Here is a 120049-nt window from a genome sequence, read left to right as displayed (position 1 = left end):
CAAGGAACAAAATAATCACGAATCTGTCATTGTACATATTGATGTATTCAGCTTCTCCAATTAAATAACAAATTTTGCCATTATAGATCACTCTGCATTAACACGTTACTAATGTTTTCAGAGACTCAAACACAAAGAGACCCCCTCCCCTCCACACAGAGAAGGGGGATATTCTAAGCGGTTGTTGACATTGCCTTTCTCTGAACTCTGACTTAATAGCGTGTGTGTGTGTGTGTGTGTGTGTGTGTGCGCGCGCGCATTTAATTAGAGGAATCTTTACCATTACTTGAGGTGGAAAATGGGGTACGTTCTGAACAATCAAAGCCTTCAAGTTTTAGAATCAGAAGGTACCACAGATATCATTTAGTCCAACCTCTTTACTTCAGAGAAAAAGAAATTGAGATCTGGGAAGTGGTAGTGAAGGTCACTGAATCTGTTCCAATGCAGTCAGGAAAATTGCTAGCTTGCTGCCAGCTGTTATTATTTGATTTGCCTTTACTGAGTATGTAATACTTTCCTGGGCATAATGTCTGTTGGTTCTCTTAACAACCCTGTAAAACAGGAAGGCCATATTGAGGCCAAAGGATGAAGGATTGTGTATCTAGAAGTGGGGCACAGAAAGGAATGGAGGGGAGAAGACTGCAAATCTGCAACACACATGACAATAAGGGTCATAATTAAAGTGAAGCTCTAATGCCACATAGAAACAAATGGGCCTCTGGTATATATTATAAAGGGATAAGTGAATTTGTGAAAGTTGGGTAGTAAGTAGCAGGGAACAAAAAGTGGGTACTTTTAGTTGGTCAGATTGGACTTCAAAAGCAAGTTGATAAATTTCTCTAAGCCTCAGTTCCTTATGAGTAAATACAATAGAACTCTTATGAAGATTAAATGAGATCATATCTATAAAGCATCTAGCACTATGCCTAGGACAGGAAGGGGTGCATGGAGGTTTTTTAGCCTGGGCTACAAAAAGAGTGGTGTTATTATTACTAGAAATGAAAAAAGAGCAAATATATAATATAGGCTATAATAAGATGTATTTCATATGAATGTAGAATAGCCAAGTGGGAATGACTAGTAATCCCAAGAAATTAACCTTGTGGTATAGATTTGGGGTCATCTATTGAGCTGTTATAGGTAAAACCTAGAGAATGGATGAAAGTTTCAAGGACAGAGAATGGGGAAGGCCTGAGCACCAAAGATTGAACCTCAACAAATGTCCACATGTACTGGGATAGCAGAAGGAAGAGAAACCAGTGAAGAATGATCTTAGAGGTAAGTGAGCCAGGTGTGTCTGAGTGTGGGTGATATTAATTATAAAACTGCTAAGCTTTATTGACTCCTACCTATGCCAGGACCTGTGCTGAGTAGTTTGCTTGCATCTTCTCACTTAGTCCACACAATCCAATGAGATAGGTCCTGTGAGAAAATGGGGTGATACAGCATGGTGAGAAGGTACCACAGGCCTGAACCTTGGGGAAGAGTAGATCTCCAGAAGAAAGGATGATGAACAGGGCCACATGCTACAGAGATGGCAAGAAAAAGTTTAAAATAGGATAGGTTGATTTTACCATTTACAATCACTGGTCATGGAGTGGGCACATAACCAGGTGACAGGGAATGGAGTGGGTGTTGGGAAAGGAATGGGACAGTTATCCCATAGGAAAGCAAGTACTAGTTTGGCAATCAGGGTGTCATAGGGTCTAAGAGTTTCTTCTTCTATGAAGGGAAGCAGAGGGAAGGACCTGGTAGAAAGAATGAAATGGAGGACTGTGGAAAATGGGAAGAGATCATGAAGAGAGTAAAATCCTGAAGGAGACAGGACAGGATGGGCTCAATAATGCAAGTGTGAAGATTCATTTCCAGAAGGAAGAGAACCAAACTTGAATCATGTTCTGCTATCTTATAACTCTTTCTTAGCACACTTTTGCTTTCAAAGAACTAGTTATTAGGTATCCAAACTTTAGATAGCGATTTAAAACATGGCTGTGTGTCACAAAGATGCCAAAGGAATTGTTTCACAATGTTCATTTTTTCTCCCTTATTTTTAGTATTCTATAAGTTGCAGACACGCCAAGGTTTTTGTGTTCTTCTTCTACTCCAAGCCTTTTCTCTTTATTATGTATATCTACATAGCTTCCTAGAGTCTTCCCAATGACATACTCTCACATTGTAGATCCCCTACAAGGAAAGGGAGACTAGGAATTAGCGAGAAGCCTCCCCCTGTCTCTTACTACTATCTCTTCAAGTCCAAGAAGAGAGTGGAAGACTGAGAAATATATGAACACGTGTTCTTGTCACCACCAGTCATCTGAGGAAGAGGAAAATGGCAAAAAGAAAAGTACAGAGTCAAAAATGTATGGTATCCATCCCAAAATGAAGTTCTTTTATGTGAAATTATATCAGGTAGAGGGACTTCTGGGAGACAAGAGCTATGTTCCAACTATAATTGAACAGACATCTATACTCAACCAAGCTGCAACTGTGACCCCAGAGTATTGATGTTTAGGTTATAAGTGGGATCTTTAGGGAGGTAGGATTTCAGCGGATGACCATGTACACTATTTTGGTCCAGTGTTTTCTTCTCTCCTATCATTAGAACCATGAGCATGAGCCATGTCTGCAGAAAGTGAGGCTGTTTACTACAACAGTTAAGAGAATGGTCTTTGGAATCAGCAAGACCTGGGTTTGAATCTTAGTTCTGCCACTTTGCAGTTGGGTGACCTTTGAGGCAATAAATTAACTTCTCAGACTTTTAGTTTTCTCATCTATAAAACAGGGATAATAATACTTCGAAGTGAGTTCATAAATATTTATTGAGTTGGTATCCTAAAGTGCTTAGCATGATGGGGGGAGTCAATAGTCATCGTTACCATTAGTGGTGAAAGTGAATTCCCCCTTAGCAGGTCAATCAGAAGGGCCCAGTACGATGGAGAGAGATTCCTGAGCTATCCTGAGAGCTCATCAGCCACTTAGTAATAAAGAAGCTGAATGTGTCGGAAGGTGGGGTTGAAGTCGGGAGATGGAGGCAGCAGAGTCTGTCTCTGTACTTACAGGCCACTTAGCATGTAAATATCCAAGCTAACTAACCTAGGAAATGGTGTGCATTTGTAAGTATCTGGTTACTCTTCCAGCCCTGACACCAGAGCCAAAAAGAGACATTTGCAATGCAGGCTAGGCTGAGGAGACAAAATTCATGTGACAGCAGGTGTCTCATTAAGATCTGATTTAGCTTGATTAAAATCTAGATTGACTTGGCCTAAGGAAGCTGTTGCAATAGAAATAACTTACTCTGACATTCTATCAGTGCCTATGATCTGAATTCTAGTAGTTCTTGGATGAGGGGGATGGATTTATGCATGATTTTTTTAGTTTCTTCAAGTTTGGTATTTTTTCTAATTGTAGTATTTTTTTCAATTTTTCTAAAAAAAATGTCTATTATTTATATAATAAAAATTTTTTAAGTTATAAAATTGATACACCTCACCTCTTACTAACACATTATTTGAAAGGAAAATCAGACCACTGCGTTCAAGACAATTTAGAGAGGAGGGGACCCGAAGCAAGCATCTGGGTTTAAGGTGGTAAAATAGGTTTTTGCCCAATATGTTGTTGTTTTGGGGTTTTTGTTTGTTTGTTTTTGGTCTACCTGTTCACTGCAAAAAAATCTGTCATTAAAGGGTAGAGATAATATCTGATGCTGCAGGGTAAGGGTGGGGGATGCAGGTTAAAGCCTTTGTCTTAGGAGACAGATCTGAACATTTTATAAAAGCAATAGGCCCTCAGGTGAGACTTCAGATGAGAAAATCTAAGATAAATTTTGGATGAGACCCTGAGGCTTGGCTTACAAACAGTTGGTATCCACATCTGCTTTGTACACCACCCTCTTCATGATGATACAAACAGTCTTGCCCTCTCACTGCAGGCTTTTTCAGTTATCATTGCGATGCTTAATTTTATGTGTCAGGTTGACTGGGCTAAGGGGTGCCCAGGTAATTGGTGAAACATTATGTCCACATGTCCACGAAGACATTTCTGGAAGAGAATAGCATTTGCATTGGTAGACTAAGTAAAGATCACTCTCACAACTGTAAGTGGGCATCATTCAAATTGTTGAGGGTTGAATAGAACAAAATGGTGGAAGAAGGAAGAATTTGCTCTCTGTTTAAACTAGGACACCCATCTTCTCCTGCCCTCAAGCAGAAGCCCTCCTGGCCCTCTGGCCTTTAGGCTCAGACTTCAGCTTTCCAGGGCCTCCAGCTTGCAGATGGCAGATCATGGGACTTCTCAGCCTCCATATTCATGTGAGCAAAACTCTCATTATATATATATATCTGTATCTATATCTCTGTATTTACCCTACTTGTTCTGTTTTTCAGGAGAACCCTAATATATACCCTTTAACCAATTACCCAACCAACTTTTTGGGCAAACAGCCAAATATTTTCTTATTATTATAAAACCAGAATATTTCTAAAATAGAGATTTCAAAAGGAAAATAAAAATCATCTATGATCTTAGACATGGAAAGAACCAATGCTCTGATATATTTGCTCTTAGATTCACCTATATATTCAAACACAACCACACACACACTTTATATGTCACTTTATATGTTTATTTTACCAAATTAGTGTTAGAGTACACATGCTCTTAATAATCATTCTCTTTTTCTATTGTATGGGGAACATTTTCCCATATCTTTAAATATATTCCTACAATATAATTTTTTTCCAACTATGTCATCTTAACAAATTTAGATGACATTTAAATGCCTTCCACTGACGTAGGTGCTACAAGAATCCTGTTTCCGTCACTTGCAAGCTCTTTGTCTTTAGATAAGTTACTGAACCTTTCTAAGCCTCAATGTCCAGACGTCTAAAATAATAATGGTAAATTGTGACCTGTTTGTGAGCAATCCTTCAAAAATAACATTTTTTAAATGATTCTCAGCAATGAAAATGTATGCTAACCAAGAAGCATTAAAAGTCATGTCATTAATCCAGCAATTAGTGAACAAAAATTCTATCTTGCAAGAACTGTGAAACCGCATCCTAGGAAGCGTGGTTCTGGAGTAAGTGACCAACAAATGGTTAAATTAATCAATGGTCCTCATGAAACAGTTGTTCTTGTTTACTTGGTTTGTTTTGTGGGTATTTTTGTTTGTTTGATTTTGTTTGAATATCAGATTAAGACAAAATCTTCTGGGCTCTAGCAACTTGCAGGTCAGGGATCCAACACTTTTACCTCCAGCATAGGAGCTTGGGTGACACAGATTCTTTTTCTTTATGACTGAACCCAGAAGTGACCTTGCACCTGGCTTAGGTGGTTGAGAAGGCAGATGATGTACCCAACATCTAAGAGACTAAATGAACCAACCAAAATAAAGGACAAGAAATGGGCACCTATAGGCATTTCATTCTATTCTTCACTGGAAAATGAAACTCTTCCCACATCCATGAGATTGGAGGCGGTGAATCCTCACTTATCTTTAGTGTGCCAGTCAGGGTTGATAGGTGTCAGTGAGAAGAACCACACAGAAAATATGGACCAGAGCTCAGTAACTCCAGATGGGTCAAAGAATTAGGTTTAGAGACAATGCAGCCAGGGCCAATGCTGGAAATAACACTGCAGAACTGGGTTGCTGAAGACATTACTGGCACCATGGAGCCTTTAAGTCACTGCAAGTAATGGCTCCAATTCCAATCAATGCTTGTCATTGAATGCTGTGTTAGGAGACAGTTCTCCACTGACACCTTGCATTTCTGCATGCTTTGCAAGCAGAAGCATTGACAGGATTTGCTCCAGACTATCTTTCAAGAATATTTTCAGAGCAGAAGCCTTGGGAGATAGAAATAGCATTTCCCTCTAGAGTTAAGGGCAGATATGCTTATTGCCATTATAAAGAATCCAGACAAATACGATAGAAAAAAACTGGAATCTGGCAACACCTTTCTTCTCTTCCTGGAAGAATTCTGTTGTGTCCTGACTTGCCCTTCTACCAGCAGGCCATGAAAAGTTCCTCTCCTGTAACACAACCATTGTGTGGTTAGGCCGCTACCCAGGCCCATCTGCACTGTCCTATGAGAATTAGGGACAAAGGGAACTGGTGCACACACTGATGTCATGAAGCTTGATGTGCCATGAGTAGCAGAGTTTTTTGTCTTTCACCCAAGTGTCTAGTGTCTTCTACCTGCATCCATGAAACTGTGGGAGGTGAACTTGTTAGCTTGCAAGTAGGGCAAAATCTCAGACCCTCAGTTTTTATACCTTGCTTCTAGAACAGTTCCCGCTGTTGTCTGTAGAAACAGGACACAAGTCATTAGAATGGAACCGGCAGTCTCAGTTTTTTCTCTTCTGAGTCTCCAATTGTAAGCTCAGGTGACAGATGCTCCTAACTGGTAGACCCTCTTTCATGTGCCCATGTCTGAAGTGAAAAGGAATCTGGGAAATCCAATATTTGTTTTTCCACAGTTTCTATAGTGGGGAAGTCACCAAACATAGCTTGTTCAGGACCACAGGCAAAAGCATAGACAAATGCCCACTACAACAGTAGTTATTCTATATTTCTCAAATTGATACCTACCAGGAATTCTTAGGACTCTTTTAAAGGTTAAATCCAAAGAAAGAGGTCTGTAATATGCCTCTGAGAAAGGTTGTAAATTATATGGCTCTTAGCAGAGGTGTTCAAAGCACTTGGCAAAAAAATACAGCAGATGGCACTCTAAGTGTAATTACACTTCTGCTTTCTTCTAACTACATTGGATGAGCTGGGGTTTTATTTTATTTTGCTGTGTGGTGTTGTTGTGGTGGTGCGTGTGTCTATGACCTGATGATAGGAGGGCAAGTCAGAGTATACCAGAGTTCTTCCAGGAAAAAAAGATACTGCCAGATTCCAGATTTTAAAAAATCTTATTTCTCAAATAAGATGGTTTCCTATAGGGCCACAAATATGGAATATGCAAAATGGAATCATTTTAACCAAGCTGCTAATATTATTAACATTATGAAAGTTGAGGCATACAGAAAAACTCCATTCTTATTCTAACTAGCCTGGGAACTTAAGCCTTTTTTGAACTTTCCAGTTTTCCGGGTTACCCTCTAATTATCCCCCAAACACTCACCTGATTACTTCCTGAAAGACTCATGTAGACATCTACCTGATAGCCATAATTCAGACCGCCAGGACCTGACTGACCCTCTGGCACCCATCTTCTGGACCACCTAGCATCCATCATCCTGTCCACCTGACATCTGACTGATAACCCTCCTGGACCAATCCTAGGACTGAGTGCAGGACTGATATTTCTGAAGAATGTACTTTTTACTGAAAGAACTTTTAACTTTTCTTTCTTTTTTGAAGCACTGCTGGGTTTTTGCCTAGCTGTGTTCCCAATTTGCAAACTCCAAAAACCTTGAATAAATCTCTATCATTTATTTCTAGAAAAACTTCCACTCTTTTTGAATTGGTTTGATAAGGGCTTTGACACAATAAGCGCTATGAGCTTGATAATGGTACGTGTGTGTGGCAAGAATTTTGGGAATTTGTTTCTTCTCTATTCTCTGAATTCAAAAGTTGTTTATTTAAAAAAAATAGAAAATCAAGGTTGAACAACTTTTTCATTGTCTCTCCTTAAGGAAAGTTTGTAGACCTTTTTTCCCCCCTAATTGCCCCTCCTCCATGAAATTTTAATGCCACAGATATACTGCATATGTTCTGTATTTGTATCTGTACTATAGTCATAAAAATTGTAAGGTTTTATTCTCCCTCTGAGGAGCAATTTTGTCATTGGGAGGGCAGGGGTGTGGATCAGGGATGGGTGGGGAGATTGGGGAGCTGAGAGATGGGAAGTGATATTATCCTCATTGAGGATGCTTGAGTTAATAAGAAAAACAACAAAATATTGATGGTCAAGGAAGAAAGATGTAGTGTCCAGGGAATTTATTTGATTAAAATTCTGGTACCAGAAATGCAGACACATGCATGAACCTATTCTTGTTTCATGAGTTATTTACCAGAAAGGCTTAGTTTTTAGGCTTTATGCCTGGAATAGAAATGAGCAAGCAGCCTTAACCCCCAAAATGCCCATTGAGAAATGGGTGTAGCTGTTGAGAGAGCAGGGGCACTATGGTAAGTAGCATGATTCACTATACAGCTTCAGATAATTTTAAATATGTGTTTTTAAAAATATATTTTATTGATTTTTTTACAGAGAGGAAGGGAGAGGGATAGAGAGTTAGAAACATCGATGAGAGAGAAACATCGATCAGCTGCCTACTGCCCACCTCCTACTGGGGATGTGCCCGCAACCAAGGTACATGTCCTTGACCGGAATCAAACCTGGGATCTTTCAGTCCACAGGCCGACGCTCTATCCACTGAGCTAAACCGGTTATGGCTTAAATATGTGTTTTTAATTGGCTTTAGAGAAAGAGGAAGGGAAAGGGATAGAGAGAGAAAGATTGATGAGAGAGAAGCACCAACATCTTTCTTGTATGCTCCCTGCTGAGGATGGAGCCTGAATCCCAGGCAAGTGGTCTGGCCAGGATCAAACTGGCGACCTCTTGGGTGCATGGGTCGATGCTCAACCCCGAAGCCACACCAGCAGGACATTCATTAATTTTATGTGAAGAAATTTTAGAGCCTCAAATCAAACACATTTAAACATATGTGCAAATTTGCCTTTGAAGCCGAAGAGAGTGCTACAGGTATCACTCTACTATTTCCTCTTCAAGCTTCTGAATCAGATAGAAAATCACCTTCTCTCAAATTGACCCCTGACCCCCAGCTTCAGACTCATCTGGAACGCTTATTAAAATTCATATTCCCAGGTACTCACCTAGAGGTTCTGATTTGTTACCTCTGATGTGCTTGTGGGGAATTTACATTTTAGCCAGCTCCCAAGTCTTTAGTAGGCACATTATATATTGATGACAAAGATGATGCTAATGACAAGAATAGCTAAAATGCATCGAGTGATTACTGTAAGCCAGACCTCAGGGGTTGTGGTATATCACAAGGAAGGTGAAAACCCGGGGAATTTGATCAATATTGGGTTTGTTCAAAACCCTTTAAAATAGGCTCAAACCACTTATACTTTGACTGTGTGATGTTTCTTAGACTCTAAAAATCATGTAGAATTCCTATGTGTCACAGTTTCATTAGTCTTTTAAAATACTGCATCACACAGCTGGCTCATCACATAATTGTGGGAGGAAGGAACATCAAATGGGGATAGGGCAAGGAAGCTAAGAACATGGAAGAAAACTCCATAAGTTAGAGTGCTAAGTGCCTTTTAAATGGTTGGTTATGAATGTAGCACTGGCTTATGGTTTTTAAGACTTTTAGATGCTGTCACTCTTACTACTCTCAAAGCGATTTTAAAACATCAACATGATGGAATGTTTTATTTCAGGTCAGTAAATAGTTCTGTTCACTTGTTTTGGTGGAGTGGAGATTGAGACAAAAACAGAAGGAATGTTTTGATTTGATGGAGTGGTATATGGTACTATGACCTTGGACCCTGTCTTATCCTATGATGATTGGTTTGGCATTACCAAAAACTGGGAAAGTTAATCAATTTCTAAAGAGGAAGTATTGGAATCTGGCCATCCAAAGACTGACAGCTGCGAACTTAACAACACCTTAATTAAAAAAATAAACAAACAAACAGAAACAAAAAAAACTTTGTTATAAAATAGAACAAAACAAACAAACAAAACCTTGAGACTATATACGAACTCGAGACTTGTATTTAATAGGCTTGGAGTGAAATGTAATATAATGAACATTTAAGCCCCACAAGGAAGTAGACATAAATCATCTCTCTTTAACCTTTAAAAGGCACCGAGAGTAAAAGAAAATTGTAGTTCAAGGTGTAAAATAGACGGCATCCTGTGTCTTAGGTCGGAGTAGTAAACATACTCTGAAGATGTAGCTTGTCTCACACTGTGAAACTGGTTTTATTGCAAAATCGAAAGAGGCTCACAAGGTAAGTCACCCAGCAGATCCCTGAGTCACTGGAGAGAAGAGACAGTGGGCAATTTGCAGAAGTAGGTGGCTCTATTCCGAAACAGTCATCCAATGTAACAGGACTTGTCAGTAAATATAGCTACTTCCTAGTTATCATTTCTGTTTTTACTAAGAAATATAAATAAACTCCCTTGCCTCAGATACGATAAAATATCTCAAAAAATTAGAAAACATAACTCATAGCATTTCAACAACTGTGAGACTGTGAGCATGATATTTAGTGTCCTGTGTTTTCATTAAAGCAGCATGATAACTAATTCTTCAAGTACATAAAGGATGACACAGAAATAGAACACACCATGGAATTAAGTGTTGCATAAGTGCTAAACAATTAAATGACCTATTTTAAATTTAAACTTGCAGTGCCACCAATGTATATACATATATATTTTAATTTTAAGGGTTGGCTGACCCTATTTCCTCCTCCATTACCATAAATGTCTTATTTACTAGAAATTCAAAATTCATTTAAATTTGACAAGATATTTTATGTATTGAAAATAAAAATCCTATATTAATACAAAATATAATAATTATGATTGCAATTTAACCTCTGAATGATGAGCTTAATTTTAAGTGAACAAATGATATAAGAATTCACATGTCAGAGAGTTACAGAGAGACAATAGGACTCCAATGTATAAAACTCAAAAACACAAATATTCTGATTAGCCAAAGTACTTATTGGATGAGATAGCAATTAAAGATATAAAATGAAAAAAGAAGTCTTTGTGTTATTTAAAGAAGTAATAACCTTATGCAATCAAGAAGTTGATACAGCCCTGGCTGGTTTGGCTCAGTGGACAGAGCATCGGCCTGCTCTATCCAGTCAAGGGCACATGGCTGGATTGTGGGCTCCATTCCCAGTAAGGGGCATGCAGATGGCAGCCGATCAATGTTTCTCTCTCATCACTGATGTTTCCCTCTCCCACTCCTTCTCCCATTCTCTCTGAAATCAATAAAAATATATTTAAAAATATATATTAAAAAAAAGAAGTTGATACAAGCCCAGCCAGTGTGGCTCAGTGGTTGAGCATTGACCTATGAACCAGGAGGTCACCATTTGATTCCCGGTCAGGGCATATGCCTGGGTTGTAGGCTTGATCCCCAGTGTGGGTTGTGCAGGAGACAGTCGATCAATGATTTTCTCTCACATTGATGTTTCTATCTCTCTCCCTCTCCTTTCTTCTCTTAAATCAATAAAAACAAAAGAAATTGATACAGGTTGTAGAAGAAAATAGAAAACTTTAATAAGGTATCTAAACTGTCTCATTGTTTTTACATTAAAGACTACTGGTCTATATGCTAACGACTCTCAAAATCTTTATTTCTAGAACAACTTTTACTTTAAAATTCCAGAACCATATAACAAACTTCCTGCTGGATATCTCCACTTAGTTGTGTTACAGATGTGTCCCTAAACATATCTGATGCAGACCAGAACAGATAATCTCTCATCAGCCCTCTCTTAGTCCTACTTCTCTTCCAGTGTTCTGCCTTTTGGTGCAAGGTGTGGACCCCAAGAAAAAAGAGTCATTTGATGTGAACCCTGACAAGGAGTTTACCTGCTGAAATGGACTCTCATGGTAAACCAAAGGCCCAAACTGTATGAATAATAAGAGGCTAGCAGCCATTTGCTGACAATGACTCCTCACATGCTCTGTATACAGGGATGAACCTCGGGCTGAACTCTCGGCTTCCCCAGCTATGCCTACTTACTTACCCTGTAGTCAACCACTGCGGTGAAGCCCTGGTTTCATCTTTCAACCAATGGACCAAGATCTACCCTATCCACTCAGAACTATGCATATTATACCATCGTTTGCAACTATGCTGACCATCAGAACTGTACAATTTAGACCTACCAAAAGTGTACAGTTTAGAAATCTCATTAATATAAAATGGACTAAAATGGGAACTGTAGATGAAAAAATTCTCTATAAAAGTTGACCTCTCTTTTGTTGGTGGGACACAGTTTATGCTGTTACCTGAATTTGTGTCTCCCTGGCTGTAGCTCTTTTTGCTCAAATATATACTTTTTTTCTTTATTACAATCTAAAATTAATTTTGGTTGACAAAGCTATCAAAAATCCCCCATTTGCCATTTCCCACATATCTTATATCTGATTGAGAATTTCTGCTATTTATAGCTTCTAAACATCTCTGGAGTATTATCTCAGTCAGGGTCCAGTAACAAAAACCATACTAGGTATTTTTTTGTACTAGTTATTCTAACAAAGAATTTAATTTAAGGAATTGGTTAAGTGGACACTGAAGGGCTGAATAGACAAAGAGGGAAAACCAAGGTAATAGGGAGAATTGCTGGAGCAGCTGCCACCTCTGGGCCTGGGGAACACAGAGCAGAGGTTGGGGTTATCAGAATCTAAGAGCTTGAAGAAGGACCCTGAAATTCTTGGGACCCAGGCCTTGAAGGGGGTTGCTGTCTGCTTGCTGCTACTTCAGGAGGTCAACGGAGGGTTTGCATCAAGTTGCATTGTGGGAAGGAGACAGCTGCTGACAGTGCCTGCCTCTGAAGGATATGATTAGGCTGGCTCCCGTAGTGTGGGAAAACAAAAACAAAAGCAGACCAATTGCTGCTTCTGGAGTCTAAGCTTATGCCGATAGGATCAGCACACATGTGGAAATGAGTAGGTTTCTTTCTCAGCCTCAGCCTTGAGGTCTCCCTTGAGTGCTTCCCAATGGGAGAACCTAACAAGAGGCCAGTGAGGGGGAGGGGGTGAAGAGAGATCTAACTTACAGACGACTGGTGTAGCATCACAGAACAAAATGTAGAGAGAGATGTGTGTTTAGACCCGGAAGATAATAGCTGTCAAGTGATAAAAATAAAACCACTTAGTAATGAATTTGATGTCCTTTATTCAAGGGAAAGCAATCCATGAGTTGGGGAGTACAATATTTCACAAGCAGTGGAGAGCTCTTCCCCAGGGGTGTTTGGGCAAGAGGGAGATTTGTAGTGTGTTAAAAGAGGAACCAAGGAAGCAGGTGTGGGCAGTGTAAGCCCTGAAAGTTCTTCTTTTTCTTTTTCTCTTTCTCTTTCTCTTTCTTTTTCGGAAAGCAAGTACCTGACTTAAGCTTTGATTGCCCAGGCTTCACTTCAAAGGGACGTTTACTTCAGAGGTGGCCATCTGGAATAACCACATCGCCAGCCACGTAAATAGATAAGGAGCCAGTCCGCCTCCCCTCACTGAGGTTCCGATGTTTAAGGGCCTTGTCTGAGTTCAATAACTGATGATTTGGGCAACTTGTTTTTTTTTTTCTTCTCTTCCTGCACTTAAAATTCCCACTGTTATGTTTTAAATTCACCAATAAAGAGTAAGCCTGCGAAACCTTAGGCCCCACACTCAACCCCTGTCTTTTGTTACAGAGCCCCGGCCAAGAACCTAGAAGGATAGCCGGAAAGATTGTTTTTCCTCCTCTGCAAACATATTTCATTCTAACACTATGAGTTTATCAAGTTCTCTTCCTTCACCTTTAATTGTACTGTTGGCCTAGAGCAGTGATGGCGAACCTATGACACGCGTGTCAGAGCTGACACGTGAACTCATTTTTTTGGTTGATTTTTCTTTGTTAAATGGCATTTAAATATATAAAATAAATATCAAAAATATAAATCTTTATTTTACTATGGTTGCAAATATCAAAAAATTTCTCTATGTGACACGGCACCAAAGTTAAGTTAGGGTTTTTCAAAACGCTGACACGCCAAGCTCAAAAGGTTCGCCATCACTGGCCTAGAGTCTAGGCCTTAGACTGTGGTTTCTCTACTGCAGCACTATTTTGGGCAGAATAACTCTTTGCTGCGAGAGGCTGTCCACACACTGCAGGGTGTTTTGCAGAATCTTTGGCTTCTACTTTCTAGATGCAAGTAGCATGCGCCACTCTGGTTGTGGCAGTCAGAAATGTCTCCAGACATTGCCAAATATTTTTAATTTCAGTTAAACAAGACATACTTTTTTACTATAAGTATATGCTATGTAATATTTCAGAAATTTCTCTAAAATTCAAATTTAACGGAACATCTTGTATTTTTATTTGCTGAATCTGGCAGCCCTATCTGGGGGTAAAATCTTCTCTGGGTAAGGACTCACTGGCCTAGAGTTAAATATAAGGGTTTTACCAATTGCCATGACTCAATTGTTTTTTGATTGGTTTGTTTTAAGAGTCAGCCTTACATTGAAAGAGTTCACCTTTCATAATCATAATGAACATTGTGCTTTTAGAACCACATTGTAGGGTAGAAAAGATAGCTTTTCCTATGCCCTTCAAGGTTCTTGATTGAGGTTCTCCACCCCATAATAAAAGATTAACGAGAGAAAAACAAACAGAAGTTGAATAACATATATAACTCATGTATACATGGGAGATACCCAGGAAAACTGAGTAAAACTCCCCAAAGTGGCCAAAGCCACCACTTAAAATACCATTTTGAGCTAAAGAAAAAAGAAAGATGTTGGGGGAGGGGCAGTGATGGAGGTTACCAGGAAAAGTACAGCAAATAAGGATCAAGTTTGTTATGCAGGGTCTATAGCAGTGATGGCGAACCTTTTGAGTTCGGCGTGTCAGCATTTTGAAAAACCCTAACTTAATTCTGGTGCCGTGTCACACATAGAAATTTTTTGATATTTGCAACCATAGTAAAACAAAGATTTATATTTTTGATATTTATTTTATATATTTAAATGGCATTTAACAGAGAAAAATCAACCAAAAAAATGAGTTCGCGTGTCACCTCTGACACACGTGTCATAGGTTCGCCATCACTGGTCTATAGCTTCTCCACTGATAATGTTATTGGAGAATTTCATGGATTGCCTTGCTCTGTTGCTAGTGGGAGTGGGGTTCTTGGGGTGCCACTGAAATAAGCATTTTCTGGAGGCCCCCCCCGGAAGATGAGATGTGGTGGAAAGCTTTATTTCAGTGGAATTACATCCATCCCTGGGTTTCTAAAGTCCCATTTCCCTTAAACCTGTTCTGGAAAAGGAACAGCTACGGATTCAGCAGACCTAAAAGCAAAGCCAGCGTCCAGAGTTTCTATTCCATGCCGGAGTTGAGTTCAGTACAGCATCCTATTAGTTCCAGTTCATTAGTCCATTGTGTGTGGGGCCCACATGGCTCTGTGCCATGTGGGCCAGTGCAGAGTGTAAGAGATCCACAAGCCAGGAGTCAGGGGCAAGCAGCAAGAGAGCGAGAGGGGGGAATTCCTTTGTTTAGGAGCTGATATGTCTCAAATCTTCCCACGCTCACAGTCACCATGCCTACTCTGATCCATGACCTATTCCTATGTGTGACTGAGAGACAAGCACTCTCCCTAAGTCACCCAGACCTCATTGAGCATACAGTTATCTGGCCCTCCCCTTGTTCCTTTCCAGTTAATGAATAACTGGGTTAAATACAACCATATCATAAGAGTTTCCAGAGATTTCGAGTCACCCTTCTCCTCCTGGTACGGACAGGAGACACCTTTACAAATGGAGTTTTATTTTATAAATCTAAATATCCTTTCCAACAGGTTAAATTTCACTCTATTTGCAGAGACTCTCTTGTGTGTCTACAATTTCTCAAAAATAACCAATTCAACGTAATCTTTATACCAAAAAGGCCATTTTAGAATGGCCTATTTTGCTAACCTTCAAGACGCAGCAAAGAGAGAGTTGTCGAATCCAATTAGGTGATTGTGGTCCTGATGGGAAATTAAAGAAACCTGATTTCCGTCAGAAAGAGCTTGGAGAAGGAAGCTAGCAGCAACCTTAGCAGAGAGGTTGTGAGAGCAAAGAGTTCCACCACACATGCTAGTTAAAGGAGGTTACAAAAGAAACTAAAAGGGGTTATGAAAGATTTGCATAAGCAAGTGATGTGCCTGATGGAAATAACAATGTTTAAGTCTATGGAAAAGACACTTAAATGTTTTAAGAAACTAAAGAAATTCAAAGAAAAGCAAGCCAATGAGGAAGTCAACTGCAATCTTAGAGGATATTGCAGACTTCTGTCTCCATCAGACTACCAGACTCTTAAACTCCTGCCAGGTTGGCCCCAAGTCCAAGTCCATAGTAAAGTAGGTAATTCTTTTATAACAATAATAGAAATGATTCACATGTGATCAGTGGAGGAGGAAGAATTTCCCTGAATAGGCTCAGGACTTGAGTCCTGGTCCTTGACCTTGGCCACTAAAGAACCTTAACTAATTGGATCAACCACATCAATTTGCTTGGAATGAGTGAACTGTTTCTTTCATGGATGTGTGTGGGTATTTTAAATCTGGGAAAGTTTAACACTTTGTGATGACTGAGTTAAGTTCAGAGAAAATGTGTGAGTATCTGATATTAATACAGAAAATGTTTACAATGTTTAAGGGATGTGGCATGTTACCATGTTTGACCACGTGACCTGGTAATTCCATTTAAAATGTGTAATAGAGTAATTGATTTTAGACTTACAATTTTTAAATTGAATATTATAAGATAATTTGGCTAAATTTGTAAACAGCATTAAAATGTTTAAGACAACTTAATATTTATTATGTTAGTATAATTTACTAGATTTATAAGACCATTTAGTTAGTTGGGAAACTATTCCCTGTTAGGCTTAGAACTGAAGTGCTTAAAAACAAAACTTAAATATAGTAATACTATAAATGTCATTTAAACCTTTTACAATAATTTAATTAACCAGGATGTTCATGGATTGATTCTTCAAAGAGTTTAGTATTTTCCATTTGAGTTGAAACTTGACTCAAAGATCCCCTTGAAAGTGATTATGGACAGACACATTTATGTATAGAAAATAATATATTTTTATAAAAATATAAAATAAGAGTAATTCATGTATATCAAGTAAATAAAATATTATGTGTACAATAGCTTATAAGTTGACCTTAATTTATTATTTTAAGTAGCTTATATTAATCAACATCAAGAAAAAATAAACTTCTCTGTACTTAAAGAGAGCAAATAAACCATAGCCAGAGTTTTGAAGATGATTTTTCATGAAAGTCAAGGCCTATGGCAGACATATGGTTCTAACCAGCGAGTTTTCTGGTCTCTAGCCTTTCGCAATCGCCTCTGAAAACCAGATTTCAATGAGGAAATGTCCTAAACACAGTACCCCGTTTTGAACTCCGTGTCCTTCCTGCCAATGTGAGAAGCTTCCTTTTCTCCTCAATTTTGCTTCTTTCTTCCCACTTGCTACCCCTGGCAGATCAGATGTGACTCAGAAACCGGTTTCTCAGGCTTGTAACTTTAGATGATGCCCAGCGTGGGTCATTACCGGGTAACCAATGCCTTTGTTTCATTGGGTTGGGCCCTCTAGAAGGTGGTGTTGCTGTCTGTGTCGCTGGAAATGCACTCACAGGTGTGGAAAGAAAGGGTTTGCCACTGACCTGGACTTCTGGGACCTTTCTCTCTGCCGGGAAGCATTTTGATGTTAATCAGGAATACCTACGGAAGATTCGAGAAGCTGTGGGGGTGAAGTAAGTCTGTGAGAGACCAGCATGGGGATCCTCTACTCTGAGGTAATCTTTCTGAAAATAAGACTCCAAAGGTGTTAAAAACTGCTCGTGTTTTCGAATGTAACTTCCTGTCCCTGTTGGTCTGTCTCCTTTTCTTCTGTTGAACTTTCTGTGAGCGCAGCAAGTCACAACAAAGTCCTGTGTGTTCATCTTTCTGATTTTTTTAATATTTTAGGGCCAATCCTTCTTGCCATTCTAAAATGTTAGCTACATGTAAGTAAAGAGGAATACAACACACATTTCGTGAATCTGCAGGGGTAATTTGGACCTTGCAAGTGGAGTTTGAGTTGTCCTATTGTGACGTCAAACATCCGGAGGGAAAGTGACAATTGTTCCTAACTGGATTTTCTAAACATACAGAAGGTAGACTGGTCCTCTGATGGAAATGCACAGGCAGAGCGCCGCCTTTCAGCTTGGTATTTGAAAGGAAATTCACCTCTAGTAATGTTAACGAAGACTCTCTCTATAGAAGAGAAATAAAAAACAATACATTTTCAAATATACATTTTTAGTTTTTTTTTCACATCTGATGGATACAAAAAGTGCTTTTTCCTGTATTGAAAGTAGCCTATTAGAATCAAATTAATTTTTAAGTACGTTTCAAAGGAGTGCAAGTGAGTAATGCTTCAACAAGTACAAGAGGTGCGACGGCATTATTATTCACTATTTGCTCCCTAACACATCAACCGGTTAGTCTGCATTTCATTACAGATGCTCAGCAGAACCTCATTGGGTGGTTCTTCTAGCACTAAAGGCAGTTTCTCCCCATTTGCAGTTACTTCTAATGCCAGGTGTGTGTGTGTGTGTGTGTGTGTGTGTGTGTGTGTTTACTTTTTTATAGTCAAGGTGTTCTTTGATTAGTTTATAATTCTAGGTAATGTCTTGCCCAGTGACCTTGGTCTGGTGAAAATGACAACACTTGTAAACACTCAAGTAACTCTCATGCTTTAGATTGTCTAAATGTCAGCTAGAGAAAATTGTTTAAAATGCAGATTCAAGTGCCTCCTCCCCACAGAGTGTGTCTCCCTATCTGTGGTAGGGTCAGAAACCTACTTTTAGAAGAGCATTCAGGCAGTACTGATGCAGGTGATCAGTTTACTACCACAGTGATCTAGGCTAGTGCTTTTCAAATTTTAATGTGCGCCGATCACCTCAAGATTTTGTTTTAAATGCACATTCTTATTCTGCAGCTCTGGGTGAGGCCCGTGGCACCTAAGATTGTACATATCAGCTCACTGATGCTTTTGTTGGTCCACATACCACACTGTGCGTAGCCAGTGGATAGTTAACTGTAGCCTAGGCCCTGGACATAATTACATTTAAAACAAGAACTCTGCTTGAGCAGTGCAGTTGTTTGTTGATTTGTGTGTTGATTTGGCAAGTGGTTGAGTCAAGGCAAGGCAAGGCAGGGCAAGTCATGTTGAATCACTTGAAATATCAATGAGACTATGCCCAGAAGTGGAATATATGCTTCACTTTTCAGATCTATTGAGGACAAAGCAACTTGGAATTTACTATGATATTTTAAAACAAATACAACAACCACACACACACACACACACACACACACACGGAGAGAGAGAAAATCCTAATTTACCTAGATGATCATAGGTAACTAATCAAAGCTCATAATTAATATTGAACCAAAAACAGCCTAAGGTAGTACTAAAATAAATGTTGCCGTGCGTCTCAGTTTGACAAGTGGAAGTGGATTTTAGGCTCTCCCATTTAATGCTGTACACTGTCTTCTTTAAAAACACAAAACACCTGCCAACTCAGTCATTTCCAGGAAAAAATTGTTTACCTTTTTGTAAAATAATTTTTCAATTTTCAGGATTCCCCTTAATATCAACAACTCCTCCTCCTCCTCCTCCTCCTCCTCCTCCTCCTCCTCCTCCTCCTCCTCCTCCTCCTTCTTCGTTGTTTTTAGGTAAAAGTAGCTATAAATGAGGGTAAGTAAAGGCACTTGCAAAACTACTTAGAGTAGCAGGTTTCAGAGTAAATGTCTAATCTCCCAGCATAACAGCTGTGGCAGGATGCTGTTCGGGGAATGGCTATGTTTGGATGTGTTTGCTCTGCTGTCTTGTACTTTCCAACAGCCCTGAACCCAGGAGATATTCCACTAGTGTGAGAGGTGCTCTCACTGAATTCCCACAGAGATTTTTCATTTTGGCTGATGGGTTTAGACATTCCTCATTTTCAGTTGACAGATTTCACGGTATCCCAGAGCAATGGATTTGAGAGCTCCACTGATTCTGCCAAAGATTCAGAAAATCCTCAGTATCCCAAGATATCAACTTCTCGATATCTGGATTAACATCATGCTGTTAAATGTCCAGAATTAGAATCTGACTTCGGTGATGGATGAAAAATGCTGAAGGGAAATGGGTTCTTTTAGAATGGAAGAAAACATAGGTTGCTTGTTCCAGTTGCATTTGGGAGTTACATGTGAATGGAAAAAGGAAAATGAACAAGCTTAGCCTCTCCTTCTGGTGTCCTGATCCAGAAGGTCTGGGGTGAATCCTCTGTGACACTCTCCCCATCCATAATTTTAAGAAGGTTGCAAAGCTATGGAGTAATCTCTCAAATATTTAAACATTACCTACTCATGCGCATGTGCCAGTCTCTCATTCACCCTGTACCAGTCACCCTGCATTTCCTATAAAGAATGTGAGCCATTCAATAGGAACAAGGCAAGAAACGTCCAATCCTGCCCCATTCCCTGGTTCTGTCCTGTCCTGACACATCTACTTTTATTTAAATTTTTTGTAAAGTTCAGCTTTCCACTTGGAGTGAGACGCTCTTTGAGATTGGACACGCAGGCTTATCGTTGTTATTTTTTAAAGCTGTAGGGGAGGAAAAATGCTTTTTGGCTTTACTCATCTTAGGTGCACTGGCTGGGGCCCTGTAAAATAGACTGACAGCAGAAAACAAACAGGAGTTTATGAACACCTGCATCATGCATTCATACGAGATGAGTAACTCAACATGTGGTTAGAACTTAGGCTCACACAGCATCTTAACAAAATAATAAATTTTTAGTGGCAAGACAAAGGAAACAGGCTGAGTTTCTGGGAGTGGTGAATTATGGGAAGGCAAATATTTAGGGAAGCTAATGGATGATAAGGGCTACTTGGTAAATTTTATTATGTAGATGGTGCCTTCTCTGGGCTAAGGAGAGTTACTTTTGTCTTTTTAAAGAGGGAAGGGGAAACACCTTCACAAATTTATGTCCTGCTTTTAGCTAAATGGGGGTAGAGTGGAGAGCTTTCCTTGTACCAGCTTCTTCTTAATTGCCTTTAGTTAAAAATAGTCTTTATGCTGAGAGTTGTATTTTGAATTAAATATTCTGCTACCCTTCAGAACCTTGAATTGCTAATAGTGATGATCTATATATATGTATATCATATATATATATATATATACATGATGATAATATTTTTTAAATTGAGGTATGATTGACTGAGATTAATTTAAGGAATACAATGTAATGATTCAATATTTGTATATGTTGCAAAATCATCCCCACAATAAGTACAGTTAACATCCATCACCATACATAGTTACAATTTTTTTCTTATGACAAGAACTTTCAAGATCCATCCTCCTATCAGCTTTCAAATATAAAATTCAGTGTTTTTAACTATAGGCAACATGCTGTACATTACAGGACTTATGCATTTTATAACTAGAAACTTATACCTTTGACCTCAGATAACCACCAGTCTGTTCTCCATATTAATGTGCTCTAGTTCTTTGTTTTGTTTTCATATTCCATATATAGGTGAGATCACATAGGATTTATCTTTTCCTGTCTGGCTTATTGCACTTAGCATAATGCCCTCAATGTCCAGCCATGTTGTCATAAATGACAAGATTCCCTTTTTATTATGGTTGACTATTATTCCAGTGTGTGTGTGTGTGTGTGTGTGTGTGTGTGTGTGTGTACCACATTTTTTTAATCCATTCATCCACCAGTTGGCATTTATACTGTTTCCAATGTTTTTTAAGAAAGAAGGAGAGCTAGGCATGCCTGGCTCAGTGGTTTAGCATCAACCTATGAAACTGGAGGTCACGGTTCGATTCCCTGACAGGAAATATGCCTGGGTTGTGGGCTTGATCCCCAGTGTGGGGCATGCAGGAAGCAGCCGATCAGTAATTCTCTCTCATCATTGATGTTTCTGTCTCTCTCTCTCCCTCTCCCTTCCTCTTTGAAATAAAAAAAATATTTAAAAAAAGACAGAGAGAATGAGGGAGCATCCCAGAGTTGGGCCTAACATCTGCAATACAGGATATGCTTGGAGCTCAGTGAGAGAACGTGGCTTGGAATAACCAACCCCAGCTGTGTAAGCTGGACTTTTAAACAGGGTTGATTCATTTAAACCCTTATCACACATATTTATATTCATATTATTTACAATATGTTGGTAAGTTTACAAACATGTAATGAGGATGTTATATACCTGGCATTTCTAAACTTTATATGTATTAACATAGTTCATACAACAACCATATAAGTTGGTCACTTTTATTGTCCTTATTTTACAAATAAAAAATAATGAGGCAAAGATAGTTTAAGTAGCTTGTCCAGAGTTATGCAGCTAAAAGGAGATCAGGGGCTGGGATATGAGAACTATGTTTGTATATTCAGGAGAATTCTGCTTACATCACTGATGAGCACACTAAGTTCTTTTTCTACTTGCTATCTCAACAGGGGTGTCATACTCCCAAAAGGAGTTGGTCTTAACCACTCTGCCATTCTTCTGGTATTCCTCTCTACTAGGATATATTACTGTTCTTTTCCCTTAGTGAAAAGAATGGGGTAAACTAAATCCAGGTTCCAATGAAGTATATTCTACTCTTACTCTGCATATGTGCTGCTAAGTGTTGAAAATCATATCATAAAAATGTATTCTCTTAAACTTTGAGGTCTAATGATATGTTATTATGATCAGAGGGATATACAACACCCAACATGCATATGAATACATGAAACACATAACATACATGTATGTGCTCATGCACACATACACCCTTAATATCAATCTTTAGGAATGGGTCTATTTTTCAGATGCTACTATAAGAAAAAGAAACATAGTTCAAAGAAGAGAGGTATTGCTTTAAAATATACAGTGTCCAGAGAGTGAAATTTAGGTTGAGCAGGGCTTATTGGGGGAGCTGGTAGAGTTGAGGAGAACTCAGGGAAGACAGAATAGAGATGTGACTAATGGGAAGGCTATTGAATTGGAAATCAAGAAAACATAGAATTTAGTTCTAACTGTGCCAGGAAATCTGTGGGACTTTGGGGAAATCATTTAACCTCTCTAAGTTATAGTTCCAATAGTTCTAATAAGAGAGCTGGGTGAGATCCTGTTCTAATAGTTCTAACACAAGAGAGCTGAGTGAGATAATGTTCAACATGATGTTCATTCTATGTTTTAGGAAAAGAGAATGCAAGCTAATTGAAAAAAGGATTGCCTCCCTTCACAGTCTCACCAGCTCTTTCTCTATCTACATTTAGCAAATTTTTGGCATTCTATATTCAAAAAGAGCACCCAGGGACTTCCACCCCAATTGGTGTTTTAAGTCTTCCCTTGTATATTATAAGTGATTTTACAAATTATAATGTGGTACTAAGTCATATTTCAAAAAGGAAATAGCTTTAATGTATAAAACACTATACCGCAGGCTCAGCCCACTGTAGCTTCTTAATGTGTTTCTACAACCTGATGCTTCAAACAATTTTTTATTTTTATGCATCTCATGAAAACATTTTCATTATGATTTCCTAAATATCCCTCATCATGCTAAAGAGCCTTTTCCACCTTTGTCACAATTTTCTCTCCTAAATTATTAACCCATTCATCTATGTAAACATAATTGCTACTTACAGAGTTGTCTTTGTTTATTTACTTACTAGTAGCTCTGCACACGAATTCGTGCACCGTGTGCAAGTAGCTCACTGCTGCTTGCCTCAGCTGGCCACCCCGCCCACTGCTGCTACTAGCTTTTCGCTGCTCCTAGCTCACTGCCCTGCCCTCCTATAGCTCTCCGCCACTTGTAGATTGGTCGTGACGTTACAGCATCCTGGCTACTTTGCATATTCCTCTATTATTATATTAGATGATAAGTACATATTAGTATAAAGAGTGAAGATGAAACCTCAGCCTTTCTGGCAAAAATATCACCAAATGTAAATTTCTCTATACTCCAAATCTCTGTTCTTCTTCCCTGGCTTTGGCCTTAGATCCACAGTTGTCATTCTGTTTAGTAAGGCACATGCATCCATTTTCGTTCTCTAGACCATCACCGCTTCACTCTCTTCCAGCAATTATCTACTCTTTCATAACCACCCCTGCCCATCATCACTGGGTCCTTGTGTTTTAATAATTATTAGTGTAGCTAACATTAATTGAGGGTTTATTGTGAGTCAGTTCTGAGTGCAGTACTTCATCTACACAATCACCTTTAAAACTTTTTGTAACCTGATAAAGAAGATGTAACTATTAAATGCAGAAGGGAATTGAACATAGGAAGTTTAAGTACGTTGTCCAAATACCTTTTACATGGTCAAATTGAGATTGGAACTCAGAAACTTGCCTCTAGAGCCTGTACTTATAACCAGTAGACACCAACATTTTGTCTACAAATGTGCAGAATGATGGCCATTCTGCTACTCCTGTCCACTTGCAAGTTCCCTCTTAGCTTTCACTGCTAAATTTACCACAAATTCCTCTCCAATCACCTCCTCTAATTCTTCATAGACCATGTATGCAGGCCTTTGCATTCTGTCTTCTGCCTTCTCACTCTATAAAAATTGATCTCTGAATGGTCATTAATGGACAAATCCAGCAATCTTTTCTTATACTTCATTCTCTTGACTCTGTCTTCCTTCTTGAAACATTTTCACCTGGGCAATATATTTTTCTGCTTTCTTCAGCAACCTCTCTAACCACTTCTTTACTTCTTGGCAAATATTGCTAATTCTAGGTCAGTTTGGAGAAAGAATCTGGATCTATAACCAAGAAGTCTTGGATACCAGCAGGCCAGGGCAGAAGAAGACTGATAAGTCTTCTGGGACTGTAGGCTGTAGCTTAATTTTGGGTGCAAATGCAACCAAAAAAGTCTCAAAACACAAAGTCTTGTAGCCAGATGACATTCTAAAGGCTATTTTTAAATTTCCTGAAGTAATTAGAACCAGAATGCATGAATTTGCTTCCTGTCATTGTCAACTATGGGCTGTGTGACTGCAGCAGGAAAGACAAACTACCTCAGTTTCGCCTGTACAATATGGGTATAATAATAATACTTAGCTTATAGAATTGTTGTGAGGGTTAAATGAAATAAATGAAGTGCTCAATAAAAGCTCATTATAATTTTTCAAAAAATATTTTTATTTATTTCAGAGAGGAAGGGAGAAGGGGAGAGAGATAGAAACATCAACGATGAGAGAATCATTGATCAGGTGCCTCCTGCACGCCCCCTACTGGGTATCGAGTCCACAACCCAGGCATGTGTCCTTGACCAGAAATGAACCCGGGCTGGCACTCTAACCACTGAACAAAACCAGCTAAGGCAAAAGCTCATTATAATTTATTCATTTACTTATTTACTCATCAAATATATATATATATTGAATGCCCACTTTTTGTTAGGCATATGCTGGGTGCTGAGGATACAAAGTTGTACAAATACAGACACAATACCTCTCTTGTGGAGTTTACAGTCTTGGAGAGATAGCTATTAATAACACACGTCTTTATTTACTTGGGTCAAGGATATGGATAGAGCGTGGTGGGAGATGGAGTTGGAAAGACAGGACTTGTGAGATTTGAAGAGTTGAGTCTGCCAGCTTGGAGTCAGCATCCTAATCTGGTTGGTTACCACTGAAGGCTTCCAGCAGGGACGTGATAAGAAACTGCTGTATTTGGAGGATGGGTTGGAGCTGAATGTGTGAGGCTAAGAAGTAAGGCCAATTAATGACCATGTTTGCAATAGACCTGGTGAGAATTATGATCTGAACCAGTGCTTGGGCAGTGAGGATGGGCGGGAGGGTTCCGATTGTGTTTAGAGATAGAATTATCATGGCAAGTTTCCAAATTCTCACTGGTTTCCTCTACAGCCCGAGTTCCTCCAGGTTTTAAGAACTTTAGAGGCCAACAGAATTCACACTATTCCTTCAACCCAAAGGGACAGCCTCCCTTCTCTTTCCCATTCCTAGCTTGCCAACCAGCACTTTTTTATTTTTTAAAATTTCTTTATTGATTAAGTTATTACATATGTGTCCTTATCCCCACATTACCCCCTATCCCCCCCACCCATGCCCTCACCCCCCTGTTGTCTGTGTCCATTGTTTAGGCCTATATGCTTGCATATAAGTCCTTTGGTTTATTTCTCCTCCTTACCACCCCCACCTTCCTTCCCTCTGAGGTTTTACGGTATGACAGATGCTTCTCTGTCTCTGGATCAACCAGCACTTTTCTGCTGGGTTTTCTGTCTTCTTTCGTCAGTGCTTTTATGACACTGAACTGCCCCCTAGCGGAGACGGAGAATTTATAACAGCATAGAATCTTTTCGGCGGTTTTACAATCCATGCAACAAATCACTTGTACGTCTAACTAAGCCAGGCATATACTTTACTTTTCAAAAACAGAAACTCTGTGTCTAGGATACAAGGAGCCTAGGAAATACTGAAAGATGAGAATAGGTTAATATTTTAAGTAATATCGCTCACGTGGGATTGAGAAAGCACTGAGACAACCAGCGACTGAGGAAAACCATCCGCCTTTTCCTTTTCTTGCTTTAGTTAAGTCTCAGTACGGATTTTGAGGAGCCCAAGTAGAGGCTTTCCTTGAGGTCCCGTGGGAACGTGTACCCAGTATTGCCAAGTCTTTCCATTTTGGGGGGCTACAGAAGTTTGTACATTTCTGTGTGCCATGCAATTTAGGAAATCCTATGAGGTTCTTTAGGGACTCAACGTTTGTTCTAGACTTAACACTGGGCACAACTGAGACCAAAAATCTCATCGACAAAGCAATATATTATGATTTGGAAACACTTGAATTTTAAGTTACCGGGTAGTGATTTTTTTTTCTTGTTTTTGTGGTTTAATTATACTGACATTTCAAAATCTGCTTTTGTTTATCTCTCCTCAGCCCATCTGCCAGGCAGCCTATCAGAACGACTTCGGTCAAGTGTGGCGGTGGGTGAGGGAGGACAGCAAGTACATCAATGTTCAAGATGGCTTCAATGGAGACACTCCCCTGATCTGCGCCTGCAGGCGAGGGCACCTGAGAATCGTTTCCTTCCTTTTAAGGAGAAATGCTGATGTGAACCTCACAAACCAGGTGAGGCCATGACACAGCAGTGGAAAGGAGTTGACCATGGTACTTACTCTTAGCATGGATGGAAGCAGCGAATGTCATTTTCTGATGCTTATAGCTCCTGACACCAACAAGTTCTTTTTTTACCTTACTTTAAAGCAGTGGCTCCCAATGTGGGGCACACGCCCCACAGGGGGCAACTTGATTTTTAAGGGGGGGCAGTTCGAGAATGAGTTATTTACAGTGATTTTTTTTGCATTTCTTATGATTCAAGGGGCCTCATGTGCAGTATATAAATATATGTTGTGATGTATTTATGCATTTTAGTTCTCTATTATGTTTTGAAACTTTATTTGCTATTTTTTCATATCACTTCATATTATTATTATTTTAACAATTTCTTAGTGATTTCTTCCTCAGTACTTCAACTGTCCTCTTGTTCTTTAATTTTTCTCTTTCATGGATGCCATATTCTTTGGAAGCTTGTTTAAACCAAGTTAATGGCCTTTTAGGCTTCCTCCATGGGACTAGGAGTTCACTTTTTGAATAATAAGAATTATATGTCACAGAGAGGACATCAGGATTTCAGAGATGTTTAGGTGGGGCATGGCCAAAGAAAGGTTGGGAACCACTGCTTTAGAGAGACTGACACATACTGAGGATATTTTATTAGGCTAGAAAGCGAAATAAAATTCAATCATCAGGCATATTTTGTGGTTCATTATGTCCTTAGAACTTCTGAAAAGGAAGAGAATCGCTCACTCACATGTCTGGCTAGAGCTTCCTTTCTTTTCTTTCTCCTCTCTATGTTTTTCCTTGTCCCTCCTTCTTTCCCAGCTCTGCCTCCTCACTATTACAGGGGTAATGGGAAAAATTTCCAGAGGGAGGGGCAGGGGAATGGGGAGGGATATTGATCTGCTGGTCAATATTTCATTAGTTTTGTTGGGTTTTTACCTTCTATGTCAATGTACTGATCTCCAGAAGATCCTATAGTTTGCATACAGAATAGAAGAATGCTAGTGAAAAATTTGCCAAAGACAAATAAGCTCATGAGCGAGAGGTTACTGGGAGCCACATAGAAAAGCATGGAAGATGCAGTATTAGCTGAAGTGGAGTCTTCAGTGAAGGAAGAGTAGAATGTATTTCTATAGCTGTGAGTATCCTTTGAGAGCCTCTGGAGCTATCAGTGTCTTGCATTATAGTAAAGGTAGCCTTTAACATCCACTGAGTAAACATAAAAAGTCATTGTTTGTAGTAATTATGAATGCCCTATATCCACTCATGTATATTCAATGAGGGAAAACAGCCTGGAGGGCCCCACTTGCCCCTTCTAAGTCACTTTAAAGATCAGCCAGTTGGAGTAATAATTCATTATCAGAAAAAGAAATCATTACTGGACTTGCTTGTTTGTGCTTATTATTTTTTTTGTTTTGTTTTGTTTGTTTGGTTTGGCTTCAAAGTCATGCCTGTGTGCTAAATCTAACCAGTCTGCAGCTTAGTAGAGTATGACATGATCTCCCAGCTGAAGAACCAGGTGTGTGGAGTGGTGAGAGGGGGTGGTGAAGACAGATGTCAATGAGTCACATCCTCTCTCAGGAGATTTACTATTAGGGAGCTGAGGGAGGGGGAGGTTTGCCAACTCAGGGATAGGGCTGAGGAGGCACCTTTATTTCCATTTCACACAGAACCTGAGCCAGCCTCCTGGGAGCCTCTTGTTTATAAATATTGTGGAAAGGACTTTAGTGGATACCTTCAATTAGTAGAGATTTTATCAGAGTAAGTGTTTGGTTTGCATTTTCTATTTTTAAAATACTTTCATGAGTTTTAAGTGTTTAATCTTTTTCATTTTTCCCAAATGCTAATTTTTGTACATTAACAATTTGAACCAGTGCTTTCTCGTTTCTTGATCTATATGAGTTATTTTCAAAAGTACCAAATAAAAGCCTTAAAAAATTACAAAAGGCTCGGCTGGTGATTTAGATTCATATGCTTAATAGAGAACATCGATTCTATGGAAAGCAAATTAAAGCGTAAAGGTAGATACAGCTACAGATACAGACATAGATACAGATATAGATGTATTTTGGCCTGTGAAATTGACTCAGATTAGAAACAAAAATCAAGTGTTGATCAGGAAGAAAGTTTAAATCATTATCATTTTACTGGAGCACAATGTAATAGCACAATATGAAAAGCACTAATACCTTTTATGCTAGGAATCACAGTTTTAGAAACTTATACTAAAGATAAATTTAGAAATGTTGACAAATCTTTGTGAATGACGATGTTCAAGTAGTCTTATTTTTATAAAAATCAAAAGTTAAAGACTCAAATGCCCAATGGGTAGGGTTTAGCTAAATAAATCAGAGTAGTTCTATTCAATTAAAAGCCAAAGAGCCTTTACAGTCATATGTTTGAAAACATTAAATGTCATGGGAAGATGCACATATTCTAAATGTTAATTGAAAAAAGCATATAAAATGTTGCAGATGCTGTATGAACCCACATTTAAAAAAATCCACCTGTATGCATTTTAAAAGATGGGAAGGAAATACAGCAGACTGTCAACAATGAACTCTGGGCTGTTTGGTAATGGGTGATTTTAACTCATTCTATTATTATCTTATTGCCTCGTTTACAAAACTTTTATAGAGAACATACATACTTTTATATTAGAAAAACAAAAAGTCTTATTTAAGAACAGTGCCTCCCCCAAGTGGAAGTTAACCTCTCTTTTTCTCTCTGGCTTTCCCTCTCTTCTCATTGATTTGGTTGTTTTTCCAATCACAACCGCCTGTTCTGCATTGTACTGATGTGGCCATGTTTCTATCTCCCTTGGTTGATTATGAGGCCCGAGGCTTTACATTCCTCACAATCTCTAGAAACTCAGGTTTATCACCTGATAAATATTTTTGTACTTGAAGATAATTCGAGTTATTTCCTTTCTTCTAGCACTGCCTGTATGCATGTAGAAACAGAAAAATTGCCATGTGGTTAAGATTTGTTCATTAACAAACCACAAAATGAATCACTGTATGTATACTATTGGTGATTAGGATTTCCATATTGAATTTAGTCTTATGTTTATATCTGAATGCATTTTCTCCAAAACACTAAAATGAGTATGAAACTCCATATTTTGATGATTTATAAAACGTACATTTCACCTGCTCTCTTTCTATGGCCCTCCCCCAGCTTCTTCTTTAGACTGTACTCTGTCTAATGTTTCAATCAATGGAAACCTCGGTTTATTCATCAGATATACTCAACAGAAAGAAGGTGGCCTAGATACCATAAGAATGAAAAGCACAAACTAATTTTTGATAGGGTAATCTGAAAACAGGAAATTTGAAGTGAAATATTTATTCATGAAGAGGTTTTTTTTTCTCCTTAATTTTTAGAAAGAGAGAACCTGCTTGCATTATGCTGTGAAGAAAAAATTTACCTTCTTTGATTATCTACTCATTATCCTCCTAATGCCTGTCCTGCTCATTGGATATTTCCTCATGGTGAGTACACTTGTGAGAGCAAAGGGTCAATGAGTAGGAGATCAGTAGCATGGCCCATCAAGGTTTGCTGGGCCAGTGAGAGGTAAAGGAATAGTAACAGAATAAGCTCTTGGCTTGTATTCTGTAAGTGACATTTCCAACATACATACAATGCTGTGATTAAAGAATAAAGCAAGAAGGAAGGTAGCCAAATCAATCAATCAATAGTACATGGGCACATAGGGGGTATTGGGATTAAAATGAAGCCTATTAACTGAAATAATCCAGACATAAGACAAAGAAAAAGTTTGTAAACAAATTTCTTGTACTTGCCATTTGTCGTAGGTCTCCAAGACAAAGCAGAATGAGACTCTTGTCCGAATGCTCCTTGATGCTGGCGTGGACATTAATGCTGCAGACTGTGTAAGTTTGTACTTTTAGTCCCTGTGAAATAATATCCAAAGTGGTATTTGTAGGTATGTACTTGTCATATATAAAGTTGCTCGCTTTATTTTCCTTGACACTTTTGCATTTCTTTTTTCACTGCCAATTAGGTGATCTTGAGGTTGTTTATATATGGCCACTAAACTCGTGGGAATAACATCTTTATTGAATACAGAACTATTGAATTAAAAAAAAAAACCTGCTCCACCATTTGTGAGAAGTTAAGGAAGATGAAGGCTCTGATAACAAAATTCTTCCTTGGTGGTTAAGGGGCTGGAGTCAGAATGCCTTTGGGTAAACCCAGGCTTGCCACTTTTTACCTGTGTGCATTTTGGCAAGTTATAAACTTCCTCGACTTTCTGTTTCCTACTCTGTAACATGAGCATATTGATAAGTTACAGAGCTGATTCATGTAAAGCACTTAGCAGCGTGCCTGACACATGGTACGTACTCAATGAACGTTAGCAGCTGCTACAGAAGCCAAGATCCCAATCAGGAAAGAGAGTCCCCACCTGTGAATTAAAGAAAACTAAGGGCAAGGGTCAAGGAGACATCCAAATGATGGTAAGAGCAGTGATAACAACAGGAGCAGCCTCAGCTAACTTCCCCCTAATATAAGGTTTTGCTTTCACCTTTTACAACTGTACCCTTGAACTCATCTTCCCCCCTTACATGATCAGAAGTGTTTCAAAAATTTATTTGTAAGAAGTGTTTCAAAGTTTTATTTGCTTATATTGATTAAATGACATTTTTTATTTCTAGTTCTTTACTGAAAAAGTCAGCCAGTCAAAAGTGGATTTAAAAATAACCAATATTCTGTTTATGATCCCTAATTTCTGTTGTACACATCTGTATATACTACCATTCTATGTTCTGTGATAGAGAAAATGTCCCCACCCCTATCCCTATTTCTATTAATCACTTACATAATTTTAGTTTGGGTTATATTGGTATCATGTTTAAATGGAGGTAGTTCTCATTCTTGCTCTTTCTGTTTTTCTCTCTCTCTCTCTCTCTCTCTCTCTCTCTCTCTCTCTCAAGTTGATGAAATGTATGCTTTTCCTTTTATTTCTAATATAATTTTTTGATTAATTTGAATGGACTACTACTGTGAATCATCATTTTCTTAGATAACTTTGAAATATATTAAGATGTCATTGAAATTAAGTAAAAGGTAATTAAAAATGTTTAAAATTTTGCTCGGAACAAAATTTCTCTAAGATATTTTTCTAGTTATCTATGCCTGTCTCTAATCTCTAGATCAGGGGTCCTCAAACTTTTTAAACAGTCCTCAAACTTTTTAAACAGGGGGCCAGTTCACTGTCCCTCAGACCGTTGGAGAGCCGGACTATAGTTTAAAAAAAACTATGAACAAATTCCTATGCACACTGCACATATCTTATTTTGAAGTAAAAGAACAAAACGGGAATAAATACAATATTTGTATTTGCATGTGGCCCGTGGGCCGTAATTTGAGGACCCCTGCTCTAGATAATTACATTCCTGTGCATGCTCATACATATATGCACATACATGCACATATTTTACCACCATCTAAAAAAATTTCCTGTATATTAAGATCCAAGTTCCAACTCCAAGTAATGCAGTGTATTGTGTCTTTTAGACTTTCTTTATTTCACATGGAAAAATTCAGAGCCAGATCTTGCATTCTTCATGCCATCACTTAATAAAAAAATAAGATCACAGTATTATTTCCTATGATCTTAGAGGAGTTTCTAGGGAAAAGATCCAAAGTTAATCCTGATAATCTTGATAGTCAAGGATATTATTTTTTCATTTACCAAAACCATGGTTGTTTGGATTTGAAAGGCAAAAATTTTAGCATAAATGTCCCAGCTGTAAAGTTCTTTCAATCTGTAGTTAGTGTTTTAAATGAGTGCCAATGAGGTAGATCCATTATTTTATAATCCTATATAATGAAAGACTAATATGCAAATTGTCCCCTCAACCAGGAGTTTGAACACGGGGCAGGGACAGCTGGCCAACCTCCTGTGTCCCTCCCCCTGCCATCACCAGCCTGGCCTGATCAGCCCGATCAGGGTGGGCCAGCCAGACCCCACCTGTGCACGAATTTGTGCACTGGGCCTCTAGTAAATAATATAAGCTACAACCAACCAAGTATGGGAGATTTCTATGTCAAACTGCACTGGTCTTGCAGGTGAGCTATAGAAATATGAGTAAGAGCCACAGACTGGGGGATTCTTTAAAATAAAAAACCATAGAGGATGATATCTGCAAAGTGGCCCATATGGAGACTCTAAGGGGAAGAGATGGTCACATGATCACAATGCTAATTGGCCAGACATACAGAAATTATCCCAAGAAATTCAGCATTCGCCTTTTATAAGTTGCATTTTTTTAGTTTGAACAGGAAATGAGAAAGGAAGGTATTGATGGCTTATAGAACATTAATAATGTACATATTGAGACAGAAAAGACTTTAAGAACAAGAAATACCATTGCACATAGATGGTTGCAGACTGTTTTGCTTATTGTTTACTATGAAATGTGAAGAGCGCTTGCTAAGCTTGCTAAGAAGCCTCATGGTACGGTCTGTAGAGTCGGATGGGTGAGCTGCAGTGTTGTTCCTTTGTGTTTCAGTATGGTTGCACGGCACTACATTATGCCTGCGAAATGAAAAACCAGACTCTTATCCCTCTGCTCCTTCAAGCCCATGCAGACCCCGCGGTAAGAAATAAGGTAAGAAACTGTGGCCCCATGGCCTGAAGTTCGCCCAGCTCATGCTCTTCTAACTTTGGCCTTCTGTGGAATTAAGTTAATTGCTTCTGATGTAAACAACAAAATTAATCATCCTATTAAAAAATTAAGTTATCCTATTACTGTTAGATCTGAATAACATTTAAAGTCTTTGCCAAGCCTGAGAGTCCATCAGTCTAAACTGTTGGCTGGACTTTTAAGAAACTATCATTTCTTTTCTCCTCAGAATGGTGAGAGCTCCCTGGATATTGCACGAAGATTAAAATTTTCCCAGATTGAATTAATGCTAAGGAAAGCATCATAACCCTTGTGGCCTCAGATGGAGAAGTAGAAACAGTTAAAGGCCTGGATCCTGTCTGCATCTTGGACTGTTGGTCTGCGGGCCACTCAACTGGATGCATCCATTTTATGGCGATGATGATGGTTGCCGTGGATAACGTTTTTGAAGAGCTCTGTAGTCATGTTTTTGCTCAATGGATTTCACCATGGCCCCAATCCTTCCAGGGGAAACATGAAAGCTGTTGAATTCTCCACTTCAGACAAAATGTGATGCTTCAAAATCAGTCTCTCTTAAAGTAGAGGATCTGCATTACTTTGGACAGTGATCTCTTCTCAGCTGTGTGCTCTGATGGAGGCTGTCCTGCCCACACCATGCCCAGGAGACACTGTTCCTCTCAGGCCCCCTTAAGTAGTAAGAGGGGCGGAAGTGTGTACATTTGTATAGAATGGTGTGTGTATGTGTGTGGGTTTAGAGGTTCACATGTGGATGTTCCTTTGGCAAAACAACTTCAGCAAAAACATTTATCAGTTGTCAGTGGTGGCAGTTTTTCACCACTGAAATTGGCTAATGCTAAAATCAAGCCTTTTATTTTTTTCTTTCTCGAGAACCAGTTTACCAACACACTGCTAAACATTTTGCTATGAATTTACAAATAAAGGCTATCTTGATTTTGACCAAGACTATGTAACTATCAAGATGTTTGTTTAGCCTGGCTGGCGTGGCTCAGTGGTCGAGCATCCACCTATGAACCAGGAGGTCACTGTTCAATTCCTGGTTAGGGCACATGCCCAGGTTACTGGTTCAATCCCCACTAGGGGGCATGCAAAAGGCAGCCAATCAATGATTCTCATCATCGATGCTTCTCTCTCCCTCTCCCTTCCTCTCTGAAATCAATAAAAATATATTTTTTAAAAATTGAGCTATTGGTTCCAGAGTTTTGCAAAACTGTACTATTACTCATGTACTTTATATCTGTCATGTTTTAAACTGTGTGAAAAGCGAACAATTTTTAAAAGAAATAACCAGATTTTTTTTAATGAGCAGGGAAATTGTCTAACAGTAACTTTGTCAAGATCAAAGGATAAAATACATGACAATTCATTTTATTATGTTGCTGACATTACAAAGTTTTCTTCCCAGCTTTTCATTTCTGGAGGCAGAAAGCTGGGTCATACATTTCTCATCAAAACGTCTTCTGCAACCCCCAAACAAGCTTGGACTAGAATTTAGGCACTCAAATACACATACATACTTTATGCAGTGCATACTGCATTTATTGGAAAACTCATGAAAATTCTACGAAAGTATGACATCTACAACTCAACTATACAACTTGACCCTTTTGAAGATGCTTTAAATATATTTTATCCACACTGTACATTGATTTTTTTTGTTGATCTATCTATCTATCTATTTATTTATTTTTAAAGTAGCTTGGCTTTCTGAGGTAGTGTTATGTCTCTATGGCAATAAGATGAAAATGTCTAATTTATTTTGTGAAAGTCAACAATAATCTAGAGATTCAAGACCTCTCTCTCATCCCAATTTTTCACTTTACTTTATTCCCAAAATATGGCTTGTAGAAAAATAAGTACATGTTTTAGGGAAGTTTATCTGAGTGACATAGAGAATGTTTTGATAATTTCTAGCTCTCGAATAAAGCCTGCCCTTTAAGATGGTAGACTATATAATAGCACGTGAAACCTATGTTCAGCCAATGAGCAGTTTAATTAACTAAAAAAAAAAAAAAAGTTAATGTCAGTTTTTGTGCCAAATACAGGAAACCTGAAGGAATATATAGTAAACTTCCTCCCTCCTTCCCCTCTCCTCTTCCCTTTTACTGATAGGATAGGTTTTCAATTCCTGAAATCCATCCTCTGTTCATGGACCCCAGCCCCATTGTCAGTATCAGATGCTTCACAGTCTGAGCCTACACATTCCCTGGGAAAGGCTGGTCTCCTCCTCTTGCATCATATGTATGATTTCATTGTACAGACGATGAGGAGCATCCAACCCCCAGATGAAATCTATGTGCGCCCATTCAGGAATGTTCTTATGGTAGATGAGGTTGTTCACTTCGGAGAGCAGTGTTTTCACATCATCTGGATTTGAAAGCCAGTCCTGACCTCCAGTCCACATTGCTGTAGGGACCGTCATGTCTCCGACTTTGTACCTTACAGGAGTTGGCTAGAAAAAGAAAAGTTGTTAGCTGTAGATCACATTTGAACTTCCAAACTCATAGTTTACATTCCAAATAAACATTCTAAATATGTGTTGTGATGAAAAAAAAAAAATGCACAGGCATCGGAGCCAAGCAGATCTGCATTTGGAGTTTCTGTTTCAGCACCTACTTGAAGGGAAAATTACTGAACCTCGGTTTCTTTACCTGTGAAATGGGGATATCTGTAATCACTTACTAGGTTAATGAGAAAACATGTAAATTGCCTAGCACTTTAAGCATTACTTTTTAATTATTTTTATTCCTATTAATAAATATTGTAAGCATAATTTACCTTTAAAAGATAACTTCACAAATGTTTCATGAGGCCAGAGGTAGAGATATTCTACAGAGAAAGCCAAGAGAAGGGAACCTACTGAGAAGGACTCTGCTCTGGGGCCGCGCAGATATTTTCTCTGATTATAGAAAGCCGTTAAGCAGGCCCAGCCCTAGCTGGCTTAACTCGGTGGATAGAGTGTCAGCCTATGGACTGTAGGGTCCCAGTTTTGATTCTGGTCAAGGGCACATTCTCAGGTTGTGGGCTCGATCCCCAATAGGGGGTGTACAGGAGGCAGCCGATCAATGATTCTCTCTCATCATTGATGTTTCTATCTCTCTCCCCCTCTACCTTCCTCTCTGAAATCATTTAAAAAGAATATTTTTTTTTAAAAAAAGCAGGCCCCGCTTGACTATCTCCAAAAACATGGGAAGTCAATGTCACTGGAACACAGGTAGTCTGAACGGAGGGAAGGTATAAATTAGATCCCTGCTCTCGTGCCCCATCACCCAAAGAAGGGGGTCTAGGAGTCTTAACCCTTGAGAACTTCTCTTATTCAAGCCGTGCTATGAAATCAGATTGGCTGGCTCAGCCCTTGAGGTTAATCAGCACCCAGAACTTTCCACAGGAATGTTGGGGCCCATTTCTTACTTGGAAAATCCACCCTGGGGCTGAGGTTCCAATCCAGGCCGTCCTTGTGCCATTTTGTGACTTTCTAAACATTTGGAGTTATAGCCTGCGATGCTGTAATGTATAATAACAAATATATATTTGGTTTTCATCCCCATTTCTGGCACAGAGCTCCTAAAACCCTTAGTTAAGGATCCTGAGATGACATCATACTTGATTGGGGTAGCCCTCAATCAAATGGCAAGTGTTCTTTGAAGAAAAGGTCAGGAGACAGAGAGGAGAAAACCATGTGAAGATGTAGGCAGAGGTTGAGAGAATGGAGTGATGCATCTACAAACCAAGGAACACCATGAACTACAAGCAACCACCAGAAGTTAGGAGGGAGGCATGAGGCATGGGGCAGCTTCTCCGAGTCTCCAAACAACCAACCCTGTCCAAATCCTGACTTTAGACTTCTGACCTCCAGAACTGGGAAAGAATACATTTCTATTGTTTTAGTCTCCACCACAGCCTTGGAAGTTACTAAGGGATGAGAGCCATAAAGGTATCGTTCATTATGTTGATGAGGGGACTTGGAACCAGAGGAAGGCTCTTAGCCAGTGGAATCAATCATGTTACTAGGGGGCTGGGACTTCCAGTTTCACACCTCTTGGGTTCAATCGCCAATGGCTAATGTTTCCATGCAGTGGTTCTCAACCTTCTGGCCCTGTGTTTACAGTTCCTCATATTGTGACCCGAACCATAAAATTATTTTTGTTGCTACTTCATAACTGTAATGTTGCTACTGTTATGAATCGTAATGTAAATATCTGATATGCAGGATGGTCTTAGGCGACCCCTGTGAAAAGGTCATTCGACCGCCAAAGGGTTGACCTATGTAATGAAGCCTCCATAAAGACTCAGCAAGGACAGGGTTTAGGAAGCTTCCAGCTTGGTGAAAAGGGGAAATGGGGAGAACTGTGCGCTTGGAGAGGGCATAGAAGCTCTGGCCCCTTCCCGTATACCTTGCCCTCTGCACCTTTTCCAACTGGCTTTTCATAATAAACGGATGATCTAGTAAGTAAAATGTTTTTCTGAGTTCTGTAAGCCAATCTAGCAAATTCATTGAGCCAGAGGGAGTTGTCATGGAAACCTCTGATTTATAGCCAGTTGGTCAGAAGTCCAGGTATCATCCTGGATTTGTGATTGGCATCAGAAGTGGGAGGGAGGCAGTCTTGTAGGCTCTTAAGCCATAGGATCTGATGCTATCCCAGCACTGGGTAGAACTGTAGGACATCTTGCTGGTGTTCAGGGAATTGCTTGCTGGTATGGGAAAACTTCCCAAAAACAAACATCAGAATTTGATTATCAGAAACACCGTTTATAGCCTAACTTAGATATGAAAGGTTGGAATATTCTATGGAGCCAGTAATATATTTTTAAAAATCATATTATAGGTGAAAAGACTGAATTGAATTCAGGTCCAGCTCTAAGGTTCTGTGATTCTGCGACACCTTTGTGTGTGCGTGTTGTATCTTCCTTCCCACCATCAGACCGTTTTCTGGTACCTACTGTGCACAAGTGATTTTCCTAGAACTCATGACATTAAATGTGAAAATTTAAACTACTTTGGAACTGGAATGCTTCCTCTAAAGACATGCTTTAGGAAACGGTGAAGATGGAGCTAAAATAAAAAAAAGGAAGGAGCAAACCTTCGATAGAGTTTGCTATTCATGGGCATTGCACAGTCTGTCCAATGTCCTAGCCTTTTATATCTAGATTAATGTACAGAAATGGATAGTACATATGCTATGGTACTCAAAGATTTGCCTGTATCTATTCAGCTCCCTCCAGCTTTAAATTTGTAGGGTCAATGTTCGTTTATACTCATACACAAGCTACTACTAATCTTCAGTGAAGATTTTATGCTCAGAAGAGTATAAAGTCTACTTCTGATTCTACACAACATTTGTTTTTAATTTTATTCTACAGCATTGACTACACATTTCTTAGATAATGTGATAGCATTTTAAAAATATTTTTTTCTGCCTGGCTGGCTTGGCTCAGTGGTTGAGCGTCAACCTATGAACCAGGAAGTCACAGTTCGATTCCTGGTCAGGGCACATGCTCGGGGTTATGGTCTCAATCCCCAGTGTGGGGTGTGCAGGAGGTAGCCAATCAATGATTCTCCCATCATCATCATCATCATCATCATCATCATCTCTCTCTCTCTCTCCATCTCTGAAATCAATAAAACTATTTTTAAAATAGAAAAAAAATGTTTTTACTTGCAAATTACAGAATCATTATATGTGTGACCAGGGTGAACTCTTAAGAATGATCTAGTCCAGCGATGGCGAACCTATGACACACGTTTCAGAGGTGACACGTGAACTCATTTTTTTTGGTTGATTTTTCTTTGTTAAATGGCATTTAAATATATAAAATAAATATCAAAAATATAAATCTTTGTTTTACTATGGTTGCAAATATCAAAAAATTTCTATATGTGACACAGCACCAGAGTTAAGTTAGGGTTTTTCAAAATGCTGACACGCCACGCTCAAGGTTCACCATCACTGATCTAGTCCAATGTTTAAGATAAAAAACCTGAGGTCTGAAGGATCAAAGTGACCTAGCCATGATCACACAAGTTTATAGTGTAGAGGCAAGACTAACCCAGTAATCCTCATTCACCAATTAATGCTCTTTTTCTTTATGCAGCAAGGTTTTTAAATTGAGTTATAAGATTGTATTATATTGTGAAATGGTTATCACAGTAAGTTTAGTTAACATCCATCACAACACATAGTTACAAATTTTTTTGCTTCTAATAAGAACTTTTAAGATTGACTCTCAGCAACTTTTAAATACACAACACAGTATTATCATCTAGAGCAGGGGTGGGCAAACTTTTTGACTCGAGGGCCACAATGGGTTCTTAAACGGGACCGGAGGGCCGGAACAAAAGGATGGATGGAGTGTTTGTGTGAACTAATATAAATTCAAAGTAAACATCATTACATAAAAGGGTACGGTCTTTTTTCTTTTTTTTTTAGTTTTATTCATTTCAAACAGGCCGGATCCGGCCCGCGGACCGTAGTTTGCCCACGGCTGATCTAGAGTCAGCATGCTGTACATTATACCTTCTGACTTATTTATAGTATAACTGAAGTTTGTACCTTTTGATCCCCTTCACCCATTTCCCACCCAACCCCTCACCCCTGTCTCTGGCAACCACAGATGAATGGTCTTTGTATTGTACTATACAAACAACCTCACTCCTGCCATCTTTATTGGTGATTTCTGGGTTTCTTATCAAGAAAGGCTTCGTGTAGTAGTAGCCACCAGAGACCACAATCTTTCCTTCGCTAAACCCACTCCACCTGGCTCCTACGAAGCCCAGGGCCCCCTTCATGGAAGCAGCCTCTCAAAGAAGCTCTCCTACTCCATTGTGAAGGCAGCAGGCCTTGTGACCACGCTGTGAGCATCCCCATTTTCAGATGGAGTCAAACCCCGACTATTATTTTCCACGCGCATACTCATATTTTATTTCCATCCCTACAGTAAACTGCCATTAGACCTACCCGGTCGTGCACTTCAAAAAGGTGGTATTGGTTTTCTTACCTGATTGCCTTTCTCCAGATTTTTAGTCTCGCTCCCCCAGTCAAAAGCCCGGAGTTCCCCAGAATTCGCTGCCTAAAAGGAAACAAAAATGTTCATGGCGTTCAAATGTATCACTAGAAAAGGGTGGGAGGAGGGGTGGAAATGTGCTCCCAAGTCTGCAGTTGTGGGGGAAGCAGAGAGCAGACAGAGGCTTCTGTTCAGCATTAGGACAATCCTCAGGGAAGCACAAAGGCAAGAGGAAGACCCTTTCAGGAGAAAATGCATGGACTGCAGACATACTCGGTCACCATGTCATATAACTCCAGGAGGTGCATCCCCATTCATAGATGGTATCTGTACAACTCTGTAGGCTACAGGGGAAAGCTCTCCCTGGTGACTGCGAGAAGGTGACCGACACTTAATACAATTCAGAATTCTTTAGTTTTAATTATAAAATATTTCTCTCCTCTCTCTCCTCTCTTCTCTCTCTCTCTCTCTCTCTCTCTCTCTCTCTCTCTCTCTCTCTCCCTCTCTCTCTCCTACCCTCCCTCCCCTCTCTCTCTCTCTCTCTCGCAAATATAACAACTGTAGAAGAACAATTTCACTAGACTCTAAGTTGCTACAAAAACAGAAAGCAGCTGGGCCAATATTTATGATCTATAGATGCCATCACTATTCTTAAAACTCTCTGCTTGAGTTAACAGCCCCCCCCCTTTTAAAAACAAAGTGGTATTTTTAATACATGAGAATCCAAGGTTAGTTATGCTCTAGCTCTGTCCTTATATCCATCCTTATTTCCACAATCAATCAGGGTCACTCCATTGTATCGTCTACAATGAGCAATATTATTAGGTTCAGTGCTTCTTCACTGGCAAAAGGATGATTCGCATTCACATTACCCTTGAATCCATTATGAATGTATCACTTCAGCTCTGCCTTCTTTAGTTCATGTGACTGGTGATCAAGACTTGCCCTCCTGTGTTGCAGGTTAGTCTTTCCCTCCTGTGAGGCCTCTTTGGGTAATTGGTCCTGCCTTCCACTTTTGTTACTACTTGACCAGGCTGCTGGAGGAGCCTCCAATTATCTTCTCCAGCCTCATTTTGAGGTGGTGAGAGACAGAGAAAGATCTCAATAGGACCGTCTGACCTCACAGTTTTAAGGTCCACTAATGACATCCGTGGCCCAATCCTTCCCTCCCATCTCCTGAAAAGCTTCAATGTTCTAGATTACATTTCATCTCATAAGAAATATGAAATAACCCCTGGTTTATCAAAAGGGCCTTCTTTCCCACAGATACTTACTTAGGGAAAAGGACAAATTCAACATCATTCCTACCTGGCTCCAGTGCAGGATATTTTGCACAGATGTCCCAGCAGGAGAATGAGCGACGTACACATTTGCTCGGCTCTGTAACAAAGCATGAGTGGTTTGTGGGACATGGAAAAACTCATAAGACATGCACTTTGTCCAGATCAAATCTCCAGGTGTCAGACTAAGAAATGGGACCATCATTAAATTATCAGCCCTTATCAATGAATATGCACATAAATAAACATGCCATTAAATGTATTCCTGAGTACCTATATTTTTCATCTGAGGATGGCTTCTCAGTAGATATCTGAACTCATTTTTTTTTAAGTCTTACTACAGTAATTAAGGATGAAGACTCTAGAACAGGCCTGTATTCAAATCCTAGCTCTGCCATTTAATTTTTAGGTGGATATGGGAATAATTTAATCCACTAAATCTCAGGACACTAATCTGCATAGTGGGAAATTGATAATATCTGTCTCATAGGATTGTTAGCCTGGCACATAATAAATGTTTATTAAATGGTAGCTATTAATCGTATTATTTTAAACAAAGAATAAAAAAATTCAGCAATTGAAGATGTGTTCTTACGGCTGCCAGCTGGTAGCCCTCTACTGTGGGGTCTCCTTGGGGGGTTGTCCCAGGTTCAGAGAGCTGTATTGCCCAATGCATCACCCAGTATCGGTGTCATCTGCATTAAATGACTGGCAGATATGGGGGTATAAACACTCAGTCCTCTCATCGCACTTGGGAGAGCTCTGAAGGGTCATCCCATCTTCACAAATCCCTGTAGGATCACCAGAGGTTCCCATTAAGGCAGTGGTTCTCAACCTTCTGGTCCTTTAAATACAGTTCCTCATGTTGTGACCCAACCATAAAATTATTTTTGTTGCTACTTCATAACTGTAATGTTGTTACTGTTATGAATCGTAATATAAATATCTTATATGCAGGATGGTCTTAGGCGACCCCTGTGAAAGGGTTGTTCGACCGCCAAAGGGGTCGCGACCCAAAGGTTGAGAACCACTGCATTAAGGGGATATCATAGCTTTAAAAAAATTTTTTTTTTCTTCCATCTACCCAATCCTGTTTCACTCCCTTCTCTAGGTGTTATCCCAAGCACATAACCCAAAATCACTCTACCCACTAATCTCCATCTCAGAGTATGCTTCTTGGGAACCCACACTATTCCACCTTCCAACTCATAGCTATTCCTAAGCCAAATTGGAACTCCCAGACATCTTATCAAAGGCCCCGAAGGACCCAAGCAGAAAAGAAGAGGTAAATGCTGCATGGCGATTCTCTCTTTTGACTACTGGGTTCTAATCACTTTTTTTCATCTGCTAATTCAATGTATAAAGCTGCTTTCGTATCACTTCCATCTACAATCTGTGAAGTTCATATCTAGCAATGTCCTTATGTTAACCTGACCTCAACCCATGTTAAAGCATGTCCCACATATTAGTTTATTTGGAGAAAACTGAATTACTAAGATTACATTTCTCTAAGTCTTTCCTGGCAATAACTTCTAGCTTTGCTTTGGGAAACTGAGACTGTAATAGGTTCTCACTTACCATGTTCATGTTTTGTGTGTTAAAGCCTCCCAGAAGTAAAATGATGCTGCTACAAATCTGATCAATAATCATCTGACCACAAAGGTAAATATAAAACTGGCGGAGGAATCTGGTCTGGTACAGGAATTCTTTCCTGCCAAACAATCCCTGTAAAAATAGGAAACAAAAGAGTCGTCATTACATCATAGTAAAAAATAAGTGCGTCTAATTGAAAAGTGTAAACCTTACCTTATCGGGTGGGAAGACTCTTCTACATAGACAAGAAATTTTCTGAGGAGTCACGTACCTTGATCATCATATCTGGCAGCAACAAAAATTTGGTCCCAGGGCTTCTCGCATGTTTAATAGTGGCTATGGGTGCTAAAGCAAAATACAGTTTTATTTTCTGAGCCAGCTCTGGCATGGTGGAAAATGCAATAAAGCCTGCAAGAGAAGAAATATGTCAGCGTGGATACGGAATATCGTCGAACTCATAAAATGCTTACTTACTTTTTCAAGATATTTCAGTAATTACTTGTGATTGTGTCTTAACTCGCCCATGAAATTATAAGTTCATTGAGGGGGAAAAAATGAGAGCAGGAAAAACGCCTTAGTGTTCCTTCTGACATCTAGCTTATTTGATGTCCAGTAGTAGGGTCTCATTGAATTGGTGAATTTAATTATTCAGTATAATAATGTGGACTTTGTGAGAGAGAGAGGGGTAACTATATTCTTGACACTTTGCTTATGATTTTCATGGTTCTTACTTCATTTAATTCAAATCTCTACAGTGGAAAAATTAAGGAAAACTGCCTTGTTTATTGATAACAAGCATGTTCTGTAAAATACCATAATGGGTATAGCAAGGTTTTGCTGGGGTTTTTGTAATTCCCTAATTGTTCTGGAACCCAAATTATAAAGTAATGTAGTAGACAAGTGTCTAGGGAACTGGATTCCAACTCTTAATTTTGCCATTGACTTGGTATGGAACACTAGTTAAGTCAGTCTGTGCCTCAGTTTCTATACCTATAAAATAGAGCAAAATTTCCCAAATTACCAGTATACAGGGCTAATCTCTGTGGAACTTTTGGGAGAAAAAGGCTGTTATATGAACTCAGGGCATGGTCACTATATTGGAAGTACTGTGTGTCTATTTCAATAGAACATGTACAGGCTCTGTCTAGGTTGATGCTTGCAGGATGTGGGGAAGGAGGTTGGGTAGAAAAAACAACATAAAATCACATGACTTCTGTCTGGTTCCCAGGATGTGAGCGAGTATTAAGAAAGACTGGTTCCTTCCCTTCTTTTCTCTTTACATGATTTGTTTTGTCAGCCACATGCAAAGGCAGGCAGAAGAGTGACTTGGTATTAGCTCTGGCTCTCCCAACTGCACCATCAGTAGGACTGGGTTGAAAATACTTTCAAATACATTCCTATATTCCAGCTTAATTCTGACTATGTAGACTTAATTCCTCAAATGTCAAGATTTGGGAACTCTAGATAACTTCTCCCACCAATTCCTCTCTTTATGTAAAGGAAGTTCGAGTTTTCCGCATTAATAGCTCCGTGGTTGACTAATAGAATCGTCCTAGGCTTGTTTGGCCACCTCCTTTTTTTCAGAGTAACATTTAACCTCATCATTAGCACCTTTGTCTTCATGTCAAGTTGAACAGTTTAGTAGAGGGAAAATGTGTTAAGACCTCTGGAAATGAGAGTAGGAGCAGGCATAACATTTTACCTTGCTGTGAAGTACATGGTGAGACACAGCATCCTTAGGATCAGTTAATGTTGTTGAAAAATCCAGAAAGTACAATGTGAAAGTCAGTCTCTTTTTATTCACTAGAGTATCAGTTAAAATGAACCAATGGCATGTGTGCCCTGAGTTTCCACTGAGTGTTCACCTCTCAGAATCCCTTGCACGGGTGATGCCTGGCTGCCTCTGGAGTGCCTTTGGCTCAGAGCCCTTCTCAGCCCTGTCTCGAGAGCTTTCTGAGGGCACACACTCTGCCTCTGCTGATCTTCCTTCATTGTAACCTAAGCCAAGCACATTTTTTTCCTGTTGACTTTGGTCTAATAAAGGTCCAGGATAACCAGCCTCCACTCCCATCTTCCCAAGTAGGTGATATGAATCCTTTGGGGCCATGAGTTAAGGTTTCTCACAAAGTCATCAAAAACAAAAGCACACCAGCAGTAATTGTCATTAGAAGAGGGGAAAAAAAAAAAGAGAGAAAGACTTGAGTAAACTCCCCGCAGCAGTTCTGTGTATAGTATGATGACAGTGCTTAGTGTCTATTGATTGTCTGTTATGTGCCAGACACTGAAGACTATGTTTCATTCATTCAATGCATTTATTGAGTGCATACTATGGGCCAGGAACTGCTCTCACAGCTGTATTAGACAAAAGCCTTGCTTCACAGAGCTTATATCAGTCATATTGAACAGTCCATCACCTCTAACACCCCTAAGAGGGAGCTATTATCCCCATTTTATAGATACGGAAACTGAGGCCAGAGGGATTAAATAATTTGCTCAGTGATATTTACCTAAGAGGTGGTAGAGCCAACATTTGAATACATATTTGTCTGACTCCAAAGCCTTTGTTCTACCTACTCTACCTGAAGCCTCCCTCAGTTTCATACCCATTTCCTGTCGCTCTTAGAGTCGCTGAAGAGAATAAGGCCAGATGAGTGAAGTGTGAGAAGACTGATCCCAGGCACAGCTGTACACCATATGCTCACATTTCCTCTGAGTATACAAACCTGTTTTCCTTTGAACCTACCCATAGTGGTGCCCTGTGAATAGCCGACATAATAGATCTTTTCCTGGCCCGTTTTCTGCAAAATAAAGTTTATGACTGCAGGAAGGTCAAACCTAGCCATCTCATCATAACTACAAGAGGAAAAGACAAAGTTATATGAAAAGTTATAATCAGAAACAAACAAAAACAGCCCCCGGAGTTTATAAACAAACCCTTGAGTTGTCAGACCCAAGACGGTTACTGTGTCCCTCACAACACTCAGTTTGGACTTGTTTCAAACCTGTGATGCCCGGGTGCCTCAGAAACCACAGGTTGTCAGAAAACCGCTATTTTCTATAGATGTTAGAGAGCAATAATCATCTTCAATGAATATTTACTGGGCACAAGACCTGCCTCCTTAGTAGAGGTGTCCTGCTGTTCTGTTAGTAGAACAGCAGATGGTCATGCAGATTCACTTACATGAAAAGTATTAAAGATGCTATGGGGCCCTTCTCTGATGAAATAGATAAAAAGCAGGTTGAATGCCCATAGGTAATTTAAATACAAATACTAAAAGTCTTTTGTAAGAGTGTAAGAAATGTGTTACTTGAACTGATAGTCCCTAAGGCTTAATAGTTTCCTTATATCTTTAATGTTGTCTGATCTCATCTCCTCCTGGGGTACCAGTCCTTGTCATAACTCAGAGAAGAGTTAGTCCCAGGATATCCATCTATAAGGAAATGGACATGCACTTCTCTCATTCCAGTCTCGATCACCTGACACCACCCACCATTCTCACCACATTCACCAGACCCAATCTTCTTAAGGAACGTAATTTTCCCCACTACTTTCCCAAAAGAATCACTAGTCAATTAAGACAATTGCGGGCTATGCTATTAGGATATGGATGAGCCAACCAAAGTAAATTTTCCAAATGATAGAAGTTATGATCTTTTTACCCAGTTCTTCTAAAGACATCCACATCCACCTCCACCTCCTCTCGAGACTCTCATATACCTGAAGGCCCAGAACTCATCCTGGTCTATGGAGAGGGTCTTGTGTTTCCGGGACCAGGTGTTTCCCCTGCTGTTCCCCAGCCACACGTCGAAACCAGCATCTGCCAGGATGAAGCCCAGGCTGTTGTTGGGCAGGTTGGAAATCCAGTTGCTGGCATCGCCAAGCAGGCCATGCTGCAGTAACACCACAGGCCTGGAACCTACAAAAAAAGAGAGTTTCATCCGGGGGGGAAATGTTCTCTACCCTTCTGGTTATCCCCTACTGTGCAAAGGCTTTCAAGTTAGACAAACCTGTGTTTAATTGTTGATTCAGCTGCTTGCTAGCTTGATTATCTTGGTCAGTTACTTAACCTTTATGTGTCTTGATTTCCTCATCAGAAAAGTAGAATTTTTGTTATGATGAAATGAAATTGTGCACAAGGAGCAGATGGCACAATGCATGGCACAGAGAAAGAATCAAAGCGCATCTCCCACTGTTGTTTTTGTTTGCTTTTAATCCTCACCCAAGGATATTTTCCCATTGATTTTTAGAGAGTGGAAGAGAGAAGGAAACACATGAGAGAACCACATTGATTGGTTGCCTCCTGCATGAGCCCCGACCAGGGCCTGGGCCAGAGGGGAGCCTGCAACGAGGTATGTGCCTTTGACTGGAATTGAACCTGGGAGCCTTCGGTCTGCAGGCCAATGCTTTTCCATTGTTGTTTTTGTAAAGTTATTATTACTAGACTTGCCTGGGCACCTGAGAGGATACTGAAGTGCTCCAGGAGCTGGTATAATATAATGATTAAGATAATTATATATAATAATCATATCTATTAAAATTAAAAATGGAACTACCATATGATCCAGCCATCCCACTTCTAGATATATATTCAAGGCAAACAAAATTAGTATTTTGAAAAGGTATGTAGACTCCCATGTTCATTGCAGCACTATTTACAATAGCTAAGATATGGTAACAACTTAAATGTCTGTCAAATTCAAATGATGAATGGATAAAGAAAATGTGGATAAAGAAGATGTGAGATATATATATATATATATATATATATATATATATATATATATATACACACACATATATATATATATATATCCTATATAATAAAAGCCTAATATGCAAATTGACCGAACAGTGGAAGGACCGGTGGAACGACTGGTTGCTATGACACACACTGACCACCAGGGGGCAGATGCTCAATGCAGGAGCTGCCCCCAGCCTGCAGGCCCCAGGCCAGCCAAGGTGGGTGCTAGCAGGGGCCCCCTGATTGCCCCGCCGGTCGCCCTGCAGATCGGCCCTGATTGCTGGCCAGGACTACAGACACTATCTGTGCACAGATTTTGTGCACCAGGCCTCTAGTATGTATATAAAAACCTAAGCAACTGGAACGCTGGAACAACTGGAACGACTGGTCACTATGATGCACACTGACCACCAGGGGGCAGATGCTCAATGCAGGAGCTGCCCCCTGGCGGTCAGTGAACTCCCACAGCCAACCTCCTGTGCCAGCCAACCTTCCGTGGTCCCTCCCCCCACCCCACCTGCCGGCCCTGATGGCCCCAATCTGGGCCTGTCGGCCAACCTCCCATGGTCCCTCCCTCTCCTCTGCCAGCCAGCCCCCATCAGTCCCTCCCCACCACTGGCCTCCATCAGCCCCTCTCCTCCCTGGCTGGCTGACCTGATTGCCCCGATGGGACTGGGCACGGCGGCCCTGATTGGCTCCAATGGCCAGCCAGGCTACGGAATCCCACTCCTGCACGAATTAGTGCACCTGTGGGGTCTCTCAGCCTGGTCTGTGGGATTGGGCTGAAACCAGCTCTCCAACATCCCCTGAGGGGTCCTGTATTGCGAGAGGGCACAGGTCAGGCTGAGGGGCCCCACTGGTGCATGATGGGAGCTGAGGAAGGATGCAGGAGGTTGGCCAGCTGGGGAGGAACCACGGGAGGGCTCCAGGGCATGTCTGGCTCATCTCACTCAGTCCCGATCAGCTGGACCCCAGCACCAAGCTAACCTACCGGTTGGAGCATCTGCCCCGTGGTGGTCATCACACATCATAGCGCCTGGTTGACCAGTCTACTGTCTGCCCCCTGGTGGTCAGTGCGCGTCATAGTGAGCAGTAGAGCAGCCTTAGCATATCATTAGCATATTATGGATTGGTTGAATGGATGACTGGTCGACCAGACACTTAGCATATTAGGCTTTTATTATATAGAATATATATATATATACTAGAGGCCCGGTGCACAAAAATTTGTGCACTTGGGGTTGGGAGAGGAGGTCCCTCAGCCTGGCCTGTGCCCTCTCACAGTCTGGGACCCATCAGGAGATAATGACCTGCTGGCTTAGGCCTGCTCCCGGGTGGCAGAGGGCAGGCCCAATCCCTAGGTGCAGCCCCTGGTTGGGCTCAGAGCAGGGCCAATTGGGGAGTTGGGGCACCGCCCCCTGTCATGCACAGAGCAGGGCGGATTGGGAGGTTGCGATGCCACCCTCAGTCACGCTCAGGGTAGGGCCGATTGGGGGGTTGGGGCACCGCCCCCTGTCACACTCAAGGCAGGGTCCATAGGGAGGTTGCAGCGCCACTCCTGTCATGCACAGAGCAGGGCCGATCAGAGGGTTGGGGCTCTGCACCCTGTCACACTGATCCCGGTGCTGGGAGGCCTCGCTGCTCTGCTGATCCCAGGGCCAGGACGCCTCTCAGCTCCCCTGATCCCTGGCCTGGAGGCTTCTCGGCTGCTGATAACCATGGCCTGTAGGCCTCTCGGCTCCGCTGATAACTGGGGCCTGGAGGCCTCTCGGCTCCGCTGATCTCTAGCCAGGAGGACTCTCGGCTGCTGATAACCTGGCGGGGAGGCCTCTCGGCTCTGCTGATCATGGGTCCGGGAGGCCTCTCGACTCCGCTGATCCCAGGCCCTGAGGCCTCTCTGCCCTGCTGCTTCAGGGCTGTTTGGCTTCGCTCTGCTTGGAGCCTGAGTATGCAAATTAACCGCCATCTTTTAGCTTCTATAACTGAAACATTGTATCTTTTGGAGTTGTTGCTTCAGGAGCTCAGAGCCCCGCAGCTGCGGGGATCCTTGACTTTCTCCATCGCTGGGGCAACCAAGCCTCCTGTTCTCAGCTGCCTGGCTGCCAGCCGCCATCTTGGCTGACAGTTAATTTGCATATCTCGCTGATTAGCCAATGAAAAAGGTATCGGTTGTACGCCAATTACCATTTTTCTCTTTTATTAGTATAGGATATATATATATATATATATATTACTGACTTCACATTTCAATTAAGCAATAAAAAGTGTGCATTCTGCTTTTTCTCAGGGCCACAGCCAACCCTCTATTTTCTTAGAGTGTGTAAATAAAGCCTGTGTTTTCATTTATTATATAATCTTTCTTTACAGCTTAGAGAAATCTGTTTTGAGTGAGAAAAGACCACTTGGTGCCAGCCGTGAGAACCCACAGATGTCCGTAGTAAAGCTACAAATTTCTGTTTGAAGAGAGAGCACAGAAATGAGGGGGAGAAGCATCAGGGAAAGACAAAAAAAATTAAGCTAATATTATCAATATAGGAATAAGCCATTATCATGTGCTTGATACTCTGCTGCAGTGGGACAGACACAACTTCATTTCTGTGGTATTTCTGCCAAAATGTATAACCTGAATCTCATTATGAAGATATATCAAACAAGCCAAATTGAAGAACATTGTATAAAATAGCTGTTCAAAACTTTTCAAAAATGTCAAGGTCAAAAATACCAAAGAAAACCTGAGGAATTTTTTCAGCTTAGAAAGGAGACAAATAGACAACCAAATAAAGTGGATGATACAGGGTTGGGGGAGGGAAGGATAGAAATGACTTTGGCACAATTGACAAAATTTGAACATGAACTATGGATTAGATACTAATATCAATCAGTGTTAGTTTCCTCATTTTAATAAATGCATGAGTGAAGAGGATCAGGATATTTTCCTTACAGTTCATCAGTCTTCCATTAGGCTAATAGAACCGAAAATGAGTAGGAGAAAAAGTTATTTTTCCCTCCCCAATATTAAGAAATATTTAGGGAGTCATAGGCATGATGTCTCAAATTTAATGTCAAAGATATTTGATAGAAAGGAAGTACGTAGTGGCAAAATGTAATTCACAATTGGTAAATCAGGGTAAAGCGTTATATGGTAGTTCCTTGTACAATTTTTGAAAACTTTCTGTAACTTTGAAATTATATTAAAATACAATTTATAAGAGTATCAGTAGGAGACAAAGGATCAAGGCATTAGAATTCTAACACGTTAAATAAATTAAGATAAACATTATTTTTTACATTAGAAAGTTATACTGAAAGATAATCAAATGTTGCATCTTTAAAGGGCAAACACATGCTCTTGATAGGGCTTATAAGAATTAGATCAGATTGTGAATGTAATATCCGCACCATAGTACCTGTTTAGAGGAAGACAAGAGGAGCTTTGCTGCTATTGTTATTAGTGCTACAATTTTCAAAGGCAGTTATGCTCAGAGCTTCAGTGCCCCAGTTAACATAACAATTCAACGCCTACCTCACTGTGTTGAGGGTTCATTGAGATACTGTGCATTGAGCAGTCAGCATGCCACCTGACCTCACCAGATGGTAGATCCTGTTATTATGTAACTGATTCCAAGTGCATTCTCTCTATAGACAGAGGCCTTTTACAACAAACTTTATGAATTCCATTTGCCTCATTCTATTCCTCTGAGGAAAGAACAAGAGGGCTTAGCACAGGACCAGGAGAATGAAACTGAGTTATTTTAAGTTTTCCTTTTATGTCTGGTCATTGAGTTCATCCTCTAGCCCTCAAGGAGGTGACCTCAATATGATGGAATTAAACCAAGGAGGATCAATGCTGTCCCTTTGAAATCTTTAGGACATTTCCCATGGCTGGGGCCAGGTTGGCCCTACCAGGCAGAAGTTTGTACTCGTGGCTCATCTAGTGAGAGAGCTGACTTATAAATGATCGGCATCACTTCAGTCATTCCCTGGAGTCATGAATTTTCATTTAAATTATAGCCAATAGGTGAGTGCGTAAGAACTACTCTTTAAAAAGCTGTCATTTTTTTTAGGATGGCCCAGCCTATTTCCTTTTTTGATGTAAATATTTGAAGCCAACAATGAAGGAAGGTTTTTAAAAGGCTTTTGTCACAAGCTTATGGACACCTTTCGGTTGTTTTCAGTATGAATGTCATTGGCCCTCTTTTTGAAGAGACGTTGAGAAATCCTGCTTTCCTTTAAGGCAGGGAGATTTCCTCCTTTTAGAGGCCAATGGAAGCCGCAGGAACAACATCCGCCACTAGAGGGGAGTATTCTGCACCAACTGGACCACAAAGGCTGACACCTTGAACACCAAGCTCTTCCTTGGGCCGTGAGAGAACAATGTAAATGAACAGGAGGCAAGAAAACAAGTTGCCATGAGTGGGAGCTGCAGGTGTCTCCCCTGAGCTTAGGAATTGCCACAGTCACTTGATGGCTTGGCACGGCCGTGCCTTGCTTACTCTCAAGGATTTGTGGGGTTAGGGAAAAGTTATCTGTGTCTCCAGGTTACTCATTTATTTATTTATATAAAACCAACTTATTCATTCCACAGATACTTATTGGCACCTACAATGTGGTTAGCATTCTTTTAGGCACTGGTGATAGTCTTAAACAAAACAGATTAAGTTCCTGCTCCCGATGAGTTTATATTCTGGTTGGGGGGAGATGGGTAAATAAGCAAATATCTGCATATCAGGCGGTGTTAAGTGCTATAAGAAAATTTAAGCAGGACAAGGGGTTAGCCCTCAATCGGTGGCAAGAGATTGCTATATTGACTAGGGTGGTCAGGTGACCAGGGTCTGAAAGAAGGGCCAGTGCAAACTGTCGATGTCTGATGAAACAGGGTTCCACAGGGAGAACTGTAAGTTCAAAGGCACTGAGGTGAGAACATGCTGGACATATGCAAGGTATAGCTGTGCAGCTGGCACTTTTTCTAAAAGCTGGTTTACAAAAGGCTGCGCAAGTGTAAATTAGAATAAAACAGAACCCGAAGCTTCTTTACAACCATAAAAAAAAGGCCAGTAGCGTTGGCCCAGCTTTTTCTGGTCCTAGTTAAGAGCATGGGCTATGTCCGACAGATCTTTATTTGAGTGCAGGTGTTGCAACACCCTAGAAAGTACTAGCATAGACTTTCTGGGCAAATTACTTAACCCCTATGAGAGTGGCAGTTTCGTAGAATGATTGTGAAAGTTACATAAGACCAATGCAAACAAAGCACTTAGCATTTTACCTGACATACAGAAAGAGCACAGTGAGAAGTTACATCATCTGGACTCATGATATAGCGTGGCTGCTGCCATAAACATAGAGCTAAAATATTAAAAAGAAAAGAGCCAAATAAAGATGAAGGATGGGCACAATTTAATGAGTAATGAAGGTGAATTTTTAAAAGCTGGCAATTGTTGAAAATCCCTATGCAAAAAAGAGACATGTACCAAAAATGTAAAATGTACACATAGTGCCTGATTCTTAGAAAGACCTCAGTGAAAATCTGGGCAACATCTTAGATATTTAAAATGCTATTTGGTTGAGGAATATAGAGTGTCCAGGGGGGCGTTGGTCTGGTCTTTTCAAGAGAACCTTAATGGATATTCTAGAATATCTATGTAGGAGGGGGTTGGAAAATGTGTTAACTGCTGGAAGAGATCAAGAAATAGACTTTTTTGAAGTGTTTTTATTTTTTTTGAAAAGTAAACACTATGTTTATTTGGGATAATCGGAGATGGGGTGGTGGTGATGGAGATTATGAGGAAACTAAAGTCATATTTTGGCCTAAACAATGGCCCTGGCTGGTACCAATAACCCAGACTCCCTTTTACACACATATTACAAGGAAATCATTACTGTAGGGAACACTGCCATGCTGGGGTGACATAGGGTAAACCATACCTGTCTTCTTAGGTTGCACTAGGCCTTGAGGAATTCTGTTAACAGAAAGGATATACCCATCTTCTGTTGTGACTTCATACTCTGCACAAGGATAGCCTTTATGTTGGATGATTTCACTCTACAGAAAAAGCATAATTCCTTTTGAGTTCGGTTCTGTAAGGCCATATTCTCAATTACCCCAGAGTAAAAAGTCGATTTCTTGATGCTGGAAGGCATAAACATAAAACTTCTTTACTTTAGCTAATCATGTTATCTCAGAAATATTGGCCCATGCTCTGCAGTTCTTTCTGGACCAAAACACTGATCCCAAAACCTGGGTGTGCATCAGAACTGTCTGGGGCACTTAAACATGCAGGTTCCTGGGCTGGCTTTAAGTTAGGGATCAGGTAATTCTAATGCAGTCAGTGAGGCACTTGTCTTATGAGAACACAGAGGCCATGCATTTCCTCAGTTTCTTTTCATCTTTAAAACCACAGACTGGGGGAAAAAATGGTTTTAACCTGAAGTCTGAAAGATAAATAGGAGATAAGAGTGGGAGTGATGTTTAATTACTATAGTTGCCAATGCTCATTTAGTATCTACTATATGCCAGGTAATTCAGTTAGTGTTATACATACGTGATCTTTTTACATTTCTTGCAATAATTCCATGGAGTATAAATCATTAGTATACCTAATTTACAAGTGAATAAACTGAAAAATAGGGATAGGTTAAATAAACTTCTTAAAATCATATAGCTAGTTTGTATTTTAGTGTTAGGACCAGGATTAAAACTCAAGCAATGGGACTGTAGGGTTTTTCTCTTAACTATGATGCCCATTTGCCTTATATACTACAGTGGACATTTGGTACCTAACTTCTTCCTTTTTTATTCCTTTTCAAGCAGCAGCTCTTAGAAATAATTCCCTACTTCTCTAGATGATGGCAATGGGCAAGAGCAGTGAGAATACTTTAGATCTCTGCAGCTTCCTATTTAGAAAAACTTTCCTAAATTGCCTAGGTTAGGCAATGCTTTCTTTTTTGATTTCACTATTCATGTAATTAGTAATGCAGTGTCTCCCTTCCCTACTTGGATTATAAGCTTCATGAAGTAAAGGCTTTGATATTCTTAGATCTTTCTGTAACCTCAGTGCATAGCACAGTATCAAGGGCCTAATAGGTGTTCAGTTAACACCAAGAAAATACATAAATAAAGTCAATTTTATACCAAAATATAGGATAGATTATAGCCATATAAATCAGTATAGAGTCAAACCTATTCAGACTCTGAACCACATTAATCTATCTCATTTACTTCATACCGGAAATCATTTGAATTTCCTATTTTACTTTGCCTCTCTATGCATAACTACTCAATGTCAGAACTTTAGTCTTAGGGCTCCTGCAGCTCCAACAGTGTGCAGGTGCTGTGCACACACAGTGGGTGAGGCTCAGGGAGATCGCCTTGCCTATAGCTAAAGGTATTACTTCCACCCAGTAACCCAGAGGAATTTTTGTGGAACCTTCTCAGAGCCAGAAGATGGCTTCTAAGGACCTACACCAATTTGCTAACTCTCTGGACAAACCACCAAAAGACAGCCAATCTTTGGAATGATCAAAAGAAACCTGATATTTGGCATCATGGTAGATTCAAAAGATTTCTAGGACCTGTCAGAGTTATAGTAAAAAGGGTCTTAAATCTGTATTTAAACATGTTAAATCTATGAGAAATGTATGGATTGTGAATACTACATGCAATCATCTCACTCACCGGGAGGTAGCTTCTACTGCTCACCCAGGAGGCTTTACTGCATACTGGTTGCAATTATGTGTTTGGGAAGGCCTGCTTATAAATTATAGCTCTACCACCTACTGATAATGTGGCCTAATTTAAGTTGTTTAACTTCCTCAATCTCAGTTCCTTGATTTGAAAAATAGGGATGTTCATATCTACTGGAAGGGCAGTGAAGATGAAGTGAAATTAGCATTTCTGCAGGTTTTATTACAATATCTTCTATGGGATAAGTGTTACCACATGGCAGACTTTGTTAAAACTCAACTAAGAATTTGAAAGTAGGCAAAAAAAAAAATGATCTGGGATACTACATCATTTATGAATTTTACTCACAGGAGGCCTTCTCAAGCAATCATTAGGGTTCGTTTATTTATTGTCTGTCAACAGGATAACAATGGAGTTCTTTCCAGACCAGAACACTGATTCCAAAACCTGGGTTTGCAGGTTTTGAAGGGTGAAGGGTGCCACCAGAAGTGGGTACCCTAATAATAAGAAGTGAGGGATAATACTTTTATAATACAGTATTATAGTTGCCAATGCTCATTTTCTACTAATGAAAGTAGAAAAAGAATTTAAAATACAGACAAAATGAAAATAATGGAGGGTCTGGGCTTGGCAACGATTTCTCTGCTCATAGAATGAATCTAAGAATTCAAGGGAAAGTCAAATTGTGTTTCAAGACCAAAAGGACTAAGTCATCCACCCAAGTTTATTGAATTTGTTTGACGAGAACCCAGTCTACTCACACCCAGTTTAGCAGTTTAGCACTTTACAGTACAATATGCTAATTTATGATTCCTCTGTTAGCAAAAATCATCACCATGTATAAATATAGCACATAATGCAGGTAATACACAGATGTGAACATTAACATGTAAGGCACTCCATCCCCCCTAAAACATAATGGAAAATCCAAACTTACAATGTTCATGAACGCTTCGGGGTCCACATCTTTAGTCGGCATGCGTACTGAATTCACATTTCTTTGGAACAAATACACCACCAGCATCAGAAGCCACATCTCAGTTCTGTGTGAAACAACCATTCTCTTGACAAGATTTTTGACATGGTCCAACATCTGCCTTTACGCTTTCCTGGCAATAAACAACTAATTCTAAAGTCAGAAGGATCTGTAGGTTTAAAAACACATATTTTCCAGCTGTAATTCCTTCCCAAAATTCTGGAGCAAATTAAATAAGCTCAGTTGACAGGAATGAACGAACACAGAGCTGGAATGGAAACATTGTCTAGGATGTCCCAATACCATCTGGCTCCTCCCACTCCCTCACACTATTTGCAGTCACCAATCCCTTAATTTGAAGGCGTGTAGAACTTTCTTTGACGCAACCTGGAGTTATGTGCATAGGACACAGCCCAGAACATCCCTGTTCTTCACCGTCAGGTCATAAGGACCATAGGGAGCATCTTTTTCTTTTTTCTTAGTTTTTCTTCCTTCGATAGGTAGAAAGATACAGTCTACAGAAAATAGTATAAGTTCCTATAGTCACATTCTAAGGCTTTAATAATTACTATCCTTTGATTGAAGATTGATGCAGTAATAAATATTTTTATTTAATATGTCAAAAAATTTTAGGACATTTTCTATTTTTAGTGATGGGTGAGAACATTGGAAGAAAATGAATCTTACATGTTAAGGCCATTTTTATCTAGCTCAACTAAATAGACATGTACAAAATTTTTATTTTAAGTTGCAATCACTAGTTAATTTCTGAGAGATTAATTTGAAACTCTCAGCAATAACTAAAATGAATTGCAACCTAGTAATTTTCACTGTGTGGCAATGTGATCAGTTCCTTAGACTACTAATATTTAAGCAGGCCAGGAGAGTAGAATTTTGTCATTTTAAGTAAAGAATGTGTTAAAGTTTAAGAAAACTATCATTTAAAGTAAAATATTTCTTTACTTTTACAGCAACTCTTTGGGACTGAGCTAATAGCAGTCACACTAATTTGTAGACTTTTAGAATGTGGTTGGTGAAGGAACCAAAGCTGGAACAGGAATGATGAGTCTATGAGAAAGTATCTGCCCACAGTCTCAGCCTCACCCACTCTGGGCTGGCTGAACCTGTATGAGGTAAGCTGCAGCTCTCATCTAGAATAATTTCAACATTGCCACCTTGTTGATCTGATGCATGCTAAGGAGGAGTGAGTTGACCTAATTAGAGGAGCAGAGGGAACATTTGTCTAACACTCAAGATACACATGTCTTAATACGCACTGAGCACACTCTGAAGTTCTGTATCCAACATGCAATTGTAGAAAAGAGCTTTGGTGCCTACTGTTGACATTTTAGGATTTTAAAATGTTATATGGCCAGGAGGAAAGAAAATCTCATTCAGCTCTTTCATTTTTTAGAAATGTGAAGACATGTTAAATGACTTGCCCAACATTACCTTACTAGGTAGTGGCAAGGCCAGAAATAAAGTTCAGGCATTTTAATCAACTGTTTATTATTATTCCACACGGCAAAAAAAATAATGTGTCAATATCCTCTGCCCTGTGCAAGAAGAAAACCCCACATACTATCAAAAGCAATTATATATATCTCTGTGAATTATCTCTTTAAAAGTTTTCTCCTGGATTTAAAATTTAAAATAATTTTTGACATCAAAATTAAAACTGAACTACAGAACAACCATCATTCAGAACCACCTGAAATCCAGCTGAATGAAAATCCTATAACTAGGGATTTAAAGACGAAGGCACATTGAGACTAGTAGGAGGGGTAGAGACAAGGAATGGGCTGATTCTATACCCACATGTGCCAGATAAAAATTAGGAGGGATAGCTTCCCTATAGAGGTCACCCCTGAGGAGTGAGGGATCCCTGCCCCACACTAGACCTCTTCAGCCCAGGATTCCAGGGCCAGGAAGAGAAGTACCCACAGCTTCTGGCTGTAAAATCCAGCTGGGACTGAGACTGAGGGAGACAGAGGGCTGATGGAGTCCCAGGCAGTTCCTATTAAAGGACCAGGGCACAGACTTACTCAGACTCACTCTCTCTGAGCTCCAGTGCTGAGGCAGAGGCTTGAAAGGAACATATGGGGAGCAACTGAATTGTCTGGGATCAGAGTGAGAGCTGGGGTCAGCTTCCTGCCAGAAAAAAGTGCTGGCAGAGGCCATTGTTCCTTTTCTGAGACACCCTCCCTCCACCTCCCCCACAGAGCCAACAGGTGAGTACCACACTGAGGTTCCATCAATCTGGTTTACACTGTTTGCCCAGCCCTGGTGATTCCCTGAGTCCTTTCCCCACCCAACTTGTAGGCTCAAGCAAACTGTTTGCAATGGCTTTTCCATATGAATGGTCTCTTGCCTCATGCTTTGGACTTTCCTAAAAGTCTCTCAAACAAGCAGCATCTGGCCTCTGTGTACCCCCCTACCTCTTGCAAAGTGAACCCAGGCCCAACATTAGCAGCAGTTCGCCTTGATTTGCCTTTCCTGGGAACCTCCAAGCCCAGCAAAAGTAGCAGCCATCTGCATATCACTCTGTAGCTTATGCCAGATGGCCCCAGACAGAGGAGAGGCAGGGGCTGAGCTTACACCTCCCAGAAGGCCCCAGAGCCAGTCCACCCAGTGGACAGCTTCAGATGACACCAGATTATAACCCTACCACCTCCATGGGTGACACACTTAAGGGGCAGGCTCGGCAAGCACCAAAGCCCCACTGAAGTCAATCCTGATCTGTTCAGTTAGCTTCTGCATGACAGCTCCTCTGCCGTAGTTGCAGCAGGTCCTCACAGCTGATTGGCCTGGAAGTCAATCTCTCTCAGTGCTGCAAAAAGCAATCAAGACTCCACTACCACAGGACAATGCATACAGCCCAAGAGGGGTGAACCTGGAGTGCTGCGCTTGGGTGAATGGGAAGGCTGTGCCACTGGACCCTACAGGACATCTACTACCCTAGGCCACTCTACCACGTCCGAGAGATGTATCAGCTCTACCTAATACACAGAAACAAACGTAAGGAAGCAGCCAAAATGCAGAGACAAAGAAAAAGATCCTAAAAAACAGGAGACATCTCCAGAAAAAGAACTAAATGAAATGAAGGCAAATAAACTGCCAGATACAGAATTCAAAACAATGGTTATAAGGATGTTTTAGCAACTTAGTGAGAACTTCAAGGAACTTAGTAGGAACTTCAACAGCATGAAAAAGGACAGAAACCATAAAAAAGAACCAGTCAGAATTGAGGGATACACCAACTGAAATTAAGACTAATTAATTTACAGGGAATCAATGGTATAGTAGATGAAGCTGAAAATCAAATCAGCAATTGGGAATATAAGCAAGCAAAAGCACCCATTAGAACAGAAAAAAGAAAAATGATTCCCCCCCAAAATGAAGATAGTATAGGAAGCCTCTGGGATAACTTCAAGTGTTCCAACATTTGCAGCATGGAGGTGCTGGCTGAAAGGAGAAGAAAGAAAGCAAAAGCATATTTGAAAAAATAATGACAGAAAACTTTCCTAAGGTGGTCAAGGAAACAGACATACAAATCCCGGAGGTTCAGAGAGTCCCAAACAAGATGAACCCAAAGAGGCCCACACCAGGACTCATCATAATTAAAGTCCCAAAGGTTAAAAACAAAGAGAGAATCTTAAAAGCAGCAAGAGAAAAGCAGTTACCTACAAGGGAGTTCCCATCAGACTGTCAGCTGATTTCTCAACAGAAACTTTGCAGGCCAGAAGGGAGTGGCAAGAAATATTCTAAGTGATGAAAAGCAAGAACCAAGAACCAAAGGTGTCATTTAGAATCAAAGGACAGATGAAGAGCTTCCCAGACACAAAAAGGAAAGCTAAAGGAGTTACCTGAAACAGTATTACATGAAATGTAATACCACTGAACCACTATTACATGAAATATTAAAGCATTTCTTTAAGAAGAAGAAGAAAAAAGATGAAAAATATGAGCAATAAAATGTCAATAAATACAAATTTATCAATAATTGAAACTAAAAAAGAAAATAAATGAGCAAGCAGAAAAAAATAGACTCAGATACAAAGAACAGTTGGACAGTTGCCAGATGGGATTGGGGAGATGGGTGGAAAAAGCTAATTTTTCTTCAGAGATTTTTCTTTCTTTCTTTTTCTTTTTTTTAAAATAGTCCTCACCCAAAGATATTTTTCCATTGATTTTTAGAGGGAGTGGAAGAGAGAGGGAAAGACAGAGAGAAATATCGATGTGAGAGAAACACATTGATTGGCTGCCTCCTGCACATGCCTTGACCAGGGCCTGGGTCAGGGAGGAGCTTGCAGCCAAGGTACATGCCCTTGACTGGAATTGAACCTGGGACCCTTCGGTCTTCAGGCAAATGCTCTATCCACTGAGCCAAACCGGCTAGTGCTCTTCAGAGATTTCTATCAAAGATCTCTGTGACCTTTTAAAATGTTTTATTGTTGTTGTTATTGTTATCATCTCCAAAAGGAGGATCAAAAATACTCCAACATCTTGAAACTAACAAAATGGGTCTTGCCTAATGTGTATTATAAAGAATTAATAATATATAAAAATTACATAACAGCAATAGGTCAAATGGGAGAGAAGTTGAGAAAACGCTTTCTAAAAAAAATGAACAGAAAATCAGCCTTACCTATAAATGCACTGTGTGTAAAAACTATAATAAATGCAACAGTTAAAACCAACAAAATAGGGCAGGACAAATACACAAACAAACAACCAGTAACACAAGAGAGAAAAAAGAAAGCAAAACAAAAACCCCTGAAACTGGGAGAGAATTCCTATTTTCTCTTTCAGTTGCCAATTAAATGGGCTCTCAAGTTAGTGCTGCTTTTCCCCAATGTTGAACTGAATTTTATGAAAACAATTATTTCAGGTTTCATAAACAGAAGCTTTGAGCCCAGTAGGAGCTGTACCAAGAACTCGTTTTGAAAGTCCAACTCAATGCTCTTGTCAGATTCACTCTACGATGAAATGACCAGATGCTCAAACTTAAGCCCTAGTTCTCTCAACAGGAGTTTTCTCACAGGGCAATCCAGGCTGCAGGCAAATGGACTATGCTTTATCTACCCTCCCAATTTCTCAGAATTGAGAAATGTGATTCTCACTTTGATCCCAATCAATTTCTCTCAGCTACTTTAATCAACATGTGATGGTTCTTCTTTAAAGAAAAATATGTTATTTTATTTTAAAGTAAAGTTATTAAAATCTAAAATAAGTTTAGTCAAACTTAAAATTTTAGAATTTTAGGGAAATATTTTAAACATGATTACAAAACAAGATAACAGAATGTACTTATGTTTATGCTTAGGCAAGAGGGAAAATAAAATAACAATTGAACAATATTGAGATTGCTGGGATTATAGAAGTCATAATTTTTTTAGGTGAGTTAATTTCTAAAACATAAATATTCATATCCTAAACTTGCCATGGAAATTCTAGAAAATTCAAGAATATACCATACTATTTCATTGACTTCAGGTGTTTCTAAAAATTTATCTATTATAGTATAAACACTATAAAAATGGAAATGGTTAAGGCAAACAAAACAGAACAAAACAAACATTTAAAAACAAACAAACAGTAACACAAGTTAAAAAATAAAAGTAAAGAAAAAATCCCTGAAACTTAGAGAGAATTCAATTTGGTTATCTAATTTGTTGAAATATAATTGTCCATAGTAGTTTCTTATATTTCTACAGTATCAGTTGTAATGTTTCCTATTTAATTTCTGATTTTATTTGAGCCATCTTTCTTTTTTCCTTAGTCTAGCTAAAGTTTCATTAATTTTGTATATATTTTCAAAAAATGAGTTCTGTCCTGGCTCAGTTGGTTGGAGTATGGTTCTGTGCACCAATAGGTTCAATAGCTTGTTAGTTTGTGGCTTGATTCTTAGGGCACACACCTAGGCTGTGAGTTCAATCCCCAGTGGGGGCACCTATGGGAGGCAACAGATCAATGTTTTTCTTTCACATCAATGTCTCTCTCTCTCTCTTTCTCTCTGTCTCTTCCTCTCTCTCTGAAATCAATAAACAGCCCGCTGTGGTGGCTCAGTGGTTGAGCGTTGACCTATGAACCAGGAGGTCATGGTTCAATCCAAGTCAGGGCACATGCCTGAGTTGCGGGCTTGATCCCCAGTGTGGGACGTGCAGGAGGCAGCCAATCAGTGATTCTCTCTCATCATTGATGTTTCTATCTCTCTCTCCCTCCCCTTCCTCTTTGAAATAAATAAAAAATATTTTTTAAAAAATGAGTTCTTAGTTTCATTGATCTTTTCTATCCAATTCATCATAAAGAAGTGTTAAAATGTTATGGACTTAAGGCTCTTGAAATTTTCATATTTGGTTTTGGGGCTTTCTGATTTATTTAGATAGATTTCTTTACCCCAGATTATAAAAATATATCCTTTATTTTCTTAAATTTTCCATTTAGAACTCTGGGCCATTTAAAATTTATTTTTTGGTATGGGTAGATATTGAATCTGGGTTATCTTTTCTAAGCGTTATTTAATTTTGCCAGTATCACTTATTATATAGTCTTTTCTGATTCCACTGCTATGAATGCTATCTTTCCTCTTGCATCTTATGTTACAAAATCCTGAAGCCCATGAGAGCTTACATGATTTTCCTCGAGCATGCTTCTCAACTGCGAGTGACAGTCTCCCAGGGAACTGGCGTTTTTGGTTGTCACCACTAAGGAGTGCTACTGAACTCTAGTGGCAGAAGCCAGGGATGCTGCTAAACAGCCTACATACAACACATAGTTACAGACTCCCCCCCCCCCCCCAGAAGAATTTACTGACCCCAAATGTCAATAATGCTGAAGCTGAGAAATCTTGGCCTAGAGTCATCACAGTATATGAATATATGTCTGAAAAACAAATGCTCCTTAGAAAAGGTATATGAACCACATTTTTTTAAAAGTCAGTATTTAAAATCATTGAGTTTTTGTTAACTGTTGATAAATCCTTCAAAAGTTGTTTCGTATTTGAGCTTGTCATCATTGATTTAGTAGCTGTCTGTTTTCCAGGTGAGAAAAATGTGACTCATTGGCATTTCTATGAGATGCTCCCTGTTCTCCACAAATGCAATATTTTATTCTCATCAGCTGTAGGACATTCACCCTCTGGACAACAAATGCATATCCTAATTGTGTTTTTTTCTTTTCAAAGCAGTGACTTTAATAAGACCAGGGAGCGATGAGGTTTTCCACCTTGACTTTACCTCTCATATTTAAGAAAAACAGACCGAGAATCATCTGATGGATGATGCTGATTTCAGTTCACACCCTGAACATCTGAGGCAAAGTCTCCAGGTTTGGGGCCCAGGACTTCGTATTTTTATCAGGTGAACCACATGGTTCTAAGGAAGAGCGGGATTTGGGGGCTGCTGTGTGCTGCCCTCAGACACCCTGCCTGCAGGGAGAGAAGCTCTAATCCCTGTGAGGCAAATTGCTCCATCTCCTTCCTCAGAGAGGAATTCGGTCCCAGATAGTGAAATAAAACTTTATTTTAGGGTTAAAGTTTTCCCTGTATCCACCAGCATAAAAAAATGTAGTAAAATGATGATTTATAATAACACAACCTCTATGAGGCTTTAAAATTATATAAGGAGAAACTAGGGATTGAAGAGACAAACATTCAGGTTACTCATTTCTAATTGCTAATGATGGTTTATGTTAGCTCAGTTTTCTTTCATCTCAACGTGGACCCAAACATGCACTTTGTTTTATTAAGTTTCATAAAAATGGGCTACATTTAACAACAAATACAGCAAAGCCTGGCCCTAGAGAATACGATCACATGGATTTGGTCTGAATGACGCCAAGTGGAAGATGCCATGAATCACCTAATGCTACTCATGGAGGCATTTTGCAAATACTCTGATAAGTAGAACGTTCCATGGTTTATTGAGTTGTTTAGCATCCAGGCCACTCAATCCAGAGATAACAGAGGCATGAGAACAGCAGTAAAGGGCCTGAACTTCCATAATTGCTCCCATGGCAGCAAAATAATTTTCTTAAGTACCCTTAATAGTTAGAAAACAAAATGGTTATTTTGGAGTCTTTCTATCTTGGCATTCCCAGTGTTTCAGCTTTCCATAGTTCCATTATAGTTATCATCAAAATAGTTTCCCAAAGGATGTGCCAAAAAAGAAAGAAAATTTGAAGTGAATTGACAAAATAAAATATTTGCAAATCATGAAGGAAGATATTTGTGATGAAAGAATTAGCCTCCCCCCCCCCCCCCCCCCCCCGCCCACCACCACCATGGTTAGACATAGTTCCTGGTAGAGTGTGTTTTGGTAAAAGAAAGGGAGGAGCAGAAATCAGAGTGTCTGTCTCAGAGGCCCCTCCTGACCCTAGGGAATTAGTGACATTTGTATGCAGTCAATCTGCCCTCTGGTGATGTGAAACATGGCAGGAAATGGGATGGCGGCTAAAGGAAGGGTTCGTTTCCATGTGCACATTACCCCAAAATGGAAGATTAGGACAGCAAAGTTGCCTCTGTCTCCAAATAGCCCTGGATTGAGTATTATTGACTCTCAACTCCTTCCGAAGCCCAACTGGTTCATGGTTTCTGGAGCAAGGGGTCGGGGCTAGTGACTGAAGGCTTAGGGCAATTTGAGAAATAGCATTAGGAAAAGGAGGGTCTTAGCATTTTTTCAACCTGTTGTAAACCAGCAGAATGAGAAATATAAATATTGAACTTAAAATGATCTAAGACTTGTGAGTAAATTTATGCAGATAAATAAACCTGATAGCAACCAGAGGTAGGATTAATTTATCCAGGAAGGTAGATAAGTAACTTAGGAGCTACTTAAGTCAGCTCCTTTGTTCCCAAACATCTTTCTTCCCCTAATTATGAAAATATTTTTCTTTGTTTTGTCATAAGGCCTGAAGCTTCAGTAATGAAAAATAACAACTTGGTTAATAAGGTAGGCAAATGACATTGAAAGAGTCCTGGAGTAAGAGTGAGGGCCTGGGGTCCTTGTATGACCGTAGGGTGGTCACTTTCCCCATCTAGGCTTTGGAATCTCTCAAATTCAGTTGGAGCTAGATGGATAGTTTCCAAACAGTGTTTTGTGGAAGGCTGGTTTCTTCAGAAGGACTTCAAGGCATCTGCCAATGTATGGATTAAATTTTGTTTTCAAATGAAATTTTACCTATTTAACTAACTTTGCTTCACACGTAATCTCAAATGTATAATGTTACATATCAAGTTTCACAACATCAGTGACTATATCCATTAACTTGTGCTAGAACCTTAGAGTAAAACTTCCTTTGTTATCTTGTATAATTGAACAGAACTGAAATTGTTCAAAATCAATTATGACTTCAACTGCTTTTCTGTGCAGATTTTATGATATCCTAGACCCAAAAATATATAGAGAGAGCACTAATGTGTAAGCCAAGACATACAAGCAGAGTACTGTGGCTTATAATCATTTCTAAGTCTGGGGATAACTAAAGTAACTTTATAATGGGTGAAGGTTATAAATTTGGATGTTATATGATACATACATACTAGCCATCTACTACTGATTTATCTTATCTTTTTGTAGCCTTGTGTAATTTATTTTGGCAAATATCTTTTTGCTTCTAAAAAATGTTTTTAAATAACTAGGCAAGATGGTTTCTATAATCTCTCTTTCCTCTGACATTATATCTGGGTCCCTTAAAAAAATTAGAAAATATCTACTTATACTGTTACCCTTTAAGATTTTGAAAATTTCGATGAACATGGTAGTGAAATGGCTGGGGTTTACTTTAGTCCTGGAGCACTTAAGGGGAGAGTAAGGCTAGGGTGGATTCAATTTAGGGTTTAGGGCCAGAGAGCAGCATAAAGCACCAAAAATCCTTATAAAGGCAGAGGGGAGTTAAACCATGGGAGGGGTCACCAAAGACATGAAAGGGGCGAGACTGAAATTTTCCTGGCTAGTAGGGTACAGAAGTGCATGATTTTTCAATTCTGTTTTGGGAAGTGATCAAATTTATTGGAGGATAGCATATTGAGGCTAACAAAGACCTGGCAGGTAAGCTGATTTTACAGATAAAACAGGCAAAATACTAATTCAGAAAGACCTATGCACCCCTACGTTCATTATAGCATTATTTGCAATGGCCAAGATACGGAAGCAACCTAAGTGTCCATTGATTGATGAGTGGATAAAAAGCTGTGGTATGTATACAATGGAATATTACTTAGCCATAAAAAATGAAATCTTGCCATTTACAACATGCATGAACCTACAGGGTATTATGCTGAGTGAAATAAGTCAGACAGAGAAAGACAAACAACATATGATTTCACTTACATGTGAATCTAAAAAAAGAAAATAAATGAACAAACAAAAGAGAAACAAACTGTAAGTACAGAGAATAATTTTATGGTTGTTAGATGGGAGGGGTTTGGGGATGGGTGAAAAGGGGGAAGGATTGAGAATCACAACTTGGTAGTCACAGAATAGTCATGGCAATATAAAGTACAGCATAGGGAATACAGTCAATAATCCTATATAATAAAGAGCTAATATGCTAATTAGACCGAACAACAGAACGACCATCCAGATGACCTTCCGGATGAAGCTGGGGCTGCGAGGGCTGAGCCCCTTGCACGAATTTCATGCATCAGGCCTCTAGTATTCTAATAACTATGTATGGTGTCAGATGGGCACTATACTTATCTGGGTGATCATTTTGTAAGTTATATAAATGTCTAATGACTATGTTGTACACCTGAAACTAATATAAACTGGTCTGTCAATGGTAATAAAAATGAAAACAGACCTAGAAGAAAGAAACAACTTGCCCAAATGTTTAAGATCAGTTTCAGCATGATGGGGGCTAAGGCAAACAGGGGCAGTGTGGAATGGAAAGAAAATGTAGACTCAAGAGGGAGGCCTTTCTATCACCTCATTAGTATTCAGGGGACATCTTAGCAATAACCACTGTCCCCCTCTAAAAGAATTAAATGGCAAGTGTCTCTGTATTCAGAATTTGATTCCCCTTCCTATGCATTCTTGTTTTTGGGATTCTCTTTATTTCCAGAACATAGCAGCAGGTACCTACCTAGGACTGTCATTAATATTGACATATGACATACTAGAGGCCCAGTGCACAAAATTTGTGCACGGAGGAGGGGGGTCCCTCAACCCAGCCTGCACTCTCTCCAATCTGGGACCCCTTGGGGGATGTCTGACTGGCGGTTTAGGCCCGATCTCTGTGGAAGGGACATAGGCAGTTGTACATCCCTCTCATAATCAGGGACTACTGGCTCCTAACTGCTCGCCTGCCTGCCTGCCTGATTGCCCCTAACCCCTCTGCCTGCCTGCCTAATCACCCCTAATCACCTCTGCCTGCCTGATCGCCCCTAACCATCTCTACCTCGGCCCCGCACCCAGGACCCAGGCTTCTCTCCTCTGGCCGGCTGCAGGTGCCCAGGACTGCAGGTGGCTTCTCCTGTGCTGGCCACAGGTACGTAGGCCTGGCTTTGTCAGGAAGGACGTCCAGAAGGTCGTCTGGAATATGTCTGGTCTAATTAGCATATTACCCTTTTATTAGTATAGATTATTTCTAGAAGATCCTCCTCAAGGCTTTCTGCCCTGAACTGTTTATTCAATTGTCTGCAATAAGCCTGGTATATCTTTCTAACATGCAGCCTATTATTACTCATATTAACACACACCAAATAAAATACATCAAAACAATAAAAATCCAGAAACTTTATAAACAATGTCCTTAAAGACATAGAAGAAAAACTTTTCCCCCTATTCTTTCAAATCTGTAATATTAACTAATAAAAGCTGGAATTATTCAGGATCATAAAAGACTCTAGCTGTCATTGTTTCTTTAACAAATTATCCTGGGGCAATAAAAGGGGCAAGCATGAGTATGTGCCGGTTTAGTTATGGAGTCTGGAAATACCACGAAGCTTCAAGTCACAGGTGACACCTAGCATCAAGTCCACCTACAAGGGACAATATCCCAACTATGCTTCTCACCAGCTGTGGGGTCTTGGATACTTTTCTGATTTTTCCTTTTCTTACCTATATGTTGTTATTATTATTAATAAACAACACCTTCCTTGCAACATTGTTGTGAATCTAATATATGTGTGAGGTGCACAGCATCATGCCAGGCACCCAGAAGCTACTTAATATGTTGTTGCTGTATTGTCATCATGCTGATTACTAGGGCTATCATCAGTTTGTAAGCTGGAAGTGGAGAAGGCTGAAAATAAAGCGAATTCCCTGGAAATGTTCTACCTCATAATTCAGTTAGACTCGTAAGGTATGCAGGCGATTCTGGCAACAGATTACACTTGTTAGGAGTTACCAGTTGCAGGTGAGGTTTAGTCAAAGCTGCCTAGCCCAGTGCTCAGTCAGCCACTCTGGCTGTCGTGGGTTTTTCCATGACAACACTTAGCAAGTGAGTTATTTGGAGTTTTCTGTCTAACAAGCTGTTTAGACAACCAAAGCAGAAATTTTCTTAGGTTACACAATGTGATGGTCTTTATTGATTAAACCATCAAATCTATGGTTGACAGTGTGTACCATGAGACTTTTACTGAAGTAGGCAAAGTCTGAAACAGACCTTTCACACTTGGCCATAATGAGGAATGTTCACTTGCTACAGCTTTCTACAGCCTGAAAAGGTTGACACCACAAGAGTTGATACATTCATCTAAATACCCCTCAGAAAAAATTTCCTTACTTTTTCCCCCCTTTAAGAAGTTAATCTGATTCCAGACCATCTCTGTATGCCTCTTCTTTCTCCAACAGATGAGCAAGTCAAGGGGAAGGCAGGCATATTCTTTTGCTTATCACATGAAATATGAAATAAAAGATTCTTCTTGCTTTTTTCCAAAAAAGGTTACCACTTATTTCTCTCATTTTTTATTCACTTAAGTTTGCAATTAATTCCCTTTAAAAATGTCCTTTTTTTTTTTTCAGCCCTAACTGGGTTGGCTCAAGTGGATGGAGTGTCAGCCTGAGGACTGAAGGGTCCCAGGTTCGATTCCGGTCAAGGGCATGTACCTTGGTTGCGGGCACATCCCCAGTAGGGGAGTGTGCAGGAGGCAGCTGATTGATGTTTCTCTCTCATTGATGTTTCTAACTCTCTATCCCTCTCCCTTCCTCTCTGTAAAAAAAATCAATAAAATATATATTTTAAAAATGTCCCTTTTTTTCAATGTAAACTCTCTGATGGAAAATTTGGCAATATGTATAAAAAATAAATATAAATTCAGAAACTTATTTCTAGGAGCCATCCATGGTGAACAAAAGGACCAGAGTGAAAAATTAAAAATGACATGAACAACCATGTGAATGAAGTGGTTTGATAAATTCTAGTTCATTCTTACAACCGAGCACTATTCACTCATTATAAATATATTGTAGACATGTGTTGTAGGTAATGCAACAGTATTCCTAATATATTTTAATGGGGAAAATGAAGGTTACTAAATAGCGTTTATTGAATATTTTAAAGTTATAAACGGACATAAACAGAAATGGACCAGAGAGAAATCTATTAAAATATTAACCAAGTAGTTTTTCTTTTAGTGGTAATGATATTGCTCATCATTTTCTTTGTTAGTTTCTCTATTTTCTAAATGAAACAAAAATAAAATAAATCTTTTTTAATGTAAGAAAATATTCCCAAGCCTATTTTAATTTAAAGGAAAGGCACTGGAATGTAAGAGCAGAAAGAACCATAGCGATGACCTACCTCAGCACAGAGTCCATTTGCGGAAGGAGGGCTGATTCAGGAATGGTGTCTCAGCTCGGATGCCACAGTATAAAGGGAGTCAAGGTAGAGGAGGAAGCAGGACACTGACCACACAGAGCTTCCCCTATAATCAACCATCATCTTAGCAACCAGCTTCACTGCCTCAGGCCTAAATCCTTCTGCAGTCGCGTTAGTCTATGGAATACCATTTTCCATGATGACCTTGTGAGTTTGTTGGCAGTGTTTCCCCAAGTGTAGGCTATGTACCACAGGGGCTATGAAATATTCTAGCCAATACACACATATGGTACTAAATAGCATTGAATCACATAGTATGAGAGCTAGTCCCTCTACTAGTTTGCTATGGCTGCTGTAACAAATTACCAGAAACTTAGTGGCTTAAAAATCATGTAAGTTTATTCTCTTACAGTTCTGAAGATCAGAAATCTAAGATCAAGGTGTAGGGCTGCATTCCTTATGGAAACTTCTGGGAGAATCTGTTTCCTTCCCTTTTCCAGATTCCAGAGGCGGCCAGCATTCCTTGACTCAGTGCATCACTCCAGCTTCTTGTTGTTTCATTGTCATATTTTCTGACTGTGACTTTCCTGCCTCCCTCTTATGGGGACCCCGTAAGTACTTTGAGCCCACTCAGATAACGCGGGATAAACTTCTCACCTCAAGTTTCTTAACTACCTTAACTTCGTCACATCTGCAACGTCTCTTTTGTCATATAAGGGGTAGGGTTAGTTTCTTGAATTAGGACATGGACATCTTTGGGGCCATGATACATCCTAGCAAAGACTCACTGTCAAATTTCTTTCAACCTTCTGAGCGTAAGGAGAAAGCCAAACTCTGGTTTATGTCTTTGTTTCTAGCACCTGCCAATCTCCCTTTCAAATCAAGAGGACACGTTTACCAAAAAGATGGCAGTTCTAAAACTCAGGGGCCTTGACTAGTCATGGCATCTAGGAATTTTATTATCGATTATCTGCTTTTCATTGTTACAGTTTATGTTTATCTTCAAGTTGGGGTAAATATACCCTTTCCTCCCATTTATAGTAGCTCCAAACAGGTTTTTTAAAATATAAATAAGCAAACTGAGTCTGATACTTGTAAAAGCAGTATCATAGGTGGCATGCAGGTATGGCACAGGTGAGTGAGGAATGTGAATGACTACAGTTTGGGAGAACACCAACCTACTTACAATTAGGCAAGAATGGGGATGTTTAGGGAGAATTCTGCTCCATGCTTAGCACTACATGAGGCTTGCCTTGAGGAATTTTCCTTTCTGTCTCTTGTTTGGTTCTGTATGTGTGTGAATCAGCAAGACAGGGAGAAAGATCTTCCTCCTTGTTCATGAAGAATGCAAATCACCAGTGGAAAATCTGTGGGATACCATTGATTGGGGGATGTTCTCCTTGAGACTCCTTGACAAGGGAACATTCAGCAACATCAACAAGGTGGAGGATGCTGGAGTAGACCTCACTGCTGATTATTCTTTTTCCCAAAGCCTCCTGGGGTTGAAAGCAAGCTTTAATGGAAAAGTGGATGTATTGTAGTTAGGAATATGTCTTCATCAAATCGAGGATTTTACTGTACATCCGTTGAGGAGCATCAAGGCCCCAGATGAAATCAATGTGGTTCCAATCTGGCAATAGCTGGAAGTAATGGAGATTCCTGATTTGGGGGAGTACCCTGGCCACATCCTGGATTGTTATAAGGACATCATTTCCACCAACCCAAATAGCAGTAGGCACTGTCATGGCAGTCAAGTTATACAGTGGGGGACGACTCTATGGAGGAGAAAGAAAGGACATTCATGAGAGGAAGCTCCTCACAGAAACAAATGAATTCAAATAAGTACAGAGGCTACCAAGTCAGTATCTACCAAGTCAATTGTTCAGTCAGGCACTGAGGGAAATAGGAAGGAAACATGCAATGCTTCTTATTTTCAGGAGTTTGAAGACACAGGCAAGATAACCAAACAAACATTTGTATGCAAAATAAGGTATGCTAAATGCTATAAAACACTCTGTAAAGACAATCAAAGTGAAGACAAAGAAGAAGTTATTTCCAGTTGGAGGCTTCATATACAAAGAAGTCATTTGAGATGACTCTTGAGTGATAGTTGGAATTTGACAGATAGGAAGGAGGGTGGGAGGGCTCCCTAGGAGGCAGGAAGAGCCTGTATGTCATGGTCAGCAATGGCAAGCTGTCCAGTGTATACCCAGAGAAGAAAACATTTGAAAGAATATTGTAGGATATAAGATTGGAGACAGACAGTCAAGGTCTAAATGCCAGGCTAGGGTATTTGGACATGTTTCAGAAGTTTTGGGGACAAAGCAGGTTCATTTCTCAGAGCTCTGTCTTAAGAGGCCTGTATGAACATGAGTTTGTGAAATGACTTGAAGAAAGGATAGTTCCTGAAAAAATCTAGTCAAGCAATATGGATGCTCCACAGAAGGAGATAATTAAAGTTATGGAGATGGCTAACTTCTCCAAGGAAGAGAGATACTAGTGTAGAGATGTTAAGAATCTGGGGAAATGCTGACAGTTGGACAGTGGTGGGAAACAGAGAGTAGCCAGTGTAGAGGACAAAGAGAGCAAACAAAAAGGGAAAGAAAAAAAATCAGAGATCATTGCGTTTCAAAGTCCAAGTTAGGGGAGTAAGTTGCAAGGAAACTATAGTAACTGTTTGTTTTTCATGAGGTACAGGAGCTCATTGAAGAGAATAAAAGGAATAAGAGTGAAGAAGGGATGAAAAGAAATGAGGGTCAAGAGCACATGCAGGTGAACTGGGAAAATAAGAGGATCTTCATTTTCTGAGTGAGAAAAGAAGGCTAGAATCAAGGGGACAGAGACATTTTCAGGTGGTAAGAGGGAGGTTAAGAAATTTTATTCATGCAACAAATAAATATCGAGGGCTCAGTAAACGCCACATACTCTGCTAAGTGAGAAAACATTGGTGAACAAAAGAGAAGGTAATCCCTATCCTCATGGAGCTTGCATGGGTTAATCCTCTTATTCCCGAAAAACTATAGAGTAGGTACAGAGACTGTGCTGGAAGCTTAAGAAGAGGGCAAACTGATAAAATTAGAATGTAATAAAAATTGACTTCAAATTGAAATGGAATTTTTGGACTGGAACCTGGATTCTTTGTCCGCCAGAATTAAAGATTGAATCCACAGACAGAAAGTGGTATAGCAAAGGTGGAGATCTATTGAAGAACAAGTACAGACTCCCACATGGGGAGAGGGAAAGAGTCCCACAGAATGGACTCCCAAGTAGGGAGGGGGAAAGGGTCCCACTGAGTTCTTTTTCCCTATGGCTTATAAAGGCTGCAGATCCCTATGCCTTGATATCCCTTCTGATTGGCCACTATTCCCTTTAACTGGTTACTATACTAACCCCTGGGCTCAAAGGTTGAGCCTCACATGGGACATGTGAGGTTCTCCCTCCCTTCTTCCTTATTGTTTTCCTATTCCCCCCTGGGCTCTCTTCTTCTGCTTCTGGATGAAGGGCTTCCTTCTCTTTATTTTGTAAATATAGACCTTTTGCTGTTCCCAGCTCCCTCATTCTATGGAAATATACCGGTTGCAGCTTTTCAGCTTTCCTATTCTATGGAAATATACCTTCTGCTGCTCTGCAGCCCTGTGCTTCCTCCACGGTCCCCTTAGTTTCCCAAATTTCTAAAATCTCCTAAACCTGTCCTATTTACCCCTAAAATTCCTGTTTCAAAATGATCTAAAATCACACACAAATAAAAGAGGATCAGCCTGGATAAATTCTAAGGACATTTACACTATCACATACTTATCACATTGTACACTTCAATCTTAAAATTTCATTCGCTGATTTTATCTTAATAAAACTGAAAAAAGGAACTTGATTATAATGGTTTTAACTGTGATATATTTTGTTCCATTTTCTCTTAAAAGTAAACAATATAACCCAGCTGGCATGACTTAGTGGTTGAGCATCAACCTATAAACCAGGAGGTCACAGTTAGATTCCCGATCAGGGCACATGCTCCGGTTGTAGGCCTGATCCCCAGTGGGGTGCATGCAAGAGGCAGCCAATCAATGATTCTCTCTCATAACTGATGTTTTTTCCTCTCTCTCTCTCCCTCTCACTTTCTCTCTGAAATCAATAAAAATAGATATTAAAAAAGTAAACAATATATAACCCGCTTAATAAAAATAATGAATGACAGCGGAAGTATGTAAAATCCAAAATAGAGCCTTCTTTATTCCATCATGTCCATTTACTTCACCCTTTCTTTCCTCCCCTCTCTGAGGATAATAACTTTAACATTTGTTAGGTGGTTGTTGTTTTTTTCTGACCCTTTTCTAAGCATTTGTGAATATACATAGTTTGAGTGGTAGGAGAAAAGTTTTTGGGTAATGGAAATGTTCTATAGTATCTTGATTGTGTTGTGGTTACACAAATGAATATATTTGTCAAAGTTCATTGAATTGCACATGTAAAATCAGTGAATTTTATTGTAAGTAAACAACACCATAGTCAAGCAGTTAAAAATAATAAAAATATGCATAGCTCTTACAGTTGTCTTAAAAACTAGGAGAATCATTTCTCTAACAATTCAATATATTATTGAGAAATAACTGGTCTGATTGACTGTTTTGATGCTCAGAAACAGCCTAATTAATGTGGGTTTGCATTAAGAATAGCTTTAAATATGTCAGTCTTGGAAAACATTGAAAAATTTTAATTTAATGGGTTTAGTTCAAACAGAGACGCCCAGCTCCTGACTTTGAGAAAAGAAATGATGGCAACAACATTGGTTAAAGCACAGGAGGGCCAAAGGAATCTATAGATTTGGATGTGTAACGTTAGAAGGAGAAAGATGCCTTAAGACAAGTCTTCAAGGTGGATAATACTCTTTTAATGTTCATGTTGTATCCAAATTCTTGCTGTTAGTATCAAGAAATGTGTATTCATTTACTCTGTAAATTTGTATAGATTTTTGTACGACAATTTTCACTATTGTGCAGCCATTAAGATTATGTTAAAAAACACCTCAGTAACATTGGTTATGTCTTGCTATAACCATACTAAAAGAAATGCTAAAAGCTGTGTAAGAGCAATAATGCTGAGAAGACTGGAATGAATGCAACAAAATATTGATATATCTAGTTATCTCTGGGTGGAGGGATTATAAATTATTTAATTTCCTTAGCATATGCTTCTTTTTTCCCCTAGATTTTTCACAATGAATACATATCAAAATCACAAAATTTTCAAAAAGTTCTATCTATCCATGTGAATACCACCAGTTGCCAGGCAGGATTCTTCTCACTCTCAAATAACTTATTTTTACAATGTCTCAAAACCACCCTTCTGGAGGCATTCTGAATAACTCACCTGATTGTAGTGACGCATGTTCTCAGCTTCGCTTCCCCAGTCATAAGCTCTGAATTCATCAGCTCGGTAAAGCTGAAATAAATGTGTGTGTGGTTTTTTTTTTAATAATATAATATTCAGAATCATTAATGTTAACAGCAAATCTTAGAAAAACACTGTACACTAGAAAGAAGATAAGGCTTCCCGACCAGTAAAAGATGGAAATACATTTTTACTGTGAAAAACAAAGGAAAGAGAGAGAGAGAGAGAGAGAGAGAGAGAGAAGTGATCTCCCGTGGTTTGTAGGATAAGCTAATGGAAAACCAAAACTCATTAGGGAGAAGTCATATTCCTCTCTCCGGGGAAGGCTCAGATTCCTGAGGTTTTCCCAGCTTACCTATTGCTTTAGCTCAGGGCCTCTCTTACAAGCTCTGATTTAAGATGGGAATTATTTATGTTACCTACTTGTTCTGCACCATATTTGTCATTTCTCTTAAAACCCAGGGAAATCAGACCATTTAAGATGTGACAAGGACAAAATGGAAGCCAGCTGGTAAAGTTCTTAGAGGAGGTCTGTTAACTCTGTCCTTTCACATATAATGAAAATAGGAATGAGAATGGTTTTCCATGACAAAGTCACTACCTGCTTTATATGGAGGATGTTCTGTATTGACGATCCAGTGGGAGAGTGTGACATGTACACATCCATCCGACTCTGAAGGGAAATAAGCCACATGTTACAGCAAGAATCACCCACAGAAATAAACTATGCCTTTCAAAAACAGAAAACAATTCAGCTAAAACTTAGTAAACAAATACTGGGGGTTTTGAAAATATCCATGTGAATCATCTAGATAAGTCTGAATTTTTGTCAGACACTCGAACATGAGTGAACTCTGGGCTGACCAGTGGCATGGGTTGCTTGAGAGCAAACCTGCATCAGCTCTGAAACTATAAGATAATTTGTTTACTTTGAAGTAAAAGAAGCAATAATGGACATCATGGAGGAAAGGTGCAATGTGCAAGTGTGCCTAGACACGCTATTGCAGATCAGTAGATCAAAAATACCTAAACTTCAGGATCTAACTCTGTTAATTATAATCTTTGTGACTTTGGGCAAGTTATTTAACATCTCTGAGTTTCTGTATTGTCATCTATTAAATGAAGATAATGAAAATCATGCTACCAATTTGGTGGGCTCTTGTGAAGATAAAACAAAATATTATAAAAGAAAAGCTAATAAATAATCATTTCTATGTGCACTGTACTTCGATCTTTGTAAATGTTATAGAGATACAATAGTAATCATAATTTTATATCTGAGATTATCATAAAACTAATCAAGGGAACTATTAAAAATCTTTACTTTTGAATAAGTAGGCTTTGAACAATGGTTCCTCATGGTTTTTCGTCTAACACAACTTAGCTTCTTAACAAATAGGAGTAGAGTGGGTTGATAGACAAGCGTTTGGGACTAGCTTTACTAGTCTCATTTGGCTGCCATTTGGAATATGGCAGAGATAACTATACAACCACACTCCGCTGCAGATGCCAACTCCTCCTCCTACTCCTTGAATTCTCAGTAACAGGAAACAAAGAGTTGATGAAACAGGACTGCTGCTTCTTCATAGAAAAGGGATTCCTTCTCCATTCTGTTCTGCCTTTTAAGTTCTAAGTTAACTGATGAGTTTTATTTGAGGCCAGAGTCATCCAGCATGTGAGGGCACACACACACAGTAAGTTCAATGCTTATATGTGCTTCACTTCTTTTTGAGAATTTTATTTTATTTTTATTTTTAAAATTTTTATTAAATTTATTGAAGTGACATTGGGTTATAGGGTCAAATAGGTTTCAAATGCACATTTCTATGATACATGACCTGTATGTTGCATTGTGTGCCCACCACCCAAAGTCAAATAATCTTCTGTCACCGGATATTTGACTCCCTTTGCTGTCCCTCCTTCCCCCTTCCCTCTGGTAACCATCATGCTGTTGTCTGTCTGTGTCTATGAGTTTCAGTTTTATTCTAGGATTTTATTTTTAATGCACTATATTAATTGATTATGAACATGTGAAACTACTACCTATTGTAGAACATTCATTTTCTTAAACTTGATCAGGGATGGAAGGTTGAAGCCGCCTATTTATTCTTTTCCCCAGTCTTCACATTCATGGTCTATTGAATTCCTAATCTATGCATAGCAAGCAAATCTCTGCATGTAAGAGCTTAGAATACCATATTAATTAATGCAGAGTAATAGACACATCAAACTAAATCAAAGGAAAGCTGGAATTTCTCAAAAAAACATCCAATGGTCCCATAATCCTTATACATACCATATTCAGATTGTTCCTGATGAATCCTGCCCATAAGTCCATTACTTCACGACATAGCACCCATAATATTTTATTGTTGCACATTGTGGCAAAAGGTGGCTTCTCTGACTTATCTGCTAAAAAGACACCTTTGGTACCAAACAATTTCTGTAAAAGTAAAAAAAAAAAAAAAGATTCTTTTCAAGAATTGTTTCAAACTTTTTGACATTCTCATCATCCCAGGAATAAGGATTTTTGAGGATCAATTTGTATTTGCTCTTGCAGTCAAGGAGACCAAGTCATTCAGGCAAAGGAACTACGATACTTATGAATCCATCTGCACCCAGGGAAGATCACCAGACATAATTTATACGGAGATTGCAGTGAGGACCCTTAACCCCAAATTCGCTTCTTCATGGTGAAGCTTCTCTGTATTCTGTCATTGTAGTCTGTAAATCAGTAATTGACTTCATCTTTAATATCTCATTCATTGTCAAGAAAGGCAGAATATTTTTCCTTAAGGTTAAATATTGCCTTGAATAAGAAGGAAAAGTAGGATTTTCCCTATTACCCATGTGCACATTGTTTTTCTAGGAGTGTGCCAGATGAGCTAGCGTTTATGCTGAAAAGTAGAGAATGGTGTACCAAAGAGAGGGTGCCACTGGACAGAAAGGGAGGTGGCATGTTAAAACGTCTAGAACTTGGAAAAGTAAGATTGGGTGGGGAATCTCTGATGAGAGGACTGGAGCTTCTCTGGGCAACAGATATTATCAAGTGTCAGGCGAGGTCAGGGAATGTGGCTTACAGTGGCAGGAAACTTGACAGTAGGGGATATGAAACAGATAAGCCAGGGACAATATTTGCCTCAGACCCAATCTTTGTAGGCAAAGCTGTATATATGCAAAACTCGTAATAAATGTGTTTATCTCTGAATTTAACTACTTTGTCTGCTCAATCTGTCCACATATAGGAAACATCCAACACTTTGCAGTAGAACTATCAGCCACACAAAAGGGAAATTACATTACTTGAGCTCAAGTAGATAATACAATCAAACTATTACCAAACCAATCATTAGGCCCTATGGAAATTCTTAGCTCAACAAACAATGGTTTTCCATATCTATTTCTCCACCATAAACCAGGGCCTCCTCTTATATATGAATTACTGTGATACCCTAATTGGTCTTGACTTCACTTTGGTCAAAATTGATTTTACCCTTCACCCCAAATTTAAGGTGCAATCTTGGTAAAATACTATGTCCATTGTGCCAATGATCTTTCTAAAGAAACAAAAAGCAAATAGAAAAATAATTTAAATTGATAAAATTCCAAAATCACAATTAACCATCAAACTGCTTTTCCAATCCTTGGAAAATAACCAATAAATATTTGAAGAAATAATTGAGTTGTAAGACAATTAGGCTTTATAATCATAGTTTTAGTAAATTACAACAAGTTGCCATACAGGAAGGATTATTTTATTCATGTTTAACATCAAAGTCAGGATATCAGTGACCATATGAAACTAGAAAAATGTCTTCCATTTGGACATTGCAAGTTCATTGACCAGCTCAGTGGAACAAGAATGGAACAAGAAAACGTGAATGGACTTTAAGCTGACATTGCACTCAGCACAGCTAGCAGTTCTGATATATAGTCAGGTCTGTTAATGATTGAGTATAGTAACTTGTATGTGACAGCTGTAGATAGTGTGATACAGACTCGCACACACATGGACACACACATACAAATAAGCACCTGGTTGCAGATTCTGCAGATTTCATCTAAACTTCCTACTTTCACTTCATCACAGACTTTAAAACAATGAGTATCTATGATCCAAAATGAGACCCTCAAATACATTTTGGTGAAATGGGGAGCCTACCTTGATTACAGAACTTGGAAGTAGAAAAAAACTGGTAAAAATACCCTTGGGGTATTTGAATGAGGCCACAGGACTCAAGGCAAAATTCATTTTGATTCTCTGTGCCACTTCAGGCATGGTGGAAAAGGCTGCAAACCCTGAGAGAACAGGAGACAAGACACTTGTAAAAATGAGAAATGCACAATGTCTCTATTAAGAAAAGTAGGGACTCTTGTCATTTTTATCCATCTATTGCCATGATCTTGGGAATGAATTGGGAGATTCTTCTGAGTCTCTGCAAAGAGAATCTGCCTTCAGTCCTCTCTGCTCTCAAGTCTTCTTTTCTCTTTTTCTTTTCTTTTTTTTTTTAATCCTGGACAGTGTAACTTGGTTGGGGCAAGTGAGGGATAAGCTGCTACTGGCAAGTGAACTATGACAACCTCACTTTCAAAGCCTGGAGGAACTGCTGGCAATATTGTCATTTTGCCGGCAACGCTGAGGTGCTGAGTCCAGAGCTTCCAGAAGTAAAGAATCAGTTCCTGGGAGGTGACTCACAAAGAAGGCCTTTCTGCAGTATCATCGAGCGATTCCAGTTTTCCTTTCTCACAATGGAATGAGATTTCATTGCTCTCACTGCTTCACCAGATGCTTACCAACCCTCCAGAATTCTTTTCCTGCTTTCAAGAGAGAAGGGGATTTCCCTCGGTCCACTGTGGTCCCAGGAAGAACCAGGTGTGCCCGTTTGTTCTGAACTTTAAGTAATAGCATTGTACCCATTGCTAGCCCTGTGAGCATGAGGAGATCAGCACTACACAGAAGAAGCTCCGAGGAGTTTCTGTGTATTTTGGTTCTCCAAGGTGCCTTCTTGGCCCCCCTCCATTGTGTGTGTGTGTGTGTGTGTTTCCATAGCAGAAGCTTCCACCCCCCACCCCCGCTCCCTGTCGCCCCGCCCGAAATTCTTATTGAAACTGTCCCGGCCAAATAAAAAAAGAGCTGACTTTGTATCAATTGATACAAAAACTCTGAAACAGGCATAATACTTCCCCCTAGAAGATTTCTGTAGGTTTTTTGTTGCCCATACTAACTCCGGAGCCTTATTATCACTTAATGAGTTGGGGCCTTGGTAGCTATGTGTCTTGCAAACAGTGGGCCTTTCCCACAAAACAAAAATTGCTCTGCCCCGTATGCAAATAATACTCACTAAAAAATGTTATACCCTGAATGCGATGCAGATCACTGATGATCAAATTTTCTGTTTTCTTTGAAGTGCACATATAAGAGCATATCCTATAAAAGTCCTACTCACTTTTCTAGACTCCGCTCAAGTCATTCCAGCTCCATCCAAAGCCTAGGCACCTTATGGATGAAGTCTAACTGACCTGGTTTAATCTGGGTTCTGCCTCTTACTTTCTAAGAGACCTCAAACAATCCACTTAATTTCTTTGAATTTATGTTTCCTCTTCTGGGAGATAGAAATAATAACAGAAAGTTTTAAAGAGAGATATTTTGGGAAAGTTCCTAAACACAGGGTCCTAAACCCAGTAAATGCTCACTAAATGTTAGCTTTGATAGTATAATTATTTACTTGTTGGTAGCAGTTTTTTTCGGGGGGGGGGGTGCGGATTTCCTATTAGTTCTTTGATACCCTATAGAATGCCCTCTGATGCTCATTGCCTGTTCTAAGCTTGTAAGCTGCTGATTAATATAAAGCAATGATAAATATATATTTTCTGTTGATAATAATGGAGACCACTGTAAGAATGTTTACTGTCTCTTGCACAGTTTCACCCATACTTAAATAGTTTTAACGTAACTCGATCTCTTAAAATTGGAAACTTCAGTGGAAGATCACTAGCAAATTCACATTTTTAACTGTATAGATCCCTTTACATTTTTATTTGGAACTAGATTATTGATCCCCCCCCCCCACTCAAAAAAAGGTCTAGGAAATCATTAAAAAGTATGTTTTAAAAGAGCAGAGCCTTTGGACTTTTAAAAAAAATTCTACATAGTTCTTACATTTAATTGATATTCCATATTATATTATTTGGATATCTATTACACTAAATAGATATTTCCACTTGATTTATTATAGTAAACTTTCATGTTCCAACTCAAAAAAATAATCATATCTTTTCAATTTGTTCAAATATAAATGTAAGCTCCTCCCTTTTATTTATTTTTTAAAAATTCCATGTGGGTTGTGAGGAAGGTATGATTATATTCTTCAGGGATTATTTTATGTCATTAGGCTTTACATTTTCAGCTCAGAGGGAGTCTAGAAACTTATTCTTTGATACTTCTTTGGATTTGGTGTACATATTTTTCTGGGAAATTACATCTCCATTACAAATGTATAGTTATGATCAGAAATGAAGGAGATATTTGGCCTATGTACAGTCTCTGAAATTCAGGTTTATAGCCTCTTAGGGCACTGAGTTTATGTGCTAAGAACAGGACAGAGAATCAAGGACACTATTAATGGCAGTAACTCTGTTCCAGTTTAAAGGTGAACTCTTACAAGACTCTGACCCTTGTAAAACATTGACCTTTGTAAACATACCTATTGTAGTGCCAAGTGAATGTCCAACAAAATACAACTTCTCCTGCCCAGTTTTATTTACAATGAAGTCTATTATGCTCGGGAGATCATATTTGGCCATTTCATCAAAACTGCAAAATAAAACAGGGTCTTATAAATACTCCCAACTAAGCTTGTAACTTGGAGCATTTGATCACATTTTTTTTACACTTATTTGGTGTATATTTCATTATTTATCCAGTTACATGCAGGCTATTGTAACTTTCGTTTACTGCATTCACATGGGTTACTTTCTAATAACAGGAATGATTGCTAGACTTGTGTATAGTATCTGAAGTTCAGTCTTACTTCTCCTCTTCACTTCCTTCCATTGTGTTTGCTTCCCTTCCCTTCCCCCGCCCCCCAATCTAGTTTGCATGCCGCTCCTTTAGACTCCCCCAGGGAACGTAAGACTCTCAGGGCCATTTTAATGCCCCACTTTGGAAACAGAATTGGTTGTAAATCACGATTCTCGCATGTACTAGCTTTTTAGCACCTGCTCTAAGGAAGTCATTAGGGTTGGATAGTATTAAAGAAATGACTCTGGCTGCAATTAGTTGTTGCTGTTACTAACATTTCTGTCTATATAAAGGAATATATATATTCAACATATACCAAAATCTTACAGTACCAGTTCAGCTAGTATTGATAGAGGAGAACAATTGGTACATAACATTTAGTTGAGTCAGGTATCCCATGATTTAGAGGACTGTTTTAATAAACAACACGTGAGGAAATATCTAGGTTGATACTCCCAAGTATGGGAGTTGTGATACTTTACAGTAAACAAGATCCTAGCTCCCAGCCAAGGACCGGTGACACAAAATATTTCCCAATGTTCACCACACTGCTAGAAAGCTCTGACTCTAACAATTTATTCTAACCTTCCTTTCTTCTCAACCTGCCAGTGGATTCCGAGTATTTCATTACTTTGCATATGACAGTGAGCTTAGGCCTGTGAAGGAAAGCCTACTGTGGGCACCAGCTTGTCCTCTGGTGACCCCAGAAACACTTTCACTAAAAGAAACACTCAACGTATCAAAAGATTCTTCTCCATTGCCCATTAACAAAGTTTTAAAGATCTCAAATTAGAATTTTCTAAAATGGTATTCTAGCCTGGCCTGCATGGCTCAGTGGTTGAACGTCAACCTATGAACCTGGGGGTCACAGTCCAATTCCAGGTGGTCAGGGCACATGCCTGGGTTGTGGGCCCAATCCCTAGTCAAGGTAGAGCAGAAGGCAGTTAATCAATGATTCTCCCTTCTCATTGATCTCTCTCTCTCTCTCTCTCTCTCTCTCTCTCTCTCTTCCTTTCAGAAATTCATAAAAATATATTTAAAAACAAAACAAAAAATAGTATTCTATAAAATTCAACCATAGTTTCTCTAAAAAGAATTTAGTACTGATACACATCATTGTGAAATTGATTGGCTGTCCAAAAGAAAGGACCTGTATTAGCAGCGCCAGAATGAATAGAAAATTTGTGAGGGCAGGGACATTGTTCCCTTTTGTATGCTTAGAGCCTAGAATAGTGCATATATTAGACACTAAATAAATATGGATTGACGGCATACATTGGTCATAAGAATTCCTGTGCTGTCCTTTGGGACATACTTTTAATGTATAGCATTGGATAAAATTGGATGTTAAAATAATCTTGTTAAAATGATATAATTTGACTATGGGAGAATCAGTGGAAATCAAAGCTTCTTGCAATTTCTGACTTTTGAGATGTTAGTAGGAACTACAAGGAACTGTGACTTCAAAGGTCATAGATTATTATTAATATCATTCACACTATTATATTCAAAATTGTCTCAAACTTGACACAGTTTACCTAAAGGCCCAGTATTTTTCTTCAGTCACTGACAGTGTCTTGTGTTTTCTTGACCAAACATTCCCCCGACTGTTCCCCATCCAGACATCGTAACCTGCATCTGCGAGAATGAATCCAAGGCTTCCATTGGCATAATTCTTAAGCCAGGAGGAATTGTCTATAAACAGGGCATGCTGCATGTACACAACTGGCCGGGGACCTGAAGCGAGGGAGGAAAAGAGAGACAACAGAGATAGGTAGATAATGAGAAAATAGTTTATGATAAATAGAGCATCTCAGGAACATGATAGAAATGTGTGTGTGTGTGTGCGCGTGCACACACACACACACACACACACACCCCATACCAGAAAAACCAAAAACAAAAAACACCATTCACCTTTTCCCTGTCATTAGTATAGAACTTTATGACCACAAAGCAAATTTCTTGAGCAAATACTTGGTACCTGGTGTTATGGCCATTGGCTGACATGCTTGAGCCTATTAAATTCTTACAATAACTCTATAAATTAGTTACTATTTTGAGGATCCTCATTGCATAGGTGTGGAAACTAAGACTTAAGATAATTAAGTAACTTTCCCAAGGGGTCACCCAGCTAACAAGGTACTGAGTCAGGACTCAAGCTGGGCTCTATTTCATGCCAAAGCATGTGCTTGTAACTGCTATGCTCTATGATTTCGCATTTATATATCTTCTGGGTGTGGCTTACAGCGACATGGAAGCGATCATGTTTAATGGAGTCCTATGCCTCTTCCAGTCCTTCCTTTAGGGAAGAAGAGGGGGTGAGTGTAAATGGACAATCACTAATTTCTCACCAAGCTTCTGACCAAACACCCAGCCTCCACCCACGGGAGAACATTTGGAAATTATAATAGTAAAATCAGCTCAACACCCCTCTGCCAACTCTAAAATTCCCGACGGATAGAGCATCCACTGGGGGAGATGAGAAGGACCAAGGTAAAATGTTAAATTATAATTTAATTGTTAAGAAAACAGGCTCTGGAGTCAGGTGGCCTGGGCTTGGATCCTGGTTCTGTCACTTGCTATTTGTGTGGCTTCAAGTTTTTTTCATAACCTGCTTGCCTCAGTTTCATCATCAGTAAAGTAACGATTAATAGTATTAGTAACAATTAATAGTATTGACCTCATAGGTTTGCGAGGATTGATACTCCTGATAAATGACTTTTAATTCCAAATCTTCCCAAATTCTTCCTCCTGAAGCAAAACCTTTCCTTGAAAAAGTTTCCCCCTTTTGTATTTCATAGTTCCCGCTCCCCCACTCCTGAAAAAGATTTGGTTGCCAGATTTAGCCAAAAGCAAACAAACAAACAAACAAAAGTGATAAAGAAAAAGACCTGGGGCCCCATTAAATTTGAATAAAACAATGAATAACTTTTTCATCTGAGTTCTATATACTCAAGTGAGACATATATGAAAGCCTGCTTGTTGTTTATGAAATTCAACTTTAACTAGGTGTCTCGTGTTTTGTCAGGTAATCCCACTCACATCACACTCCCCCCACTTTTAAAAAACTCTTGAATGACAGATTTCTTTCTGAGAGGGAGAAAGTGTCAAACAACATGATTAAAGCTGCCTCTGACTGTGGGTGGTGGGGGACAGGATGCAGAGTGGTCACTGAGGCTTTGCAGAGGTTTTGCTTGCTCTTCTCTCTCCCTCTTCAGAGGTTTTGCAGTTCTAGTTCCCCCTCTGCTTGTGCACGGCCTGGCTCCTCATTCTAGAACGAGGCCATAGTAACACCATGCTCTTTCATTCCACAAACCATCTGTCTCTTAGATCAGAGCATGTGTGAATGTTAACGTTTTCTTTCCTGGAAGAAGTTTCAGAAATGCCAACATTAAGTTAAACTTTTATCACAAAGAGGATGGTCTATTGAATCTAGTGAGGGCCAGAGATACTCTTTTGGGGCACCCCAAAACCAACTTTATACAACCCAACAAATCCCTTTCCAACGGTGAGGAAATCCACTTTCTTGGAATACAGAAGTTCATCACCTGGAAAATCAGTAATGAGCTTACAAAACGTAGGCTCCACCTTTGCCTTTACACCCAAACAAGCAGGCCTAGTTGCTGTCAACAAGATCAGCCTTGCCCTTGCTATTTTTAGGTTCTTGGCAGTCTTCTGAGAATTAGAAAAGAATGAGACTCCCTGCTAACAGGTTAAAGACTAATGCAAAAATTCAAAAAACGTTTGATATATCAGTCACTCTCTTAAAGAAAAGCCGGCACTAAATTTTAGTTTTATCCAATCCTTATCAGGAAGGGCACAACTTGTACCTGCACTCCTAGTATCTCTTCGCCCGTGAGGAATTCTGTTGACGCTGAGGATGTACCCATCTTGAGTGATAACTTCATACTCTTCATTGGGGTAGCCATTATAGGTGATGATTTCACTCTGGCCAGTGAAAACACAGGCATTAGCTAAACATTTTCTAGAAAGGTTATCAAAAGAAACTAGAACAAAGTATCTGTTGTAAGCTTATCAGGGTGAATTATCTGTAATCTGTAGCCCCAGGTAACTATAAAATTAATTTATTAAATAAAGTATTGATAAAAAAATAAGTAGAATATTAGAAAATGTCTATTATTGATATTTCTTTAGTGGGGGGAGATAATATTTAGGATTGACCCATTCTTGTGACAAACTATATTCTCAAGTCAATTGTCTTTGAGATCTTTCTTGGTTTAAAGATAATAAGATCACAGGCCAATAGAGAGCAGTTATAAATATCATCCAGGTAGCTTAAAATATAAATTCTTAGTATTATTAAAAATATAAGTTTTCTGTAAAAATACAGTTCTGCTTTGCATGACTAGAAAGTATTATTTATTCAGCCAAAAGAGCAGGCCAACCTAGCTTGACTTTTGGAGAAAGATTAAAAATCACCCGTTTTAGCCCTAGCTGGTTTGGCTCAGTGGATAGAGCATCGGCCTGTGGACTGAAGGGTCCTGGGTTTGATTCTGGTCAAGGGCACTTGCCCGGATTGCAGGCTTGATCCCCAGTAGGGGGCATGAAGGAGGCAGCAGATCAATGATTCGCTCTCACCATTGTTGTTTCTATCTCTCTCCCTCTCCCTTCCTCTCTGAAATTAATAAAAAAATATTTTTTAAAAATAGCCTGTTTTATCTGTTTTCTTATCAGAGATTTTCAGCTCTAACAGGACTTTTAATAATTTTATAACCTATTATCTGCTTTACTCGGTGTTCTTTGGAATTTTCCATGACTTACAGTATTCATCCAAGTTTCAGGATTCGCTCCTCTTTCAAATTGAAAGATTTTATCAGCATTTAAAGTTCCACAAATCAAACAGGTTGTTGTTAAAAACAGCCACATCATTGGAATGCCTGATATAAAACATTTAATAATTACAGGTTAATTTTATACATCAGAGTTGATTAATGAAATGAAAATAGTACCCTAATAAAAATGTGACTAACATCCTGAGAAAGCTGAGAAAGTGTGGAAGAGAACAAGTACAGTGACCTAACTCTGAGCATTATTAAACTATTTTTTTTTTCACACAAAAACTACCTTAAAATAGCCCACTTCTGAAAATAAAATGAATTTAGTCTAGTGTGAAGACTTATTTTTATCTCCTATTTTAATGAAAAATTTTCAATTATTTTAAGTCTCTGTTCACCTGAGATTTTCCAGAACACCTAGAGACTCAGAGGACATATTTCCACACCCTGGCAAAGCTGAAAGTGGAGGTACCCTATAGTCTAGCTCAGCACTCCACAAAGCAAACAAGAACTGAAGCTCCAACCACACAGACAAGCTGGCGGTAAGTTTCTACTGGTGTGACTACTTCTCCTGTGGACACCCAATGGCAAACGTTAAATAAACGTGCAATTTATCCTCTTGGCATTGCTTAAATCATGTCTTTTCAAAGTAGGACAACGTCATCTCAGTGTAAGCACTCATTATATGAGGGCTCCGACGGCATGAGATGGAAGTCCAGTATCACCACACACAAGATTCCTAGCCTTGGGCAAGTTAGTTTTAGTGGCTTTGTCTCTTGGTTTCCTTGATGTAGAGTGAGGATAATAGCATTTCATGGTTATAAGGAAGATTACAGGGTTAGAGAGAGGATTAAGTGACATATAGAACACTAAGCGCAGTGTAAGCTCTTTCACCGCTTAATGTAAGGAGTGAGAGAGAAATAGCGGAGAGCCTCGGCTATCACAAATTAATGACTGACTTCTAGAAATTCAGAATTTACTTTTGAAATTAAATAACATTCCGTTCACTTGCTATCTGGTTAAGACAGTTTTATATCTGTAAGTGGTATATAATTTACAACATTTTTGAAATGAATAATAGCTAGTATCTATTGAACGTTTGGCCTGTGCCAGGCACTGTTCTAATCACTTCTCATTTGTTATTTAAACCTCAAAGAAACTCCATGAGGTAGCTCCTGTTATTATCCTCATTTTATCAATGAAAAAAACAAAGGCTGAAAGAAATCTAAGATCTGCCCAAGGTCACAGGGCCAACAGGTGACGGAAGAACTACGACAAGAACGCAGGCAGCCTCCCTGAAGAGCTCTTACAACCTGATTTTCAAGCCAACTGCCTCCTGGTTGTGAGAAATCTTGATTTTACCTGCTACTGAGGACTCCGATGGATTAGGAACTTCTGATCTTCGGCATGTGACATCAGGCTGAAGAATGAGATACGGTTGCAGTGATAGTTAGAAGTCAGACGGATGAGAGACAGGAAACCCGGGGAAATGGGGAAACCTTGGACTATGATACACACCCAGGGCGTCTTCCCAGTCACCAAATGCCACAATGCACTTGTGGGTTGGGAAATAATGGTCTATATGATGCCAAATAACCAGTTTGACTGAATCCTCATGTTTCCATTGTCTATTGCTGTTGGGAGGGTTCAGCAACATTTTGAAACCAATGAGTCAAATGGGGAAGTAAAATGTATTCAGGATCCTAATACGTAAGATAAGACATAATGCTAACTACCTCCTCAACCCCACAGCGTTACTGTGAGGATCAAATGACACAATGTATAGTTGACTCTTGAACAACATGGGTTTGAAGTGGGTGGGTCCAGCTATATGCGGATATTTTTCAAAAAATATTGTAAATGCATTTTCTCTTTCTTAATAACATTTTCTTTTCTCAGGCTTACTTTATAGTAAAAATACAGAGTATAATGCCTCTAATGTGCAAAATATGTACTAATCAATGTTTATGTTATCGGTAAGGCTTCCTGTCATCAGTAGGCTATTAGTAGTTAAGTTTTTGGGGAGTCAAGTGATAGATTTTTGACTAGGTAAGGGTTCAGCACCCCTAACTCCCTTGTTGTTCAAGGGTCAACTGTATGTGACAGTACTGATGTCAACCACCTAGTGCAGCGATTTTCAACTTGTGTGCCTCAAGAATTTTTAAAACACAAAATACCTCACTAGTCAGTCAGGACACTGACCTCACTTTTCATACACTGTCAAATTAAAAAAACAACAACGGCCAACACAACAATAGCCATCTGGTATGAATGCCCTATTTTGAACCATAAATACTTAGGTCATATAACAGAGTTGCATCTTATTGGTCACGTCACATAATAAGGTTGTCTCTGATTGGTTAATTCTTGGTACTAGAAATCCTTATGGTATACATGTATAGGCACCTGATTTTTTAGTCACTCTGAAGCAGAAAGGGCAGACTATTACTAATATGTTTTTGTGAATAAATAAAAATTATACTTATTTTTTGTCAGATTGGCAAAAAATATATTTTTGGGTGTGTTGCAGAATTTTAGTAATTAGTTTATGTGTGCCATGAGATGACAAAGTTGAAATCACTGATCTAGTGTGCAGGGATGTGATTGATTGTACCTAAACTGACAAGGTGAGGCCATCCTGACTTCCAACTCTTAAGTCCAGGAAAAGTTTGGAACTAGGAGTGTGGCAGAAAAAAACAGACTCATATTGCTAAAGGGATTCAACCTGTTGCCAACCTTGGCAGCAACCATTGTGGGAGCTAATCCACAAACCAGTTAGACTCTGCCTTAAACAGGTAGAGTTGAAGACCTGAGGAGAATAAAGACAATTTAGCTTTATGCCCCACCTGAAATACTAGATAATGGAGGTGTATGTGATTTAATTTGTCACTTCACTTTGCATGCCTGTAGAGTGCACACAATCATTACATTTTGTTCATTTTCCAACAGGAAGAAGGCTTACATTGCTACTAAGCATGATACCGGAGTTTCAATTTTATTAGTTTGGACTCATTCTCAAATACGTTTGAAAACAAAAATATTATTCATATATGTCCAAATCCTAAGATCTGTTCCACTGTGTGAGAAATTTTATGCCGTTTAAACAAATGTGGTGTGAAAGGAAACACTCAGCTTGCTGGACTAAGATTATGCACCAGCCCATACTTAGTATTTGATGAGGGACTCAACCATGCTCTGCCATTGTGGACAGTACAATGGCAGAAGTGTGTAGGCTTGTCTGGAATCTCTCATGGGTTATGACTCTAAAACAACCCTTTCCAACAAAACTTCAATGGACTCTCTGGAGAGTTCTAGGAAGCACATTATTATTATTATTATTAATGTTGATTTGTTGCCATGACTCAATGTGGAAATAGCATGAATATGATTAAACTGCTCAGGTTTTTACAAATTGTTGATCAGCTTAAATCTCAGAAGAATTTCAACACTATTGCCTCTTTATATTCCTTCCTCAACTCTGAAGATTATCTGAGGATTATTTAAATAATCTGGAGAATTCTTCCAATTCTTTTATTTGACAGATACAAGGCCATATCAAATAAATAAAACTAATTTCTCCACAATGTTTTCATTATTCTTCTTACAATGTAAGCTTGCTACTTTAGTAATGATTTAATATATTGAAATGATTTAAAATGAAATACATTGGAACTTCTTTCTTGTTTCTGTGAAATATCAAATGATGGCTCCTACTCTCTAGAACAGCGGTTCTCAACCTGTGGGTCGCGACCCCTTTGGGGGTCAAACAACCCTTTCACAAGGATCGCCTAAATATATCTTGCATATCAGATAGATATTTACATTATGATTCATAACAGTAGCGAAATTATAGTTATGAAGTAGCAACAAAAATAATTTTATGTTTGGGGGTCACCACAACATGAGGAACTGTATTAAAGGGTCGCGGCATTAGGAAGGTTGAGACCCACTGCTCTAGAAGCTCAAATTTCCCCTGTTTTTTGTTTGTTTTTTGCTTTGTTGTTGTTGTTTGTTTTTCATAAAGCTAGATGGTATTAGAGCTGGAAAGGAATGTTGGCCAAAATGTAGATTAAGGGGCAGCCTTTCAGAAGTCCTGTGGTATTTCTGATATCTTTACCCAAGGATCATGTCACAGCCTCAGCAAATTGTTTAATGATGGCTGCCCAGTTAATTATCAAGATGGCTGGAAATACATGGTTGAACATAGATCCTTGACCTTGGTATCTATCTGTGAAAATAGTTCTTACTTTTCTTCCGATGTTCTAATTCAAAATATATTTGCTATTAAGTATCATCTTTTTGTCTGTTTGTTTGCGTCTTTTTCCCCAAAGACTGCCTTTTAGTAACACATGACTGTTTCAAAGGGGTCATAATTTTCTCTTGCACACAACTCAAAGTTTAAAAAATATTAGGCATAACCAACAAAATAGAAACTAAGTATCTGGAAAAAGGAATAATTTGAAACCTTACAAATTGAGACAAATTTTGCCTTGGAGGAAAAGACTTTGTATAAACAGGACCACAGAATTTGTTGCCAGCTAACTAGATAATTTATGTAATTCTTTATGCATACTAAAATTCAAACCGGATGCAATAAAGCCGTGTGTGTGTGCGTGTGTGTGTGTGTGTATGTGTGTGTGTGTAAAATGATTGATTGATTAGCACATTTTGGCATTAGGAAAGGCATTTTAAATTATATTTCAAATTTTTATTTCTTTACCCATAAAGCAAAGTTGTCAATGTTCATGATATCTATAAGAAACAAGTGTTGTTCTTGAGATTACCTATTAGAGTGGAGCATGTTCTCTTTAGTGTTGGTATCAATGCATCTCAGTTTCAGCTCCACTACACTAGGCCCATCTTCAAATACAGTACAGCTATGATAAAAATAAAAAAAAGTAGAAGAGAAAAATGACAAATAAAAATTCTATCCATCATAAATGAGTGAACTATTGAAGGTTTTTGAAAAGAGGCCATAATGTGCTAAATGAATATTTATCCACCCCAAACCAAAATGCTCAAAAGAAAGATCACTTACATTTAAAGAGAAGTTATTACCAAGAGTGCTGGTTATTGCTTGTGATGACATCCACGACCCGCAGTGGCAGGATCAGAACACTACTGGTGGAAAAGGTCAAAGCTTTGTGATAATGAAGAGGAAGGACCATACCATAGTGGGAGGAAATTTATACCATCCATTCCTCCAAGCTGGTTTACCTGCCTAACTGCTTACTTAATGAGTGGCATTAAGTAATTTGTATTTGAATTCCTGTAGGAGGTATATTCAAATAGAGATTCTTTTTTTTTGAAAAACCAGATGCAGAACACAGCCAGAAATTCAAGTTGGATCTAATTTGAGATACAGTCTTATCAATTTGCAAAGGTAAATACCGGGTGATTGGAATGTGTAAAGAGGTAACAATGGCTCTTTTGATATATGCTCCCTTTTCTTTCCAGAGTTAATTGTCTACATTGCTAAGTTACTGTCAAATCACCTTCAAATCTTCCCAGCATGCCTGAAAATGAGTAGATGGCTTTTTTTTTAGTATCACAGTATCTTGATTTTATCTCTCTCCCAATCACTATCAATATCAAAACTGTTTGCTGAGTGAATTAATAAACGACTCTACAAATAGAGTAATTGCTTAATTACTGAAGAATAGTAATAATGTTTGTTACCAGCTTGGCCATAAATTCTAATGGATGTTTTCTCTTATGTATGTTTCAAAGGACATTATTTCTTAACACTTTTTTACAGTAAATTTAATAGAGGAGAGTTAATTCATAGGAAAAATCAATTGTATTTTGCTTTTGTATTTCATTGGAATAGGCCTACCATTATTCTTACACTAGTGGCCCAGTGCACAAAATTTGTGCGGGGGGGGGGGGGTTCCCTTAGCCCAGCCTGCACCCTCTCCAAGTGGGGACGCCACGGGGATCGAGCCTAAACCAGTAGTTGGACATCCCTCTTGCAATCTGGGACTGCTGGCTCCTAACAACTCACCTGCCTGCCTGCCTGATCTCCCCTAACTGCTTCTGCCTGCCTGCCTGATTGCCCCTAACCTCTCTGCCTGCCTGCCTGATCGCCTCTAACTGCTCTCCCCTGCCGGCCTGACCTCACCCCCAACTGCCCTCCCCTGCTGGCCTGGTTGCCCCCAGCTGCTCTCCCCTGCCGGCCTGACCTCACCCCCAACTGCCTCTGCCCATCTGATCACCCCTTATTGCCCTCCCCTGCCAGCCTGATCTCGCCCAGTCTCTGTCTCTCTTTGTTTTTCTCAGCAGTCCTCCAGGCCTCCCTGCCTCCCTGTCTTCCTCTTCCTCTTTCCTGGCTGGGAGGGGGTGGGGCCAATGGGGGCCACTCCACCCTCTGCCTGCCCTCCCTTCCATCCAGGCCTCTTCAGGCCCAGTCTGTTTTGTTTCCTCATTCTAAGAGAGGCTCCAAGAGCAAGCTGGGAGGGAGGGAAAGAAAAGGAGAAAAGGCTGTGCCCTGGTGGGCACTGTCTGTGTCTGTGCGTGTGTGCAGGTGTGAGTGAGTGTGAGTGTCGGCCCCACCTTCCGCATCCCGTCTCCACTGCCACAAGTCCCCACCCCCCAGAGCCTGCTGCGCACACAGCCTGGGCATTAGGTCAACCTCCAGTCATTGTGAATGTGATGGATCCAGGGTTTTTCTATATTAGGATTGCATTGTACAGTAATGCAATACTAAAAATTACTACTCAATAATTGTTTTTCTGCTTTTCAGCCTTCTAATTATCTTCAAACTTGACTACTATAGCACAACCTGATCTTCCGTACACTCTACATTCTCTCACTTCTTCATACATTAAAACAAAATTTATACATGAAGAATTATTCAAGTTTTTCTACAAATAACCAGATTTCTTAGGCAATAATAACCTTACTCTTGATTCTCTATACAAGTGCTGTCCAATAAAAATGTAATGTGAACTACATATATAATTCAATTCCATCTGTCAGATTTTACAGATCTCAGCCAAACATTCATTTCCTCAGAGAAGACTTTTCTGTCCACCCTGATGAGGGTGCACTTCATATTAAGATTTAACTCTGTCAGTAAGCAGCTGTAGCGTCTGCCTTTTTCATTAGTCTGTAAGTTCCACTTGGGCAGGAACCTTATTACTCTTTGTGTCCTTAATGTCCGGCTAGTTCATAATAGATACAAAATATTATAGCATAAAGATTAAGAGCTTGCTATCTAAAGTCAAGATTTCAGAGATTAGAGAATTGATATTTTGAGGCAAGTTGCCCAGTATTTCCAAACTTTAGTTTCCTGATGTATAAAGAAAGGATACAAATGGTACCATTTTATTAAGCTATTGTGAAACCGAAATATAAAGTGCCAGACTGTTATTTTCTTATGCACTTGAGTGATTGTGTAGGTAATGGTTTCTGTCAAATCATATACTTCCTCTGTGTTTTTTAATCTGTACAACAAGCGACATTTTTATACTAGGACTTCCTATGTTATGTACAGGTAAAGAATCTGTTAGTTTGGCATAAAACTTGATATAGTTCTTTTGACAGCTAGAGTTTTTAATGTAAATTATAAACATGTTATTGATTTGTTCTTTGTAACTCTTGTAAATTTCAGTTATGTGACTCAGCATGTGTAAGTGCAGTCATTTCCGACACATTTACAAGATTACATATCAGGATATGCTAGTCTGGTATGTCCCAGTCCCCCAAAAGGTGCCTCCCTGTGAAGTTGTTTGGTGTCCTGCCAGCCAGCCTTCCCCTGCCAAGGCTCAGATCTCATTCAGTTCCCTCCCTTCCAGATCAATAGCTCCTTATTTATGCCAAGAAATTCTTGAGCAATGAGTCTTAGCCAAATATGTATTAATTGCATCTTAAAAGTACCCTCCTTTCCACAAGACCCAATCAAGTGCTTGGAGGACAGAGAGGACACTCTCAGCCATGTGACAACTATTTTTTAATCACTGACTTTGTGCCTGGGTGATTGTGGGTGCAATCACTCTACAGCTGCTTACTCACAGAGTTAAATCTTTAGCTGTAATTGTGCCAAATCCACCGATATGAAGTGCACCGTCACCAGGGTGGACAGAAAAGTCTTCTCTGAGGAAATGAATGTTTGGCTGAGATCTATAAAATCTGACAGATATTACAGGCAGGGGAATAGCTCAGGTGGCGAGGAGCTAGGCTTCCTGAAGAGAATTAAAGAAACATAGGGAGCCAGGGAGTGATGAGCTTGAAGAGGTAGGCAGAGCCTGGTTTGTAGGCCTTCCTAACCACTCACAGCATTTTGCATGCAAAGCCATTAAATGAGACCGACATACTGAGGCAGCTGGTCTCCCACCCAAGTTCATTTGAAAATCAGATAATAGAGTTACTAACATTATCTCCACTTTTCAGGTAGGGAAATGTGGATTAGAGTAATTAACTTGTCTATGGATTATGAATATTATAATGGAGCTAGGAACCAAACCTAAACAACTGGGACTTGAAGGCCCATGTTTGAGTACTGTGCTACACAAATGTGCTTCATGAACATCTTTGGTCTTCATGACAGCATATTAGGTAGGCCTCAAAGAATGACTCCGTTTTGTAGAATTAATGATAAAGAACTTTCCTAGGGGCACACAGGTAATAATTAGTGGAGGTGGCTCTGGAACGTCCACTGTTTAGCCCTAACATGAGCATTCTTTCCATAGCGATTCCATCTTACCTCTCAATCCCTAAGAGGAAAGGTCATGATATCTGTGAAAGCACTTTGAAATGAAGTGCCATAGACATGAGAGTGACTTTTTGTTATGGATGATCTTGATAAACATCAGCAGTACCCACGATATCCTTAGAAGGAAGGGTTAGGAGAGAACCGGTTCATTTCACTAAACCAATATATCCACCTGACACCATATTAGTGAGCAGGCTACAACAGTTGGAACCATCACTAAAAGGTCTAGGTTGATGGAACCTAAAAATGTGAAAATACTCAGCCTCATGTAAGAAATTTCAGGTATGAAATGAAAGGAAAGGCCATTGCTTACAGAGGATAGTGACTTTTCAAAATTTCTAGTTCTATTCAATATAGAAGAGAAGAAGATGCTGCTGAAGCTTGGGTAATTTTCCAGTGTTGCAGGGAGTGCTTCAATGAGAGGAATTACATTGGGAAAGGTCAAAGGGATGACTCTGAGCTGCTACCTTAAAGTGGTGTAGCTATGCAAAAGCCATCACAACACTCTTGTCAACAGATCTGTCAGCTGAATACCAGCCAAGCTGTCAACCTGGTTTTGACTCAGCACTTGGGTGGCCTGCTTTACATATTTATATGCACCCCTGTTATGTGCTGGCATTGCCCATTTCATTCCCTGCCCCTGCTGTTGATGTAGTCACTCCCTCTCGGTAGCTCTGATGACATAGATTTTGTTTTAGTTACTTTATTTATTTCAAGTCTGTATTAAATTCTGGTCTTGTCCTCTGTACAGAGCCACACGAATCCTCTAACAAGCAGATACTTTTGTGACTACATGAGCTATCCTGGGCTTACTATTGGGATATAAAACAAGAAAGTTTTAGAGCCTAGGATTTGGATTTAGACTCAAGACCCAGATTTGCTTAAAATTCTTAAACATTTGACATGAGCTATGAAAACAAATTATTTAAATTTTCTAAGCATCAGTGGTCTTCTACAAAATAGATAAGCAAAGTACTTGTATCACAAAGATGTGGACAGGGATGAATGACCATATCTTTTATAAAAGCTAAATAAGTTAATAAGTGCATAATAAATGCTAAATAATGTTCATTATTTTACTTACCATCCTCAGTGGTTGAACTTTCCCATCATATTTTAAACTCAATATATAAGTCATAAAGGTAAGAACCTGGTTTTCTTCTTTCCTCCCATATCTCTAGACTCTAGAGATAAATTTTTAAAATTAATAACCTGTTACTTTGAGGACTTGTTCAGAAACTTCTTTGGCAGGGACTGCGAAAACCACCCAACACTAAGGAGACATCTGACACACCAAGTCCTGCACAAAGTAGGCTTATGGTTAAACTGAAAAGTGATTCCATGTGAAAGTTTTCTTCCTTCTAGAAGCTGCCAGTGTTCAGAATCCTAAATGTATAGTACAAAATCAAATGAAAAATATTAAATTGATATAATTGATGAAAGTGATGGTGATGTACCTTGAGATTCTTACTGAATATAAATTAAAACAGTATTTTTAAGATACAGCAATAAAAACAAGAAACTCCTACTTGCTTAAGAAATGCACTGTTATGATCTAATTATATTTTCATTCAGTTTAAGGCAAACAGTGTGGACAAATCCTGTCCACGAGAGTGAGAAAGATATGTAGGAAGACTTACGTGTACAAATCTTTTTTGAATAAAACATTTGCAACTAGTTAAGGAAGCAGAGGGAAAATGTAACTGGAAGAGTGGGCGAAGTCAGATTATGGGAAACTTTGAAAGACAGATGGGGGTTAGGGTTTGATGGAATAAAATAAAAAGCAGAGTGTTATCATAAATTCTGTTGTGGTGGTATTTCATGGTGAAAAACCATTTTCAAAAGTAATAGGGAAGATGGATCAGTGCAAATGCTTGTAATTAAAGACATTAGGAAGGAAGCAGTAAAGCTTTTGCAGAGAAAAATTAATGTCCTAGAAATACTACATTCGACCAGCATTCTGAAAATATAGTTCATATATTATCTTACTAATTTATACACTTATACACCATGGACAAGTTACTTCTCCTTGACTGTGCTTACTTATATCTAAATTCAGAGGGTTGGACTCCATTACAGTTCTCCACAACATACTGGTAGTAAGACAGACAATTTCAGATAGAACAGAGAAAAGTTAAAAATTTTAAGTTACATATTCTTTTTATTTCATATTTTTACAATTACCTTCTTTATGTGAAGTTATACTGCTTACACATTAGCAGAATGATATAATTTTTCAAAAGAATCTTGACTTTTGCTTTTAGTCATGAGAGAATAACAGGGTCTGGAGTTATCGTCCTATCATAAAAATTAGAAAATGGAACCAAAGTAATAAACAACAGTTGTCAGACATTGGCAAGCAGGCAGCACTGTGATGAAAACAAGTAAGGTGAACCCTATGAAAACCTTAGCTTTCTGCCTACCAGCAATTTCTAAAGTCTGTACTCAGCAATGCAAAATTCAAAGTCTGGCACCCAATAAAAAATTTTAAGTATGGAATTGAAGCAGGAAAATATAACCGTTAGTCAGAAGAAAGGTAATCTATAGAACAAATGCACAAATGACAGAGAAAATTAAAATAAACAGAAAGTATGTTAAAACGGGTATTAAAATACGTGTATGATGTTAAGATTTAAAGAAAAACATGAAAGTAAGGAAGAAAGGTACAGAAAATATAAAAAAGACCTAAATGGAATTTCTAGAGATGAAAAATACAGTATCCAAAATTTTAAAAATGCACCAGCTATAGTTACAGCAGATTAGACAGTGCAAAGGAAAAGATTTATGAATGTGAAGCCATAGGAACAGAAACTGTCTCAAATAAAGCACACAGAGAAAAATACTGGGGGGAAAACACAGCTTCAGTGACTTGTGAGTCAACTGCAAGTGGTCTAACATATATGTATTGAGACCCAGAAAAAGTAAAGCACAGAAGATATTTGAAGAAATCATGGACAAAATTTTTCCAAATTTGATGAAAGCTGTATATGCACAGATCTAAGAAGCTTTTATAATTCCAAGTAAAATACACACGAAACCACAACCAGGTGTGCCCAAATCAAATTGCTGGCAATTATTGGCAAAAAGTATATTTAAAAACAAAAAAGGTCCATTAAGTACAAAGAAACCTATATGGTATTGCATACTTATCAGAAACTATGCATTCCAAAAGTCAACCAACAATTTTAAAGCACTGAAAGAATAACAACTAATTATGAAGAAGGACAATCTAAAAGTCTATTGTCAGAAAAAAAATCTTTCAGAAATGAAGGCAAAATAATAATAATTCACCAATCCGCCCAGCTAGAAATTCTGGGAGCCTCTTTGTCTTCTTTCAATCATCACTAATCACCAGGGAAATGCTAATCAAAATCATTATAAGATATGACCTCACATCTGTTAGGATGGCTATTATCAAAAAACAAAAGACAAATGTTGTCAAGGATGTGGAAAAATTAGAACCTTTGTACATTGTTGGTGGAGATACAAAATGGTGACGTTGCTCTGGAGGTTTCTCAAAAAATTGAAAATAGAACTACCATGTGATCCAGCGATCCCATTTCTGTGCATATATACAATAGAATTGAGATTAAGATCTTGAAAAGATATATGTACCCTGGGTTCATTCCAACATTATTCACAATAGCCAATGTATGGAAGCAATCTAAATGTTCACTGATGAACAAATGGATAAGAAAAACATGGTATATACATACAATAGTAATTAAGACTTCAAAAAAAACATGTTTCCATTTGTAACAACATAGATGAACCTAAAGGACATTATACTAAGTGAAATAAGCCAGTTACAGAAGGACAAATACTTCATAATTCCATGTATATAAAATAGTATATAAAATAGTCAAACTTTTGGATGCAAAGAGTAGAATGGTGGCTGCCAGGGCCTGGGAGAGAGGGAAAAAAAGGGTTATTCAATAGGTATAAAGTTTCAGTTAGGCAAGAAGAAAAGTGCTAGAGATCTTCTGTACAACATAGTACCTATATGTAACAATAACTTAAAAATCCATTAAGAGGGTCAATCTCATGTTAAATGTCCTAACTATAATAAAACATGAAGAAATGAAGGCAAAATAAAATTTTTTTGCAGAAAAAAACACTGAGAAAGTCCATCACTAGCAGATCAGCAAAATGAGCTATGTTCAAAGTTCCTCAGGCCAAAGGAAATAAGACAAAGAGAAATAAGGGCAGGATCTCTCAAGCTTCTAATCAGAGTCAAAATAACAATAATCCTATATAATAAAGAGCTAATATGCAAATGGTTGTCACACCATCACACCATAATGGCTCAGACACTCAACACTGGGGAGAGAGGAATGGGGACCAGGCAGGCATAAATGAGCTCACGAGAGAATAATGGGAACTAGCCAGGCTGCGGCTCAGGAGAGGGACAAGTTGCCTGCCCCATGGTCCCAGGTGCCAGCGGCTGCACCTGCACCTGCAGCCCAGGAGAGGAACAAGCCGCCCACCCCACAGTCCCAGGCACCAGAGGCTGGGGCTGTGGTTCAGGAGAGGGGCAAACCTCCCACTCCGTGGTCCCAGGCAGCTGTGGCTGCGGCCCAGTGAAGCCGCCCGCACACAGTCCCCTGTGGCTGTGGCCAGCCTGGGTGAAGCTGGCCTGGGTCCTGGGTGCCTGCGGCCGACCAGAGGGAGGGAAGCCCGGGTTCCGGGTGGGGGGCGAGGCAGAGGTGGTTAGGGGCAATCAGGCCAGCAGGGGAGCAGTTAGGGGTGATCAGGCATCCAGGCAGAGGTGGTTAGGGGCGATCAGGCAGGCAGGCAGAGAAGTTAGGAATGATCAGGCAGACAGGCAGGTGAGCAGTTAGGAGCCAGTGGTCCCAGATTGCGAGAAGCAGTCGGACATCCCCCGAGGAGTCCCAGGTTGGAGAGGGTGCAGGTCAGGCTGAAGTACTCCTTCCCCCCGCCCCCTACATGAATTTCGTGCACCGGGTCTCTAGTAACAATGATAATACTTTAGTATTATTACAATAGTAGTAGTTTACTATTGCTGATAACAAATGCCCACAAATGTAGCAGTTCAGAACAATATATGTTTATTACCTCACTGTTTCTGTGGGTCAGTACTCAGGCATGGCATAGCTAGGTCCTCTGCTCAAGGTGTACCCAGGCTGCAATCCAAGTGTTGGCCAGGCTGCTTTCTCAAATGCAGGCTTTCCTGGGAAAGAATGGGCTTCCAAGCTCATTCAAGTTCTAAGCAGAACTCATTCCCTTAGAGCAGCAGTTCTCAACCTGTGGGTCACGACCCCTTTGGGGGTCGAACGACCCTTTCACAGGGGTTGCCTAAGACCATCGGAAAACACATATATAATTACATATTGTTTTTGTGATTAATCACTATGCTTTAATTATGTTCAATTTGTAACAATGAAAATACATCCTGCATATCAGATATTTACATGATGATTCATAACAGTAGCAACATTACAGTTATGAAGTAGCAATGAAAATAATTTTATGGTTGGGGGCCACCACAACATGAGGAACTGTATTAAAGGGTTGCGGCATTAGGAAGGTTGAGAACCACTGCCTGAGGGTCTTATGACTGAGTGTCCTGACTCTTTGCAAGTTATTAGCTGGCAGTCACCTGCAGATCCTAGAAGTCAGACACAGTGCCTTTCTATGTGGGTTTCCTCAACATAGCTGCTTACTTCATCAGGACAACAAGGAGAATTTCTTGCTCCAGTCTGTTTTGATGGTTTCTTACAGAATATAAAGTAACTAGAGGCCCGGTGCACAAAAATTTGTGCACTCGGGGGGGGGGGGGGAGGGGGGGTCCCTCAGCCCGGCCTGTGCCCTCTAGCAGTCTGGGACCCCTCAGGAGATAACGACCTGCTGGCTTAGGCCTGCTCCCGGGTGGCAGAGGGCAGGCCCAATCCCTAGGTGCAGCCCCTGGTCGGGCTCAGAGCAGGGCTGATTGGGGAGTTGGGGCGCCGCCCCCTGTCACACTCAAGGCAGGGTCGATGGGGAGGTTGTGGAGCAACCCCCTGTCACACACAGAGCAGGGCCCATCAGGGGGTTGGGGTGCTGCCCTCTATCACCCACAGAGCAGGGCAGATCAGGGGGTTGGGGCGCCGCCACTCTCACACTCAGGGCAGGGCTGATGGGGAGGTTATGGCTCTACCCCGTCACACACAGAGCAGGGCCCGTGGGGGGGGGAGCTCCCCCCTATCAGGCACAGAGCAGGGTGGATAGGGAGGTTGGGGCCCCGCCCCCTGTCACACACAGAGCCGCAGGGCGATCAGGGGGTTTGGGTGCTGTCCCCGTCACGCTGATCCCGGTGCCGGGAGGCATATTACCCTTTTACTATATAGGATTGAGGCCTGGTGCACGGGTGGGTGCTGGCTGGTTTGCCCTGAAGGGTGTCCTGGATCAGGGTGGGGGTCCCCACTGGGGTGCCTGGCCAGTCTGGGTGAGGGGCTGAGGGCTGTTTTCAGGCTGGGGGTGACTGAACTCCCAAACGCTCCTTTTTTCCTTTTTTTTTTTTTTTTTAATTCTGGGCCAGCTTTAGCTTGAGGCTTGGCTCCAGCTCTTAGGCCTCCGGCTGAAAGTAGGTTTCTGGCCTTTGCTTACAATGTTGCGAATCTGCTGGCTGAAGTTGGGCGTATTTGTTACAGAGTTTCTTAAACTGCCAGCTCAGAGGCAGCGGCAGGCGGGGAACGTTGGTTTCCTCCGTCACTGAGGCAACCAAGCCTCATGTTAGTTTCAAGCTGCCTGGCTGCCGGCCGCCATCTTGGCTGACAGTTAATTTGCATATCTCGCTGATTAGTCAATGAAAAGGGTATCGGTCGTACGCCAATTACCATGTTTCTCTTTTATTAGATAGGATCAGAGAATGACATCCCAGCACCTTTGCCATAAACATAATCTAATTAAGGGTGTGCCATCCCGTCACCTTTGCCAATTCTAGGAGCAAGTCTCAGGTGCTTCCCTAACTCAAGGAAGGTGAGCTACACAAATGCATGGACATGAGGAGGTAAAAATCATTGGAGGGGTCACCTTTGGGTCTGTGTGCCACATTATTATCATGGAAACTTGCTGCTTAGGAAAAGGTAAGTGTGTTTAATTTTAGCAATAGTCCTCCATCATTCTAATTAGGTGCTGGTAAATTTCCTGGGTAACATCCTGTCCAAGGTAAAAATCGACATGATTGTAGTGTGGAATACATTTGTAATAAATAAGTCTGGTGATGTTCGGGAGTAAACTTTCAATGTCCCTGGGATCAGCCACAATGTCATGTCCACCACTCCACATTGCTGTTGGCACTTCCATCTTAGTGACGTTGTATAAGGGAGGCGTAAACTAAATACAGTTAAAGAGAGGGAGAGAAAAAAGAAGAGTGTTCACAAAAAATCACATTAGAGAAGTAACAAACTCAGTTTTTAAGCATCTACTTTAAATGTTAAAAATGTGCAGTTAGGATACACTTAGTGATATATAAACATTAAAATGTGAAATTTACTTGAAAGCACTTTAGTACCAAAATATGAATTGTAAATTTTAAAAGACTACCATTATATTTTTTATTTGATTTTTGGGGAAATAGAAAAGGATCCTAGAGAAAAGGGACGCATTTCTTTGGTGGGGCATCTTTCTAGTAGCACTTGGACTGGGAATGTGTCCTTTTCAAACAAAATTTTGGATGGGATAAAATAGGACAAATATCAATACCCCTCCACATATGCAGAAGTCTGGGCCCAGGGAATTACTGACATTTGAGCAGCCTCTTCAGGGAGCGTTGAGACCCGTACATAAAAACACTCATTTGAAATACAATGTTAAAAAGCCAGCCTGTTACAGAAAAATCAGGCCTGGCAAGTTTTTCCTGCCCCCTTCTTTCTGGTAACACCACTCTCATGCTGATTTGACAAATTCCACGCCCCCAGTTTCAGGGTAATCCAGGGGACCAGGCCTGGCCAATTTGTTCTTCATTCTTCTGGCCACAGTGATTATATGAGATGACTAAAACAGGGCCCGAGTTCTCCCTGGAACTTTTTGCCAGAGCTATTAAGAAAAACATTGCCTTTTCCTTTGGGTTTGCAGTTGGAAGCACTGTGTGAGTTAGGTACATCAGTCACCATCCTACTACTATCTTGAAAGAACTTAAAAATGGAAACAGCATATGAAGGCAGAATTGAGAGAGAAAAGCAAGAGAGAGCGAACCCCAATGCCAGTGTTTAAGTTCCTGGCTATTGTGAGTTTACCATTATACATTTTAGTTCAGTAAAGCAGTATAATAGAGTTTGTTTCTGCTACTTGCAACTGGAAGTCTTAACTTTTACCATTTGCTCGGACTAACTTGTTTTCCCCCTAAATTCACATGTTAAAACCCTACCCCAAATATGATTGTATTTGGAGATAAGGCTTTTAGGAGGAGATTAGGTTAAATCCAATAGGATTGATGGTCTTATACGGAGGGGAGACAGAGGTCTCTTTCCTTCTCCAAGAGCACACACCAAGGAAAGACCATGTGAGCACATAGAAAGGAGGAGGCGCTCGGTAAGCCAAAGGGAGCCCTCCCCAGAACCCCAGGCCGCTGCCCTGTTCTCAGACTTCCGACTTTCAGAACTGCGACAAATACATTTCTGTTGTTTTAGCCACTCAGTTACGGTATTTTTTTAAATCTCAGTCTGAGCAGATGAATATACAACAGTTAATTTTGGCAGCAAACAGTTTTCCCTCAGTTTGTTTGGGTTTTTCTTATTTTCTCCCAAAGTCCTACACAAACTTTTCATAGTGAAACCTGAATCACCATTTTAAAAAATAGAATGTGTAAGCTTAATGATAAAGCTAATACCTGTGAGTCAGATCTTATCCAAACAGGTATCTGAGTCTCACATGGGGAGGCCATCATCTGACAGTTTTTTCTGGGGCAGCTATATACTCTTGTTAAAGCAGGGAATCGGTTAATTACAAGAGTAAATGGTACTTCGCCATAGCATGTTTGTGTGTTTGGGCACACCCACTTACACACATATAACCATAGCAGTTTAGAGGAAAATCGGATTTTTCACACCAATTAAGTTACGCATTTTTACTGTTGTAGTTAATATGTTGGTACTTTAAATTTGCTATTCAAAAAGTTTCCAAATTTCCTCAGCCCTGATTTGTAAAACCCTTGTATCTTTTCTAAAAAATTTTTATTATTATGTTTTAGAGAGAGAGGAAGAGAGAGAGAGGAAGGGCGAGGGGAAGAGAGAGTAACATTGATCTGCTGCCTCTTGAACACCTCCTACTGGGGATCAAGCCCTCAACCTAGGCATGTACCCTACCCGGTTTTCACAGATAATGTCAGGAAATATCTTGACATACCATTCTCTGGCTGATAGCACTGCTTCTTCCTGAGGGGAATATTTCTGTTTGGTGTATCTTTAATTATCCTTTATTGTTTATTAAAAAATGAATAGCAAATGACTTTCCAAGACAGTGCTAATAAGACAGTGTAAGCTCATTTTATGAGAGATGGATAAGAAGTCAGAGAATATGTTCTAGAAACATAAATTATGTATCTTTATTTCTCTCTTTAAAATATGGTCTCAAGCACTAAGAGTTCTTTCTTTCTTTCTTTCTTTCTTTCTTTCTTTCTTTCTTTCTTTCTTTCTTTCTTTCTTCCTCCCTCCCTCCCTCCCTCCCTCCCTCCCTCCCTCCCTCCCTCCCTCCCTCCCTCCCTCCCTCCCTTCCTTCCTTCCTTCCTTCCTTCCTTCCTTCCTTCCTTCCTTCCTTCCTTCCTTCCTTCCTTCCTTCCTTCCTTTCTCTCTCTTTTTTTGAGAAGATACTGGAAGAAGAATGGACTTTAGATCCAGAAACCCCTGGATCATATTTTGGTTCTTTACTAGCTAAATAATTTCAACAATTTACCTAATCCCCCTGTGCCTTGCAAGGTCATTATGAAGATCAAAAATAATGATACAGCACATGGTAAGAAACCAATAAGTAACATCTGATCTACATAAAATAGCTGGCATAGTTTGGGACCTACTAAGTGCTTAATGAGTAGAGACAAAAGTAGGTTTATAGTTGTTCATATGAAAAATAACATGATGAATAATGATAATACAAGAATAAACTGTTTTGCATACTCACAACTGTAAACCTACTTTTGCCCCACCCTATATTTATTAGTTCATTTGCAATATGCAACTGATGATTGTTAGTATCATACCTGTTGGAAGTGTATCATGTTCTGATAAGGGTTTCCCCAATCAAAAGCTTGGAACACACCAGAATGAACCGCCTATAACAAAATAAAAAGAATAAACACATTAAAATAATATAAAAACATAGATTTAGAGACAGTAAACAAGAAATATACAGAGAAGATTGACATTATGTTCCACTTTTTAGCACATGAGAAAATTTCATAAAGACTAATAAGCCAAATAATAACAATGATACAAATTTATACTAATTAATGAAACTGATTATCAAGCTTATATGCCCCCCTATAATTTTCCAATGAAAATCCTCAGACTGCAATGCCTTTAAGTGTTACAATGCTATACACAGACATTTTTTAAAAGATGCTGAACTGAATGATTCTTAAATGTCTTGGCTTAAGGAATTTTTATACATAATTTTTAAAGGCACCACCTATGTAACTCCTACATTAAAAAATGACTGCCATTATTCTTAAACAACTTTAAACCTTACTATCCTTATCAGGTGGTCTAAGATATTACAATGTTACTCATTATTCTTAAACAATTTTGTTACTATTGAAAGGAATGTTTATTCACAGAACTTCTCAGTGCTTCCTGTGGGAGGTGTGGCATGGCTGTGTCCTTTTGTCTGCAAGGCCAAACATCCTGCCGCCTTATCAGTAATGTGGCCACAGGCTGCATGTCTGAGGTGCCATGCATGCCTATGTTTGCATTTTAATTTTAGATCAGATGTTGGAATAGAAACATTCATACACCTAGGGGTTGCTTTTTCTGTTATTTGCCACCCATGCCAATTAGAAGAGACATAATTTTTACCTTTACATCAAGCACTTCATTAAATTATTCTGACTGCTCTAAAGGTTTTTTTTTTTTAACTCATTTATTTATTTATCTTAACCCGAGGATATTTTTCTATTGATATTTAGAAAGTGGAAGAGAGAAGGAAAGACAGAAATATTGATGTGAGAGAAACACATCGATTGGTTGCCCCCTGCATGAGCCCTGACCAGGGGCCTGGGCCAGGGAGGACTCTGTAACTGAGGTACATGCCCTTGACCGGAATCGAACCCAGGATCCTCTGTTTCACAGGCTTATGCTCTATCCGCTGAGTCAAACTGGCTAGGGCTCTAAAGGTTTTTTTTCACACTCATTGATTTAAACTTGATTTTTAGTTTTAAATGATTCCCATCAGATTTATATTGACAGAGGCAGCAACCTTTTGTTATTGAAATTCTGCAAATTTTCAACAATGGGAAGCAATAGACTGTACTAGCTAGAAACTTGGATTCTGGCATCAAACAGACCTGGTATGAATCCAGGCTTAACAGAATATTGAACCGGAGGTCCAGGACAAGATATTTATCTTCTCTAAACCTATTTTTTCACCTGTGAAATAGGAATGACAATAATATTCTTCTTGTAGGTTGTGAAGATTAAATAAGGCAATGCATAAAAACATGTAGCACCTAGAAATGTTCAACAAATCTCTTTTCACTAATATTACTACCATCATCTGCATCTTTGTCTATGTGACTGATGACCAAATATTTTATCCCCCATCTTTATTTCTATCCTGAAGAGGACTTCCTGCCAGAGAAGGGTACTTTTTAAGAAGAGTCAGCTGTGCATGTGTAAGGGATTGGCTATTTAGAGAGTGGAGGAGAGAGGGAAAGACAGAGAGAAATATCAATGTGAGAGAAACACATCAATTGGTTGCCTCTTGCATGAGCCCCGACTAGGGGCTCAGGCCAGGGAGGAGCCTGCAACTGGAGGAGAGTTGAATGGAGATATTGATGTCTTTATTGAAAGATTGTTATGAGAATGAATTTGATGATACTGAATGAAACCATGTACATAAATAGCAGAAGAACACATAGTAAGTGCTCAATAAATATGAAATTGAAGTTGTATTGCCTGGAAGGTCATGCCTGTCAGAGAGGCTCCGTCTCCTCACCAGTAGGAGGCCCTATGACTCAAACTTCATTTTCCCTATTTGAGTGTGAAGGCTTATCTCCTGAAGGTAGAACTCTTCAAAGAATTTCCGAAACTCTCAGCTAGTGTGTCAGGCTATCTATAGCAGTGATTCTAAATTTTAAAGCAAAGAACAGGGTGTAGGTTAAATTCCTAGAGATCTCAGCTATATTAAAACTTTGGGAAGTTCTCTCTCTCTCTCTCTCTCCTTCTCTCTCTCTCTCTCTCTCTCTTTCTCTCTCTTTCTCTCTCTCTCTCTCTCTCTCTCTCTCTCTCTCTCTCTCTCTCTCTCTCTCTCACACACACACACACACACACACACACACACTTGGGTCAGACAACTATACTAATCGAATTTGACTCACCTTTGAGCTTGTCAAATATTGAGTAATAGAATAATACATGCACATACAAAGCTGAGGGTAAAAGTGGACAACCCTAATCTATTTTAATCCCTCCCTAATATTTAATTTTCTCTAAATTATTTCTCTGAATTATTTTCACACTCTGAAATGGCCTATATGCCAACTGGAGGGTGAAATAGTCTATATCATGACACATAAAGTTCTATTAAAGTTAGTGATTTCCAAGAGGAGAAAATACAAGCTTTCCTAGAAAAAGCAGTTTGGAGTAATCTAAGGATCAGAAGTCAGTGAATATGTCTAGGAACCAAGCCCAAACTCCAGACACTGAAGATGTGAAGACTAGAAGGGTGTAAAGGAAATCCGCATGAGTATACGCTGATTCTAGAATACCAACTGGACAGTGGCAGGTGCCTGCAAAACCCTGCAGGGAGTTCTCTGGGAGCTCTCCTTGGGGATCTTGCAGAGATGTGTGTGTCTCATATCAGAAACAGGAAGCACGTACCTGGGCCCAGTGTAGCATGTTCTGAACAGATGTTCCTGCCGGACTATGTGCCAAATAAACATCCAAGCGACTCTGTAAAGTAAAGAGATTATGTCTCATTTGAAGGCTCATCATATAATCACATCACAAGTAAATGTGAATATCTGTTCTCTGTTTTTCTTTTAGGAATAAACGTATAGCGTAACCTCTGAAGACTCATTATCCAAAGAAGCCCATCTTTAAGAACTTTCCCTTCCCTTAGCTCTGTTCTTCTGTCCTGAGCAGTGTCTCATAGAGCCCACAGAGAGCCTCCCACTAGTCAAAGACAGAAGATAATACAGATTTTCTTTCCAGTCTTGCCTGGGACAGGTCTAAGAGGACAAGAAGTCATTGACCTTCTTCTTCACCCGATGTCATGTCCCAAAAGACATTCCGAGAAAGTTGTTCATTGTAAGACATTGAGAACAAATCTGAATGTTCACTTTGTCATCTGATTTTTAAAATGTGGTAATATTCTGCAAGGCTCTTTGAAAGTTTGTGGGATATAATCCATCCAATATTTTAACCTCCATTAACTCTTAAATTTATTCTGAATTTTAAAAACCCTTGATTTTTTTTCATAATTTCAATTGCATTTTTTTTAGTATATAAAAGAGTTATTTTCCACCAAAGTTGACATCAGAAACATCTTGGAGCTTAAAAAAATACAACTACTTATGAGTTACCCAAACCTAGAATCAATATTAAAATCTCTAAGGCTGAGTTCTGGACATGTGTATTTTTTTCAAAGTTCTACAAACGCTCTGCTTAGGTATTCCTGGTTATACTGTACTAAAATAAACATGCTTGCAGGCATTGTAATATTCCATAGTCCAGTACCCCACAGTGAGAAAAAAGGCATTCTTACTATATGAATATACAACAGGGCCCCCCCCAATTTATGTTCAACTGTGTTATTTTGTGAAGTTTTTCTTTAGCAAACCCTCAAACCATGTTGAGAGGGTGCTTTTGAAATTATCTCTATTGAGTTTGCTTAGAGGTCTTTTTACTTACCTTTACCTACATGAAATGCTTCCATCTAAGTGATAGGCAAGCATGGATTCCCTAAGATGTGAAAAGGCAGTGGCTAAAACATGTTTTTCATAAACAATCTTTTATAATCTTGCTTGAAAGCAAGGAAAGTGTTAATCAGTGCTTTCCACCGACAGAGAGACACAAGTCTCTGGGCAGAATCTGTGACATAGGTGGAAATCAACTTCAGCTTTGTCTCTGGTTACAAACATATCTCCTCCCTGGCTGGGGAGTAAACAGTAACTTCCTCTCTTTTTCATTCCCACTCTTTGGGTCAGCTAGTGGTAACTAAGAAAAGGAAAGGATCTCAGTTAAGTTGGAAAGGACTGGACAAGAACTCTAACATTTATTTGTCTCAATATCCCTTAAACAGTGAATGTATAGCTATCATTGAAGAGCCACCCCTCCATCCCTTTGAGTTAAAGAAGTGGCTCACAAAATGGCCATTTCCACATCACTTATGAAAGTAAAAAAAAAAAAAATGATTTAAAAAAATAGAGATACCTGAGCTCACTCCCTAAAATTCTACTTCAGTAGGTCTGAGATAGGGCTCATGCACAGCAAGATTAATTTCAAAACCATAGCCATAGTCAAAGTGAAGGACTTTTCAATGTGGTGCTTTGGCCACTAGCAAGAGTTGATGAGAATTTTCAGCAAAAAAACCTTCTTCTCAAATCCTCCTATGAAACCAGGTGGACTCAGCTTTGGTGGGAAGCCACGAACATGCTAATTACATTTCCAGAGACAAAAAAAGCAGATCATGAATGTAGTTTGTATGCAATTTAGAATGAAACCTCCTAACTGCTGTTTAACAAAACATTTGCTTTCCCAACCAACTATTTACACGTACCATGTTTAAGTTTTTTGGATCAAATCCACAAAAAGAAAATAGGAAGTTGCTGCAAATACGATGAAATAGCTTCTGGTTGCACACTTTGGTGGCAATGAATTGTTCAAGAAATGTATGAGGCGAGAACATCTTGTCACCAAATAACACCTGCAAGTTCAATTTAAGACACAATCAAATTTCATAGATGTGCATGTCAAGAGTGGAAAATGAGTGGTAATTCAGGTAAGTACTGGACAGAAGATGACATCTGCTTCGTACTTATAACGAACTCAGTGAAACTGGGAGTTCTGTTAAATTTTGTCCTTGTAGTTCTTCCAACTCACCTCTTTTCCCAAGATCCTTTACTTGGAGTATTTTTGTAATGCCCCCTAAGAAATGAGTCCCCACAGAACACTGTTAAGGCTTTGGCATACGGGATACTTTGTTTTGATTTTGGACTCTGTCTCTTATACCTTAGGAAAGTATTTACTTTCTATTATCCTGAAATTTCTCAACTATAAAATGGAAACTTAATATGCACTAAGTAGGACTGCTATGAAGATAAAAGGTCATGTTTAAAAGGCACCTTGTGCATTTTCTAGAACCCAGTGACTGACACAGACTTAAAGAGTCATTCCTTGCAGAATCTTTTAATGAACTCTAGAGGCAAAAACTGAACACAAAGAAATGAATCTCTACTAGTAGAATTTCACTCAATGTTACAGGTAAGTTTAACTTATCTTTTGAACTTTAAGAAATTTAATTTAATTCTTGAAATTAAAACATAAATTAATATCTAAACTCCTTGCATATAAGTACAATGTTGCATTTTTAAAAAATAATAACTAGTTTTATAATCGTAGGATAATAAACTAGATATAAAGCTAAAAAGATTTCTTTTTATTCTTAAAACTTTTGGAAACCTCCATTTATAGTAAAAAAAAAACAAAACCCCAAAAAACAACTGTCATATCTCTCTCCTGGAATCCTTCATTAATTGACTAAAAGACAACAATAAATAGCATTTACTTTTATTACACAAATACCTTACAATGTGTTACACTATCTTTGGTAAACTAGATCTAGTAAATTCCTACTGGTTATAATTTGTTAAATTATGAGCTTAAAAAATAGTTACCTTATACAGTCAGAAATAATCTTCATTCAATGGAATATCTTATATTCCATGGAATATTAATGAAGTATATGATATGTCATGACTTAATATAACCCTTAGTGCCAGAGAGAGGGAGGGAGGGAGGAAATAAGGAAAGAAGGGAGAGGCTACAATATGTTAAACTCATTCAAATCATACTTCTTTAGGTCTGATAAACAATAATTAACCATTGCAGAAATTATCTAATTTATTCTGGCCTCTTATTCACTTTATCCCAATCAGTGGGTTAATCCACTTAACAAATTGTAACTCTTCCTATATAACTGTCTACATGGTAGTTTAATAATAGTACCTATCTTTTATTTTTTTTATTTGTTTTTTTAATAGTACCTATCTTTTAATAGAATGTCGACATCTATGTTCTCAAGTGTGATAACCTAAATAGATCTCCACAGGAATATGTTAAAGTAGAAGGGAGGATCTGCTTTTACTCAGTGGACATTTTTGTTTTTCATTTACCAATATCTTGGTCATCCACACTTGGCAGAAAATTCATGTGAAAGAAACAGCCAATTCAGAGAGTAATCAACCAGGGAAATACTATTGAAGAAAGAGGTTATAGCTATCATAAGGGGTCCTTGTTCTTTGTTCTGACAGTTGACTTTCCTAAAGACAGAGTGAATTAGCATGGTAGTCTCTGACTTGACTCCACTGCTATGTCCATGCATGAATGACTCAGCTAAACTACCACACATTTACCTAAGAATAAATAATTGCTCTTTTAACCTAAAAGGGAGGGTAATAATGCAGACTAAGTAGCCATATAGCATCCACTTGGAGAGTGGTAAACATGCTGACTTGTCACTGTAATTCCAAGTTTGTTCTGGAGGGGGCATGTTTGTCTCATAGCAGTATAGAGATATGCTTTTTCTGTTAACTCTTTTGGCACCTGTATGAGAATTAGAAAAGCCCTCTCCCCTTTTATTCTGCACACATGGCCCCATGCCAGGGCACATGGCTGGCTAAGCAGAACATGGACTGGATTCAATAGCTGAGCTCTATAAATAGCTACATATTGGATTCGATAGCCTGTTTGGGTGCATAAGGATCTAAGACTGACTTCTTCAGGTTGGCATGGAAAATGACAACATATAAAAAGGGCACTGACCATGGGATGGTCTGATCAGATCTGGATTCAAATTCTGGTTCTGTCATCCGTTCACTAGGTGATTTGGGACAGAATGCTTAGCCTCTCTGAAACTCAAATTCTTCTTTTAAGAAATGGAGGCAATGAATGGATTAGAAAACCGTGGTACATCTACTCGATGGAATACTATGCTGCTGTAAAAAAGAAGGAACTCTTACCATTTGCAACGGCATGGATAGAACTGGAGAGCATTATGCTAAGTGAAATAAGCCAGTCAATGAAGGAAAAATACCACATGATCTCACTCATTCATGGATAATAAAGACCATTATAAACTTATGAACAATAATAGATACAGAGGCAGAGCTGCCTCAAACAGATTGTCAAACTGCAGCGGGAAGGCCGGGGAGAGTTGGAGGGCAGGAGGGAGGGGGGTAAGAGATCAACCGAAGGACTTGTATGCATGCATATAAGCATAACCAATGGACATAAGACACTGGGGGGTAGGGGAGGCCAGGGGATTGTCAAGGGCGGGGAGGGGGGGGAAGGACACATATGTAATACCCTTTGTAATACTTTAAGCAATAAAAAAATAAAAATAAAAAACATAATGAAAAAAAAATAATCCTTATTGTTGTAGATAATATGTTTTAAAAAAAGCAAAGGGTCAAAGCAAGCTATAATTTAGAAAAAAGAGAGAGAATTAGGAATTAGTGGGTCACATGTGGTAGCTCCTCTATTGGAGTTAAAGCTCTTTCAGGGCAGCCTTTCGAAAACTACAAATCTGATCAAGCCATTTCTCTGCTTAACATACTTCATTGGCTTCCCATTACTAACAGAACAAAAATCTAAACTCCTCAACATGACACAATTGCTTTCCATTTACTGTCCCCTACTGTCCCTAGTCAAGTCTACCATGACCCTCACATGCACCCTAATTTTCAGTCATACCAATCAGCTGAATGTACCTCCATAGACATAGCCATTTTCCGATGCTATGCTTTTGAAACAGTAGCTCCTAGGTATATTTTCACAGAATTGAATTGAACTGCACTACACCACCGGCATTTCAAAACATGTGAAAGGCGGAAGCAGAGCTGTACAAATTGAGAAAAATAGAAAGAGCCCACCATCTCGAAATATCTCTTAACTGTGTGGAAATGCTAAAATAAATTAGCAAGCTATTTACCCAGCATGGGGCCCAGTCTAGGCCGAATCTCTATGGTACAAGAGGGAAAGGTGAGCATTTTCCATGTTGCTTAGTGGTTTTCCTGCTATTGTGTTTCTGGGTTGTATAAGTATAGAATTGACTCATCATAGGTTAATTTGCTTATTATTATTATTATTATTATTATTATTATTATTATTATTTACCAATCAAAAATCCCTGGCTTCTATAAAAATTGTCTCAGCTTTATTTGCTTTAATTGAAATCATTGATTTCAATTATACACTGTGATTACCTTTTGTCTAGTAGGGGAGAAGCCATATTAATATGCAACAGGAAAAAACACCAATACACATAGACCAATCCTCCTTGATAAATGATCAGTTTAGTTAGCTTTCAGCTGGTAGAAAAATCTGGGGTCAAAGACCCCATCTGGCTTCACACTGTGATCTCAACCACTACTCATACTGCCCCTCAGAAACCAGGGGCCACTGGGGAGAAATTTAACCTACTAGATTAAACAAATCAATTCAGCATTTGCTTTATCTATAACTGAGGAATGACATACATGAGAGAGAAGACATTGATGAAGATAATAGGGTAGAATGGCATCAGAGTGAGCCCCCTGAACTCTATTACTAAAATTGCACATCATCAGTAAGCTTACATGGATACCTCCAACACTTATTATAGTCTCAGAGGTTTGTAAAATGTCACTTGGTTTCCTTCTATTGAAATCAGTGGGAACAGAGCTAGTTTTCATTCTACAGGTTTAAACTGGAGAAGTCACATACCTTGACTCCTTCTCTGGAAAGATTTGTTAATTTTCTCAGAGGACTGTGGGTGTATTTCACTGTAATGACTGGAGCCAATGCAAAAAATATTTTAATTCTTTTAGCCAGCTCTGGATTTGTAGAGAATGCTATGAAAGCTGAAAGGGAAGAAGACACTAGTTTATAACAATTCTTAATTTATCTTAAATTAGCAGAAGTATTATATTAAAAACAACAACAAAACAAACATAAAATAACTCAGAGTAAACACCATTTGTAGGAAGGATTTTTCTAAATTTCTCAAGAATGGAATTGGCTAACGCAGAATAAAGTGTTTTCTGTCTCCAGAGAGGACAAGAGTTGCAGAGAGGGTTCAAATATCCCTTGTGGGGTATGTCTAGGTAAATTCCTAGGACCATTCCTGCTCAACCACAGTCTTTAGTATCAGACAAAACTGAGCTATAATTTTGGCTTCCCATTTACCAGCTGTGTGAAGATTTGGGTAAGTTATCTACCCTGTGTAAGTCTCAGTTTTCTTAATCTGTAAATGTGGAAAAAAGAATCCTCATAGAATGATTCTTTTGAAGGTTAAAATACATACATATTATTTGGCAGTATCACCATTAGAAAGGATCTCTATATTACCATTTGTAAAATATGAATGATAATGGTTTCACATGTCTGTAGTTTTCAATGAGAGAATGTATGTAAGGTGCATAGTATAGTTCAGGCATATAAAGACCTGCTTTATACTAGAAACCTAATTAGGATTAAGATATAAAAAAGAGACTGGGGGAAATGCTGTTGGCATTGTTGAGGTCTGTAGCTGAATGGGGAGCAGTGAAAGGAGTGAAGTGTCTCGTGGCTTTGAGGCATGGCCCCATCCACATCCACTCTAGCCCAGTGCACCCTGGGAAGTGAAAGGCACACTAATTGTGGCATATAATCAGTGGGATTTATAATTTTCTGCTTTCCTTTTGGTGTCTTCTCTAGACTACGAGATCTTTAAAGGAAAGATGTATACCATATTTATTTCTTACCCAGTGTCTGGAAATTATTTGTTGTGCACATAGATAAATAATTCTCTCAAAATAAATACATTTATGTATTATGAGAGAATTATAAATAATCCTTCTGGCATCATTATGAATCTACATAGGTTCAGTCCAACGGCAAAAGAAATCATTGTTGTGGTTCTTGTTTTATTTAATCTTCAAAAATCAGCCAGAGGAAAGGGTTTCCCACCTCAAGTCCCCAAGCTAGAGACTTCACAGAGAGAATAAATCCTGATCCCTTTCATAAATATGGAAGAAGATCCTCTGACACTCTCAGATCACACCTGCCCCAAACACACCGATGGTGGTGCCTTGGGAGTGGCCCACATAGAAGAGTCGCTCCTGTCCAGTTTTCTCTACAATAAAATCAATCGTGGCTGGAAGATCATATTTAGCCATCTCATCCACACTGCAAAAGAAGAAAACAACAAAATTGGAAAAACATATCTCATTATTAGGCCTGCAATATCCAAACACATTCATTGCAGACATTCGCTTTTCTTAAATATTAAGACTAGAGTCAATATATGATATTATGGGTCTCTGTGACTTTTGAGGATGTCACCTTGATTGCAAGAATAACGTTGTTAAGAAAATGGAACCAGAAAAATCTGATTTGCAAAGATCTACAAAGGCTTTTCCTAAAAGGCCAGTCATATTTCACCTAATTCTACAGCAGATTTACCAAACTCCCTTAAAAAGAACAATGACCTAGATAAAAGCAAACCGTTTTGCAGACCTCAGCCCAGAAACACTGAGTCAGTGAAGACTCGTGGTAATCTGAGTATTTATCAATCACCTCAGGTGGTTTTTTTTCGTGTGTGTAGTTGGGAAAACACTCACGTAGGGAACCATCATGTTATCTGCAATAGTTTAATGACACAACTGCACTGGGTGTGGAATTAGGAAATGCAAAATCGCTTCCAGGTATAAGACAGGAATGAGGCCAAGGGAAAACTGCTTTAATGACCTTCAAGGTATGGTTCTTCGCTCTTATGCAAATACAGGGGTTTGATCCCATGACCAAGACCTGACTCCAGGGGCAGGTTTCCGCACTGTCCTCTGATGGAGGGCAGAGTTCTTTCACTTCTTGGAGAGTAAACATTTGAGTGTCTGGTTCACAAGCTTTTCAACTAAAACCTTGTTTCTGGTCCCATTTCTCAATCAATTCCTCTTTAATAAGAGCACTATATCAACTTCTTTTGGGGTCCATATGGACAAAGTGATAGTCTTGGAACTAACCTTTCTAAAGCTGACCTTTGCATTTTGATTTTTTTTTTGCATATATATTTTGCATACACATGCATACAGCAAGTGGTGTTTTAAAATCAAACATAAGTGCAATCATAAGAGCCTTTTTTTCAGAGCCCGTAAAGGGAAAAATCAAAGGGTGTTCATTCATATATAAATGACAAAATACACACTTTATTTTATATATATATATATATATATATTTTTTTTTTTTACCTGAAGGCCCAGAATTCTGGTGATTTGGGTGAGAATTTCAAGTGTTTTCTGGACCAGGTATTTCCCCGGCTGTTCCCCATCCACACATCATAACCAGTATCTGCTAGAAGGAAAGCCAAGCTGTTGTTGGGCAAGTTGCAAATCCAGTTACTGGCAGATGCAACTAAGCCATGTTGCAAATACACAACAGGTCTTGGATCTGCAAAACAGGCAACAAGAATTTCACGTCAACTTTCTCAGTGTCTATAAGAGAAGTCTCTTTCTTGCCTTCCTGTAGTATATACACGAAAAGATGAAATTTGGTGCCAGGCAAACCCAGGTTCTAGTCCTTTCTGAACTACTTACTTGGGCAAGTTATTTACCTTCTCTATGTCTTATTTTTTTCTTTGTAAAATTTGGATTTTATATCATGTATTGTATTATTCTGTAGGAGCTGGAGTCAGATAGTCCTGGTTCAAAATCTATTCTACTATGTATTAACCTTTATGGTTAACTCAGTTCACTTATCTGTATAATGGGCAATAATAAAAGGTTATCTCATAGTGTAGTCACAAGAATTAAATTAGAACTAAAATACATAAGACTGTCCAGCACAATAAATATTTGCTCTATTATTATTTATATTAATATTTTATTCCTCAAAGAGTATATGATAACAAAACTAACTTTTTCTCAAAATAATAACAAAAAAACATAAAAATGCCATTTGTTGAATGCCAGGCACTATGCTAGATTTTACAAACACAGCTTAATTTAATTTGTACTCTCAGAAAGCAAAATTCAAGAATATAAGTAAAATGTTATACAATATAAAATTGTTAATTTGGTATAAAAGCCCTATTGATAATGTAGAATTGAAACAATTTGACTAAGAAACAGAAAAGGAAAAGAAGGAAGTTGGGAAACTTAGAGAGGAGATAAGAGTGACCAGTGACCGGAATTATTTTGTCTTTTATAAATGGTTTGTGAAGGTCACTTTTGGTGCTGCACCAGTTTCCTGAGATTGGGTAGGCTAGAATGGACTCTCAGAGAGCCTTCAGCCATTTGGAAGCAAGGAACTATGCCCATTTATGCACCTTTTCAGAAAACAGAAAGAAGAGGTATTCCAAATTCTACTAAAGTTAAGTACCACCAAATAGCAGTTATAGTCTATAGCCCCTCTCTGATCTGAGCCCTCAGGCAGCTTCTTCTTATAGAGGCAGCTTTCCATCTCATGCATTTTGGCAGCTACCTGGCAGAGATCATAAGATAAAAGTGTGGAAAGAAAGTCCTCATGAGTATTTATAAAGAAACTAGAGTAGCTAGGCCAGTGTGGCTCAGCAGTTGAATGTCAACCCAGGAACCAAGAGGTCACAGGTTCAATTCCTGGTCAGGGCACATGGCCAGGTTGTGGGATCAATCCTCAGTAGGGGGTGTGCAGGAAAACACTGATTGGTGTTTCTTTCTTTCTATCCCTCTCCTTCTAAAAATCAATAAAAACATATTTTTTAAAAATAGAGTTATTTGTGGGAGTGGATGGTTCTATTAAGTCAACACCATTCCAATTTAGATTGTCTCTTTAAATAATTAACCCTTCTAATGTTAGGGAGCTTGTTATACAACACTCCAAAGAATAAATGAAGCTAAAAATCAGAAAAGAAAGCACAGTTCTTGCCAAATGGATCCCTCTTTTCTCTACAGATATTAACATCTATTGCAGCGAGCTAGAAATGGCTCTTGCATTAAGTTCAAGTATAGAACTAATAGGGTCAGATTTACTTAAGAACATAAAATTCCACTGAATTGGATGGAGGACTAATTACAACTGATATAATACCAGTTAGAAAAGCTATTGTACTAGTGGAAGCAATAGATAATAATGATGTGTTAACCTACACTTGAGGG

At 39.2% G+C, this 120049-nt stretch overlaps 4 protein-coding genes across 14 annotated transcripts in view; 1 reads left to right on the top strand and 3 right to left on the bottom strand.

Moving 5' to 3' along the window:
- Positions 1 to 17225: 17225 nt before the first annotated feature.
- On the top strand, positions 17226 to 34706 carry ANKRD22 (ankyrin repeat domain 22). 3 transcript variants are annotated; one of them, XM_059662756.1, is made up of 6 exons: positions 17229 to 17563; positions 26716 to 26907; positions 30285 to 30392; positions 30717 to 30794; positions 33438 to 33536; positions 33781 to 34701. In XM_059662756.1, the coding sequence occupies exons 1-6, from the start codon at positions 17543 to 17545 to the stop codon at positions 33856 to 33858; spliced, it is 576 nt and encodes a 191-aa protein (XP_059518739.1). In that variant the 5' UTR covers positions 17229 to 17542; the 3' UTR covers positions 33859 to 34701. The 3 variants fall into 3 exon arrangements, with proteins under 3 accessions (XP_059518742.1, XP_059518740.1, XP_059518739.1); XM_059662759.1 differs by lacking the exon at positions 30285 to 30392 and having other exon boundaries at positions 17226 to 17563; positions 33781 to 34706; XM_059662757.1 differs by lacking the exon at positions 33438 to 33536 and having other exon boundaries at positions 17228 to 17563; positions 33781 to 34702.
- Positions 34707 to 35218: 512 nt separating this feature from the next.
- On the bottom strand, positions 35219 to 57146 carry LIPM (lipase family member M). Of its 4 annotated transcripts, none has more exons than XR_009448378.1 (10): positions 56805 to 57144; positions 54109 to 54226; positions 47163 to 47361; positions 46188 to 46297; positions 43716 to 43852; positions 43430 to 43576; positions 41880 to 41951; positions 40566 to 40637; positions 35539 to 36021; positions 35219 to 35502 (listed from the first exon to the last, which is right to left on the bottom strand). XR_009448378.1 is itself a non-coding variant. In XM_059662752.1 (9 exons), the coding sequence occupies exons 1-9, from the start codon at positions 56958 to 56960 to the stop codon at positions 35752 to 35754; spliced, it is 1218 nt and encodes a 405-aa protein (XP_059518735.1). In that variant the 5' UTR covers positions 56961 to 57146; the 3' UTR covers positions 35219 to 35751. The 4 variants fall into 4 exon arrangements, 2 of the variants coding, with proteins under 2 accessions (XP_059518735.1, XP_059518734.1); XR_009448379.1 differs by lacking the exon at positions 35219 to 35502 and adding an exon at positions 36981 to 37073 and having other exon boundaries at positions 35882 to 36021; positions 56805 to 57146; XM_059662752.1 differs by having other exon boundaries at positions 35219 to 36021; positions 43716 to 43789; positions 56805 to 57146.
- A 12697-nt stretch (positions 57147 to 69843) lies between these two features.
- Positions 69844 to 92981, bottom strand: LIPN (lipase family member N). Of its 3 annotated transcripts, XM_059662753.1 has the most exons (12): positions 92854 to 92981; positions 92600 to 92692; positions 89178 to 89235; positions 87802 to 87917; positions 86850 to 86967; positions 84555 to 84753; positions 82700 to 82809; positions 80158 to 80294; positions 78292 to 78438; positions 76597 to 76668; positions 75975 to 76046; positions 69844 to 72382 (listed from the first exon to the last, which is right to left on the bottom strand). In XM_059662753.1, the coding sequence occupies exons 4-12, from the start codon at positions 87907 to 87909 to the stop codon at positions 72149 to 72151; spliced, it is 1197 nt and encodes a 398-aa protein (XP_059518736.1). In that variant the 5' UTR covers positions 87910 to 87917; positions 89178 to 89235; positions 92600 to 92692; positions 92854 to 92981; the 3' UTR covers positions 69844 to 72148. The 3 variants fall into 3 exon arrangements, with proteins under 3 accessions (XP_059518736.1, XP_059518738.1, XP_059518737.1); XM_059662755.1 differs by lacking the exon at positions 80158 to 80294 and having other exon boundaries at positions 82686 to 82809; XM_059662754.1 differs by lacking the exons at positions 92600 to 92692; positions 92854 to 92981 and having other exon boundaries at positions 89178 to 89482.
- A 10413-nt stretch (positions 92982 to 103394) lies between these two features.
- LIPK (lipase family member K) overlaps positions 103395 to 120049 on the bottom strand; it is a 35219-nt gene continuing 18564 nt past the window's right edge. For all 4 annotated transcript variants that reach the window (XM_059662747.1, XM_059662748.1, XM_059662746.1 and 1 more), the window contains 7 exons: positions 118166 to 118364; positions 116998 to 117107; positions 115665 to 115801; positions 111460 to 111606; positions 109560 to 109631; positions 106724 to 106795; positions 103395 to 103863 (listed from right to left, as the gene is read on the bottom strand). In XM_059662747.1, coding sequence (XP_059518730.1) covers positions 103630 to 103863; positions 106724 to 106795; positions 109560 to 109631; positions 111460 to 111606; positions 115665 to 115801; positions 116998 to 117107; positions 118166 to 118364 — 971 coding nt within the window. In that variant the 3' untranslated portion in view covers positions 103395 to 103629. The remainder of the gene's footprint in view (positions 103864 to 106723; positions 106796 to 109559; positions 109632 to 111459; positions 111607 to 115664; positions 115802 to 116997; positions 117108 to 118165; positions 118365 to 120049) is intronic.

Source organism: Myotis daubentonii, chromosome 13 (assembly GCF_963259705.1).
Source record: "Myotis daubentonii chromosome 13, mMyoDau2.1, whole genome shotgun sequence".
NCBI classification, from domain to species: domain Eukaryota; kingdom Metazoa; phylum Chordata; class Mammalia; order Chiroptera; family Vespertilionidae; genus Myotis; species Myotis daubentonii.
Note: the sequence above shows the minus strand (reverse complement) of the source record. Positions and strands in the feature narration are given on the sequence as shown.

What these genes read in the sequence shown, in the direction of transcription:
- ANKRD22 (XM_059662756.1), top strand. Translation starts at nt 17,543, where the DNA reads ATGGGGATCCTCTACTCTGAG. An exon ending in TCATTGGATATTTCCTCATG is followed by an intron (nt 30,393 to 30,716) that starts GTGAGTACACTT and finishes CATTTGTCGTAG; the next exon opens with GTCTCCAAGACAAAGCAGAA. An exon ending in ACCCCGCGGTAAGAAATAAG is followed by an intron (nt 33,537 to 33,780) that starts GTAAGAAACTGT and finishes TTTTCTCCTCAG; the next exon opens with AATGGTGAGAGCTCCCTGGA.
- LIPN (XM_059662753.1), bottom strand. Translation starts at nt 87,909, where the DNA reads ATGATGTGGCTGTTTTTAACAACAACCTGTTTGATTTGTGGAACTTTA. An exon ending in CTGAAACTTGGATGAATACT is followed by an intron (nt 86,968 to 87,801) that starts GTAAGTCATGGA and finishes TTCACTGGCCAG; the next exon opens with AGTGAAATCATCACCTATAA. An exon ending in ACATGCGTCACTACAATCAG is followed by an intron (nt 72,383 to 75,974) that starts GTGAGTTATTCA and finishes TCTCCTCCATAG; the next exon opens with AGTCGTCCCCCACTGTATAA.
- LIPM (XM_059662751.1), bottom strand. Translation starts at nt 56,960, where the DNA reads ATGTTGGACCATGTCAAAAATCTTGTCAAGAGAATGGTTGTTTCACAC. An exon ending in GATGAGTTCTGGGCCTTCAG is followed by an intron (nt 46,298 to 47,162) that starts GTATATGAGAGT and finishes TTCCTCTTGTAG; the next exon opens with TTATGATGAGATGGCTAGGT. An exon ending in ACACACAAAACATGAACATG is followed by an intron (nt 41,952 to 43,429) that starts GTAAGTGAGAAC and finishes GCTTTGTTACAG; the next exon opens with AGCCGAGCAAATGTGTACGT.